Source organism: Chamaea fasciata, unplaced genomic scaffold, assembly GCF_029207755.1.
Source record: "Chamaea fasciata isolate MVZ Bird 193981 ecotype frontalis unplaced genomic scaffold, bChaFas1.0.hap1 SCAF_1, whole genome shotgun sequence".
In the NCBI taxonomy this organism is placed as follows: domain Eukaryota; kingdom Metazoa; phylum Chordata; class Aves; order Passeriformes; family Sylviidae; genus Chamaea; species Chamaea fasciata.
In genome coordinates, this window is record NW_027094086.1 from 135,504,300 (window position 1) to 135,648,478 (window position 144,179).

The window sequence follows — 144,179 nt, forward strand, 5'->3', positions numbered from 1 at the left end:
AATTCAAAGTCCAACAGTAGAAACTGAGGGTCCTCAGCATCTCTTAAGAGACATTCAACAATTTCACAACAGCACTGTAAATGGAGAACAAACCTAATATATATGATTCTTGCTTGAATCCTGTAAAAATAAATGTCATTAGTTATACTGTGCTACTCACATATTTTACATTCATATCCTGTAAGTTAAAAAGAATAATCACCAGTCATAATATATACAGATAAAATTGTCACACCATTTTATGAAGAACTTTGTAAAACAAAATATTTGTTTCTTTTTAGTCATGGCTGGACCTACTCAGTTTTCATACACTAGACTCCAGATAAACTGGATTTAAAATACATACGGCTTTTTATTTTTTCACTGTTTTTGTTGGCTTGTATAACTTTTCCCTCATTCAGATTTCACAAAGTCCTTGCATTGTATGTCTTGGTGAATTTCCTATCTTCAGGTATTGTTGGCAAAAAAAAAAAAAATTGATATTATCCTTGAGCACTGCAGTTAGTTTCCTTTATACAATTTTGGCAACTCACCCATACTAGGACAACTCTCAGTTGTCTTTTTAAATGAGTTATCCAACGTCATGATAGATATAAAAGGGCCCTAATGGGATCTGTGTTCTCAGACACCAGAGTTACAAAGACCACTTCTCTGCAGCTTCCCTGTTTCCAGGCTCTGGCTGCCAGTCCAGCAGCAGTGCTGACACCACAGCGGCTGCATGAGCAGCAGCACGGCCGCCTGGCTCACAGAACAGAGTGGGCCCCTCTGTTTGACACTCATGTCCAGTTGGGGCAACCACAGTACCAGTACAACACAGGCATACTGGACCAAGTCCTGCAGACAGACACCATGATATTTAAGGGACCAGAAACACAACACACAAGAAGAAGCTGAGGCATCTGGATTTGCTCAGTCTGGAGGAGAGATGAATAAGTGGGAATCCAGTTTCCGCTTTCAGCTGCCTAACTGGGTTTACAGGAAAGATGAAACCAGAGTCTTCTCAGAGCTGCACAAGGAAAAGATGACAGTCAGGTTGCAGTAAAGGGAATTCTGAATGGATACAGAAAAAAATTTCCTCTGTCAGAGTACTAAAGGACAGGAACAGGTTGCCCAGAAAGAGCAGGAATCCATCCTTGAAGATACTCAGACTTCAGCAGGACTACCCACTACAACTTGAAAGCTGATTCTGCTTTGAGCAAGGGGCTGCATGTGGTGACCTCCAATAGTCCTTTCCAACTAAATTCTAAGCCTATGTGCATGGTTTGCTATTCCTACCACAGTAATACTTCTCATATCTAGCTTCTATATCTGCATCTATACACTAAATCTGTCATCTAGATCCTCATAATCCTGCATCCTGATTAATTCAAAACTGCTGCTTTCAGGCCATCTGTTATACATATTCCTTCCCACTGCCCCCCTCCATTGAGTATAGACAAGATACAATGGTTATGATATTCCCTGACCACAATTCTGACATTTCTGCATTTTTGTGTCTCATTACAGCGTTGCTTATCTCACCCCACAGCACTGCAGATTTGCTTGCCCATTTGTCAGATTCTGCCACTGGGTTCTGCCTGTGCTGGCAGACCTGCATGGCAAATCGTAGGCTGTGACCAGTTCACTGAACTGGTGCATGAATGCCTTCCGGCCTTCCACATTCTTCTGCTCAGAGCTCAATTATTGGGATTTTGTGAAGAAGTTGCCAGATGATGCATAACTGGAAGGGTCGTGGTGTTTGTCAATATCTTTCTTTAAAATGATGCAATAGAGATTAGAAGATCTGGGAATATGAAGAATATGCTATTGAAAATCAGAAATTAAATTCAATTAAGTAATGACATGGGTCTAGATAACAATATAAATAATCACAGCAGTTTTTCAAAGTATATGAGTTCCCACAGATATGGGACCTATTTGGCAAGTCTAGGTAACCACAATAAAAATACTGCAAAGGCTCTTAATTAATTTAAGTTCATTTTCAGTCCACTACTCTTTAAGGATTTTGATGGTTGTGTTTTTGGAAAAGACTGTAGGATGTTGTGCTCTATATAAATACATAATTCTGCAAAATAAAGTCCATCACGAAGGTCTGATTCACATACTTGTACACAGGTACCTGGTGATCTCTGAGATGTCCTAGTTTCTTGCAAACCCACCATGGCCTCTGTCTGGGCACAACAGAGAAAGAATTAATCATACACTGCACTTGGCAGCTCTCTGAGGATTCCTGAGATCCTCTGGGATGTCTGAAAAGATATGGAGCATCTTCAAATACAGGCAAATAAATTGGAGGCCCTAGTCCCCAGTTTGTATGTAATTTGTAAAATGATAGAATAACAAAGGAAACAATTCTACAAAATTCACTGAAATTATTAAAAGAAAATTGTAAGAACTCCAATGGAAAAAAAATCACCATCAGGTATTCTGTTTCAAATGTCGGGTGTATCAGTACTCGGCACACTGGAACGGAAAGTGCTTTCAGCGCTGGTGAGCCTGGTCCCTGCCATCACTGGCACAACCTGTCATCCTTTCCAGACCCACAAGTTTTGTCCTTGAGCACATATCACCTGCTCTGCTAACTAATAGCCAAACCTGGTAATCAGTTATAACCCCTAGATATATATGATACAAAAATGGGTTATATTTTCCTAGAAAGATCTACATTTTGATTGTTTCTCACACTCTCTCCATTCTTTTGGAGTGTGTTTAGACCATGACTTTAAAGAATTGTCAAGCTGGTTATCAAGCTGCAAGTTATGGAACACTTGTCTCCAACTATCTGGCTATAATATTCTTAGAAAAAGTGGAAGTACTTACTAGACAACAACCCTGTATTTTTCATGTCTTTAGGATAAAAGCTACAAATAATGATATCTCCTTTCGAACTGCCTCTGTCCATTTTAGACAGACAATCAGCTGTCTAAAAACTGATGTTTGTTTTATATTATTTCATATAAAAAGAGAAGAAATAAATTCAGGACAAATCAACACAGAAAAACAAAATCCTCATTTTCAAAGTGGTCTGACTAACAACAGCTTCAGTAAGGGAAGATTAGCAATGCAACTAATAAGTTAGGATTTTATTGAACTCTCTGCCTAGCGGGAAGTTAGAAACATTTGTGACTGGACCTCAAACTACACAGTCAACAGAGCTCAAACACACTGACTGGAACTGAGATGTAGATTTAATTCTCTTCACAAAGGAAGGGAGCACTGCCAACTTCCCATATTTTTGGTCATCTTTTTGCTTGAAACTCTTCACTGGAAAGTTCAAAATAATGTAAAGGAGGAAGGTTTCAGAACTTAGGGTTTCAAAAGATGAATGTAGTGTTCATCAAAACTATAGAAAGCCTTGTCCACTGGACAACTACAAGGTCCTAGACCATAAATAACTGCTTAACTCTGTAAATATAACTATGGGAAAAAAATTTAATAATACTGTCTACATTGGTCAAAATATTTGCATATTAAAATCACTAAAATACCCCCAAATGCACCCACAATCATTATTCAGCACAATATATTAATTACAGATTGAACTTGAAAGCTAAGACCAGTTTCATAAAAGCATTCTGACATGAAGTGTAACCTCTCATTTTACTTATAGTAAAGGATTCTTTTCTGGATTTAGGTGACTTGTTAAAACAGTCTCTATCTGGTTTTGGGATATTATTACCATATTCTCTCCTTCCTTAGCAGAGAAATTAAAATATCTGATGGTGTTCATTTTCTTGCTGTATGTTGCTTCTGGCATAATAAGCACAATGTGGTTACAGCCTTCTGTCTCTTTTATCTAAAAGATGTGAGTGAATGTACAAGATGCTAGTCTGTGGTAATCACATCTATTACATAACTGAATTTAGACTTCAGACCTGCCAAGTATTTCACAGTGCTTGCAGGGCTCCCGAGTTGGCTCCTGCCTGGCCTTCTCTTGCAGCTGGGGATCCAACACACGCATGTTCTCAGCACTTACACAGACCCTTTGATTTGGTACATGAGATCATGGAGCAGGAATGAAGCTCTCTCAAGCCCATGCCATCTTAATGAAACCTTCTGCTCACAGAGGTCTTGCTAGGGGACGTGCTCTCTGGGTGCAACTTATTTCCCAGCTGTGTATTGGCCCATCACTCAGTGTTCCTGCTGTCCCCTGGCCTCACAGAGCATTCTCACAGGTACTGAAATAAATAGGACTGAAAGCACCGATATCTGATACCATGCAATGCACAGAACTTGCAGTTTATTATGAAGCAGACAGTGCAATAAATCCCCCTGTATTATATTTAGTAATGGTATCATTTGTGTCATTCAGGAAAGTGATCTGGATAGTTTTGTAAAACCCCATGGCTTTGAATAAATCACTTCCAGAGTGAAGTATTTGACTGATGAGACACTAACTGTCCTACAGCGAGAAAATTATTCAGGCTGGGAAGATGACAGGTTCAGAGCCTGAAAAACAATAAACCATAGAGAGGCTGGAAAGAACAACATGTACAAAAGACCAAAGGGCAATTGTCACTATCCCTGAGTAATGACCATAACAACAGGTGCTAAAACATACAATACAACTACATAGTACTAGCCAATTTCTAAACTGGCAGAAAGCTCAATAGTCAAGTGAAACCCTTTTATAAGCAAGAGAGTCTCATTAGCACAATGAAAGGGACAAATAAAAATGACTAGGTTTTGTTTGCAATACCCATTACGGTTGCCTGCAATGAGAAAGAGCTTCCTGTTTTCTACTTACATTTGATCTCCCAATGCCATAGCTAATATAATGGTTGCCAAGTGGAAAATAAGTAGAATCTGTTATTAAAACTGTCTATGACCTTGAAATAGTTACATTTTCCCCCCATCTTTCTTTCCAATGAGACCTCTGTCTAACCAAATACAATATATAACTATTCCAATTTTCCTTCGAAGATGTTTATCCTTTCTTATCTAGCCTCCCTGTCATATCTTATTATAATTTACAGAAATCTGAAATACACTGTTCTGATAAACCTGTCAGAATAATGACAGAAACACATACAGTTAATCATTGTGATAGGGTTTCCATATTATTCTGAGAAAGATAGAACTGAGTATTATGAATAATGCTAAATGAAATTTATATGAATATATAAATCTTTACGAGTGATTTCAATTTTTTAATAAACTTGAAATTTTATCAGATACTAATTGCTAATAAGCACGATTCATTATGACCTGCTACGCACAGATTTACTATTTGTGACAGTGAAGTAAGACAACAGGCATGGGCACGAAGTATTCCTGAAAATTTTATAAAAGTTGGAGCTATCTACCAGTCTGCCTAATATAAAATATTTGTTTTAAAGGATGTCAACATGTCTGTATTGGTCTTCAGTGACTATGTTATTCTCAGCCTTTTTTTTAATATAGCATGCAACCAGGCTGAGGTAGCTAGAGATAAGGATTGGCATCAAGCTGTCATTTGGGGAAATATTGCATCTGGATTCTTCAGGTCCAGTCACGGAGACCTGAAGGGAGATTTATCTTCTCCCGTAAATCGCTAATGACTTCAACATTGAATTCACGAGTTCTGAGAACAGAAAATATAAACCCCAGAGAATGACTTTGTTTGAAAGGCACATTAGCTGTAATCCTAAGCATTTGGCCCTGCCCCCTGCACAAATATAGGAAAATCCAACAGAACAAGCAAAACCATTCTTTGATTTATTTCTCTGACTGTTCATGCTCCAGCTTTGTCATCAAGCAATCCATTTCAGCCTCCTCTCTGCACCTTACCTCTCTTCTCATTTCACTGTTTTTAACTGCAGCTCTTCTTGCTGCGACTGCCTCCTAAGTCACACACAAATAGATTTAGTCATGAACACTTAATGGCAAAGGCCTTTGAAAATGATAGAACTAATTTTTTTTTTTGTCTAGTTGATAGCTTGCAGCACCAAACAAAACAGAATCATTAAATGGCTCAATGGACTAAGATCAAAGGGAGACACCTGTAAGCAAAATCCTCTATTATCCTTTCACTGTCAAAAGTAATTGTTGCTAATTGAACAAGTTTGTTTAATTGTAATATAGCTCAAGAGACCATATCCTGAGCTGCTGGAAATAGGTCTGGTTCTGCTGAAGTCAGCTCTGATAATCTATAGCAACTGAGGAGCTGTCACAAAGAAACAGTTAACCCATTGCTTAACCGCATGGGCTGCATAACCAGATATTGCAAACAAAAATGTTTCAAAAGTTGGGCTGAACAAGACCACATTAATCTTTGCCTGATTTGGTGGGAGAAGCTAATGAATACTCACTTTGGTATAAGTAGAAAATGTCCAACAGAATTTTATGAAGGCCAAATTTAAAATATGGCAGCAAGTCTGCAAGCAGACACCAGCCATCATTTTGTAAACACTTTGAAAATCTGATTTCCCTTTGCAAGCAAGCAAGCAAGCAAGCAAGCAAACTTTTCCCCTACCTGTTCAGTTTAAAACACTACCACAATCAACCAGCAAGCAATGAAAAACAGTGCTAGCGTACAGATTAAAAAGTTTAGAAAACAAATAGTCATAAATCTAGCACACCTTCAAATCAGTCATCTTTATAAAGAGAGCTAAAAAAAGGAAAAAGGAAATGCTTCTGAGTACCCTGGTTTGAGTGTGCGCAGCTTCACGTGTCTTGTGTCAGGAACTAAAACCCATGAACTCTCTGGTTTGCATCCTTCCCCTTCTCACTCCTGCTTTATTCTGCAAGACAGTTTCTGAATGTGAATGGTAAAAGGAGCAAGATCCTGGGGTGTGGAACCCTAAAAATCCCCTCAGGGAAACTTCCAGGCTTTGCCCTGGGAAGATTTACCATAGATTTCCCTGCCTAGGCTGAGAGAGAAGACTTCCTTCATGGCGCCTTGTAAAACTACTGCCAATCTATCTTGAATTGCTTCCCTCATTGGTCACTGAACCCTGCTCTCCCCAGTTGTGCATCCCTCATACCCCTCTATAGTGTGCCTGGCCCTTTGTACCGTCCCTGTGCCCTCAGATCATTGGCTATTGACCCCATACTTAACTCCTGAGCAGCACATGGTCTGTGTCTTCTGCCCATGATCCCTTTCTCATGCTGAAATATACCTTGCTGGAAAATATAATACAGGAGGCCCTTCCTGTCTTTCCCCCACTGAGGGGTGTGTGTGTGCGTGGACTTGAAATGGCTGTTCCTATGGCCTGTTCTGAGTGGCTTCTGAAGGAGACACCTCAAGAAGGTAGCAGCATTTCTCCATCCTGCATGATCCTACACTGGGGTACCACAAAGACAGACCTTGTTCCATCTGGGTACAGTCATTTGTGTGTCTCACTAATTATAAGGAGGGCAACAAAACACAATTATATACCTAAGAGCCTTTTTCAATACCACTACTCTCTGCATTGGAAACCGTATCCTCACGTCTGAACTTCCCCAACTCTTTGAAAAGTTTCTGCTCTGCTCTGCTCTATTCTATATAAATGACCCGTGTAAGGCAACTAACTTTGAATTATTGCTGTTCTGGACAACAGTGATTTTGAAAAATCACACAGCATTTAGTCCTGATTTAAGCATAGCAAAAGGTGCATTAGTACGTATCTACTCAGAAATTAGGAATGGGCAAGTACAAACCCTGCAATTCTTCTTGAGTCAAAGGGAGCACAAGATCCAATGACACCTAACTGAACACAGGAAAAGCAGAAGACAAAGGAGAGCTGTGTTGCAGGAAATGTTAGTTAGCATCTTATTCAGTACCCTAAATAAATGCAGCTCTGAAACAATTCTGTGCAGAAATCCTACCAAAACTCTTGAATGCACCCTGACAAACACCAAAAATGACTAGACTGATGACCAAATTCTTAACATCCAGAAATATGAAGTATTTTGGTAGGTTGACAATATGCCAAGGTGATTTTCAACACAAATAATGTGAAACCAAGAACTGGACAGTAATCAATATGGGAAATATGTGAAATTCAAAATAATTCCAAGTAAAAACAAGAGTCTCATTTATTTCCATGCAATTCAAGACCACTGACTAAAGCACGGCTTATCTTGCTTTTTGTGCTTCTCTTCCACTTTGTCTAGCATTTTTAGGAGCAAAAATATAAGAAGGGCTTGGCTGATTATATCTATATCTATATCATCTCTATCTATATCTATATCTATATCTATATCTATATCTATATCTATATCTATATCTATATCTATATCTATATCTATAATTGAAAATATGAATGACACTATTCTAACAGGAAGGTCTGGCACTCAGAGAGAGCAATGCTGGCTCCTTCCAAGGAGGAAACTTCAAGGTTTGTTAAGCAGCTGGCCAGCAAGATGCTGGATTCTCATATCTGGTGTGAGTCTGGTAAAAGCACTCCAAAACAAGCATTTGTAGGGTGTGGGAACAAATAGGTGCACTGAATCTTACAAAAATTCCCCAAAGTGACTAAGAAAGCAGCTTGATTTATTTAGATATCCCCAAACACATGTATATATTACATGTATTTTGCAATAGTAACAGGCTATTGACATACTCTCACAACTTAACCTCAGAAAGGACAACAGAGAAACCTATCCTAGGTAAAAGTAAAGAATGTAAAAAACAATAATTAAAAGTAATATATAGACAGACAACTTCAAATATTTCAAATAATATTGGGTTCATTTCTGAAGCCATTTTCTAGACATAAAGGGAGTTTCCAGTTAAACAAAGCAACACAACGGGACTTTCATTCAAACTAATATCTTTCCCAGGAAAACTTATTTTTATGACTCATGTGCATAACCTCAAGCTTTAAATGTTTGTTTCTTTTCTGTTTTCTGAATTAAAAGAAGCAAACCCTGTACAGGGGATTTTTCCCCCTCAGCTGCTGCGATATTGTGCCTTAAGATTTTAAAAGTTGCACAGTAAGAAAAGGTAAAATGCAACAGTAATTGTGTACTCTGTAATGTTTTTTGAGTTGTGAAAGTTATGTAAATTACGGAGTAGACTAATGAAGAGGAACTGAAGAAAATAGATGAAATTGCTCAATTTCCCCTACGAATCTGAAAGAAACATAGGGAGAAAAAGAAAGGGACTAAACCCTCAAATTCTGAGAACTCTGTATCTATAAATAAAAAAGACTTTGATAAAAAATAGTTTTGATTTTGAATGCTGCAGTATTGAATCAACTTTAAAATATTCGTTAAACTATCTTCTATATTTTGTGACTCTAGCCTTCAAATGCAAGATACGAAAAGAGTTGTCACTCCTTGCTGAAACACAGCCTTTGGCAAGGCTTCAGAGGATCGGTGCTGTTACAAGGATGGAAACAATGTAGCACAATTTGTCCTGAGGACACTGCAGAATATTTCATCTTTGAAGAATGAAGCTGTACATTGAAATTTGGGCAAGAAAAGTCATGGTTTTTTAAAACACAGTCTGTGTATTTTTTCATTGACACAGGAGATTGTGGTCTCTGAGAACACCCAGTATCAAACAATCTGTCCAGCATGACACTTAACAGTATCCCTGAGAACTGATTCAGTTTAGCCTTTAAAAGGATCTATGTCTTGGGAAAACAAGGTTTAAAACACTTTTGCTAAGAGATGTGAAAATATTTAGGCAGAACTATCTGATCTGTATTAGATATAAGATCAAAAATTTCTTCAGTTTCTTCCCTTCCTTCAGTCATTCCTTTCAGTCATCCTTCAACATCTCTGATAATATCTTTAGTTTTCAAATCCCACTTTAGATGAAAACCATAACTGTATATGTTCATTTGTTCATTTATTTTAGCTGACAGTGGTCACTCCTAATCTACTTTTTTTAAAAACAAAAAATGTGATGGTCATGGTGACATAAAACACAACCTCCTTTTCTTGGGATACATATGTCCTAAGAAACAAGTGTGCCTTGATTTCCCAGGTACTGCTCAAGCATCCCCTTCCTGATTTTGTAATGTTTATGTGCTGCAACAACAGTTTTTGAGGACCTTAGTGAATTTTGTCTCCAAACACTGTGTATGATGAGAACTTCAGAAGTCCTCAGTTTCTTAGGCAGACATTCACCAATAGAAATACTAAAGTATTTGCTAATTTCTGTTAAATAACTAAATTGATTTCATTATATGCAGTTTGTTCAGGATTACACAGAAAGTTCTGTGGTCTAAGGTCCTGGTTTAAAGCTTTCACTGCTGAACCACCTGTCTCCTTCTGAGAGTCTCAAGCTATTAAGTACAAGCCTACACATGCACTGATGGGACACATCATGACCAGCACTAGGTACAAGCCGCATAACTTGCATAACATGGCTGCAAGTCATCAGTTCCTAAATGATAGTGCAACGCTATTTGCTAAAAGTGATAACTCATGAATTTAATTTTATTGTTTTATAGAAAAGAATACAACCACACTGGGGAAACATTTTTCAATACTCCCGTACCATACACTCGTTCAGGCAGGGTGCTTATGAAAAATGAAGACTTACAAATCTCACTTGCAAATCAGAAGACTGAAAGGCTTCTGTTTTGATTTTTTTCCCCCTAGAGAAAGAGGTCCATTTACATTGATATTGAGTAATTTAATGTGTGAAGTAATACAGAAAACTGAAATGCCAAGATGATGTGTTGTAAATTCATCGCTCCTTAACCCAGCTGCTTCTTGTCAGAAAAGGAAAGTTCCTTTTAAGTGTCTTTTGAGACTGATATAAAACAAGTTATATGTCAAGACTGTTTGTGCTGTAAGTCATCAGGTATTTCTTAAACCATAAATTATGATTTTTTTTTTTTTTAAAAAGGAGAATTATTTCATACAAGCAATCCAGCAAATAGTAATTCTACTTCTGATGTTTCAGGAAATGAGAAATGACTCCCCCAGTGGCACTTCCAGTAAAAACAGAATGATAATCTCAAACACTTCAGCATGCAAATTTCCAACACTTAAATTCAACAAGTACTTTGATTTAGCAGTAGTTTATTAATTTAAATACCTTTTGAAATAAAATATTTAAAATGTTGTTCGCCAATATTCTTTCAAATATTTTTCTAATTCATACTTGATTCTTTTTTCAGAAGCTTTAAATTAATTAATTGGCCCTGCTGTCCCTTCATAGGACAGCACACAAATTCTATGGTGGCTTTATCAAAAGTTTAGTCACAAAATTTCATTAAAATGTGTAGTTAATGAAGTTCTTGTAGTTGTAAGTCCTTTTTCACTTTATTAGGTATTGAGTCTCTAGGAAGTTATTTTATTTCATAATCTCCTATCTTTAATACAATATGTATTATTTTGGTTTGTATATTTTAGAGTTAGAATAAATTATATTTCAATAAAATATTGAGTTCAAGAAGTGTTTGGACAATGCTATTAGGCCCATGCTGTTATTCTTGGGGCTGTCTTGTGCAGGGCCAAGAGTTGGACTCAAGGATCCTTGTGAATCCCTTCCAACTCAAAATATTCTGTTATTCTGTGTATTCTATCATTTCTGACTATTTGTTGTGAGTTTTCATGACATTTTGTAGCTGTTCTCCTCATTTGTTCTCCCCCCTTTTTTCCTTATTAGTAAGTTGAAACTTAATGACACATTCAGGATTTTCACAAAATTAAATTCAAAAATATTTTTCTTGATATATTTGTATAATTTTGCCAAAACACAGGTAAAAATGCAGCAATTATATGTCTGTCACACCATGTTTGGTTGCCACTTCTCATTGCAAACACAGATGAAAGTAAAAACAACAAGTCTTCATTCTGTCTCTGCAGGATCCACTTTCTCCGGATCATCTGCTGTCGTCCATCTTCCTTTCTGTTTCACAAAATGGATTCACACTCTCCACAAAATTTGTGAAAAGTCCTGGCTACGAGTCTGAGGCTACCTGTGCCTTCCCTACCTGTGGAAGGCACTTTAGTCTTCAAGGACAACTGAGTCCATTGTTCTGTGTGAGTGTATTGAAATACAGAGTGAACTTGCACCTGATTACCATGTCCCTTCTTTCACATGGACTCTGCAACATTGTATATTTTTTATGTGATCATTCATATGAAATAAGGAAAATATCTAACCAGCTAGCAGCTGTCCAGAATTATGTTTGAAATAGCAATAGGAACTACCATTACTGATGACAAGCAGAAGACAAGCTTTCCCAGTAATGGATATTGTTGTGTTTGGATAAGGAGATCCCAAGAAGCAACTAAGTACCAGTGGACTTCTTGATCACTTTATCTCCACACCCACAGCAGGATGCAGGACAGAATTAGGAAAAGAGAAGTGAGAAAGCAACAAATTGCTCAAGATAAAGGCTGCTTAATAAACGAAGATAAAGTTTTAAAAAACCCCAATGATCCACACAGACTTAGCACCTCCCACCAGCAGTGCCTAGCCAGCCCCCAAGCAACAGCCACCTTGGGGAAGACCAGCCTCCAGCTTTATCGCTGAGCCTAATGTGATCGGGCATAAAATCACCCTTTGGTCAGTCGGGGTCAGCTCTCCCAGCTGTATCCCCTTCCCAAACTCCTGCCCACCCCCAGCCTGCCCCCTGGGCAGGGCAGCATGAGAAACAGAGGTAGCCTTGACATTGTGCAGGCACTGCTTAGCAAGAGTGTTACTAACACAGTTTTGGTTACAAACCTACAACATGGCAACATACAAGCTGCTATGAAGAAAAGTATCTGCAGCCCAGCCGCGCCCAGCACAGAGTTAAACCCAAACTTTTGCCATTACTATTTACATTCATCTCTTACATTTATAGCACCTACCCATCACTGTGGTGTCTGACTGTTTAGAGAAAAGTCCACGAAGAAGTTAAGGAAGCTGGTGACTTGTCTCTATCAAAAGTTTTTTCTTCTTTTCCTGCCAGAGTGAGACTCTACTAACCATCGTAAACCTGAGACATTGCTCAGACTTTATGGAAAGTCAGTCAGTCACAACGTTTGTGAAAACAAAGCGTGATTTCTTCTGTCTCCAAAGGTACCAGTCAGTATAAATCGTTCCTGACTTGTCATTGCAGTTGCTTTCCAAGGAAGATGACTATAAATCTCCACAAATTTTCTATGGGAGTCATGATGTTAAAAGTGGAAGGAGATGCCCTCACACATGTCTTGCCTATGGCTGAAAATTACCCACTGTTATGATGGTAAACATTTGTCACAGTGTAAGGCCAGGACATGTTTCTGCCATGATCTCAACAGAATGATATGGCTTATAAAAATAGAATTGAATTTATACTTGCAATGTAACATCGTAAGAAATCTGGGGAGAAAGCAATGATATTTGAGATTAAAAGGAATCACAGGAGAGAGACGATAGCAGCTTTACCTATTACTACCTGACTTGGAGGCCCCAAAACTATTTTATTTGCCTGTCTTCTGTTACTCCTACAGCTACTGATAGCAATTATGCTGCATTTCAAGTAGCAAATGTTATTTGATTTCAGAATTCAGCTTAAGATTCCTTCCAAAACAGCCCTGGCTGGCAAAAGAGGACCCTGGAATGAATTATTCGCCTGAGACTAGCACAGTTCTCCACAGGGCACAGCTTCCTCCATCACCAGCCTAGAGCTGAGAAGGGAGCAGGTCTCCCCTCGGGCCCCTGATGTGCCTCTGTGCTGATGTTCTGCCCGCGGCGCTCTGACAGAGCTTTGCCTGCACCGTGCTCTGCCTCGTGGAGAGGTTTTACCCGTCTCTCCCGAAAATTGTCGGCTTCCACTTTTTTTGGTTTTTCCCTACGAATGATCTGAAAATAGCGAAACGAGATGGAGAAAATTCACAAACGGAAGGTGTGAACATAGCAACTTGCAAATTTCCGACAGACTGCACAGGTCTGTTAATTTTCAGAAACTGTGTCTTTGGGTGAGTAAATAGCCTTTTCCTTTAGTCTGCAGAAATAACTGATTCCTTTTTCCATCATTACCCATCAGCATGAACCACTTGAAGTTTCCCTCAAAGCAGCGTCACCAGCACTTCGGAGTCGGGATAAACTGCGAAGAAATGGATTATACGCATGTGTCACGGCGAAACGCATCCCCGAAGACTTCTGGGAATCCACATGAAACACTCGAAGCCGTTGCCCAGGGACGACTGGGAGAGGGGAGGGAAGGAGGCGCGGGGGCGGCGGGCCCGGCCTCCCTCAGGCGCGGCCGCCGCCGTCTCCCGGCAACGGCGGCGCGGGCGGCGCTGCGCGATCGCCCCCGGGCGGCGCGGGGGGCGCGGGCGCTGCGCTCCGCCGGCCGCGGGGCGAGGGCGGGGAGCGGCGGCGGCGCTGAGGGCGGCTGGGCCCCGGGCGGTCACAAAGCACCGGGGACAGGCCCCGGGTCGCGGCGGTGCCGGGGCGGCGTCGGCGGTATCGGGCGGGCGGTGCGTTAGCGGCCGGAGCCCCCGCGCCGTGGCCCGGCTCCCGGTGGGACTGGCTCCTCGGCGCGTGTCAGTGAACTGGGGGCCACGTGTCTGTTGACCTTCAAAGTAAGTTAAAGTTTTAAAAGATTCCCCCCCCCCCCCCCCCATCCTTCCACGTACCAGACTAGAACGTACACAAAGGATGGAACAGGACTATTTAGGAGGGCATATAGTGACAGGACGAGGGGGAATGCGTTTGAATTGAGAGTAGGTTTAGGTGAGATTTTGGAAAAAAAATCCTTTACTGTGACTGTGAGGGTGGTGAGGCACTGAAACTGGTTGCCCAGGGAAGTTGTGGATACCCCCTCCTTGGAGGTGTTCAAGGCCAGTTTGGATGGGGCTCTGAGAAACCTGGTCTAGCTGAAAGTGTGCCCTGCCCACGGAACTAGATGATCATCAAGATCACCTTCCAACCCTCATTCTAAGATTCTATAATTTTGAAAGGCACACACTGAAGTTTCTTCCAACCACAACCAAAAAGCCCACTAAAAACATACTGCCTGCATGATAAGGGCATCTACCCTTTTAAGAAAAGCAGTGACAGTTGCAAGATTTTTATTAAAGCTGTGATGTTTAATAACAGCTGAAGTGTATCAGGATGAACATAAATAAAATTTAAACCATTTAAACCCAGACAGAGGATATCCCCTGTGAAGGGTTCCTCACACTGTTTCATACTAGAAACTGAGTGTTTAAGAATTGGTGTCAGCAATGGATGGACACATTCAGCAGATACTCTACCAGCATTTTTAGGTATGAACTGGGAAGCAAGAAACTGCAGTAAGGAAAGACCTGCCGTAAGGAAACTTAGATGGTAGAGGAAAAAGAATTCTATATAAAAATCTAGATAGATAATATGGAAAAAGAAAAAAAACAGTTTACTTCATGTGAGATGTGGAATTTTTGTGTGACAGTAACACAAAAGGTATGAAATCTAAAATTCTGTAGATTGGAGATGAGAATAAAAAAAAAACCAATTGGATTCAGAAGTTTTCTCTGAAGGAACAGTAACAGGTGATTAGGCTATTAGGGGGAAAACCTCATCTCATTTATTAACATTTCAAAGGTTTTGGAATTTTTGTAGACAGGAATTTCAAGGCAAAATATGGATCAGCTGGTAGAGGAGCATCATCTGTAGTACAGAACTCTTTTAAAATCTTTTTGGTTATCTGAAATTATCATCTATATGAGATAGTCTGATACTTACACAAGATAAAGACATCTGCTTTCTATTGCTCGTTGACAGTGAGCAAGATCACTTTCACATTTATTGATGGAAGCAACACTTCCTTTTTTAACTTCCTTTTATTTTTGTGATTTTTATCGTGTTGTCATTTTCTGATCATCTTATATTCCTCCAACACAATGAATGCCAACATGGGGTTGTATGTCCACTGCTGTCCTTACATTTGCAAATCTGCTACCTGCATATTGGTCTTAAACTGCAACAAATGTCTTTTTTTCTTTTTCTTTTTTTACTGTTAACATAATAGAGCCTGGTAAATGAGCAGTTAAAATTAAACAATGGGGCTACCCTTGCAGACATAACCATCAAAATCATGAACGTGATAGTAACACATCTGAGGCATTTCCCGTGTTGACAAAGAAGTATGAGTACAATTTTGTACGAGATAGGAGAGGCTTCATCTGGGATGTTCAGTAGAGGTCATCAATGTTTTCAAAAGGACTTAAAAAACGCTTATGAGGATGATCTTTCTAAAGCAAAAATTCAGAAGAGGAAACAGCCAATACATTTCTTTGAAGAGAAAATTATTAATAGAAGCAGTTTCCATATGCCTATATTCTTACCAGGTAGTGAAAAAGTAAGGGCTAAACTTAGAGTTTATCTCATTTCCTGGGGTTCTACTTAAGTTGTGGTGTTCTTTACTCACGATTCACGTGTGTGTGTGTGTGTTTTGTGGTTGCTGTCTTTTTTTTGAAATAAAGTCCCCTTTACAGCCTGCAAAAACTCTTTTGTTGCCTTTGCTATGTCATGTGACAGCCATTTTTCAGAACCTATTTTTACTGTTTAAAATAACTTCATTTTCTGAAGAATACTTCATACTCTTCAGTTATACTTCAGTTAGCCAGATGGTCACACATGGCCATGTCTTTTCTTGCTCTTTTGCTTGTACATGCATAAACTATATATTTGCAGTGGTAAACTTTTTCACCAAGAAAGGAAAGAACATAGGATTTCAGTATCTGCAGTGTGAGAAATCCTGTGATTAAGGTTGCAGTTTTGCATCCTTACAATAGACAGAGATTATTGTATATGTAATATATATATGTGAAAAATATATTAATATAGATAATATTATAATATATATATATATATATATAAAAATGAATTGAAATAGAGATGAGGATAAGCATTCTTTTTGTGTTCCATTTAGGATTTTCATTTGTTAAAAGCCAGACTAATCTATAAAATTTTACTATAAGATATAATGTTTTAAAATTTTTATTAAAACATTGTTCAATGAATAATATGCCGCTGAGACATGATTTTTCTTTCTAAAGTAATCTGAGCACTTCAGTCAACAGCATGTGTCTTCAGAAAGTTTGCAAGGCCCATTTTTGAGTATCTTTTTATGTTGATAAGTCTTTAAACACTCTGATTGAATTTAGATACATATTTCTGTAGTTATTTAAATTAAAAGAGGCCCTGCAGAAATATCTTGACTAATTAGAGGGTTGGGCAATTACCAGACATGAAATTTAACAAGGTCAAGTGGCAGGGACAGGACAACCCTGGATGTATGCACAGGAAAGGGACCTGGTGGTCCTGGTTGAAAATGAGCAAGTTGAACATGAGCCATCAGTGTCCTGGCAGCCAGGAGGGCCAACCCTGTCCTGGGGGCATCAGGCACAGCCGGGCAAGGGAGGGGATTGTCCTGCTCTGCTCTGAGCTGGGGTGGCCTCACCTCAAGTGCTGGGGGCAGTTCTGGGTGCTACAATATAAAAAAGACATTTAACAGTTGGAGTGTCCAAAGGAGGGCCTTGAGGATGGGGAAAGGGCTGGAGAAGAAGCCGTGTGAGAAATAGCTGAGGTCACTCCTCTCGTTCTGCCTGGAGGAGACCAAGAGGAACCCCCTTGGCCCTCACTGGGAGAAGCGGAGGGTCAGGCACTCACCTCTGTTCTGTGGTGACTACTGACAGGACCTGAGGGAATGGCCTCAAAGTGTGTCAAGGGAGACTGAGACTGGATATTTGGAAAAGTTTCTTCACCCAGTGGATGGTTGAGCACTGACTGGAACAGCTCCCAAGAGAAGTGGTCACAGCACCAAGGCCAACAGAGTTCAAGAAGCATTTGGACAATACTCTCAGGCACAGGGTGCGACTTTTGGGGATGGTGCTGTGCAGGACTAGGAATCGGACTCAGTGATCCTGATGGGTCCTTTCCAACTCAGCAGATTCTATGAGTCTATGTGGGAAATAAAGAATCATTTTTTGGGGAAAGAAGAATTCTTTAGGCTAACAAAGAGAAAACTGTTTTTCAGTGGGGATATGTTTGTTGCCTTCAGATAGAGGAAGGGCATGGTCAGAGGGCTAGAGCACCTGTCCTATGCAGACAGGCTGAGAGAGTTGTTGGTTTTCAGCCTGGACAAGAGAAGGCTGTGGGGAGACATTGGAGCACCTTCCAGGACCTAAAACAGGCCCAAAGAGAGCTGGAAAGGAACATTTTACAAGGGCGTGTAGGGATAGGGCATGGGGGAATGGCTTTAAACTGTAAGGAAGGTGAGTTTAGGTTAGATAGTCACTCAGAGGGTGGTGAGACATTGGAACAAGTTTCCCGGAGAAGTTGTGGATCCGTCACTGGAAGTGTTCAAGGGCTGGTTGGATGGGGGTTTTGAGCAACCTCGTCTAGTGCACCGTATCCTTGCCCATGGCAGCAGGGTTGGAATGAGATAATTGTTAAAGGCCTTTCTAACCAAACCATTCTAGGATTCTAAATGTGTTCTGATTCTTATATGTGGAGATATATGTGGAGTTTATATAATATACTATATGGTATGTATAGAATATAGTAAATATATATTGTATAGTGTAAATATTTGCTATAAAGAATGTTTTCATACATGCCAGCAAAGAAAGTAATAGAAATAATTGAAAAACTTTTCTTTTTTAAACAACTTTATTGAGAGAGGTGGGAAAAAATATCTAAGGTCTTAAAGATAAAGTGTGATTGGTGGGATTAACATGATGCAGTGGCTGTGATGGGGAGAGAGACAAGTCCACTCGTCCCTTTCCCCCCATTTCCCTGTGAAACTGACAGGAGGAAGGATTCATTTTAATTCATGCAGATTTTCACAGCTGGCTAAAATCTTAGGAGTGTCTTTAATTTTTTACTAGTACTTCTTCCTAAGTCAGACCATCTTTGCTTTCTGAATGGGAAGTGTCCTGCTATTATAGCTCAGATAATGGTTCTGTAACTACTGTCTCTCATTTGGTTTAGATTAAGTCAAATTTTCTTTAGTCTGTTTCTCATGGGATGAGGGATTTCACTATGCATCTCAGACATTTAGAATCACACACGAAAGTCTCCTTGATTCAGCTTGTCACAGCTTGGATTCTCCCAGGACAGATATTAGGTCTGATGTTGTTTAATATGTTCATTATAATTTGGAAATTAGCAATAATGTAGAGAAAAATATTCTGGTGAGATTAAAATAATTTTGTTACAACTAAAGAAGACTTGTAGAACCTTCTGAGAGCTCTTCTGCAGCTGGGTGAACTGGTAACACCATGAAAATAAAATTCATTGTAGATGAAAGCAGTACAGTTTATACTATCAGGAATACTTGGGACAATATACTCTTCAGTAGTAAGTCTAAATTAATTGTGGTTGACTGAGAAAATGAACTCTTTACCATATGTAGATAACTTAGTGAAAATCTTCGCTGAGGAAACTGGGTAAAAAGAAATACCCTGAAAGTTACAATGTCACTTGAATAAGTCAGTAGTGTTCTAGAATTGATTACGGTATTCCTTGTTAGGTACGTCATATCTGAGAAAAGTTTAGCAGTCACAGAGGGACCCTGAGACAGGAAACATACATGTCTGGAAAAGCTATATGGAAAAAAATAATTAAGGCAGCTTAGAAAGAGGTAAATCAGGATGTACAGTGACTTATAAAGGAAGGTAAAAAAGATCAAGCCAAGGCATCTGTTAACTAAAGCTGTAATATAAGAATGAAGGGTTGTGTTGAATTGAATAACACATTTAAACTATTTAAATAAATAAATGAAATCTAAGGAGTAGTTCCTTATACAGTGCACTTGACAATTGTACCTGTGCTGTAGTGTGTCTGACTAAGAATGAAGAGTAAAAGGATTAGGCATTTATTTGGACAGTAAAAATAGCTACTATTGTTAGGAAGAACATAAAAACTTCAGGATACCTAAACCTTGATACTTTAGGGAAATAGAAACCCTCTAACAGATGGAAGAAATCTGACTTTTGGGATCAGTTTCATGCATTTATCAGAAACATTTGTCTGTTGTCATTCTGGAGGCTGGGTACTGATCAGCCATGTGGAGGGAAGACTTATTCACAGAATCACAGAGTGGGTCAGGTTGGAAGGGGCCACAGTGGTCATCTGGTCCAACCTGCCTGCTCAAGCAGGGCCACCCCAGAGCACACGGCACAGGACTGTGTCCAGATGGTTGTTGAATCTCTCCGTTGAGGGAGATTCCACAACCCTCTCTGGACAATCTGTCCCAGTACTTGATCACCTGCAGAGTAAAGAAGCTTTTCTTCATATTCAGGTGGAACTTCCTCTTCAGTTTTTTCACAAATATACATGTGCACACCCATAAAACAGTGGGCAAATTCAAAGGCCTTGACTTAATTGGTCTCTTATATAATGTATTATTTTCATGTGGCACATATATCTATATCTGCAGGAACTGAAAATTAAATTGGACCTGCTATTGCTTTTTAACTCTCTTATTATATGAAACCAAGTGTTTTAATAGTGTGGTAATGCTTGCACTGTCATGACAACGCAGGGAAAGGGAAGTCTGTTGATCCATATTTAAGAAGTTGGGCAGAAAAAAAGATGAAAGAAGAATTCAGGAGAAAGAATGGAGTTTCAAGACTATGCGACATTATTCTCTTAATTAAGATGAAGTTATTTGAGAAAGATGAGGATATTTAAGCTGGCATACAGAGGACATACTGGTTTATGGACTCAAGAAAGGAATGGAATTGTCTGCTGATGATCTGATTATTTTTTGATTGCGTTGGAAGGCAGCAGTACTAGAATGTCCATACAAAAATCACTTTAAATAATCAGTGATAGTGACTGATTTATAGGCAATTTTTACTGTTATCCCAAGAAAAAATAGTTTATGTGAGACAAAAATAAACTTAAATTCACTTAAACTTACTCAGTTAACTTGATGTTCTGTAATTCTCACCTGTAAGGCAAAAAGAATTTCACTTTTGCATCATTTTCAGTAAAATTGTGGCTAGGTTGTAGTAACATGATTTCAGACTGTCTTAAAGCATTAGACTGTTAATTTGAAAAGTGGATCATGTAATAAATAACTGGTTAGAAGATATTTCTAAATCCTTCTCTTTGCGCTGCTTTTCCACAGGGGTAATTGCTCTCAGAAGAGACCTTTGATTCCTTGACTAAGAGGTGAGTTCCACAGCTGGCTGTGCCTTTGGCTTATTCCTGTTCTTTGTCTCAGCTCTCACAGTATGTGCAGGGTGCCAGGTTATTGCATCTTTTATTTAAGGTTTTAGAAAAGAGAAGATGCAAATGGAACTGGTAGTGTTTTCTAAATGCATTGTCTGATTTAAACCCAGGAAATATTATATTCTTTAAGTGTATGTAGCAGGACTCTAATAGGTTAAAGGAAGCATTTACAAGACTTCAGTATTTCAAACAGAAAAACAATCAGAAAATAGTCCTCATATTTCAAGGTATGATTTAGAGATTCTTTCTTTGTTAAAGCTGGCTTGCTAGCCATCATCTTGTGTTTAAAAAAAAAAAGGTGTAGTGACTAGAAATAAATGGGTATCTCAGATTTGCAATCTAAGAAACTATTTGCACTGAGAAAAGCAACTATTCACATTAAAGCATGACAGTAAAAATAAATAAGTACAGGGATCGGGGCCATCATTATCTTATGATCTAGTACTTGGAATCTGCTCCTCTGAGCAGGCATTTGCAGCAACTCTTTCAAAAATGAAATAAATTTTCTGTGTTTTATTTGACACAGCAGAGATGCCAGTTCCTGATAAAATAGTTCAGAAGTTAGAGGTTGCCACTTTGAACCAAAAATTCGCATTTGTGACATTCCACAAAGTCATTTTCCACTCACAGGCAGAATGTTCTGGCCATAGAGATATTACTGGAGATGTGCCTGTTCCTGCAGCCGCTGCAGAAAGGGCACGGTGGCTGTGTTTTTTCATATGCCTGGTTCTGCCAGTGCTCAGTCTGCCATGATAGTGCCTGCCCGACCTAGCCTGGCATGTGGGTTCATGTGGAGAAATGGGGTAATAAACTTAGCTCACAAACTTAGATATCAATGTAAATACATGAGCTAACAACTCCAGACTCTGGTCTTGGTCCAAGGAAAAAGTAGTTATATTTTCGGTGCTATTCCATTTTAGATACCTCCTTTAGGATGAATCTGCCTTAAGTGCTATTGAATATGTTGACTAGATCTCCATCAATTATCCAGCGGAGTGATTAACTTTAGTGCTGATACTTAGTTTAGTTTAATGGACACTACTCATAGATTCCAGATATGGTTTTTACTTAGGATGCTCACGCTGGAGTGGTTTTGGTCCTGTGGGAAAGCTGGAGGTCCTAATGAAGTTCAGAGTGAAACAGGAAAGTGCCTACTGAGCTAAGGCACTAAGAATAGTCAGAACTGAAGGGGAGCTTTGGGGGTTGTGGTTTTAGAATGAGGATTCAGTTAGACATAATGACTGCCCTGCTGCTTGACAGACAAAACCTGATTGCACCACTGCACTAAAACTGGGTTGGAGGAAAGTAAAGCAGGTTAGTTTGTCTACCACTGAGGCAATAAATTGCAGGTGAAGGACAGGAAGTAACATAGAATGATAACTTCATGGATTGCTTGGCTATGTATTGGCTACATCTGTTAGGTCAAAGTACTTTATTACCTCTAGCTCTACATGATTTAAAACAATCAACCCTTTAATCTCAAAAAACATATGTAGAAGAGGCATGCTCCCATGATTCTAGAAATATGCAGGGCATGAAGTAGAGGATATTACTCAAATGAGAATATTATTTTGTCTTTAACATTTAGAAACATAGAATTGTTTAGTTTGGAAAAGACCTTTAAGATCAACAAGCCCAACCGTTTACCTAACATTGCCCAGCCCACTGCTAAGCCATGTCCCTAAGCACCAAATGTCTTAAATACCTCCAGGACTGGTGGCTCAAGCACTTCCCTGGGCAGCCTGTTCCAATGCTTGACAACCCTTTTGGTGAAGAAATATTTCCTAATATCCAATTGGCACAACTTGAGGCCATTTCCTCTTGCTCTATTGCTTGTTATGTGGTAAAAGAAACCAGCCCCCACCTCGGTACACACTCCTTTTAGGCAGTTGCAGAGAGCACTGAGGTCCCCCAGAGTGTCCTCCAGGCAGTGTTAACCCATCCAAGCCTTGAGCAGCCAGTTTGTCCAGGAATTAATTAATTAAATTACATGGAATTACCAGTGAATAATTTTCATTTTTAAAATAAGTTTTTTCAGGTGACGTTAAGCCAACATTTGATAGATATAAAAATATAAGCCCTACTAGAACTGTTTTCCAAATTCTAAATATTTAGATTGGTAAACTGAGAATCAGAAATAGGCATACTGTAAACCTACTGAGAAAAAGACAGCATGCAGTTATCTTGGAGAGAAAGGGATTTGAATAAAGAAGCTTTTTTATGGGTCAGTAGCCTTTTAATACCTGTACACATTGATTGTCTGTGATAATTACAGTTCAATGCAGAAGACACATTTTTAATTATCAGTAAGCCAAAGGATTCCATGTCCATCATTCCCTCAAGTCAGAAAATGACCACTGAATATAGAGAGCTTTATGAAAACAAAGCTTACGCCAATATTTGATAGCAGAATGTATTGAAATCTAGATTAGTAACTGCAGCAAAGAAATAGACTGAGGGGCATAACCCATGGTAAAATAATTGACCTGTTCTCTCTGCTTGTTGCTACAGATCACACTGCTTTTTTAATGAAATTTTTTAAGGAATCAAATATTTCTGAACACTTAGAAATATGTAAAAGTTTCTTAAAAATATGCTCAGAAGGTGGATGTGTTTATACAGAGTGAAGAAATATTTGCCATTAAAAGCCTTAGTTATTCTTGGTCTTGAAATAGATATAATTTGAATATGAGAACATTAATTATATAACATTATAAATAATTTTACATTAATTAACTTTTAAAATTAGTTGGTTTAAACTTAATTAAACTCACTCAGAATTAAAATTGCCTTTTATGACTGCAGCTTAATTTACATCTGAAATGAATTGAGCTGAACTGAATAATTCTGAATAAGCGTCCATATCTCCGTACCAGGATTTAGCACAATTTAAATAACCCAGATCTCCTGAATGTCCATTTAAATCTGATTCTTGCTTGTGTGCATGATTCTTTCTACAGAGACTGCATAAATCAGAAGGTAGCATGTCCATCGCACTTTCGGAACACACAGTAATTTGTCCTTATGCTTTTTCTTGTATAAATTAGTCTCTGGCCAAAGCTGCGTTTTCTGAAACACTGAATGTGTGTGTGTGTGGTTCTTATGTGTGTGTGTGTGTACAGATGCACAAGGTTAAAGCGGGTTGGAGCTGAAAAATCATTGGCTGTGTGGATCTTCCTCTTAAAACTGTAATTAGTGACCTGCTTATGAAGTTTTAAATTTCAGATCTGTTTTTAGGATGTGCTTATCAACTGCTGTCATTAGTGCTGTGTTAAAATTTATTTGTAGAGATTGGTAGAGGAGCAGTACCAGGAAAATTCAAGAAGAGTTCCAAATTTTTGTTGAACACAACAAACAATAGCCCTGACTTTTGTTACCAGTCTGGCTACAGCTCATGTTGCACTAAAAAATAATCTTTTATACCAGAGGTTGGCTCTCAGCAGACTGGCTGAGGGTGAATGTGTGGTCTCCCTTTGAGAATTCACTGAGGAATTAACAAGGGGTACTAACGGTGCACATTTCACTTTTACACAGTGTTAAAACAAACTTAAGTTTGGCATAATGGGTTATGTTCTATGTATAGCTAGGGCTAGTGGCTCATGTTGCCCTTTACTTTTGCCTGCACCTTAACTGGAAGGGTCTGCTGAAATTTTGCAAACCACATGAATTTAGGTCCACATGAGGGATTATATCCATATGCTTCAGAAGCTGCTATTAGATGCAACTGAGAAGGTCTTCTTGGTTATGTGCACGTGTGCTAATACAGAAAGAAAAAGAAATAAGGCAAGCTGGACTTTGTGTAAATAAATGTAAATTTTTTAAATCAACAAAATTTATACTGTGCAGAACTGTTTCTTAATACCTCCAGACCTGATTTTTGTCTCCTGTGAAATATGAACAAAGATTTCAAATTGTAAATGAAACATGTTTTCAAGGTAGAATTTATTTGTACATTCTGCAGTTGTATGGAATGTTTGCCAACACAGAATGTATAGACAAACATGAGGAAATACCCTTAGAGGACTTTCAAGTTCATATATGATTTATAGATGCAGATAAAACTAATTAACAGAAAGGGACATTCTATGTATTTGTACCACATTGCAACCTGAGCCTGTGAAATCTCAGACCTTTTTAGCTCTGTATGTTGTTGACAGATGTATTTTACTAAACATGTACAAATGTTAGAAAGAGGGACTACTTTCTGTATAGAAATTACCATGTCAAAGAAATTTTCAGACTGATTAGCTGGATCAGATGAATAAGAAAGTCTGTCTTATAACCTTCCCTAAATCACTGGTAAACTGGTTCCTAAAACACAGAAGGGAGTTTGTTTGCCTGCTTTTATTTTTGTTTGTTTGTTTGTTTTTAGAATGGGTAAAAAAGTAAAGAAGGAACAGTCTCCACCCAAGGATGTGGTAAGTTTATAAACTGTTATGTGCTATAAAATAAACATTGCACAATTACAGCCCCAACTCTACCATCCTTACATAGTTCCTTATTCTCCTAGTTTACCCACATTATTCTAAAAATGGCTTTTAAAGATGATTCTGTTTCTGCTTTTCTTGGAGAGCGTACAAACCAGAGTGACTGGGCATGTGTAGCTCTTTGTAGAGATTGTTGTCTTTGGCAGGCATTGCAAGCAGTTATGTATGAAACAATCCAGGCTTCTTTTTATTTGAAGAACAGTGTTAGCTCTCTCTTCGTAAAAATCAAAGGAGAAAGGAGAAGAGCAACCTGAAATCTGCCTGTCTTTTCAACTGTGAAGACATTCTCTTTCTTTAAGGATGAAAGAGTTAAAAGCTTAGGTGGATCTGCAGTTTTTTACTGAATACAAAATTTGACAAATATTTTGAATAATACTACATTCTCTGTCTCTTTTGCAAATATATACAGTCTTAAGAGGCAGTTTAGGTTTTTCTGTTGTAATTGGAAGTACGGTGAAAAATACGAGAGCTGAAGCCAAATATAGAATAATGGTGATAGTAAGACTTTTATTTTCAAAAGGTGGAGGTTAAGAGTCTGACACTAGAATGCTTTTCAAGAGTTTCTATAAATTCACAAGGTATGAAGAGGCCCCCAAAAAGATAATTGTTCAAAATATAACTATTTTTTAAAGTTTGTTTTCTTCAGAAAGAAGTAGAGGAAATACAAAAACATTGAAAAGAGTACAGTATAAATTCAGTGTCAAATAACAACCAAATTATGAAAATAGGGACCTCAATGAGTCCCACAGAGGGAGTCCCACTCCCTTGATGAGTCCCACTAAATACAAAGTTCAGTACACTTTTAAAAAAATCAATGGATTTTTGTGTAAAGAGTTGTAGTACTGCAAGAGCTTTTTCAAAGGTCACAGAAAATGTAGTCAGCAAAATCTACATTGTGATTTCAATATTAAATAAGTATAAATAGTTTTGACTAAGACAGGAATATCCAGTAGCCATGATGTCATTGAGACATAGCAGTTGACATCAGGTTTACCCAACTCTGTGGAAAAGTGAATATTACAAACTTAATTCATAACCTTCAATCAATAATAAATCCTTATGGAACGAAATTACATAAAATCTCAACATAACTTCTATCTGTATAAAATAACCTAGGAAACCAGGAGTCGCAAGGAAGGTGTATGTAGATAAGTCTAATTAAAACAGGCCTGAAGAATTAAAATAAGTATCTTTGCAGCCTGAGAGAATGTTTGAAAGGCTGACAAGACATTTAAGTCATACTGATGAGCTGAAGTAATAAAAGTTGACTTCTTCAGTAAACGGCTAGAAAATCGGTAGGTGCAGCACCACAATTATATATGCAAAAGATACAATTAGATTTTCTAGAGAAAACAGTGGTACAGCGTACAAGGTACTACGATAACCTGTGAATACGCAGAAGAAGTCAGTAAAACTATCAAAACAAACGAACTGGAAAGAGTGAATTCCAGATGGAATCCACAGCTTTTGGCTTATTTTTTACCCTTATCGTACTTCAGGCTAGCATATCTATTCTGACAGTCATAGCAGAAGAAATGCTGCAAATCAAGACAGTATTAAACATGAAAATAGATCTTTATAACTATGAATGAAGAAAATCTTACCATAATGAGAATTTTGTAAATAATGATTGTGTAAAATCTAATCTGAAAACTTTAAATTTCACCTGGGTATTTCAGATGGCAGGAAGTGAGATGCAGACAAAATAAAAGATGTATTCGCTATTATCTTGTGATTGATAATCTGTTTATGAAAATGTCAAGTCCATGAAAAGAAGCCTTGAGATGATGTACATGGGCTTATAAAAGAGGGCCTTTGTGCACGTGGAATGCTCTGAGAATACATGGTACTGCAGGTGACCACTAATTTTTTATAGATTTCTATGAACAGGTGGGAAACACATCTCTTAGCCTAGCCACTGCTTATGTTTCAGAAAGTATTCCTGAGGACTCTGTTTTTGCTGTCTTTCATATTTAGTCTTTTACTATTCTCTGTTGTGAGAATTGGTCTCCAAGAGGAAAAACATTGCTTTGAGCCTCTATCTCTATATGAATGACTTAAGACAGTAATTCAGGCAGATAAAATATGCTAGCTTTGACATAGATTGATAGGAACTTTTCACATGATATCTACGCTAAGTTTGACCTAGACAATATTATTTGATCATCAGCTAGGTCATGGGTATTAAAAGGGGAGCCTAAGATTATCCCTAGTGAAAATACTGAGGTGTTGTCACTTAAAGAAAGCCTCAGATACCTGAGTATTTTTGAAAATGGCTTCATTCACAAGACTGATGCTAAAAAGAAGTGTAATGTATGAATTGGCACTGTCAGCTCCTGAAATTGTCTCCACCTTGTTTTGATAAATGCCTAAATATTAATTTGACTTGACTTTAGTGAGGCTTTCAATACTGCCTCTTGTAATATCCTCACAGGTAAACTGGTGAAGTGCAGACAAGATAAACAGACAGTGTAAATGAACTGACAGGCTCAGAGGGTTGTGATCAGCAGCCTGAGATCCTGTTAGAGGTCAGGCACTCGTGTTGTGTGTGCTCCAGGGGTTGATCCTGGAGCAGATACTGTTCAACCTCTTCCTTAGTGAACTGAATGATGGGACAGAGTGCACCCCCAGCAAGTTTGCAGAAGATAATGAAATTAGGAGGAGTGGCTGACAGACCAGATGGTTGTGCAGCCATTCAGGGGAACCTCAACAATTTCCTAGAGAAATAGGAAATTAGGAATTTAATTAAGTTCAATAAAGGGAAATGGTGAAGTCCTGAACCTGGGGGAGGAATATCCGGTGCAGACTGGGAGATGACCAGCTGGAAAGCATCTTTACAGGAAAGAACCTGGTAATTCTAGTGGACATGCACCAGCAATGTGAACTTGGGACAAAGAAAGCTGACAAAATACTGGGCATTAGGCAGAGTGTTGCCAACACTTGAGAGAAGGAACTCTTGTCTTCCACTCAGTGTTGGTGAGTGAAACCACACCTGGAGTGATGTGTCCTGTTCTGGGTTCTCTGGTACAAGAGAGACAAAGCCTTACTGGAACAAAGTCTTCGAGCATTTGTCATAGGAGGAGGGACTGACAGCTGGGAATGCTCAGTCTTGAAAGAAGGGTTGGAGCGGTGTTGTCAGTGTAAAAATGCTGATGGGAACAAGTAAAGAAATCAGGCCAGGCTCTTCTCAGTGGTGCCCCATGAAAAGATGAGAGGCAGTAGGCACAAATGGAAATGCAGGAGGTTTCCATTTAAGCATAAGAAAAAAAATTCCTCTTTTACCATGGCAATGATGGAGCATGGCATAGTTTGTCCAGGGAGCTTGTGGAGTCTCCATCCTTGAGGGTACCTAAAATCAGACTGTGCACTAGCCCTGAGTTCTAGCTCACCCGGCTCTGAACAGACCAGTTGGACCAGACTGTCTTCAGAGGTGCCTTCTAACATGAACCTTTTGTGATTCAGTGGAATATCGTGGGTTTTATTGTTAGTACAGGACATCAGGCACTCACAGAACTGAAATAATTAGCGTGTCCAGGTACCTACTGAATCTAGGTAAAGGAAAAGGGATTAAGAATAGCAAAGATATCTGTAGTGCTTCTGAAGATTCTATGAGAAGTAAAAGGTTAAAACTGATCTTAAATCAAATTTAAGGGGTTAGGAAAAAAAAAAAAGCAAAAAACAACCAGCATGATTAAGCAATAGGAATAATAGCAGATAAATTCTTCCTCCAAAAAGTGGGATTTTCTTCCAAATGGGGAAACAAAAAAATGCTTCCACTCCCAAATGAGAAGTAAAAGCACTATGCCAACCTGCATCAAAATATTTTGGGAGACAACTAGGAAAGATAAAAAAACTAGCAGTAAAACTTTTTCAAACTGACTAGATGCAAGAAGGTTCTTAGGGGAGACACTGTTAGGTGATTGCAGTCATGAAAGAAAAGCAAAATTACTTATGCTTGCATTAAAAGCAGTGTGGTAATCACTAAAATACATGTGATAAGGTTGCCCAAGTAGGAATAAATAGTGTTCGACCAGATCTTGTGCTAAATGAAAAATACCTAACATCTTAAAATGTGGTACTAGAAGGATGGATGGTAGAAAGCTTCATTTTCGAAAGGAAATACATCAATAATTACATGGAGTTTATCTTCTGTGCTAATTGGTAAAAATAGTACTTTCAAAAAAACAAAACCAAACCCATGGATAAATGTGATAGTAATGGTATAGAATCAATAGTGCTTGTGCAGAGGAGAGTTTGAGCTATGAAGTCTACTTGAGTTCTTTGGAGGAGTCAGTGAGCAAGTAGATAATGGTGTTCTGATTGATACAGTTACTTAGCTTTTCCCAAAGTTTTCAGACCAGTCTTTTTACTCACAAAAACATGGACAGGTAAAAAGAAATTCCTCTCCTAGCAATAATGTCTGGTTATAAAATAGGAAGCAAAGGTGTGAGAAATCAAGTTATTGTTCCGATTTCATGATAGAGAGAAGTTGTCCGTCATGGGGTTTTTATTCTGCAGCTGTGTCATCCAAATGGCATCCAGTTCCTAAGTAGGAGAAAGTGAATAAGTGCAAAATTTCAAATTCCAGAAATAGAAGACAAAACATTGTGTTACTAGCAAATGCCTCATACATGCACATGAATGCCATTAACAGTTCTGCTGTTTCCATCTCAAAAAGGTACAGCTGAACAACAGAAAGACAGAATGAATGAAGAGTGAACTAAGAAAGAAAGCAAGAATAGACAGGATGGCCTCTGTTTTAGGAAAGATCAAAGGGAGTTGGTTTCTTCATTCCCAGAAGGAATCACTGTGAAGAGCAATATCATAGAAACTTACAAAGTTATGAATATATAGGGAAGGCAAATGAGTGTAATTTATTTCACTTTTTCTTATAGTGAATGAACTATGGAGGATAAATAAAATTATCAGGTGGTATGTTTAAAACAAAGAAGAGGCACAGTTATTTTATGACTCTTTAACTCTTGTGTCTCAGAATATTAAGGGTGTTAAAATACAGATGGCTTCAAATTGGTAGCCAGTTTTTCTTGGACTTTTTGAATACAGAGGTAAAATCACTAAGCTCTCCAGTTCTCTAGGTTGCTGAGCTGGTATCTGAGAGGGATCATAATTAAAATTTAATATGATGCATGCCCACACCTGTTACCTGGACCTTGTCAGAGACAGGACACTGGGCTAGGTGGGTCTTTGGTCTGACTGGAAACATATTTTATATTGCATTCAATTTCAACTAAATTAAGTTGATGAAGACAAAAAAAAAAAAAAAAAAAGCAAACCCAAAAAACAAAGTACCAAAACACCCACTCCCCCCCCCCCAAAACCCTAACAGAAACAAAAAACCCCCAACAACAACAAAACCACAACAAAAAACCAAAACAACAATAAAAAACCCAACAACAACAAAAATCCAAGAAAACAAACCCCAAAAAACCCCAAACCAAAACCAAACCCCAAATACTCTTCAGTTTCTAATGGCTTTGAGGTCAAATACACACAAAAGTCAAGGTGAAAGACATGTTATAACTTTTTTCTTCATTTAACTTGCTATTTTCTTAATACAAACTGCTTATAAATTAGTTAAATTTCCATGTTTAATTCAAGTTGTTTGTATCTTCAAGCATGTTATTCTAGCACATAATCTCCTGTATGTGCCATTACAGGAAGAGTCTGCGATGATGTATGAAGATTCAGATGCAAGCCTTGGATTTAAAAAAAAAAAAAAAAAAAGGTGGAACACTACCTATGCTGAAATTATGATAAGGAGAAGTAATAAACCAGTGCTATGATCATTTTCATGAGCAACATTACCTCCCAACAAATCACAGAATCACAGAATGGGTCAGGTTGGAAGGCACCACAGTGGTCATCTGATCCAACCTCCCTGCTCAAGTAGGGTTATCCTAGAGCACGTTGCACAGGATTGCATCCAGATGGTTCTTGGGTATTTACAGTGAGGGATACTCCACAGTCTGTTCCAGTGCACAATTACCACACAGTAAAGAAATTCTTCCTCAGTCACGCGCTTGGTCAGGCCTCTGATTCTTAAAGATACATTGATTTAAGTGACTATTTTTACTGTGTTTTAAGCACAAAAGTCCTTTTAATAGGAAAGTGCCTACTGAATATTTCATCGAGTAGTAGCAAATCTAATGTCTAATCAAATGGGTAGAGATGAGACCAATTTCAATCTGCTCATGTACCAACCTGTCATTAAATCCTAGAAATTTTCATTGAGTTGGGGTTTATACAATTACTTGTTAATGTGAGAAATGCTGAAAATAGAGCAATGCAATTGTGTCTTTGGTATTAGATCAATGTATAAATACTGAGATTTAAAACTCTTAATTCATCTTAAATTTTTTACTGAACTTCATCTGAGATCAGTATTGGTGTTTTTTTTTCTCTGGAGAATTACCAGCCTTTTCTAAAATGTGGAGTTTTATCCCATCAGGAAGTATTTGACCAAACTCAGGAGCTATGTCTGTGTTTAAATAATACCACATACCTGAGGATCATGTTCTGTCCATGCAAAGACCCAAATGTGCAGAAGTAGAGAAATATGAAGAAGCTAAAGGCACTTGCAGTCACCTCTAAATTCTCCCACACATAGAATGAGCTGTGATAAGCTGAATTGTTTTGCCTCGTTACAATCCAAAAAGAAAATTCCCGTAAATAATTCCATCATTTTAGGCCCATCCTTAAGATGTAACTCACACCTCTATGCCATTATTTTAATTCCCATAACAGAGTCATTATTAGGCAAAATGACTTATGGTACAGTAAGGTGATTATATTTGTTTAAGAAAGGGGCTTTGTTCCATGACTTGGCCCATGCCTCCAGCTTGTCACAGCAAGCATGAAATTGGACAGTTTCTTCAGATTTTAGACCTAATTGAAGCTACGTAGACCAGTTAAGCACATTAGGCAGGCCACCTCTTAATGGAGTTTATATGTTGACCTTGCTGCCTACTAAATTGTGTGATCTGTCTCATGGAAGGTCACTTAAATTTAAAAACTGATCAAAAGCATGAATTTAAAAGTCTTGGTACTAGTATCATATTTTGCCTTATATTTGAGCAAGTCAGGAAAGGGAGAAGAAAAAACCTTTCTCAACGTTCATTTTTCTTCTAGCATGCTCAGAGTGTTTTTTAAGATTTGCCCCCCATAATTTCCTTCCTTGACAACTGATTTGTATTTTCATACCTTGATTGTTTGACAACGTGTGCCTCTGATGTAGCTATTAGAAGCTTTTGTTAATGAAGTCAAACAAATAATTGACGTTTGTAAATATATGTGTATATATATTGTAATAATATTTTTAATTAATTTACATTGCTATCTTATAATCTGCTATATTTTAAAGATAAATATGTTGTTTTTGAGAAACTGCATGACTCCAGTATCTAGTAGTTTCTGTATGTAACACAGATACAGTATAGGCCTGAAGTGTGAGGATAGAAGACAGTTTTTCCATACTAACCAATTAGTTTAAATCCAAGGAAGCTTGAAACTTTTTAATAAGGAGTAGAATTTTCAGAATTCCTTTTGTCTTCTTAAAAAACAAAAGGCTTTTTTAGAAGATTCCCTTGCTCAAGTGATGTTAGTCCTAAGGAGTCTATTAAGAGGGTGAAAATTGTCTGATTTGTTGGAAGATTTTTTTTCTGCATGAAAGAGCTCAGATATGGAAATGAAACCTTGGTATCATTTCTAGCTGGGTGAGCAGGAATTATATCTTGGAAATACTTCATCTAGTACAGGATCATGGTGAGCTGCTGAACTGAATTGACCAAGGCACAGAAAGCATTCTTTTATTTTTTAAGCAGCCGCAAAGTGATATTGCCACAGAGTAACCAAATCCTCTTCCTTGTACACCCCCTGAGTTCATGGACTCTGTGTGCAGCTGCTCAAAACAAATTTCTCATGTCTGGTTCTGAAGACTCAGAATACTCTTATATTATAACAACTACACAGTTTGTTACCTTCAAAACTTTCTAGATTTGCAGGGAAGCATGAAGGTTTCCCCAACATCTTCATACCTGATGAAATCGTGGTTATTTGGAAGTCAATTATTCTTTCTAATTTTTCAACAATGTCTGTAATTGTTATTAAAAAGTCAGACTTTTCCAAGGAAAGAGCAATTCATTAATATTTCTAATTAAGTGTAGGTATCAAACAAGATTTTGTTTTATTTTTAATGAAATCTGAGAGTCTACTGCAGCACACAAGAAGACTCAGTATAAATCAAACTTTTCTTTCCCTTTTTTTTTTTTTTTTGTTTTGTTTTAGTTTGATCCTTTACTGATTGAAAGCAAAACACCAGCAACAGTTGTGCTAATGCTTAGTTCTCCTGAAAATGAAGTTTTGGCCAAAGCATGTGATGCTCTATATAAATTTGCATCAAAAGGTTAGTCTTTTTGCAATGAGCTTTGTTTTGCACTGCTTAGACTTTGATAGTAGTTCACAATTCTTTAGTTTCCTAGCACTGAAATCTTACTTTCTCCTCAAAGGTGTCTATTGAAGTTTGGGGGGGGGGGTTGGAACCTGTACTTGCAGTAATAAAGAAGTCTTGTCATTTGCATGAAGGAAACCTTTATCATTTTGTTGGAGAATTTTATATTCACTGTTTAATAGAGTTTGTTTTAAATATGACATAGATACAGTTTTTTATGAGCAACAGATCTGCAGTTGGGAAAGAATTTTTTATTTTTTTTTCATGTTACAGTTTGAAACTTCTGTAGCAGTGTAGAAATGTTAAGCTTCAATTTTCAACGAAAAGAACTTCTTAGCTTTTTTCTGTTATTTTTACACAAAGCTGTTGTGTCGGTATTTCTGTGCAGGTGATTCATTGGAGACTACTCAGCCTCCTTTATCAAGCTTATTTCTGTATGAGTTGGGAATCTAACAAGTCTCCAAGAGTCCAAATCTTCCAAAAGTCCCTGTATAATCTATAGCTAAACATCATGTTCAAGGTACTCAGGAGAAAAACAACTGTATAACAAAGGCTCAAATTTATGTAGCACATGATTTCCTAAGTTGTCTCCTACTTATTCCATGTTATTCGATGTTAGTCAATCAAATTGGTATACACTGGTAATATTCTTGTTCTGATTAATCTGGTTTAATTTTAATTTCCATTTAATTTATGTTTTCTTTAAAAATTATGCATTTGTATGCTGATTATTATACTGATGTAAATTACCAATGCTGCTGAAGTTGTGAGACAAGATGAAGTCTTTGACGGCTGTCTAGGGGTCACTGGGTTCTGAAAAATGTTTAGGTTCTGCTCAATATGGCAAGCTTGGCTGAGGGCATGAGATCAAATTCTGAATATGTGAAGAGAGAACATGGACTGTTTGGAGACAGCTATGAACCGTAAACTCTTGCTGGCTCCTTCCCTCCTGTCCACAGTAAAATATATGACACTGCAGGAAAATAGATGTTTATGTCTTTTATGTTTATACTAAAAGAATACTCCTTTAAATTATTAATGTAGATATCCCTGTAATCTTCCAGAAGACTAGACTGTAACTTTGCACAAGAGAAGGGTTGTGTAGCACAAGAGAAGGAGTTGTTTTCAGTTAGTTAATTGCAGTTAATCCATTTCTTTAGAGGGTTGCTAGTGAATTAAGTCCCATCCCTCAATAAAAAATACTTCCTCCATTTTAATCATGTCTTGGCCTGAGAATGAGCATAGATTTTCAGTTTCCTCTCACATTGCTCACTTGTAGCAGGAAGGGAAGACATGGTTCATTAGAAAATGAATTATAAAGCTGTTGTGGGAACTGAGAATTGGAGTAGGATTGGGATTTTGTTTCTTGGGGTTTGTGTGTGTTTTGCGTGAGTGGGAGCAGCAGGCTGTAGTCACACTAAACTCTGTTCTTTGCATGTCCAGCACCTATTCAGCTACAAAGCTCTTCATTATCATGTGGTAGAAATCTCAGGTAGGAATTAATGATCCAAATCCTGGTAGTCGCTTTCCTTGAGGAATAGTAAAGATCCACAGAATTAGTGAACTCTTACTTTGAGGAAAATGAAACTAGGAGGCAAGAAAAGAGGAAAATAAAATGCATTCACCTAATATTGTTCACCTGTACTTTGCTAAGTAGAATGCTTTCCTCTGTACTTCCACTGCAGTCTCTAACAAATGAGTGGAGTGTCCAATAGAGAAGTATCCTTTGCTTTAAAACTGTGAATTAATCTGAGACACTATTAATTCTTGAAACTATTTGACACATATTTATTTGGGGTGTTATTAGATGATCTCCAAAGGACCTGTCAGGCCTCTGTTCTTTGATTCTACTGTCCAATAAAAGATTGGTACTGGTTTTACCTTGATTAAATGTGAGGTTGCTGGCCTTTTTCTTGGGCTTTTAACCCGGTTCCTTTTCAGGTGATGAAAACAAAGTGACACTTCTTGGTCTTGGAGCATTGGAGCATCTGTATAAACTCCTCTCACATGAAGATCCACTTGTACGCAGAAATGCCGTCATGGTATTGGGCATCATGGCTTCTAATCGTAAGAGTCTCAAGGTTTTACTATTTTTCAGTGTGTGGTCCTCAAAACAAGAGGTTGATCGTGTCAAAAAATCCTATATTAATGGCCCAGAATAAAGAGTAAGGGATGTAAGGTTGAGTTTCAGTGGCTGTTATTTTTATAGTGCTTTATGGACCTATATCTGATTAATGTAATTAAACAGGTCTTAATTTGGTGAATGTTTTACCCAGTTGTCTTCCCTGAGGATATCCCAACCACACTCTAAGTCTTTTCATCAACTGCGACCTGCTTGTCATGCTGCATTGGACCTTACCCTTTTAGGTTACTTTTAATTCAGCATTAGCATATCTTCAGTGGTGCTGCACAAACATGGATTTGAATGAACAAATATCTCCCATTTATATTCACATCTTAATTGTTTTTTTATTTAAAATTAAATTAAACTCATACCATTTTTTCTTACATTTCAACATGTTGAATATGTTGATAATAACAACACCGCCCTGTAGGATCACATGAAGTCTGTCCCAAAGAATATTACTTAATTTTTCTATCCAAGGGTTGAGGTTTTGCTAGTTTGCCATTGCCAACATGAAAAGTGCAATCTGAAAGTCTTTACTGTGATTTTAGTAAGACCTGTGTAATTCATGTTTTCCATTTGCTGTGTGGGCTGGCATTAGCATAAAATTGCAAAATGATGGCTTGAAAATGAAGTAACAGAAGGATTGCTTTTAATTTGTTAATTTTAACCACAAATAATTTTACCTATTGGGGTATGACTTCTTTGGCAACTAAAATCATGCAAAATTTAATCAGAACCTGCTAGATGCAAGTATTTTGAAGAAAGTTTCAATGAAATATTGAAATATAGAAATATAGAGGAACTTTATATGTATCAAATGTCAAATAATGTCATCTGCTACTTGAAAGTCTCTTTTTGGTTTTTGTTTTGTTTTGTTTGTTTGTTTGTTTTTAGTTTTTTTTTTTTCTGAGCCCATTATGATCTTGGTCTAACTTCAGTTGTGTCTTTCCCAGTCATATCTTTTTGTCACTCAGGGAGTAAGCATAAGTACATTTAGTACATTTTGCTTGGAGCAGTTTCTATTTCTTTGCTCAGCCAACATTGCCTAACAAAAGACTTCATATCTGTATTTACTTCATTGTAAATGATGTCATTTACTTCTTTGTAGATGATGTCAAGAAGTTACTGAGGGAACTGGATGTCACAAATTTACTTATATCACAGCTAGCACCAGAAGGTACTTTACAGTATTCATTCCTTGTGCAAAAGTACAGTCAGAAATAATTTATGATTGCCATTTTATCAGACAATTTAATAAAATCTACCCTGTAACTTGTGATTTTTCCTAGTGCATGTAAAGTAGGTAAATGCTTTTATAGGAGCAGCTCTGTAGCTCACTGAGTAATGTTTTATGTTGTACAGATGGAAAAAGATGTTTATAGACACGTCGGGTATGGTTAACAGCTATTATTTATTGACTTCAAATAATGCTTTAAACTACTGGATTAGTGAAAAATATTCTGTGCTGTATAAAACTTGATTAAAATGTTACCTTTTTTCCTCCACAGAAGATGTAGTTGTCCATGAGTTTGCTACTCTTTGTCTAGCACATATGGCTGTTGAATATACTACTAAAGTAAAAATATTTGAGCAAGGTGGGTTGGAACCACTTATCAGACTGCTAGGTAGCCCTGATCCTGATGTTAAGAAGAATTCACTTGAGTGTATCTACCTTTTGGTACAGGTAAAGTTTGCTCTTGTTTGTTGCCTTAAATTACAGAAGCAGATAAGTATTTGCACCCCCACCCCTGACATTCTGTGTGGGGTTAGTAATTTTAAAATATTTGTTTCCTTTACTCTGCAGTGTTCATCAATGTTTCTGAAACAATGAGTCCTTGCACCCGAGTCCCTGAATGTTAAATTAGTTGTGAATATAGCTGTTTTTAAATTCTGTTGAACTTAATGCAGTTGTCTGTGCAGTACTGCAGTAAAAGTACGATTAGTATGAGGTTCAGATTTTTAAAACCAAATAATAATTTGCCTTCTTAGTTGAAAAATGTTAATCTTAGTAAGGAGAGTTGTAATCTGTCTATCCAAAAGGTTAGAATTATCCTGTAAATTAAAGAACTACCAATTGTGTTGTTTCTTGTTTTGACCAGCAAGTCCATAGCACAATTTTGAACATCTTTTTAATGATAGGTGAATGTTGTCAACAGCTCCTTTCCATACTGGGAGGAATAGATTTGTTATTGGCTACTTTCACTAATGTCATCCATATGCCGCTTAGCAAAAGAATGGTGCATTTGTGTGGCAGTTCTCTCCCACGGCTTAAGCGAATCAATTCAGTAATGAATTTAGTTTATAACTCTATCTCTTTTGGGGCATCAGAGCATGTCTATTCAGAATCACATTTTACTCTTTCTCCTTTTTTACTATCTCGCTGTCTTTGTTGCAGGGTATATCTGGATAACTGCACCTGGTGCTTGCTTATATTGATAAGGATAATTGCATGCTGCACATGTGCAATAAGCTATTTAAAAGCAAATTGTAATTTATTTATTTATTTTCTTTTTTAATATAATCTACTACTGTCTTTTTTATTAAGCTGCACATTCACTGTTTAAAGTTGAAATTTTAAATTGTCATTTTATAATTACAAAAACAAAAGAAGGTATAACCAGGCAACCACAGCAGAGTGCAAAAAACTGTTTTCCTCCCACTGAGATAAATAAAAATGGTGAAACTAAATTTAAAAAAACTTTCTCAAAGAAACATTTATATTGAGGCAAACATGGTAAAATCAAGAATGAATAGGCTTCTTTATACAGGACTAGATTTTGTAGTGTGTACTTCAGTTGTGCAAAAAACCCCTAGAATTTAAGGTTTGTGGGGCTTGATTATATGCAGTTTGATTCTTAGCTTAAAAGAAAGAAATCTACAGAACTGGAAGCTCTGGAGTATTGACTCATTTTTTAATGTCTGAAATCAGATTTTTGGTGTTCCTTCTGTTAAGTGAGAAGTTGATGCATTGTTACATTCTCTGTCACTAACATTCTTTGTTGGAATATTTTACTGCAGGATTTTCAAAACCGTGCTGCAGTTCGTGAACTGAATGTAATTCCACCCTTGCTGGGACTACTGGAATCTGAATATCCGAGCATTCAGTTGTTAGCCCTTCAAACCTTAGAAGTAATTAGCAAAGACAGAGAAACCAGGATATTACTGGGAGAAAATAAGGGATTAGATTGCCTTCTGAATATACTGGAAAACAATGTATGCTTTACTTGCCTTCAAAGTTTTTTTGTTCGTGGTGCTGATGTTTATATGACTAATGAGAAATATTACTTATTTCATGTGAGATCGATATGAGAACAGTGAGTTACTTGGAAAGAACTGTGATGGAAATAGGATAAGCTAGAATATCTGGTTTACTAAGAAAAGAAGCAAAGACATTTCCCAGAGTGTTTATTATTCAGTTTTTGAATTGAGTTTACTTTATATAATGGCTTTAGACACAATTTCCTATCGTTCTTTATATTATTATGAGACTCAGTTTAGTGCTTCTTGAGTTCAGGTGTCACAATGGGAAATATAATGCATAGAGATATTAGTGAAGTTTTTTAAGATTTAAGATCACAGGCCCATTCTGAGTACCTGTCTAGCCCACTTTGATGTAAATGAAAAGCTTCTGTGGCTTTTACTATTTTTAATAAATTGTGTTGAATCCTAAGTCTCATCAAATAAATTATATGAAAATATGTATGAATGTACTGCCCAAAAGAAAGTTACAACAATTACCCTACAAACTTAAAAGCCTAAGATATTTTAGTCCTGATTTCAAGGTTGTTTGGTTTTTTTGGCTTTTTTTATTTTTTATTAGGAACTCAGTGATCTACATATTGAAAGTCTTGCTGTGTTGGGAAATTGCCTCGAAGATGTGCATACTCTGCAACAGATTCAGCTGACAGGAGGCCTTAAAAAACTACTTTCATTTTTAGAAGTCTCTACTGTTCCTGATATTCAGAAGAATGCAGCAAAGGCAATTACCAAGGCAGCTTATGACTGTATGTGACTTCTATAATCCATGGACATGAAATTGTTTATGAAACAAATTTTTATCCAGAAGGAGGCCATCTTCTCTGGTTGAGGGTAGTACTTGTGTTGAGGAAAGCATTGGCCAGAGTTAATTACAGTGATGAGTCTTGCCAATCAGAGCAGCAATTGGATGCTAGGGGATTATATATATTTCTGTAGATATATTTGAAAATGTTACAGTTTTGCCTCAATTTCTTTTTAATTTGTTTTTATTATTTTATTTTAATATATTCTTATAAAATGCTGTCCTCAAAGGAAAATGGAGCTCTGAAAACATGATCCTTGTCTTTTGTTTAGTGATGCCAGCTGACTGCCATCTTAAGCCACCTTTGCTGGCACTGTTTCTGTCTCTATCTGTTAAGACTTCATTGCAAGCTGACTTCCTTTTGCATTCAACTGCTCGTCTAAATGTCAGGCAATTTCAAATACAAATTCCTTTAACAGAGGCATGAAAGGAAACCTTTCAAATGGCTTGCAGATTAATATTCCCAGGGGAGTTAAATAGTTTCATTGTAATCTTTTTATAATTATTCATCCTATAGTTCTTTTTTATATACTTTTCTTTAATTCACCAAGGAATTCTGAATTAGGCAGAACATGCTCATCATTTATGACCACAAGGATGCTCTTTTAATCAAACTACATTTGAAATTCCTTCTATACATGGGCTACTGAGTTGCAACATGTGCCAAGTAGTGTTGTGTAACAAAATGCAATGTAACTAATAGCATATTTCTGACTATTGATTTTACTTCTGTCAAGGGATTTTTATGACAGTAGAATTTAAATGTTTCATTCATAATTCTGGAACCTTGTGGTTGAATCGTGGCTTTATGTGTATTTTAAAAAGTACGTCATTTAATTTAATACATGGATAAAATAATCTCTCCTTTCTGCCATATTTCAGACTTCCTTTCATCTCTCCCTGTGTTATCTCTCCGACTCTTTTCTCACCTTGCTTAGTTTGATATCCTGAATATTTGTAATTATTTGGATTGAAAATGATACACAGAAAGAGTGTCCGAGTGTTCTGTGGGTTTTTCTGTGCTTTTGTCATTATCTGTTGGAAGCTTGGCAAGTCACTGAAAATTGTTTTCATTAATGTTCAGGTATCTAAGATAGGAAGGAACCTTCTTATGTCAGTATTTTCTTTGTGTATTTTCCTGTGTTGCTATTTTATTATGCTACTTAGGACTGTCAGTATCATTTTTATAGTCCTGTGACAGGCTTGTAAGTTGTATGCTAAGCAGATTTATATTTGCTTCTACTGCTTTCTGCTGCATCTTACTCCTTTATCATATTTATTTTCAAATAAGCATAGCCTTCTTGTCCTCTTTCACACTTTTTTTTTCAGTTTTTGTGGCCTAATATTTTAGCAGCTGTTAGTAGAAGCATGTCTGAGCACATTTTTAAAGCACAGTTGCAAGAACCACACATAATATATTACAGTACTGCCTATGATCTTATATCATGGGATGTTACCGTCAGTGAAGATGCATCTTCTTGTCATGCTTCTTTACAAATGGAGTCAATGAGGTTTCATTATAAAGGTTTGCTCTCTTCTTCAGCCTATGACAGCTAGTATGGATGCAGCAAGCTGGGAAAATACATCAAAAGAAGATCTAAAATATTTGCTTTCAAGCTGTAGAATTTTGGTGACACCCAGCTAGACAAAAGGAAACTTGTTGTCCTGTTGCAGTGGAAAACACAGTCCAGTAAACTTGCTGCTCAGTGTAAAAGCACTGAATTTTTCAGCTGCATAGAGATACTGGAATAAAGTCAGCCTTGCAATGTAAAGAAAAGGCCATTATAAGAAATAGCCCAAGTGCAAAAATAAAACAGAAATATTTTAATTTTTTGTTGGTTTGATTGGATTTTGGTTGTAAGCATACTAAACAGCCTATCCAAAATGCAACACTAATGTATGCCATACTACTACTTGCCTTGATGTGAATCCTGTATAATACAACACGGCTCTTAGTTCTGTAGTGACTTTTTAATTAAATTTGCAGTAGCTATACCCACATTCTTCAGGTTTGATAATCATGGTTGCAATTTACCAACATTTCCTGAATCCTTGGGAAAAAGAATACTGCTTATCATTAGGATGAAAAACCTACTTCTGCTATGACAGAACATGTATCTAGCTGGTGTTTTAATCCTGGCAGCTGAGTATACTGCAGTATCTGGTTTTGAAATTATTATTGTTGACAGATGGAATTTGGTTTTGGATTGGGTTTTTTTTCCTGATAGATGTGATCATAGCAAGCAGTTTTGTTTTATGTCCCTTTCAACCCTTTGGAAAGGGACTCCTGTAACTTGATGTTGTTTTTACAAGATATATTTATCCCTTAAGAGTTATTCTCAGTATCAGAATAAATTACATGGTATAAACATGATATTCAACTTTAAACAGCATCTCTAGGATGCTGCTCTGTTTAAGTACATTAAAATGGATCATATTTCTATACATAATCATTATGCCTTTGTCCCTGAATTTTCTTTTTTGTTCTGTAACATAATTTTGAATTTAATATATTAATTTATTGATGGTTTTGTTTCGTATGCTCAGAATTACAGTGGTGAATTATACTGTGATTCCTGCCTTGCCCACCAAATAATGCAGTCATTTCAGAATGCTAAATATAATCTAATGCTATAAATTATTGAATGTCCGTGAGTGGATTATCTGTAGTGTTGATTAAGGAGAGCCTGATTTTCCCTTGACAATGCCAGACACACCAGCAACAACAAAATGCTGTGGAGTGTTTATGGACAAGGTGATGATCACACTTGCTCTGCCAGATTTCTGGTTTGAAGCTCTCCACGTTCTGTGTATGTCAATGCATCTCATGCTCAAAGGGGAGCACACAAAACATGCTCTGTAGCCTGATTAACAAATGCATTTCATAATACAGATCTTTGTTTATCTGCGTTATCCCAACTCAAGATCAGTGTTTTTAATGTTAACTTTTTTCATCTGAAATTGGTATAAATAATTCCATAAGGTGATGACGGTGAACCTGAATAGTAATCAGTGGATCTTAGATCATGATTTTTGGGTAAGAAGGGGAAATAGGAAAATATATTGAAAAGTAAAGGGTGTCTCACCACGGGGTCAGTGCATGAAAATCTGGACAGAACTGGTTGATACTCCAAACTCTTTTAGTAGTGTGCTTGATTTTCCTTCATGTTAAATCAATGTATTCAAATTAGGGGTCAAGAAATTAATCACTGTAAAAATGGTGTTGGCACTGACATACAAAGTACTTCAGGATAACTGATGCTTTTCAGTTGTGCATTCTTTCTAGTCTGTAGTAAAGGACACAGAAGAAACAACTCATGCACACAGAGAGATCAGCAGAAAATGTTCATCTCTTAAATAGAATTGGCACCTAGATATTGAAATATTAATAATTTTCATTGATCTAACTACCTAAATATACTTGCATACTTTTTACCATAAGTTTAAATTCAAGATCTGTTTTTCCACATTATTATAAAATAATTTTTCTGTTTAAAGTATTTTGAATTACTATTTTCACAAATTCAAGTTCTTTATTCATATTATCATTTCATATAGACATAAATTATCATTAAAATAAATGCTTACCCATCATCATAGCTGCTTTTAAAAACAAGAATATTTTTTAAGAAAATCTGTAAACAAATATGTAACTTGCTGTACAATAAACAAATTACTGAGGCATGAAGAACCTCTAGAGATTGTTAGTAGGGATTATGACTACCTCGGCAAGCAACAGGCCAGCGACATACTTGATAACTTGTCAAAATAGTCTCTCATCCCAACTGAGGCATTCTCTTGAGAGCTAGCTGACATGCGTCAAGGCTGTGGCCAAAGTTCTCCTGACACTTAAAATCCTCTGTTTTATTTGTTGCATCTTTGTTGCATCTTTGTTTTGTGATTTCATTTGTGTATCTGACGATTCTAAAAACTGAAGAGGGGAAATTGACTACACCTGTCTCATCTCTGTGTTTTGAGTAATTTCTGCTCTAATTACATTTTCAATCAAACTTGTTTTTCATTGACTTTGTGGACTTGTATTTGTTTACTTTTATTCACTACAGATTCAGATTTATCTAAAAGAATACTTACGATTTTTTTTTCCTTTTATTTTTTTACTTATTTGGAGGACGACAATCCAAACGAGGGAATGATCCCTCAGAACAGTAGGAAGGACTGGTAAAATTTCTAAATATTTTGAAGTCCTACTGACTTCTCAGTTCCTGAAATTCTTTAATACATTCCAAAATTCTACTATGTAGATGTAACTTCCAGCATTTAATTAGTCTGGTTTAAATTATGCATATGGTTAAATATTTATTGACTCATCATTGCAGAGCTTCTGTTCTCTCTAGTGCCTTTCTGCAGGAGAAAGTTTCTTTCAGGGATCTTTCTAAGAAACACCTGCATTTCTAATCTCACCAGTTTTGGGCTGAGGGAGTTTATCAGTTTATTGGTATCTTCATGCAGTTGTCTGTGGATATTTTAGTGCTGTCTGTTGCTACTTTTGCAGCGGAAGGAGCCTCTTTGTCCTTCTGCAGCTGCTGCTGGTCAGTGTGGTGTAGGGTCAGCGTTGAACACTGTGCTAGACAACAAAATTCAAATTCTATGCAAAGTGGGAGTTAATGAAGAACTACAAGCTGTGCAGAAATTGTCATTTTCTTTGTAATGCTCCTTGCCTTTTTTTGGGCTATTTTAATACATTGAGTGGTATTTCACCAAGTTCAATTGTACTTTTACTGGTATGTGCTTGAATTTTATGCATTTAGGCTTTGTTAGCATAAACTGAAGTTCAGCACAATCCTGAGTAAGTATGATCTGTTGGATTGGAAAAGCTATTTCCATCAAGCCTGTATGCATCCTGTGGTTTTAAAGTCTTGCAGAGAACAAACTTTGCATTCTGTTGAGGTATTTATGTTTATACTGTGTTTAATAGTCATTAGTTGGTCTTGGTTCAGAGTTCAATGACGCCTAATCCAGGAGTTGGATTTGAATGATCTTTGAGGCTCCCTTCCAAGTCAGGATGTTCTGTGATGGGATTTGGCTCAGGTCCTTGTCCACGTTTCTTAGTGGCTGGTGTCTCTGTTACCAAAATATTTCCAACAACGAAATGAAATCAAATTCATGTCCTTTCACTGATTTGGAAAACATGCAGATTAATGCCATTGTTATTTCTCATTTGAAGCTGAAATACGAAAAATCTTTCATTGGGAGGAGGTTGAGAAATTTCTCCTAAGCCTTTTGGATACTAACAGTGATGAAGTTAAAGTTGCTGCTGCCCAAGCCATTTCTGTCATGTCTGAAAATCTAGACAGTAAATGTGTCCTTGGACTCCAGGGTAAGTAAGGTGGGAAAGGATGAAATGTGAATTTGTGGGTTTTTCTGTTTATAAGAAGAATACCACAATTTGGAGACTGCCATGGTTTATTTAAATGTTCATACATACAATTATTTCTTTCAAAGGGATTCCCCAGCTAGTACAGTTGCTAAGCAGTGACAATGAAGAGGTAAAAGAAGCTGTAGTGACAGCATTAACTAATTTGACAACAGCCAGTCCTAGAAATGCAAGGTGAGTCTGCAATAATTAAATTATTATTTAAAACACTAATCTGAAGTGATATTATTTTGATTTTTAAAGAATGCTTCATCTTGTCCCTATCCTACAAGGCAGGTCTATTTGAATTTGATTATTAGGTGCTTTTTGGTGCTTGAATCACCTGCAAGAGCCAGTGTTACAAGAGTTGTGCTGTCTCTGCTAACATTAACTTCATCAAGGAAAGGTATGAAGCAGATGTAATGAAAGCAGAGATATAAATCATGTTTTGAGGAGAACATATGAGCAAAATATGCCTTATAATCTAAAGCATTTGATGTGGAGTTCTTTTTTAAGTCAAAAATCATTGATATATTTTAAAACTTAATGGTTCATACAACCTTTTTGACTGATCTAAATCCATTCTTTGAGGGAGATAGATCTCCTGATTGGCATTGTTTTGCTCTTCCTTTTCTAAAAAATTATTTCCCAAGTAATAGAGAATGCTTATAGTACACTCTCTGAAAGAAAAGAAGTGTACCTTCAGAATCCAAGATTACTAACAAAGGTGACAATGGTTAGCTCACTATATGTTCCAAAACAATTGTATCAACTAAATTCTACTGTCAGCTGCAGCATTCTTCTATGCTTCCATTAGAAGTCCTGTTCAGGGAAAAGTAATGGAGTAGTGTGATGTATATGAGCAGTCAGATGTAACTTACAAACCAGAAAAAAAAAATCCTTAAAAGTTTTCTGGAATATACTTTAAAAAGTTGTAATTGAGTCACAGGAATTCTTTGAAGTGAAAAAGTAAAATAACTCACAAAATAAATTGTTTCAATTTATTGATTCAGCTCTAATAGTCACTAGTATTCACTTTATGTTACCAGATAGAGCAATAATTTTGCATGAGACAATAATATTCTGTTCTCAGATTCACATAGTACATTTTTTTTTGTCTGATATTCTGCTCTCCTCATGTGCTGGACTCTTCAGTTGGTGTCAGTGGGAGTCACGCACACATAAAACGAGCGCTGTGCTGGAGTCCAGAGGTCAAACTTTCAGCTCCACTACAGCTGGTTTTCGTAGTGCAGCCCTTTGAGGTTTCACATTGTGAAAAGGGGATCTCTGGAGAGTTTTGAGTTGGTATAGCAGCTAATGCCAACTCATTCCATTTCTTTTTGCTAAGGAGATAGTCAGGACATTGTCTAGCTCAACTGCTGGAACAATTCTCTGAGACCTCAGGCAGGGAAATAGCTGTCTCTGTTCCTCTGCATTATAATGAAGTCCGTATTTGTTTCTTGCTGGGCAGAGTCAGGAAATTGTAAAGGTGGCTTACAAATACTTCTCTCTCCTTGCAATCCAGCTTCAAGTACAATATGGAAGCACCAGATAATCTAATCAGAGGTCTTCTGTGAAAATCAGGAAGCAATAATTTACATTAAATATGTATATTGGATGAATTCCATGTGACTATATAATTACTTCAAAGCTTCATTTCTAAATCAAAACCATTAATAAGTCATAGAAGGGTCTGAGTGTGACTAGGATCTATAAATGAATATATAGTGTTGAACCCTTAGCTGATACAAATTGGTATAGTTCCAGCTCACTGACTGACTATCAGACCCATATTTATTTTACATTCACATAATAGGGAAAAAAAATAGTTTGGAGAAAATTAATTCCAGATTGAGTTACCATAATCGTATTTCGTACTAGAATGTTTCATTTGTATGTCCTGTAGACATTGAAAATAAGTGTATAAATAATGAAGATGCTGATGCACTTTTATAATAATGTAACTTTGCTGTGTGATTATGTTGACAGTATTCTGATCTTGAATGAAACTGATGAGACTAGTGCCCTTTTATCAGTTATGTATTAGATTCTTGTTATAAACCCTCCAAGAATATAAAATCAGAAATGTAGTAGCGGCAGGTGGACCTTATCTCAACTTATGCGGCAAGAGCAAAATGGGTCGAGTGATGGGGAAGACTGTTTGCTATAAGTGCTTTCACTTTTTGCTGGCCAGCTGAATATTCAACCTTGCTGTACTCATATGCATTGTTCTGCTGTATTTAATTTAATGAGCATTTTTCTATGTTATATTGATTGAAGAATGTGTACCTTTCCCTTTTATTTGGTACAGTATATATTTGAGGATATAAAATGTTGCTATTTTGCTGGATATTCCTTGTTCTTGTTAGGAATATCAAGAAGTGCTGCCGGCTTTTCATACAATATGGAAAAAAAATACAATTTCAAGGAATTGTTTAATTAAAACTCCTGCCACAGGTAGCTCATAAAGACAAAGTCTTCCATTGATAAATAGCACAAGAACAGCATAGGCAATGGGCAATACTACCCCCCACTAATGTATATTAACCTTGACCTTTAGGTGCTTCCCCACAGCAATGAAAGGCTAGTTCTATATCCCTACCCAATCAATCCTTTGTTTCTCAACTGAGACAGCTAATAAAGGTGTCAGATATGGTGGAGGTTTGGTAATTAGGACACCTGTTCACGATGAACGGGACAGAGACCAGCTTGTCATTTGACACAAGTCCTCAAGCAGCCATGATTTGACAAAAATAAATAAATGAATTAATTACTCTGCTTCCCATAGTATTTTAACCAAAAATCTAGAGCAGAAGAGGACATGAGTACCATATAAGTGATTTGAGTTTTCAGATTTATTGAAGAATGTGGATTTTCAATAGGATCTCTACTAGAACACATAGCAATTAATATAAATAACTCCTAAAATATTTCAGCATTTAAGTTTTTGCTGCAGAGCTAATGTGTCCCACTTCAATAGCACATAGGAAAAAATACAATGGCCAAATGCCTCATTAGTTTACAGGCTGACACCCTCAGAATATGCTTTTATAAGAATTTTACCATAAGGACAGAGTTTTAATGCTGATCAACATTGATGATAAATCCTTGTAAACTTGTTAATAATTAGACTCAGTAAAAATAAAATTGCAAAGTACATTGCAGTTTAAAATTCCATGTGCTTATTCTAACATGTTATGTTGCTATGTGTGTATAGCTCCGAGGTCATCCTTGATATATATGTCAGAATTTGTTTCTGTGGTCTGCTTTTGGAAAAAAGAGAATTACGTTCAGCTGGGTATTTGCATCCATCTTTTCTGTAACCTTTTTTTTTTTTTTTAATCCAGAGCAAGAACTTGCTTTATTGCAAAGTGCATGCAGTTATTTGGACAGCAAAATGCCATTTATAGAATCTCTGAAGCTCTTTGGTTTTGCTGTGTCCAGGCGTCGGGCAGTGTGGGCGCAGTCACTTCAGTAATGGATGTGATGCACAAATGGAACAATTGCACATGAACAAAGAAACAGCAGCGTCATCTGTTGGGCAGGAAAATAAGTGATTCTGTGCCACACGTCTAATCCTGGAACAAATGGCTTACCTCAGCCTCTGCCTATTTTTTCCTTGTTTAAAGTATAATAAATTATTTTTGCTTTTCATGTATTTAGGATAAGATAATCATGTTCAATATAACTATGATATTAGAAGTAGCACACAGAAATAAGCTCTCACATATACCAGTTAATCAGACATTAATTTGACCAGCTCTTTTCTTCAGTATTCTTGTAGCACAAATGCCATTTCTAATAGCTGCCTTCATAAATCTGGCAATGTCTGAATTCTGGGCACCTAATGGATTTGCCACTAAAGGAAAACATATGCTCGGGAATTTAGAACTTTGTACTGGACATGAAAACTAATTAATAGCCTCAATAATATTTGTCCTAAATTGTTTATTTCAAGCGCAAAATTTATAGCATTCAGTTATAATTTGGTGGAATTCCTCTGGGGGAAGAAGGAAATGGATGTTTTTTCTTCATCTGTACCAAGGGCTGCAGGAAGTTGTGGTACGTGACAGACTTATGACAGAATATTTTTCCTGGGGTTTATAATAAGTGTCATGTGACAATATTCTGTTTTATATCTGGATTCAAGATAGTAAAGTTATTGTCCCAAAATTTTCGAAGTCAGCAAGCTTTATGATATTTAATTTTCTAATTCTTAAATCCTTCACAGGAATCAGAGAACCTGTGAATTTGAATTCGCAAAGGTTGTGTCCATATAGGCAGTTTCAGGCATTAGTGCAGGATCTGAATGTATGCTTTCCCAAATGTATCAAGATTGTCAAGATTTGAGAGTAGTTTGGGATAGGAGGAGAGGCTGGGGACCCTTTGGTTATGGACAGTGCCTAGTGAGGAGAAAGTGAGTTGTTCCCTTGACTTTAGTGGGTGTTATATCTGTTATTCCAAACTGAAATTCATATACTGATCTAATGACTCAAAATACATCCTCATTCTCTTTCACCTGTGAGTGTCTCACCTTTTTCAACTGAGATTTTCAGTGCACAACAGATTTTTTTTATTGTTTATAAGAGGAGTGTGGATGTCAAGGAATAATTTTGAAAAACATCCAGTTTTTCTTACATTCGAAATATTGTTATTATTAGGAAGTAGTGATTACTACCATTAGGTAGTAATCTTGTCTATTAGAAAATGGAAAACTTAGTAATAGCTTTTCTCTTTTAAGACTGTAGATGGAACCTAATTCACATAAATATTAAGGTGTCAATATTATGTAAGATAATACATTTGCATGAATATACATGGTAATTTTTGAGAACAGGAACAGAAATTTCTAGAATAAGAGCTATATTTAATAACATAAAAAGGTGATGATCCAATGTAGCTTGTCTTTTTTGTGATTTAATAGTTCTTTATGACATAAGTTTGTTTTTCTGAAGGAGGAAATCAACAATAGAATGCTAGCTGTATTGTGTAGATGTAATATGTTTTAATACTGACCCCTAGTGACAGAGTTATATTTTTGAGGTAATGTGCTGCAAGGTAAAGGGATATTTTTGAGTTTTGAGGGTCATACTGTTACTTTTTTACATTAGCATCCACGTCTACACTCTGTTAGTTATCAGTTATCTTAGGCCACAAACAGGTTTGTCTCTTTTCTTTCTCTTGCTGTATGACCGTATTATGGGAATGATTAAAAACAAAAAAAGACAACAAAGTCATTACCCACTACCTAAGAGCTCATAAGATTTTCCTTGCAAGATACATCTTGACTTCCATTGAAAACTGCAAAATGTTTTATGACAAATTTCTGCCTTGGCAGAAAAGCTAAGTCCTGTGTCTGGGAATGTCACTCAGAAATGGGTTCCCACTAAGACTTTAACATCACATCAGATGACTGATACACAACCCATGGACATGGGGCTGTGCCCTGCTTGCAGTCAGAAATCTTTCATACAGCCAGCTGTACTATTTTACTCTTAGATTGGGAACGTGTGGCTGCATGGGAGAGTCCTGTAAGCTAAGACACTGTAAATGTTTTCTTCCCAGTACAGTTCTTAAAAAAAAATAATAAAAAAAAAAAATTAAAAAAAATTATACATTCTCCTGGGGTTTTTTTGGTTGATGCTTTGTTTTTTACCTTTGGGGTTATATTCAAGACAAAGAGTAGTATAGAGCATTTATCTCTGTGTAACACAGTCTCGTGTCACCATATCCTAAAGTGCATGGAAACCTAAGTAGGTCCAAAATAGTTTCAGACAGAATACTTCTGATCTGGAATGATGATAGAGTACCTAGAAATTTTACTCCTTGTAGATACAGCAGAATCTTTTGGCCTATTTGTACACTCCTACTTTCAAAGCCTTGAGATATGATCACTGTTTACCTTAGCTGTGGATGGCTAAGATAATTTCACTCAGAGCATGTTTGTTGTCACCTGTAACTTGCCATGATAGATTTCTGTGGGATCAGGTGAAAACTTATCTTCCTGGGTGGAGACTCCTAAGCCTGGGAGAGAAAACTTTCTTTTGTGTAGAGGCACAAGTACCATGATTACTCTTGAGTGTGTATCTTTGCAATGTCATTTAGTCATATGCACTGAGATAAATTATGTTTTTTATGAATTAAAAGTGGCAAGGGTTATTTTACATATGAGTAAATATTTCAAACAAATGTATTGGTGCTTTTGCACGCACATTTTCTTTGCAGTAGATTTCGAAACTAAATTATTTAAGTATAGTGTGAGTTATTTGAGTATAATGTGAAGTTGTTTATTTGAAGTGTTGTAAGGAAATTTCAGGGTTATGACTGATCATGCAAACTTAATTCTGCCCTGCTGTGAATTTAACCTGTGCACTGACTATGGCATGTTGTCCATTTGGACTGTCATCTGCTAAAAATAAGCTTTCACAAGTAACCTTAACATTTTGACATACAACCTTAGTAATTTTATTGTAACATAGTAGTTTATGTATATTTTCTTAGAGATGTAATTTAAAGGGAGAAAGCTAAAAGCATAAATTTCAGCACTCTAAATCATTGTAAGAGCTTGAGCTTGTAGCAAGGCAAATTGTCCAGAAAAGAGTTACCCAGAAGTGAGAGCTCAAGTTCACAATCCAAAGTACTGTGTGTAGAGACTGACTTTGCTCAGCTCTTTTATCCTTCCTCAGCTGGTGCTTCCAAGGATGAAGAAGAACCCTGCTTTCAGAGGAATTGTGAGGACCCTGATTTGGCTTTTTCTTTCCATCCACCTCCATGAAGGCTGCTCTGACAGCACATGCATGTTCCCTCTTACTTTGCTTTTGTAACAGTGTGGATTCCAGACTCTGAATATTTGTGCCTAGTTACAGATTTTTGCATACACTACTTCTTGGGTCAGAAAAAAGAGAGAGGAGGATTATGTTGTTTTAATGAGCTTATCCTGGCTGAAGGTACATGGGATGTTTCAGGACCAAAAAAGGGTGTCTATTGTTGAATTTCAAGCCTTCCACATAATAGTGGAAGTATCAGAAATTCCTTACAAAGGTTGCAAATAGTATTATAACTGAAAGTCCCAGGCACCATGAACAGATAGCTCATTACCAATGCTCCTGTAATAATTTAAATTAGGTATACTACAGTTTTAGAACTGAGATCTGTGTAACTTTGTCAGATGAGTTCAATGATAGACATTAGATCTCTGTGAATTGCTAAATGAGAGCCAGGTATTCCAGTCTCTGCTGACCCAGACAGTTTAAGGTTTTATTACGTCCAGACTCTGAGGTTTATTGCGTTTTGGATTTCTGCCGTTTTAACAAGGTACTCGTCATTAGAAAATAGGAATACAGGGTTCAGTTCCTGAAATGAAAAGTTAATATGGTTTGTTGATATCATCAATATTTGTATTGAAGCACAAAGGGCCCCCAGATTGTAGATGAGAGTCTCTTCTGCTAGATTCCCTTACTCAAAATAAACATACTGACATTAATTTCCCTTGTATAGTGAAGAAAGCGGAAGTAATATTAGTCTTTAAATAAAATACGAGTGACTATTTACAACAGTCAATTGCTTTTGAAAATAATTAAATCACAAAGTGAGATTTTTGTGATTTTGTGTAAGTGCAGAAGACATTTATTGAATGTGATTATTCTGATGGCATAACAAGGCTAATGAAGAATACTAATACATTTAAGGAATAAAAAGGAAGCTATTTCTTGAGGCTTTTTCAAACTTCTGGTTTTGATATTCTTTTTCAGACAGAAATTGCATAAGAGAGCAGGATCAAAAATGCCTTGTGTGAAAAAGAAGTCATGCGATTTAACACAGAGTTGATTTTAAAAAATGTGTGTAATTAGATGCATAATTCTTATGCATAATTTACATGCAATTATGTATGAAAATGAGCTATGCACAGGCATAAATGGCTAGCTAAGCACCTCACACACAATCACAGTAATTTTGCACAGAAATTAAACATGCAGTTGCAAACACATTTGAAGAAAATGAAGTCCAGTGAGGAGGAAAAATTTGAATTTTTTCTGAGCAGAAATTGTGTTAAATCCTCGGTCGGGGGGGGGGGGCAGTAAACAGCTTAGAAGTGAATAAAAATATAATTGAATATAATCCATTTTATGTTCAGTCATGGTAGAAGAAACAAAACCAAACATACTTTACCATTTTTATGAAGTGTCAGTCTCACTAGTGTAAATTTAGTACAATCCTGAGTAAACAGTGGTGTCAAGCTGTACCACTGCTCTTCTCCTCTATCTCCCCTCCCCCGGAGGTTGTTTAGGTTGAGGGTTTGAGGAGCAATCTCAGTGTTTTCTGGCAGCTCTTTGAACACTCTTAGTTGCTTTCTCCCTTAGGCTAGACTTTCTCTTCAGGAAGAAAAGCTAGCTGGACCATTCCTGATGCTCTAAGTAAATAATCCATTCTTTTTCTTGCCATGGCTAGAAGGTTTGGTCACACAGCAGAGCTTTTATGCCCCTGTGATGCCAACAAAAAGGTGGTTCTTGCCGCAGAGTGCTTATAGTACTAAAAATAAAATGAAGTATAAAAACCCCACAGGATTTTCATCAAATTTTTACTGCTGATTGTTTTCACAACACACTCCCAATATCTGAGCTTTCCTATTGCACGCTAGACAACTAAAGCAACAAAATACTCACTTCATACACATCCCCAAAATGTCTGTTAAAAAAAAAAAAGTTTGTATTGTGAAGTTTTTGGTAATGATTTTATTGTGAACTTTTAATTTCTTTTTGCAGAAAAAGCAGTAAAGAAAATGTTTGTTTTTCCTCAATCTCTCAGCTTTTATTCTTTGAGTCTTGAATTGTCTTTTAGAGAATTTTCAAGAAAATGTCTTAACATTACAATGTATATTTTAAATGAGTAAATTAAATATTTATTATATGACCTTTTAATTTTTGTCTTCCCAATGACAGCTGAAAAAAATTTAGCTATTCTTGAATACAGTAATTTGAATCCAATTATAATCAGAATTTTACTGTTTCACTAAAGAGCATGCTTAGGGTCCTTAGGGTATCTGAACTGTGTATACCTTGATTAAAGTAAATGCCTAACCCTGTTAGGTTAGGCATTCCAAGGATCATAATATGTGCTTAAAATTCTTAACATTTCAATTATTTTAAGTTTAATTTAAGCTCTGCAATTGCCACACCTATCTTGTCTTCTTTTTTCTTCCTGTTTGTAGTTCAGGTTGGCAGCTTCCACTTTTGAGGAAAAAACAGTGATGTGCAAATACAACATCCTTTTTTTTTTTTTCCCTCTCTTGTTGTTGTCATCTTCTTTCCTTTTCCCTAACCTTTTTTTCTCCTTGTTTAGGAAAGTATGTATTTTGAATATATACAAAACATGGAGGAAAAGACTTATGAATTTATTTAATTTACTCTTTTTCCACATCAAAAATTGTATATTTCTTTTCAGCTAAACCAAGGCTCACTCCTTCCTTAAGGATATAGTTCTGTAGGAGAAGCACTGATAAATTGCACAGTCTCAGTAGGGTGTGTCTGAAGGAGTGTTCTGGAGGCAGGGAGAGTCTGGTGCTGATCCGCATTAAGCAAAAACAGAGCTGGTTAAACCATTCTCTGACTTTCGTTGCCTCATAATAAGAAAATTACACAGTGCATGTCTCTGCCCCAGATAAAAGGGAACAAGGACCTCCATACTTAGTGTTGTGGAATTTCAGTTCCTTATACGTTACCAGATTCATTCTCTCAGCTCACTTCTGAGTCAGGTTCTGTGGCCCAGGGTGACAGTGCTATTTCTGTGTTCTCTGGAGGCCTGTGGAGTAGGAATGAGCTGAACTATGGGTTCCCCATTCCTCCTTCTTCTGTGTGCGTCTCTGTTACCAGGACACAGCACTGGCCTCAGATGTTCACATCCTCTTAAAAACTTACTCTCAAAGGTATTGGATACCTTCAACTCTTGTTACCAGCCATTGTCACTTGGCATTGTCACAGTTGTGCTACTTGATTAAACTATATGCATGAAACGGGTTCCAAACGAGTCTGCGCAGAAGTAGAATGCAGGATAGAAATAAATACATATGATCTTCTAAATCAGTGGTTCTCAACCTTTTTGAAGTTGAGTGGCACTTGAGAAAATTGGCTGTGCTCTGCACCTTGCTGAGGTCAGCTGTGAGCACATGAGGAGCCGTCACCTTGCTCTTTTGTTAAGTGCTTGTGAACTTGCTGGTTTTATGGAAATGATAGTAAATCTGCTTATGATGTGATTGGCTACGTCATTCAGTGCTGTGTATTGTTCTGTTGCCTGTCTGTTAGGGACCATATATTTACTAGGAGCTCCTGTGGGAGAATATACATATTCTTGGGTGTAGTATAGGAATAGTAAGTTCTCTACTTACTGCAGAAATATTGGATATACTACACCAGAGAGATGCAGTGGTGCATTTTATGAGTAGTGAATCTGTCCCATAAATCCTGGATTTTCCGTGTATCCATTGTAAAGGAGAAACTGCTTGATTTTGGTTTTGTTTTTTTTCCTTCCTGGCTAAAGTGTGTGTGTATGCACTGCATAATGAAGCAAATCAGATGACTCATGGACATGCCTTGCTGTGTGCAGCTCTGTGTGTATGATGAGTCTCACCCAAGCTGTGCCAGCAGGTACCTTGTGGTGTTGTACATGTGCTGTTCACGTGATGTTTTCCAGCAAGCCTGTGATACATGTGGTGTACAGCTCATTCTTACATGTGCAATCAGCATGTCCAGAATTTCTTCACATGCAGCAGCAGCCTGGATAGTACTGAAGCTGAAAATTTGGATAAAATTTTCATGGGCAAGATAAGACAGTATTAACCAAAGAAGTATAGTGACCTTACCTAATTAAAAAACCCAAAACAACCGCAGGAATAAAAGCCACCCAACAAATAAAACATTTTCAGCTCTTCTTCATCTGGTCCAGTAGTAAAGAGGGAGGAGGACACACGAAGGGAAATCCAACTACTTGAGGGAATACAGAGGGGTGCAGTGTGGGACTTCTGAAAACATGGGATTTACTTTCTGAATAGAGACCAAAGTGCTTTGCATTAAAGCTACTGCTGCTCCAGGAGGGTTAATTAGGCAGCACCAAACTGACCCTGTATCCTAATGCTGCACCTTCAGTCCCAGAATTGCTGCTTTTCCCCTGGTTTTCCAAACAAGTAACTGTTGTCTGCCTGCCAGATACTGTTAGATCCACACTCCAGCACTGCTTGAGAGTTGCCACTGCCTTGCACCTGAGGCCGAGATGAGAGTAACAAACTCCATTAGGCTCTGCTCATTCATTCCAGGTATGCTCAGGAGCATCTGTATCCCCCTCTCTGACCATGGGGAGATACTTGCACTAAGATGAGTTCACTGTAAGACCTACATCATGTTGCCTATGCATTGGGATTATTTTAATGATTGTTTTCTTATTAGTGGCACAGGTTGGCATGTATTCTACTTTCTTTCCTGTTTGCATAAGAGTGTGACTGTCAGCATTCCTCATGTTTTTTTTTGTTTGTTATCGATGCTAACAGTCCTTGGTAGTATAGCAATCTCTTTTATATATAATACTTCTAAGCTTGGTTTATTTTGTGACTGTGAAAGTTATCAAATATTAGTCAAATTTTGGTAAGGTACTGTTACAGTAAAAGATTTTCACATACAGATCTCTTTTATTACTGTGTTCACAGAAATTTAGCAAAACTTATAAAAAGTGTAAACAGTTTTTGAAGAGTTTTTTTATGGTTTTGATGTAAACAACATGTATTAATAGGGGATATAAAAAGCAGCTGCAAAGAAAATTCAACTTGCCATCTGTGCATTCCCACTGCTAACAATATTGCCAACTTTTGTTTAAAAAACAGATGAGCTTTAAGTAAAATTATATATCCTCTAGTAGTGCAGCTCCTTACACCTTCTGCTGTCTTGTGCTAAGTTTCTATTTCATTAATAATGCTCCTTCAGCTGTTTTTTTTTCCTCGACTGTTCTTTAACCTAAATCTATGAGATTCTCCTTAGAAAAAAATCCCAACCATCTTCCCTAATGTTATTTGAAATAACATTAACATATATTGAAATAACAATAAAATAATAGATTATTTTACACGTCTGTCTTAGGACTTGGCCACATGACCATTTGTTCCAGCTTTGCTGAGGGGCAGCACCCTTCAGCCATGGATGCAATATCATCTGGAAACAGAGGAAATATGTAAACTGGATCTTCTGTTCATAGACTAGTTGATCTGGATACTCTGTTCACTGTAATCCTCATTAGTAGAGCTAGAATGTTTATGGGGAGAGGTGATAAGAGGCTGCAGAAGCATTTGCCTGGAACTAAAGATACAGAAGTTGTGCACCTTTGAAAAGTTGCAGGGTTCAGTATTGAATATTGACTTATTCAATACCTCAGAGAGAATTCATGTCCTTGTAAGTTAAAGAATCCAGAAGTTTGTGACTTGGTTTGTCTGCTGAGGTTGTGCCTCTTAAATTTCTTACAGTGAGTCACATAGAAATCATGCACACACAGATTTATATGTACAGATGCCTACATATGTATGTAAACCTTGAATGGTAATACTAGTTTAGTTGGTAAAAACAGCATACTAAGAAGAAAAAATTATCCTAAGATAACAAATATATTTTCCCCTTTCTCATTTTGCTGGTGTTGTTGCTGAGGCTGAAGGAATTGAGCCAATAATGAACACCTTGAATGCCCAGAGAGATGGTGCCATTTCCAATGCCATTGCAGTGCTAACAAATCTGTCCCTGCAAGAGCCATCCCGTGTCAGAATCCAGAGCCACGGGATCATGAGTGCCCTTGTGGGGCCACTGCGCTCCACCAACAGCCAAGTGCAGAGCAAAGCAGCGTTTGCTGTGGCTGCCTTCGGTTGTGATGCTGATGCACGCACTGAGGTAAAACTACTCTTGGAGGGTGTGTTTATTGATAATGCTTCTAGGTCTGAGGTGAGGGTTATATTAACCAGGAATCTGTTGTGTCTGACCTAGAAGTACTGAGCTTTCTAGGTAGTTACTTATTTTTGTGATACTTGTTCTGCTGAATTTAGCTCAGTTTTTGGAAAGGGTTTTCTTTAACTTGAATTTTCACAACTGTGTTTGCTTGCACCAAATTAATGCTTTGCAGCTTTCCAGTGACTTCAATGAGCTTTAACAGGGTCATATCTTGATCTGTATGTTTAGGAGCATTAAACATCAAGGTTTCTTTCAGCTGCAACTGTTGGCTGAATTTTTGAAGATGAGAAGTTCAGTCCTCTTTACTCTCCCTCAGTGTTCTGTTGCCCATTTTCAAGGCCTTAACGGCAATGTCTGACCTTGATTAATGAGATACTGGATGTGCATGGAGTAAATGTATTTCAGACAAAACTCCAAATATAATTAATCCTTTGATCAGTGACATCCAGCAAGTTGAACTCTTTGCTGTTTATGAATTGGTCATAGTATTTTCTTCTCATAAATAAGAATGATGCTATGTGCATTCATAAATCATAAGCTGGGGTTTTCTCATGGGTCAAGGCTATTAATTAGGACATGAATAAGGGGCATAGATAATTAATCTACCTCTTTCAGTGTCCTTAAAATGTCTTTCTCTTCAAAAATCCAAATGAGCAATATTTCCTCCAGCGTGTATAGGAAAGATACTGTAGCCACAAGAGAATAGGATGTTAATAAGATTGTCATACATACAATACAAATTCAAATGTATTGTGATGTAAATTAGTTGCTAGGAGGCACCAGAACACAGAAAAAGCTGTGTAACTCTCTGTGGCAGTCTTGGGTTGCATAGTCTCTTTGGGTTCCACATCGCAGCCTAATAACTGAAAAGCAGGGCAGAGCCAGAAGGGATGTCTGCCTTGTACCACTCTAAAGCTCCAGCCTATGCAGAGTTCACAGAAACACAGAATCTCCATAAATGATGTTTTTTTTCAGCCCAGTGTGGCTTTTCTACAAAGTTTGAATGTTTTGAGAGGTGATTTTCACAAGCTGTTTTTGCTGGGATAAGCGGCAATGTTTTCACTTTTTTTTAATAGTTAAGAAATGTAGGTGGGCTGGGACCACTCGTTGAATTGCTGCATTCTAAGAATGAAGAAGTCAGAAGAAATGCCTGTTGGGCTGTTATGGTCTGTGGAAGTGATGAACTAACTGCTATTGAACTATGCAGGCTAGGGTGAGTAGAAATAATACCAAAAATCAAAAGAAAAATTTTGATGAGGGAACTCAATTTAAGTCAATCTTTACATATTTATAGCAGAAAAACAAAGTTTTCTGATAAGCTGAAACCACTTTTGCACCACAGATGTTACAGATGAAATGGTATTGATTTTAAGGAAGAGAATCTTCTGACAAAATATAAGCCTGTAGAGAGAACTGTCTATAATTATAAAACATTTATTGTTTCTGTGACTGAATTAGGCTTTATATTGAAGATAACTTATATCAGTCAATATCGGGAACTACAGTGCCCCATACATTTGAAACTGAAATAAAGGTTTCAGACTAAGTTAAAATGCAGTAAATTGTACTTACTACACACAGGCTAGATTTGATTTACAAGCTCTGGTTAACTGCAGGTGTGCTGAAGTGTCATGGAAAAGTGGTTCTGTTTTATTTTTTCTTAGGAACTCCCAGTTCCATATATTAATGTCTGAATTACAAAAGCTGGTTTAGGTTATAAGAATTATGACGCGGAACTCCTCAGACAGGGCGACTCTTTTTGTTACTGTTAAATTAAAATATATGTAATTGCCCTGCTCCCTCTGCTGGGCACTTCTCTGGTGACTGCACAGATACTTTAAATCCATCTCTGAGGGAATTTCTGAGACTCTCAGAAATTCAAATCCAGAGGGGACCTCAAAGGTGATATTATCCATCTATCCTAATGTAAGACTGAATAAGGTACACTTACATATTTTGGCTTGGGTAAATACTGATCCTGAGGGAGTTTCACAACTTTCTGACATAACCTGTTCCAGTGCTGGAATATCCTTACATGTAGAAGGGGGTTCTCAGTTTTAAATATCTCTTGAAACAAATCATGTTGTCCTTTCTGTGAGATTGAATAACCACTTTTTAGAGCAATTTGAGTTTAACTCACTGAATTTTCTTATTTTTCATGTCCCTCTCTGTTTCTTTTTCATGACAAAGTAAAAATGTTAGACAAGCTTTGCTTGTATCATTTCATCACACCTTTCTAAATTTCTCTAGTTTGTTATGCCATTTTGAAGTACCATCTCCCAGCCTGGATGAGGTACTTCAGGTGAGGTCATATCACCATCAAAAAAACCTCAGTAATTATTTTCTCCATCTTGCATATGGCACTGTTCTTATTTAATCCCTTTTTGTGACAGTACCAAAGCAGGACTCTAAGTCATGTGTCCTTTGAGTTTGACAGCATATTATTGATAATAATTCATTAAGCATAGTTTTTCAACTAGTCAGGCACTACTTCATGTTATTTTCATGTAGATCATATTTCCCTGACTTGCTCATGAGTATCCAAGTAGGAATAAGTGAAAAGGCTTATAAAAGTCAAAATGTATCTCAAATTCAGCTCATATCTCACATCTTCTTCTTCTGCCTCTATGTTAAGTCAATTACCCTATTGCAGCAAGGATTAGATTGTCTTTTCCTGATTGATTCTTGACAAATACATAATGTCTTTTTCTCGTCTCTTGTTGCTTGCCAACTGATGGTTTAATAATTTGATATAGTGTTCTTTTGGACACTGAAATTTGGCTGAATGATCTCTATTATAATTTCCTTGTTCATAGTTTTTTTCAAAACTAGATAGTATCTTTACCCTTCACCACTCTCCAGCCATCTAGCCTAGAATTTTCCAGTACAATTATAAATATTCCCATGTTGCTTTTGCAAATTCATAGAGTGTATGAGGTAAGTGTCCTCAGGGACTGCTAACCTTGTCTCCTCAAACTTATCCTAGACATTTTAAGACTACTGTTTCTACCTCCTTGTTAATATTACTGCCAGGCATCTGCTTGAAACCTTTCTATAAAAACTGAAGCAAAAAAGGCATCAGACAGTTCAGTCTTTTCTGTGCCATCTGTTATGAGTTTTCTTCCCACATTGAGTAAGAGACCTACATTTTCCTCTCTGACTTGTAGCATATGAAACATTTCTTTTTGTTTCAGTCCCTGAATAGTTGTGACTCACTTTGCTTGTGCATCTTTCAGGTTTGTCCCTTACTTTTTCTATTTGGTTGGAAGTATCAGTGTTTCCATTTCTGTTTGATTCCTGGCTTTTGTTTGTTTGTTTGTTTGTTTGTTTGATTTTTTGTTTTTGGTTTTGGGTTTTTGTTTTTTTGGGTTTTTTTGTTTTGTTTGGGGTTTTTTTGTTTGTTTGTTTTTTTTCATCTCTTCGTGGAATTTTTGGTGTGTCTGTTTTATTTGTCTGGTTTTGGCTTATCTTTCTTCCATATGAGGGCAATGTGCCATTGTGCCTGTAATGTCATTTGATTTAGACCCTGCTGTACACATTAGCTTTTCTTTATTCATTTTTGCCTTTAAAATTGTTCCCTTTGTTACTTGCTGATTATCTGCAATATGCTGTAGACATACAGCCCGAACTGCTCTTCCACTATCTTCTCCCACTGCTCTCTTCTGTAAGAAAAGGATGTCATTTGCCTTGCCTGAAAAACTTGTTCTCTGGAATTCATCTGAATTCATCCCTTCAGAAGTCTACATTATAGATGTCCACAGCTCAGGCTGCCTGTGTAGTTGACAGAAAGATATAGATATAGATATAGATATATAGATATAGATATATAGATATAGATATATATAGTGTATATATAAAATTGATTCCTTGGGACGTGAAGAATATCTGTACATGTGCATAATCACACACATGGATAGAAATTTGAATATGTACTCTTACACACACATATGAAGATATCATCCTTTTTTCCTGGGTTGTTTTTTTTTTCATTCCTGAACAGTCTTAGAACTGCAGTATGCAATGTTCTCCTGATTCAGGGTTTTTTTATTTTCTTAGTTTTCCTAAGTCTTTCAGGTCAAAAGTTGTCAGTTTGTGTGTTTCAGCAAAGGAAGAAGCTTAGGAAATTAATTCCTATCCTCCCATGTCCCCACTTTACTATTTGTTTCTATCTCCATGGTGCAAAAATCCTACCATTCTGATACAACTCCTTGTGTTTCCATGCTTGTTCATGTTTAGCAAGTGTCTGCCAGCTGTGCTCCCCCAAACACAGTAACAGTCCTAGACCAGAAGGATTCACACATTGCGTAACTGGATCTGCAAATTGCCTCACAGATGAAAAGAGAGAGAGAGAGGGAGGGAAAGAGGCTGACTAGACTGTATGATATGGTCAGCTCTGATCATTATTCCTTTTACATCTTTTTTTCTCCCAGGTTCTCTATGGTGCATAACATCCTTCTAGATAAAAGTGGCATTTCTGTAGGTAGCATTTAACTACCTAAAGGAATTGTTTTGCTTTTGAGCACTGCACGGTGTTTTCCTTCCCTAGAGAAGGAATTCTGTGCAGCACAGCCACTCCTTGCTGGCCCAGAGGGCACAGGAACAGCACTTGGAAGTGAATCTATCTTGGCCTCGATAATGCTGAAAACTAACTCTGAGCTGTATAATGACATTTAATTAGTATTTAATGATGAATTAGCCTTTGTATTTTATTTATCAGTGCTTTAGATATCCTAGAAGAAATTAATCTGTCAAGAAAGCGGAAAAATAAGTTTAGTGAAGTTGCTCTGGAAAAGCTACTTGATAACAATCTTCCCCAAAAGTACAGCCGGATGGGATATTTATCATCAAGTAATATCATTACCAATGGATTCTATGATTGTGGTCAGGTAAGCTATTCTAAACAAATTCCTCTATTTAGAAAGAGTAAAATTTTCCCCTTAATTTAGAAAAAGTACTGTAGCAACAGCCAAAATCCAGCTATAGAAAATACTTTGTTTTCTTGTCCTGAAATTTCACAGCTGTTATACAGATATCTTTTGATTATCTTAATGGTGAAATCATCTTCATGTTACTCTCTAGTTGTGATCTTCCCTATCCTATCTGAGCTGTTCAGACCTTTCCAGATCCTTTCTCAAACCTTAGTTCTTCTGGTCTCTTTCCCTGCACTATACTTAATGCTAACTTGACATTGTATGACCTATGGACGTTTTGTTTGTTTGTTTTTTACATAAGGAAGCAAAGAGTTACTATTTTCACCTCGGTCATGACCCTTTCTCTCACAAAAGAAGTGTTTGTATATAAAGACTGACTCCAGCATCACTTATTAGTGCTGTGCTCAATTTAAAACAGACTAGGACTTTTCAAAATACTCAGAAGAATTAGAAATACCAATCTTATTGACAATTGGTGAAATACCTGCTCCTAAAACACCTAATTGCTTTTGAAAATTCTATCCTGTGTTGTAAAGCTTTCAGAGGAAGGAACATTTCCTTATTCTGGAACTGTCTGGAATGCTTCAAACCAATAACTACAAGCTAAAATATTTATAAACAATCTTTTCTAAGAAAAATTTATGAAGAAAATGCAAACTAGGAAGAAAATAATTTCAGATATTTTGAATGGCTTTATGGGTTCTTACACAGTCTTTTGTTTAAGATTAGGAATTTGAAATTACTTTTTAGGTATCTTTTCAATTTTTTTTCTCTGTATCTTTAGCTGAACAGAACACCTTATATTTTATGCTAATTTTCTTGTAGATAAAACATGGAGGGAAATTTTTGTCTTTGGAAGAACTAAGCAAGCAAGAGCTTACTGACCGTCGGGCAATAATCTTCATTAATGCGAAACCCCAAGAAAAGTGAGTCATGTTAGCTCTACTAGCATTTTTTGTTATAGCTCATCTTTTTAATGTTTTTCACTGTTTCCAGTACAAACTTCATTCTATCTATCTATCTATCTATCTATCTATCTATCTATCTATCTATCTATCTACCTCTACACACACACCCCCCTATCAATAGAGACATATATTTTATTCCCAGCACAGTGCTTTTATGTCCTAGGAGGCAAAACATTTGTATTTTATAAAATAAGAATTTGGAACATAGCTTATTCAATTGAGTTGCTTTATTTATCTTAGCTTTGAAGACTCATTCATTTAACACTCTTTGATTCCTGATGATGGGACACTCAGTGTTTTATTAGTTATAACAAAGCTTGTCATCTGCTGTAATAATTATGTCATCTGAGCTGAATGTCAACATTTGACAATGGAACCTATGATTTTGATGGTCCTCTTGTACAGACAAATGCATGGAATTTTAAGCACATCCTTCCAAGGGGTGGGACAAAGCCAAGCATTAAGCTCTCAGGCTTGATAAAGAACCTGTGTCCATTTCTTCTCTGTTTAACTTGAAGCCAGCCTAACAAATCTTCTTAGATTGAATGCAGGAAGTTGGTATTGGGCTTGTTTAACTGGGAACCATTTCCTGTAAACAGTCTCACAGATCAAAGATCGCTCTACCAATATTTTGCAAGTCCAAAAATTTCTTCTCTGTCAACACATCACATATTTGGGTTACAGAATCATTATCTTCCCTTTTAAGCTTGTATATGACACCATAAAGATGTCTGGGAATATCTGTGATAAATTAGACTTCCATGCTCTTTGTTGTTCCCTAGAGCTGTCTTTAACTCTCAGGTCTTCATTCTTTGACTTTGATACAGGTTCTTACTTTTGCACGTTGGCAGCAGCCTTACTCCCCAGTTACTTTTGTGCATCATTGGTCATTCACCAGTCTCAGAAGGAAAAAAGAGCTCCAGCACAGGAGCTGGTGGGGCTCATTGGCAGTGCTTTAAACCAGCCTGGAACAGGGAAAGGGACAAAGTCAGGCTGGCCAGTGATGAGTGATGGGATGGTGTGTCAAAACTTGAGGAAAGGAGCACTAATGGGATCATCCCTCAATCTGCCTCAGGAGGTGTTGGCTACAATGTACCACACCTGAAATGTCTCTACATTAATGCACCATTAAGCATGAGGGACAAACAAGGGGAATCCAGGCTTTGGCCCAGTCCCAGAGATTTGACATCGCTGGCATAAGTGAAAACTGGTGGGATGGATCCTGTGCCAGGAGTGCCCTGTTGGATGGGTACAGGCTCTTCCGGAGGGACAGGCAGGGCAGGAGAGGTGGAGGGGTGGCACTGTATGGAATAGAAGGGGTAGAATGCATGGAGCTCACAGCTGGCAATGGCACAGTTGAGAGCCTCTGGATGAGAATCAAGGGACAAACAAATAATGCAGATGCCATCATGGGAGTCCACTATAGACCTCCTGGCCAGGACAATGATGAATGCTTTATGGAGCATGCTTGGAAAGATGCCCTCCTTGATCTAGTCCTTGTCAACAGGGTGGGTCTTGTGAGCAAATGGAGAGTGGAAGCTGTCTTAGCCACAGTGACCACAAAGCAATCAAGTTTAAAATCTCTGGTAACAGAAGGAGGAGTGCAAAAACCTCAGCTCTGGACCTGAGGAGAGCAGACGTCAGACTGCTCAGGGAATTAGTGAGTAAGGTCCCCATAGAAAACGTTTTTGCAGGTGCTGTGGTCCATCAGTGCTGGTCACTTTTTAAACATCACCTCCTGAGGGCACAAGAGCAGGCAATTCCCAAATGTCAGAAGTCAAGCAGGTGAGGCAGAAGGCCATCTTGGCAGAACAGGAATCTTCTCTTGGAAATAAGGCAAAAAAGGAAGGTGTGTGCCCAGTGGAAGCAAGGTCAGGTGACATAGGAAAAACACAGAGCTGCTGTTGGCCACTGTAGGGAGAAAATCTGTGTGGCCAAAGTTCAGCTGGAGTTGAAGCCAGCCAGAACTGTGAGGGACAATAAAGAGTTTTTTCAAATATATTAGTGGCAACAGGCAGTGTAAAAACAGCGTTGTCCCATTACAGGCTGAAGACGATCTCCTCACAGGGACAGAGACAAGGCAGAGGTGTGTAACACATGCTTTGCCTCTGTCTTCAACATGGATGATGGACCAAGGGTGCCCTGAGCTGGAGGACCATGACTGTAGGAATGATCAGGTCCCAGACAACCCTGAAATTGTGCCAAATCTGCTGCTCCAGTTGGATCCCTACAAATCTATGGGGCCTGGTGGGATTAATTCAGGAATCCTCAAAGAGCTGGATGATGTTATTGCACAACCTCTCTCGATGATTTTTGAGCAATCTTGGGAATATGGAGAAGTCCCAGCTGACTGGAAGCTGGTGAATGTCCTGATTTTCAAGCAGTGTGTGAAGAAGGATCCCAGAAACTACAGGCCTGTTAATTTCATTTCACCAGTGCCTGGTAAAGTTACGGAGAAGATTGTTCTGGGAAGTATTGAAAAACATCTGAAGACAATGCAGTCACTGGTCACAGCCAGCATGGCCTAGTGACAGGAAAGTCCTGCTTATCAAACCTGATTTCCTTTTGTAACAAAGTAACCCATGGGGTTGATCAAGGGGACCCAGTTGATGTAATGAGATTTTTGGATTTCAGTAAAGCTTTCAATGCTGTCTCTCACAGTGTCCTTCTGCACAAGATGTCCAGCTCACAGCTGGATAAACACATCATGTGATGGGTGAGCAACTGGCTCACGGGTTGGGCACAAAGGGTTACAGTGACTGGGGTGACCTCAGACTGGTGACTTGTCACCTGTGGGGTTCAACAGGGCTCCATCCTTAACCCTGTGCTCTTCAACATCTTCATAAATGGCTTGGACCCAGGACTGGAAGGGACACTAAGCAAGTTCACAGATGATAAAAACTGGCAGGAGGTGTTCACTCTCTCGAAGGCAGAAAGGCCCTGCAGAGACACCTCAACAAGTCAGAGGGCTGGGCAATCACCAAGCACGTGAAGTTCAACAAGGGGAAGTGCTGGATTCTGCACCTGGGATGGGCCAGACCTGGATGTACAGACAGGCTGGGGAATGAGATGCTGGAAAGCAGTGCCATTGAAAGGGACTTGGGGATCCTGGTCCAAGGCAGGTTGAACATGAGCCAGCAGTGCCCTGGCAGCCAGGAGGGCCAACCCTGTCCTGGGGGGCATCAGGCACAGCATGGCCAGCTGGGCAAGGAAGGGGATTGTCCTGCTCTGCTCTGCACTGGGGCAGCCTCAGCTCGAGTGCTGGGGGCAGTTCTGGGTGCCATAATGTAAGAAAAATATTAAACTATTAGAGAGTGTCCAAAGGAGGGTCATGAGGATGGGGAAGGGCCTTGAGGGGAATCTGTGTGAGGAGTGACTGAGGTCACTTGGTCTGTTCAGCCTGGAGGAGAGGAGACTGAGAGGAAACCTCAAGGCAATCTACAGCTTCCTCATGAGGGGAATAAGAGGGTCAGGCACTGATCTCTTCTCTCTGGTGAACAGAGATATGACTCTTGGGGATAGTTCTGTGCAGAGCCAGAAACTGGATATGATGATCTTGATGAGTCCCTTCCAACTCAGCATATTCTGTCATTCTATGATTCCATACTTTATTTTCAATCACTGAATTAGTGTCTGGTATATTAGTAGTTACATTATTTCTTTCACTTATATACCACTTATGAATATATTTATTGTCCTTTAAAATCCAAACTCCATTTTCATAGCTTCAAATGCAAATTTTTACTCTGCAAATAACATACAAAAATATCTTATTCTATTTCAGTGTTGTAGTAGAGAAGGTACAAGATGTATCACCACCTGTTTCAAGAAAAGGCAGCAGAGAAAAAGCAAGGTATGGTTCTCAGATTGACTAGTCAATGTTCTGTTATTGCTCTAACACTAGAAATAGAAATCTGACTGAAAATAGTGACAGACGGTTTCTGAATGGAGTACAGATATCCAAACACAACATTAAATATATTTTTGGAGTCTTTCTTTCACCTCCTATTTGCAGTAATATTGCTTTGTCTATCTTAGTGAATATTTGTCCTCTCTTCCCATGCTGTATTTGAACAGCTCACACTTATTTGCTCTTTTTTTCCTTCATTATCCCTTGGAAGCAGTGAAATACTGTTATTTTACAACTTGACAACCAAGACACAGGGAAATTACAGTAGAAATTCTTTCTCAGTTTAGAATCTAAACCCATAAAATGTTCCTACACTGCCTACATGCCTCCTTATTTCTAGATTAAATCTCTTCCATGCAGTTGACAGATACGAAAAGCTGAGAAAGGTGTGCACAGAGCTGTCCTTATTTTTAGTCAACTAGCCCAAAAATGTTTCACTCTTGCAGCACTTGTCCTGATCCAGATGATATACTGGGTATAGTGCTGCAGTCTCTCTTCATACCAAGTAGATCAGAACCTCTACTCTTGTAGTGGAAAATTAATTTCCTTCTTTCACAAAAAGAGGATTTGAGTCTGTCCCTCACACCTGCAGATAGCTGACCACAAGATATATGGGGTTAGCAGTCTCTGTGGTTTACTGTAGCTGATCACTATCAATGAGGTGTAATGTACAGGGCTTTTTACTTGAGCTGTTCAGGTATTTAACTCTGCTTACTCTCACCAAGACCAGGCTTCTGCTCCTTGTCTAACATAAAATACTTAACCTGTAGCTTGTTCCTGTGGAAGGAAACTGAACCATGGCCTCTCAACTGTCCTTCCTGTAAAACAGCAGCACGATCATGACCACAGTGGTGCATTTTGGAGAAGGCAGGTGTACATGCGTGATTCCAGGGGAATCCAAAAGCAGTCCAGATAGAGCCTCCTTGCCATCAATGGAATGATCTCTAGTCCTTGACAGGAGTGTGATACAACCTACAACTGTCCTTGGCTTTTCTGTTAGGTAACTTAGTGAGCTGACCATTTATCATGCTGGTTTCTGTGGGTCCCAGTCCTGACTTCCTAATTTTCCTTTCTTTATGGTAAAGGGAACCTTGACAATGGCTAAGGGCTGTGAGTTCTGGTCAGTTATAGACATTACGAAATGCTCAGTGCTGCAGGATTGGAAAAAAAGGAGGAATGATGTGTCTGTTGTAGGAGCTGATGTACTGTGTTTCCAATTTTTATTTTGGAGCTCATTCATGAACTGTGATACCCTACTGTCTGTACAGGTGTTTTACTGAGAGAGAGAATGGCTGTTTTCTGACACTGCTTGTATATTTCTGTGTATGTTTGTATCTGCACTTGAGAAATGAAATGTGCAATAAGAAAATCAAGACAAAACTGAAACATGCTTTTGATCTCAATGGTTCAGGGGTATCTCCAATAGAGGAAAAACAGAAGTTACCTGGACAATGGTGTTCACTCAGCAAAAGCAGCACGAGAGAAAGACTTAAAGTATTATACTTTGAGTTATATTTGAATATGTTTGAATTATATCAACTTGTTTAGAACAGACGTGCAAATTATTGACAGATAATAGCTACTGACTATGAATGTTTGAGGTTTTGACTTAAATCAGGACCCAAATTGTCAGACTAGTCTATCCAAAATTTAATGACTTACAAGACATTCCCATTTGACTAGTTATTTGGACTGCAAGCACTTCTGAAATTCAGTTTAAATCATTTTATAGTAGATACCTGAAATGGGTTGTATGAATTGCATTGTGCAAGGTTCTCATTTCAGGATGCACCAGAGTAGATACAGCAGCTTGAGTGCCTTAGGAGGCCTGTCCCAGCCTCTGCTCCCTTGCAGGTCCTCCTGGTGCCACATGTGCCCTGCTCATGACTCACTGTGCCTATCCAGTTTAGTCAAAGACAGCAGAGGCAAGGGGAGGTACTGAGCCCCAGTCATGTTTTCTCTGCTCCAGTGGGGAGTTCCTTCACCTTGGAAGATGCTCCGGAGTCACAGGCCATTTTGTATAGACTCAAGAGCTGGGAGACCTGTTCTGACAAGATAATATATTTGTTTATTACAGTCTATGATGAGGATATACTTGGATAGTTGCTTTTTAATGTAATTTACATCAATCACAACAGTGTAAATGACTGCTCTGTTTGCAACCATAACTCTTTTGAAAAGCAAAAAATTTTCTTTAGGAAAAAACAAATACCTGCCTCAATTTCGCATAGTAAACCTTGCAGGGGTACAAGGACTCCTTTCTTCAAGTATGAAATAATTGCTTTTGAATGTCATGATCAAGTTGTATGATTTATAACCCCATTGTCATTCATTTTGAATCCATAATTCATACATCATTATTATTATTAATTTGTGAGATATATGGGAGTTACTTGAAGGTCAGTAGCTGACTCCAAGTCTCAAACATGCTTAGACTTTTTCCTACATATTTTTTCCTTTGATCATATGTTTCTGTTCATCATTATTTTGCAAAGTACTACTGAACACTGTTTAAAGCCATTGTTTTGAAAAAGTGATACTACTTATATAAACCATAGTTGAAAGCCAAGAGGAAGGGCAGTTGTAATTGTCTGCTGGAAATGTTTGAATTAGATGTGAGGAAGTGCCTAGTTGATCGTTTGACATATATTTTCATTGACAGCAACATTTTTTAATCAGGCAGTTTCATATATGATATACACACTGACCAGGCTAAAAGATTGTATTTAATGTAGACTAACAAATGTGTATTTATTCCACCCTATCTTTCAGCACTGCATTTAAGGAAATACTTCCTAATGTTCATTTGTTCTTTTCCAAAAGAGACCGAGGGCATTTAAGCTATGCAAAATGGGAAAGAAAATAGGTGTCATGACTGCTTTTTGATGGTATAATATTGTATTGGCTGCCTTCTTCCTCTGGCTGATGCTCTGGTGACCTGTTGGACTCTAGTATTAAAGTTGCAAAGAATCGGAAACAGCTTGGGGACTATCAAAGTGCCTTGAGCTCTCCTTTGCAATATTCCTCTGCTTTCACAGCAAGTAGTCTCATGACTAGGAAGACAGCTCTGAGAAATGAGAGTGATTTTTTTTCTGATGTCACAATTCCCACTGGCAAGAAAATGGGGATTAAAAAAAAGAGGGCAGGAAAAAAGGCAGAAGTCTCCTGTAGTGGTTACCAGATATTTTCTAGCACTGCACTGTAAGACAGCAGCTCCACAGTTCCTTATGAGATAAGGATTAGACAGATATAATGAACTGAAGAGTTGAGGAGTAGGGTAGAGACAAATGTGTAAGACAACCTTAAATCAGCTATTCCACCAAGGAACAGAACACAGTGTTACCTGAGAGAAATAAGCAGCAGCAAAAAACCCAAACAAACCACTGTTCAAACCCATTTCTCTGAGGTGTTTTGTTCCTGAAAATGGAGGAGGAGGGGTTCCTGAAAGGAGGGGAATAGATGTGATTGCAGAGTCATTTGAATAAATAGGAATTAGAAACAAAATCTCCTATAGCACTGTAATTTAATGGTGCACTTCTCATAGAGAAAAAAAAGTACTGGGGGGATAGAAGGGAAGAAGGGGGAAACAGGCAAATGGTGAAGAAATAAGAAATATAGCACTTGTAAATGTTTTTCTTTTGAAAACCACCTAAACTGTACACCAAAGAGATAATGGGAATAATTCAGGAATTTTTAAACACGGTATTTTTAACCATAATGGATAAATGGATAACTAGATAGCTATTTAATCTAGCATTATATGGTTCTCTGGCTATAGTTAGATAGAGTCAAATTAGATAAAGGAAACTGTTTGTCTGCTTTTTTCCAGGTGTAAGTATAATTAATAACCAGAAGAGTTTATTTAAGAGGGTGGTGAATTTTCTATTATTTTAAGATTAAATCTTAATTGGTTATCCTTCTAAAATAATGTGCTTTGTGACACCTATGAAAAGGGCTTTTTGTGAATATGGTAAATCTCAATAGGCTAAAGAAAAGTTTGCAAAGTATTCTGAAGACAAATTGCTTGAATTCAACTACTGATAATGGTGTATGCCCTTTTGCTTTGTTCAATGCCTTCCATCTTAAGAGTGCTTTCATAGTATAAATTTTAAGAATAATTTGAAGAGCATGCAATAATGATAGTGTGTCCTGGACCCATGTACTCTAGGGATCCTTTATTTCTTTTTTTCTTTTTCCTTCCAAGATCACCAGAAGTATTATAGATTTTAAAAAATAAGCCAGAAGTGTTAAACAAGGGAAAGAGGTTTTATTGTATTTCACAGTAAAAAATTTCAGGATTTATGCTGAAAAAAGACATAATGCTTACAAAGCACTAGTTTCATGTGTTCCCACAAATGAAAGATCCTAAACTGTCTGATTGTATAGACTTTAATAATACCTCTGGTAAGATACTAATGTTATAGTTGCTGCGTAACTTGTGAAATGCACTGTATTTAATTTAAGCAGAATAGTCATTCCATTTAAACTTCTGCTGGGTCTTTAGGATGCCTGTTTAGGATCATAGTCATTTTTCAGATCCTAAGCATTAGTAAAATATGAAGCATGTGCAATGAAAAAGAGTCAGCAAAAACACAGACTTGCTGTGAAATCTTTCTCTGACAAGCCATGCTGTAGTACCTGAACTTGCAAGTACAGAGGCTGTCTTCTGGAATGTCCTGTCAAGGTTTCAGCTGTGCTTTTGATACCTTTCTTTTCCTTTACTTGAAGGATTTACCAGATTTTTATCAAGTAAAAACTCAGTAGAGTTCATGATTTTTAGTTCATATCCACACAGAACTAAACCATAACTAAAAATGTGCCCTACAGGTATATAGTACGTAAGTGTCTCCTTCGGTATATAATCCATACTTAGGGAAGGCATATCAGAGCCATTAACTAAAAAAAAATGAGAATTGACAGCAATATTAACATGGACCTAGTGGCATTTGTTCCTAACCACCTCCTGGGGGCATGTTCCACAAGTGTTCTCTACAGCTTTGTAGATTTTGGATATTTTTTTCAAGACAAAAGAAATCTCCTACCTTCCACCTAGTCAATTTGTCTAAATGTCTTGTTGGAGAACTAATGTATTTGACTTTGAACTTTAGAAATTACAGTATTCTATATAAGTGTATATTTTTTTTCTATGTAAGAAAAGGGAAGGGGAAAAAAGAGGAGGAAAAGCCAAAAGAAGTTATTCAAGTTATACCTACAATCCAGGAAGAAATAAATCTAGAAAATTCCCATTGGGTACCACCACCTGACTTCATTTTAATGGATTACATTAATGATGTTTCCAAAACAATTCTACCACTAACTACTAGCCGGGAACAGGTTGTGGCTCTTGCACAGTGAGTACCAAATCGTATTTCCATAAGCTGAATTGGTAAAATTACTGTTTTCTTATCCAAGGTCAATTTTTTCAAAATAGTTATTTTCCCATGCTTAAGTGGAATTGAAATCAGCTTTGACCCAGAATGCTGACATATTTAGATTTTGAGTTTCTTGTTTCTAACTTTGTTGCAATTAATTTAATATTTTTTAAAATAAAGTATCACTTGCAACAAACGAGTGTCAATTTCTCATTTAAAAATTATTCTTATAGACAATTTCAGGTTCTTTTTCATATTTATACATCTGTACTGATTCTTTCCAGTGACCACATCAGCTGCATATAGCATTAAACATAATCAAGGAGCCCCAGAGACCCAGGTTTTGCAAAGCCTAAAAGGATCATTAGAACAGAAATCTAATAGTCAAGATGTTTGCAAGTTACATGTATCATGTCTGTTGTTTCTTGTACCATCTTTCCTGCCTACTTGGTTTTGGAACCCCTTGGGACAGCAAGTCTATTTTATTTTGTTTTCTATAGAGCCAAAAGCATAAGACAAGTTTTCTAACATAGCTTTTAAGTGCTCTTGTAATTAATATCCTGATGATTTAATAGTGCCATAATATTGCAATAGTGCAAGTACAGACTCTTGGTATCAGTGTGTGATTCATTAGTTACACTGACTACTCAGCCTGAGCACCAATCACTGTCACCTCCAAGCAGCGTGCCTGTTTTAATCTTCTCCAAAGTTAAACCTTTATATCTTAGCAGTTTCCAGGCTGCCTCCTGAATCTGGAGAGTTTAGCGTCAGATCCCACTTACTCTCACAAAATTTGTTACTTTTACTAACTCTTATTTTTAATGAAGTCTTCTAATGTGATATGAGGAATGAATTTTTCATTGATTGCAGAATTTGACAGGACAGATATTCATCCTTAACTATCCAGCTGTGTATAAATCATGCTGCCTTCCTCAAGGTGGAATCCATAAAATTCTCTTTTAAATCTGCTCTTCTAACACACCAGTGAAATACTTGCAGACACACAACCCAGTGAAACAATCATGGGAAATTTAGGTAGAATGTTTTCTATGGGGATTTGTCTGTGTTCCATTTCAGGCAGCTGCCTGAATAGCATGTGTTGAATAGGGAGTGGGGGAGAAGGCAGCTGCAGCGTCCCTCAGCAGCCTGGCACCCTGGCTAGAGTTCCTCTTGTGCTCAATGGGGTGGGGGTCAGGCTAGAGGAGGGGACATCATGGATGTCTCCTTTGGAACAAGCACAGCACTCCTTTGTGTGGTGGTGAGCACGTTGTCTGGGGCAGCCTTGCTCTTTTTAATGAGGGCTGGCCATGGGCACACACAGCACAAAGGACTTGCCTTGAGCCCCACACTTTCTCAGCTTCACTCAGTAATTCCCAGCTTCAGGATACCCTATCTGACATGCTTGATGATAGCTCCCTGTGCCCATGCTATTGCAACCAAGGCTTCCTGCTATTGCAACCATGGCTTCCTCAACTCTAAACTTTGAAAAGTCGGCCTCGGAGGTTGCCTTGCTTGTGCTGGGCAGAGGAACACACTCACTGCTTCTGCAGAGGAGGGGATGCAGATTTCAGTTCCCTGTCTGAAGCAATGCCTTGTGATTTTCATGTCAGCTCTGCAACATGTCCAAAGTGAGAGACCTCAATTACCCTTGTGCCCGTGGGTGAGACACTGAGGGGAACAAAAGTCTTTACATAAAGCAGCCCTGCATAGGAGAGATGGGCAGATGTGTATATGGGCAGACTTACAAACCAGGGCTTGATCCTATGTGTGCAGTCTCCCCAAAAAAATGCTCTTGGCAGAGCTTGCACTGATGGTGAGTTCTGATCTGTTTCTGTTTCTGAACCATTTGTTTTAATGGATAAATACTGCTCACCCCCAAAATACTGGCTTCAGTATAAGAAAGCACATGTAGAAGGTAAGTACCTTCAATGAATACATTGTTGGGATCATTACCTATGGCTTTATTTTTGTCATACATATCCTCATGCCTTTATTACTATTTCAAACAAATGATAGGTCTGGGGACTGTAATATGTAACTCACCTAATCTGTTACTTGTAAACATGAACATCAGCTTTGGTAATTACTTCCTCAGTGATTACACTGTTATTGATGACTTTTTCGGGGGACTTTGTGCCTGTACTACACCTCTCCAGAATCTCTGCTTTTGCACCTTGGTTTAGGTCTGTGACAAATACGAATGACCTGAGTTATGGTTATCTGTATTTGTCAGTAAGCATATTTAAAATACGAATTACTGAATTTACAAATTTAATTAGCAAACATAGAAAAAGTATGACAGTCTTAAAGATCATTCACTTCTTGCTTGTATACATTTCATTGTGCTACATTTTTGCCATAAATACAAGAGGAGTTATAGATATAATTGATCCTGGTGTGCATTTGGAACAGGTTTGTTGCAGACAAGATGGGTGGCACTGTTGAAAGAGAGCAACTACATAACTTCTGCTGGGAACTTGACATGAGTGCAATAGAATTTGAACTGAAAAGCAACATTGTGCCTATCGGGAAAATCAAAAGAGGGACGTTCTATCACAGAGCTTTACTTTTCAAGGTACATTATCATTTATTTTGCAACACAGCATATTGTTGTTAAATGGATAGTCTAAACTAAAGTATATTTGCATCAGTATAATACAGTATTTATATCCCTGTAAAATCTTTTGTATACAGTTTCATAATTTTTCAGCAGCAAAGTTGATTTCCCAGTGAATGAAAGCCAGCATCACTTCTTTCTGTAAACATTTTTGTTGTCATTAAATTGCCTTAACTGATATCAGCAGAATACTTGATAAATGGCAAAAAGCCAAAGCATTTGATTTGGAGTCAAAACATTTTACATTTTCTGTAAACTGCAAAATATTGAATTATGCAGCTTCCTTCTTTTTCCATGCTGCAAATGTAAACTTGTTGGGACAATTTTTATTTGGTATCTATCCAGTATTCTGTGATAGCATGTAACAGCTTCTGTGTTCCAGTTTCTTAGAAGAAACTGCGAAGTTGTATTTCTTCTTTCTTCATATGAAGATGTACTGGTGGAGCCTGGTTCTCTGTCCCATCCTTTTTCCTTGGCTGGATTTGACCCTTTCTTGAATGGAAAGAAACAGAGAAACAAGGGTCTAGCACATTAAGCACAAAGGACCTAGGGAAGAGTACACGGGAGAAGGAGTACGACCCTAAATTTATAGGATCCATAGGGAAATAAAGTTTCCAACTTATTTTATGACATTGTGAGGGCATGACTTAATTATGTTCGACTGTCCTAAGGAACTTTTGTAGGGACAGGTTGTGTCTCTTAAAGCCACAGCACTCTAAGCAATAGATATCTGTGTCCATTTGTAACAAGTTAAAAATCTTACAAGATTTCATTCCTTCACAGCAGATGTGTGTTAGAAAAGCAGTTTGGAAGCTGGAACCCATTATAGGTCTGTCTGTGGTAGTGCAGCCCAGAGGAAAGGCAGGTGTTTCATCTAGCAGACACTTGTCTCACATTTCATTGCTTCCCACGTTTCCAGGGCTGAAAAGCAAGGAGTGTGCTTCAGAGTGAAGCAACAGTCCTAAACTTAGACTGATAAAAATGTTGCATTTTTTACATTTAATATTTCATACCAGCTGTATGTGTGCAGTGTGCCTACACCTCATTGCTTGAATAGACTTCAAAATGTTACTCAGAAGTTAGTCTTCCAAGCCGAAAAAAAGCATTGCTGGGTACTGTGGGTGTTGCTCTTCATTTGAGATCTGAAGGACTGGCTGATAAACAAATGTATCAGTGTTTGAAAAGAGTTAAAATTAATGTTTTTCATGTTGTGCATAAGATATGTGAGAAATAATGTTTAAAAGCCTACACTTCCTACACAAAACCAACAAAAAAGGTTTGAAGTTTGGAACACTTGAGAAATTTATAAAGTCTGTTTTAAGAAAGCTCTAGGCCTTTCAGTTGTTTGTTTTGTTTTTAAGCATCACGAGTCCTCGCTGTATGTCACATAAGCTACATGAATGAACTGCAATTAACTACTTTTTCTTTCTTTTTTAGGTGCTAGCAGACAGAATTGGCATTGGCTGTACTTTAGTTCGTGGCAAGTATAACAGAGCTTGGAATGAAGTTAAATTGGTTGAATACTCTCCCAAAGGGCTTCTGCTTCCTCCTCAAGAGTATGTTGTAGAGCTAATGTTTGAACCAGGCTGTTTGCTAAAACAAGGAACTGCAAAGGCTGATCAATACAAATGCATTTAATCATCTTGATGAATTTCACCAAAATAAGTATTTTAAATTTGTTTGCAGTGCTGTATTTATGAAACATAAATAAGGGGGTTCATATCCTACTATCAAAAGGAAGCATATCTGGTATGTTGTCTTAAAGGTTTAATTAGATGTGATTTTGTATCTAGCTTCAGTGCTTAAAAAATTTGTTAATTTTTTTGTACTATTTTAAGACTAAATTGCAAAACTACAGATTAAAATTTGGTAAACAATAATATTTGGTGTGTGCTAATTAAAATACATTAAAATACTTATTAAATAACTTAAATTCCAATACAGCATATTCGTTTTTTTCCCCCTATTTTTCCTTCAAATCCCATGCACATTTATAGGAATTTCATGTCCATAAAGCAAGAAAATGTGACATCTGCTGAAATAACAAGACACCTAAAAACAACTAAATAATTGTGTGAAATAACCCAAGAACTGAGAACTAGAACCACAATAACAGTATACTTGCAGTCTCTGTAGAAAATAATCCCATTTATATTTCTTAGAACTTGGCAGAGTTAGTATTTACAGATAATAGAATACTCTGGATGAAAGCAAATGCTGTTTGTCCTGGCACAGGAAAGACAGATGATTGATAAGTTAATGCTTGTGATCTGTTTAAGTTCTTTATTTTTGACTTGAAGATAAAATGGACTCTGAGAAGGCAGTGGTTTTAGACAGGGAGTTTGTATTTCTTGCAGCCTTGGGTAACGTGGTGTTGCTGAAGAGTGGCGGTGCTTTTACGAGAGGTAAAACACTGGCTAGAACACTCTGGTAAACACTTCCTGGTGAAACTGTCAGGAATGTACTGGAGTATTTCAGAGAGCACCACTATCAACTGAGTTTACTGTGGAAAACTGTGAGAATGTACTGTACAGCAGTTAGGCCAGTGCAGGCAACGTTGTACAGAACTGAATTTCAGAAGACCAGAACACCTACAACAAGGCATTTACTTCCTGCCTACCAAAAATGTGATTCAAAAATTTGGGGTCTGTGTTCTTTTAGCTTTTTAATGTTTGTATAAGCACAGGCACTTGCCTTGACTGCTTTGGGTTGAGGAGGAGGTTTATATCTGTTGTATTCATTACTGCTCATGAGCATGATCCCACCACTCCCTCTCCTTCCTCCTTTGACATGCAGCATGATTTCCTGGTAGCCCTTAGGGGAATATTTTATCTTTACGTTGTAAATTCACTTATATGGCCTCATGTTCATTTTTTTTTTAACCTTATGTTCAGCAGTCCTCTAGACATTAGAATGAAAAAGAAATCTGGAAACAAAATGCAGGATGTGCTGGCAGAACTGAGAGGAGGGTGAGGATGTGTTTCTTATAATTTCTATGTAGCAGGTAGGAGACTGTTGGAAAGTCATATGCTCTCACTGACAGTTATGATTGGGTATAGAAACCCAGAGCTTTGAAAGTCCAGTAAATTGACATAAAATAAGAATTAATTTCCTGCTAGCTATCATTTTGTATAGTTTTCTTACATTGGAATTTCATTATTTTGTATTGGAACCATAACGTCAAACTACGACTTACTGTGTTTGAGGAAGTCTTGGGAAAAAAGCAATTTCTGTTGTTTCTAATAAAAATTGATATGAAAAAAAATAGACAAAATGCAGTTTTTCAAAATAAAAATTGGGAAATCTCTAGACATATGAGCTCACTTTACATAAAATAGTTATCTAAACAAATAAAACCAAATACTATAACCTGCATTGTATAATGCAGAATTCGATGATCCAGAAATGTAGGATCCAAAAATGTTTTATGCCTTTCACAGCTTTGAACTTTGTACTGTCTGAGTTCTGTCACTTCAAAATTGTAATGCACTTGGATGTCAGTATTAAAGTCTAGGTAGAATATAAACATTTCAATCTAAAATTGTTACTTTGAAAACTGCACTTCATTTGTCAAGTAAGAGATACCACACTTTTTTATCTGATGTTAATCAGGGACCTGTAGTTGTGTCTATGGCCTGGTGAAGAATTCCCCCACTCTTGATAAAAGCAGCTCAGCTCACACTCATTCCAGAATTGAATCAGAAAACAAAATGTTTAAACATATCTACAGGACTCAGCTGGGTGAATATTCCCCGGACATGCCCAGCACACACCATTTGGCTTGGGCTGTGCCTGAGAGAATTGATTGCCTACCTTCATTTAAGGAGCAGATGGGGATGGGCTCATATTTCCCTTTACATAATAGTTCACTGGGCAGATCAGTCACACAGAAGGAGTCAGGCTTGATGCCTTCCTAAGGACGAACAAAATGGTCTGCAGCCACCTCATTGCAGGATCTATTCTGGCCACTAAGCACTCTGCATCCCTTTTTGAAGATCTGCTGTCATGTAGAAAAGAATGCAGAATTAATAGACTACAGAAACAGAAAAGTTGAGCAACCTCTTCAATTTAATATTTGGGAGTAGCAATTAGGCTCTTCCTTTGGGAAAAAATAGTCTGGGTCTCCAGTACCCACTTTCAGAATGTTCTTATATTTTACTGCCTAGACATGTAAATTTCTACCATAAAATGTAGAAACTGTACTCTACCTAGAACAAGATCCTCATAATTAGGTGCTTTCCTGCAAGGTGAAAACTGTCTTCAGCAAAGATAAGAACTGAGACAAGGTTCATTCCTCCACAGCTGTAACCACCAGGCAGTGACACAAAAATGGGCCTCGTGGCCAGCAGCTGTGCAGAATGAAAATCAAATGAGATGTGCTCAGCTTCTTGAAAGAGAGGGCATGTAGATGGTTATCCCAGGACAGTGATGGGGACTGAAGATCCTGATTTGAACCACGCACCCCCAAGTCATCCTCACTGTGGTATCTGTGCTTCTGAGAGAAGCTGAAAACTCTTTCCTCCTGCTCATGGGAACTGCTCAACTTAGTATTGACTGTGCAGAAATGATGAAGTGCCCTGGTCAGCTTCCTGCATGGTCTCTTCCAAGGCATCTGCAAGTGGCACACCACACATGCACACACATGCAACATCCTGCTGCTCTTGCTACTCGTTAAAAAGAATTTTGGTTTTGATTTGATATTGAAAAGCACAATGATAACATACAGCATATCTGCATATCAAGAAATACAAATCTGGACTGTGTTGATTAAAGGTCAGGTATGATTCCTACCTGTCTGATGAATGTGAGTTGGTAAAGCAGCAGACCAAGCTGATGGTGGTATCAATGGGATTGGAAGTTCCAGTAGAGGTTTTAGCATGAGAGAATCTAATGCTTTGGCCGTGCAAACCTCTGCTGTTGCTTGTTCTGTGTGTCTGGGACCATTGTGGCTGAGGGAGTAATTCCAGGCTCTGCAGACGGGTTTTTGGCTGAGACCTGTTTCTGAGGGGTGCTTCTGGTAAACAGCTCACTGCAGAAGTGGACTCTTCTTCTCCCAGCAGGTGCCAAAGCAGTACAGATTGCAGGCAGCGGCAGTACCAGCTCTTCCATGCTTCTCTTCTATTGCACTTGATCCCTGAGCAGTAGAAACACTGAGGTTAACTTACACTGGTTTTATCTTTATGCTAGCAGGGAACAACTGCAGTGTAATTTATAGATTTGGGACATTTCAAATAGTTTCTGATTACCCACTGCTAAACTAAAGCTTTGTCGGGACATCACTCCTTTATACCATACATTCCTGTGCATGTAGAAATTGAAATGAACTCTTCCTCCCGCAATTCTCTGTTGCTGATTAACTCTGGATCCTGAGAAGAATCCAGAGCTCTCAGAAAAAAAATATGTATTTATTTTCAGATCCAAGAGGAACTTTTTTCTGTTACTTTTGTCACTAAACTTGTCTTCAGGGAAAAATGAGTCTTTTATTGGTAAACATGGGTTTTGAATAGTGGTTTTGAATAGTGACATATTATTTCAACTCCAGCTTCTTTGCATGGATCTGCACCTCTTCTGCCACATGATTCATTTGTCTGTAAATCTAGCTCATTATTGATGAGTGTCAGAATGGAAACTACAGAGGCAGTAGTCATTTACTGGCCAGCATGTCAACTTAGTGAAGATAGAAAAGTGCACTGAAACATTTATCGTATTCATAACCCCCTTACTGGTTTATACAAGGGTCTTCCTCCCAACAACTCTTTGGCACTACCTATTTTCCTTCAGAAGACTGAAAAAAAAAAAAGAAAAAAAAAAGAAAAAATATCCCCATGTAAATAAAAGCCCAAACACATTGCAACAAAGTAGAAGAAGAAAGCATAAGAATGGACAGGCTCAAGCCAGGAGTCCGGGAGTCTATCCAAGGAAGTAACCCATCTCCCACAACGGTCAGTATAGAAAAGGAAAAGAGCATGGCTCAGACACACTTCTGCATTTCCAGAGTATTCTGCTAGGTTCAGCACTTCACAGCTGAGGGGATTTCTGTGTATCTAGGGATTTAATAACACATTTACACAGAGATAAAAACACATAGCACAGAAATGCCTGTACAACCACCCACTGGTACATCCAATGCACAAACCCTCTAACTCTACAGCTGTGCCACTGTACCTCCTCTCCTCCCAGGCACCTGTACCTCTTCCCAAATGGCACAGAAGGAAAAAAACCAAAGGATTCTGCTCTAGCACTGGCTGTGGCCTTTGCAATACAACTGTGTATATGGGACATGATATTTCAGTTCACCAGAACTGCTACTACAGCAGATCTTTGCAGATAAATTAACAGCTCTTTAGCCTTCTTAATGAGCTTATTATTTTTCTATTATACAAACACTGTCTCTGACACTGAAAGATACCAGAAATAGTGGAATAACTTTATCTGGCTTTCCTTGTCCACTGTCACCCAGGCAGAATTTAGAATTCACATACAGGTAGAGTATGCACAGGAATGAGCAGAACACAGTGGGGGAGAGACATACATATATATACACACACATGGATGTCCTTGACCTATAAAAATGTTATTTGTAGGACATGGAAGAAACTGGAGTATTGAAGAATATAAGGAGCTAGTAAAAGCTTTTCTTTCATGAAGAGTGAGCTTATTTGCATGTGTCTTGGTTTAGGAAGACAGGTATTTGTTAGGTAAAATTACAATTAGAGGCTCTTTGGCAAAGATTTGGGAAATAGGAATAGTAGTTTTTTACTAGTATGTAATACAAAGCAAACAAACATAAAAAAAACTTTTTTTTTTATTAAACAATTACAGCATTAATGATAAACGACAACAGTATTTAGAACTTTGAGGGCTTTGTTTTACAAAACTTAGAGCAGTTTGGTTTCGGTGTTTTTGCAGGATTTTCAGAGCACTAAGCTGGAACAGTGGAAAAGTCTCGGGCTGGTAGCTGGGATGGCAGGGTGTCCCGGCAGGCAGGGGCAGGATGTCCCGGCAGCGCAGGGAGTGCAGGGTCACGCTGCAGCAAGAGGAGCAGCGCTGAAGCAGCTCGACGGCGAGGCAGAAAAAACGGCGGCTGAGATCTTCGAGGAGCGGCTGACACGCGTCTTTCGAACTTGGAAGCAGAAAAAGCACGCAGCTGCTTCAAGCTGTGTCTTTTATTTGCGTTATCTTTTTTTTTACTTTTTGTCTATTTCTTTGTTTTAGCCAAGCACTTTTAAGTATCTAACACTCGGTCTCCTTGGCAACTCGTGGGGAAAAAAATTCCCCAGAGAAAGAAGGAACAAACTCAACTCCTAACATTATCCACCTCGAATTTTTTTCTCATACAAACATATTACATTGAGTTTTAACTATTAAAAATACATATATATATATGCAAATATGGATGCAGCTACATTGTCATGGATAGTTCACTCTAAAACAAGGTTTTTTTGAGGTATGCATCGGGTCTTTCTATCTTTTTGCATTACTCACTAGGTGCAACTTGGTCTCTGAGCGAAGACAACTCCACGGATGGGATTGTCTTTGCTGGAGGTAGGATTAATCTAAACAGTTTTTTTTAGCATACCTCTTATGTGTACTACTGGAACCTTATCTCTGTCTGTCTTTTGCAAGGGCTCAGATTGGGCAGGACTTGCTCGGTTGGTGGAACTTCGAGTGTTCACTAACCAGGTGGCCTTTGCTAAATTAGTATTTCAATTTTTAAAGGTTTCCTTACTTAGTGCTTTCAAGGTAGTTTTAAGCAGGCCATTGCACCGTTCAACTTTCCTGGCCGCTGGTGCATGATAAGGAATATGGTACATTCACTCAATGCCATGTTCTCTAGCCCAGGTGCTTATAAGATTATTTTTGAAATGAGTCTCATTGTCTGACTCGATTCTCTCAGGGGTGCCATGTCTTCACAGGACTTGTTTTTCCAGGCCCAGGATGGTGTTCCGGGCAGTAGCATGAGGCACAGGGTAGGTCTCCAACCATCTAGTGGTGGCTTCCACTATGGTTAGCACATAACGCTTGCCCTGGCGGGTTTGGGGAAGGGTGATGTAGTCAATCTGCCAGGCTTCTCCATATTTATATTTGGACCACCGCCCACCATACCATAAGGGCTTCACCCGCTTGGCTTGCTTGATTGCAGCACATGTCTCACAGTCATGGATAACTTGAGAAATACTGTTTATGGTTAAATTCACCCTTCGGTCTCGGGCCCACTTATAGGTGGCATCTCTGCCCTGATGACTCGAGGCATCATGGGCCCATCGGGCTAGGAACAACTCTCTCTTGTGTTGCCAATCTAAATTTATCTTTGACACTTCTATCTTGGCAGCTTGATTTACCTGCTTGTTGTTTTGGTGTTCTTCATTAGCCCGACTCTTGGGAACATGGGCATCTACATGGCGGACTTTCACAGGCAGCTTCTTTACACGAGTGGCAACGTCTTTTCATTCATCAGCAGCCCAGATTGGTTTTCCTCTACGCTGCCAGTTGGCCTTTTTCCACCTTTTCAGCCAGCCCCACAGAGCATTGGCTACTATTCACGAATCAGTGTAGAGGTAGAGCTTTGGCTACTTCTCTCTTTCAGCAATGTTAAGGGCTAATTGAACAGCTTTGAGTTCAGCAAGCTGACTTGATCTCCCTTCTCTTTCAGTGGCTTCTGCAACCTGTCGTGTGGGGCTCCATACGGCTGCTTTCTACTTACGGTTCATTCTCACGATGCGACAGGAACCGTCAGTGAAGAGAGCGTAGTGTGTTTCTTCTGCTGGCAGTTGGTTGTATGGAGGAGCTTCTTCAGCCCGTGTCACTGGTTTCTGCTCCTCTTCGTCCGTGAAACCGAAGTTTTCTCTTTCCGGCCAGTTTGTAATTATTTCCAAAATCCCAGGGCGATTTGGGTTTCCAATACGGGCACGCTGTGTGATGAGGGCAGTCTATTTGCTCCATGTGGCATCGGTGGCATGGTGCGTGGAGGGAGCCTTTCCTTTAAACATCCACCCCAGCACTGGTAGTCGGGGTGCCAAGAGGAGTTGTGCTTCTGTGCCAATTACTTCTGAGGCGGCTTGAACTCCTTCATAGGCGGCCAAGATCTCCTTCTCTGTGGGAGTGTAGTTGGCTTCAGATCTTCTGTAACTTCGACTCCAGAATCCCAGTGGTCGGCCTCGGGTCTCCCTTGGCACCTTCTGCCAAAGGCTCTAGGACAAACCGTTGTTCCCGGCTGCAGAATAAAGCACATTTTTCACATTTGGTCCCGTCCTGACTGGGCCAAGGGCTACTGCATGAGCAATCTCCTGCTTGATCTGGGCAAAGGCTTGTTGCTGTTCAGGGCCCCAGTGGAAATTGTTTTTCTTGCGGGTAACCAGGTAGAGAGGGCTCACGATCTGACTGTACTCAGGAATGTGCATCCTCCAAAAACCTATGGCTCCTAGGAAAGCTTGTGTTTCTTTTTTGCTGGTCGGTGGAGACATTGCTGTGATCTTATCAATGACTTCAGTGGGGATCTGCCGCCGTCCATCTTGCCACTTTACTCCCAGGAACTGGATCTCTCTGGCAGGTCTCTTGACTTTGCTCTTCTTGATGGCAAACTCGGCTTTCAGCAAAATCTGGATGATCCTCTCTCCTTTCTCGAACACTTCAGCTGCAGTCTTTCCCTACACAATGATGTCATCGATGTACTGTAGATGTTCTGGAGCCTCACCCTTCTCCAGTGCAGCCTGGATCAGCCTATGGCAGATGGTGGGGCTGTGTTTCCACCCCTGGGGCAGCCGGTTCTAGGTGTACTGCACGCCCCTCCAGGTGAAAGCAAACTGAGGCCTGCATTCTGCAGCCAGAGGAATGGAGAAAAATGCATTGGCAATGTCAATAGTGGCATACCACCTCGCTGCCTTGGACTCCAGCTCGTACTGAAGTTCCAGCATGTCCGGCACAGCAGCGCTCAGCGGTGGAGTCACTTCATTCAATGCACGATAGTCTACAGTCAGTCTCCATTCTCCATCAGACTTGCGCACAGGCCAGATGGGGCTGTTGAAGGGTGAGTGGGTTTTGCTGACCACCCCTTGGCTCTCCAGCTCACGGATCATCTTGTGGATGGGGATCACGGCGTCCCGATTTGTTCGATACTGCCGACGGTGCACTGTCGAGGTGGCAACAGGTACTTGTTGTTCTTCTACCTTCAGGAGTCCCACTGCAGATGGGTTCTCTGATAGTCCCGGCAAGGTGTTCAACTGCTTAATGTTCTCTGTCTCCACAGCAGCTATTCCAAAAGCCCATCTGAGTCCTTTGGGGTCTTTATAATATCCATTCTTGAGGAAGTCTATGCCCAGAATACATGGAGCCTCTGGGCCGGTCACAATTGGAAGTTTCTGCCACTCCTTCCCGGTCAGGCTCACCTCGGCTTCAACCAGAGTCAGTTCCTGTGATCCCCCCGTCACCCCGGCAATGGAAATCGGTTCTGCCCCCACATGTCCTGATGGCATTAGAGTACACTGCGACCCAGTATCTACTAAAGCTTCATATTTTTGTGGTTCTGATGTGCCAGGCCATCGAATCCACACAGTCTAAAAAACCCGATTTTCCTGTGCCTCTTCCTGGCTAGAGGCAGGGCTCCTCTAGCACTGGTTATTATTCCCATCTTGGACGTACATGGTAGAGGTTCCTTCGAGGGAATCTGACACAGCATTCCCACCTCCGTAATACCTGGCAGCTTGCTCATGGGAGGCTGAGGCTATCTTCATTCTAGTGGAACTCCCTCTGTTAGCGTTTCTCTCCTTGAGCTCACGTACCCGTGCTGCCAGGACAGAAGTAGGTTTCTCATGCCACGCTCCCATGTCCTCCCCATGGTCCCGCAGATAAAACCACAGGTCAGCTCGAGGGGTGTACCCTCTCTCTCTCGCTGGGGAATGTTGGGCTCTGATTCTGGGGCCTGTGACTCGCACCGGTGCTACATGGGAACTGTTCCTTCTCATCTCCTCTCTCATTTCCCTCATCTCCTCTTTGAGTTCCTTCACCACCGCAGAGACATGAGCCTGCATTGGGCCACTGATCATACTTTCATAATTTCTGAGCTTGTTGGCAACAGAACCTACTGTCTCTCGGTTATCCTCGGCATTAATTGTTGCGATGAATGTGGCGTATTGGGATGGTCCATGAGTTGCCAGATTCCACAACATGTGCCCTGTGCATTTAACCTTGTCGGGGTCATTATCATGCTGTCCGGTCCTCCCAAAAAGTACTTCCAATACTGCCACTTCTCTCAACTGTTGGATTCCTTCCTCAAGGGTCTTCCATCGCATTCTATTGTTGTGCTCTTGCATTCTGTCTCTGTGGACAAATCTCTCTCTCACACTCATTAGAAGTCGTTCCCAAAGGGGAAGGGGCCCTTGCTCTCTTACAAATACCTGATTTATACTTGAGTCCTGGGTCAAGGGTCTCAAATTCCTTGCTTCAGCACTATCTAGTTGCACACTTGTACCCATAAGGTCCCAGACTCGAAGTAGCCAGGCTGTATAAGCCTCACGTCCTCGTCGTGCAATATCTTTTTGCAGATTACGTAGACTTTCATATGTCAGGGACTCAGTGATGATCTCAACTTGTGGCTCTTCTGTGGACTGTGAGGACCCTTCTTTCTTACCCTTAATATCAGGATTTGACGATTTCACTTTACACTTCCTTGTTTCCACAGGGGCGACTGCTGCTGGCTGTGGCTGCCCTTGTGGTTCAGCTGGAACCTGGACAGTTGTAACATCTGTGGGTTCCACTGCTGCACCATCAGTCTCTGCCTTCTCGGGGCAGGGGGAGGGTTTTTCATGAGCTGGGGAAATGTACTCTTTCAGCATTTGGCCTATCTCTTTTACCAGAACCTCAACCCAATCCGGGTGGGTCCTTTCTGAGGCAGGCTGTGGGGCAGAGTCAGGCTCTGGGGTATCATCCCTATTCTGTGGGCTAGGTATCAGGGTGGTTATCCAGGTCAATCTTCCCTTATCTCTGAATGCTAAACAGAATACGCATATTAGCAGCACCAGCCATTGTATGATATCATTAGCATTCAGAGAGGATTTAAACTCTTCAAAAACTGGTGGGGCAGACCCAAAGAGATGGGTAAAGGGTTGGGAAAAAGAAACTTCCCCCGGTGTCATTTCCTCACAGTAGGTACCATTGTTAAAGTAACTCCAAAAACACACAGTTAGTGTACGATAGCCCTGAATCCATGTGCCTGCCTTCCAGAGGAAATTAAAAATCCATGAGTTCTTCACCTTATTAAGCCATAAAATAAACTGGATGACAGTCACAGTAGCCTTAGTTATAGGGCCCATGTTTAGATAAGGGCCTGCAAATGGAAGGAATACAGCCACAACCACATGCCACCCAAACCAGGCTAAGTTAGACCACATGATGCAGCCTAATGAGGTTTTTATATCCAACGCACACAAAAGAAAGTACTAGGTTAGTTAAGAACTGCTATTTCTCTTCCCTTTTCTTTTCTCAGTGCCCTCAAGCCCCACGTTGGGCGCCAAAATCTGTCTTGGTTTAGGAAGACAGGTATCTGCTAGGTAAAATTACAATCAGAGGCTCTTTGGCAAAGATTTGGGAAATAGGAATAGCAGTTCTTTACTAGTATGTAATACAAAGCAAACAAACACAAAAAAAACTCCCCCCCCCACCAAACAACTACAGCATTAATGACAAACGACAACAGTACCCAGAACTTTGAGGGCTTTGTTTCACAAAACCCAGAGCAGTTTGGTTTCGGTGTCCCTGCAGGATCCTCAGAGCACCAAGCTGGAACAGTGGAAAAGTCCCGGGCTGGTAGCTGGGATGGCAGGGTGTCCCGGCAGGCAGGGGCAGGATGTCCCGGCAGCGCAGGGAGTGCAGGGTCACGCTGCAGCAAGAGGAGCAGCGCTGAAGCAGCTCGACGGCGAGGCAGAAAAAACGGCGGCTGAGATCCTCGAGGAGCGGCCGACACGCGTCTCCCGAACCCGGAAGCAGAAAAAGCACGCAGCTGCCTCAAGCTGTGTCTTTTATCTGCGTTATCTCCCCCTTCCACCTTTTGTCCATCTCTTTGTTTCAGCCAAGCACTCTCAAGTATCCAACACCCGGTCCCCTTGGCAACTCGTGGGGAAAAAAATTCCCCAGAGAAAGAAGGAACAAACCCAACCCCCAACAGCATGGTAATGAACCAGCTAGTTCTTCCAGCTCATTGATGTTTCACTAATATGCTAAAATACCATCTATGGAAACCTTGTACAAAGCACAATTGAAGCCAGTTCTTACCTGAAGTTGGATGGATATTGGGGGAAATACAGCAAGATGAGAAGAGTGTTCATATCAAAGTAAGCAGCAGATCCTGTTGCTCATGCAGCCCTTTGCCCGGGCTACACCCACCTACTCAAATGCTGTCCACAACCAGCTCTTCTCATGCTGGTCCTACTTTGCAAGTAAGCACAGCAGACCCTGTCTTCCTGCAGAACAAATGCTTGGGGTCTGCAGGATCTCTTTGCTTATTTTCGAATTAGAGACAAGAAAATCCCTTCAACAAGAGCTGTTCACTGCTGGTTTTCACTCCCTTATCGATGCTGCATAAAAGTAACAAAATTCTCCCTAGGCTCCATGGTGCATGACATCGCTCCTTTTTGTGGTGCCAGTGTTGTACAGGTTTGCTGTAAAACATGGTGCCAAGTCCCTGTGAAGCAGAAACTGCTCCAAAGTCACTTCATTCTTTTGTTTCAAGAAAGGTTGAGCTAACCACCCAACCAGAGACTCAGTACCTGCTGGTCCCACAGCTTGCAGTCTCGCTGTTCCTCATTTCTTTCTTGCTTTCTCTTGCTGTTTCCAGGAGGCATCGCTAGGTGTTCTTACTGTGTCTGATGCTCATCTCTTGTGTTTTCTCATCTACATCCTGTTGTGGTTTAACATCAGCCATCAGCCCCACACAGCGTCTCATGCACTCCTTCTGTAAATGGAGGGAGAGAATCAGAAAATTCAGTTTAATAGGTAAAACAAAAGCGGCACATGCAAGCAAAGCAACACCAGGAATTCATTCACCACTTCCCATGGCCAGGCAAGTATTCAGCCATCCCCAGGAGAACAGGGCTCTATTGTGTGTTAACACTGACTCACTCGGTAAGACAAACAGAATCACAGAACCACAGAACCAACTGGATTGGCAAAGACCTCTGAGATCACTGAGTCCAACCTTTGACCAGACACCACCAAGTCAGTTAGACAACGGCTCTAAGTACCATGTCCAGTCTTTTCTAAACACATGGACTGGACCTCCACAAACACCATAAAGGACATCACTCAGAATGTCCTCCCCCTTCCTCCTTCTCCCCCCAGTTTTATATATGGAGCATGATGCTAGATGCTACAGAATATCCCTTTGGTCACTTGGGATCAGCATCCTGGCTCTGTCCCCTCAAAGGTTCTTGTGCAACCCCAGTCCACCCACAGGTGGAATAAGGAGCAGAAAAGGCCTTAGTGCTGTGAAAGAACTGCTAAGCAGTAACAAACACATCCTGGTGTTATCAACAATGTTTCCAGCACAAAACCAAAACACAGCCCCATACCATCTACTGTGAAGTAAATTAGCTCTATCCCATACAAAATCAGCACACCTTTTTCTACAGATCAGCAGTGCTTCCTAGTTATAAGAAGGATTTGAACAAAAACCCCCACACCATAGCATGTTTTTAATTCCTTTTTAGTATGAGCTTCTCTGAACAAGGTGCTTTTAGTGACCCAGTCTGAAAGAAGATTCCTTAAAGGCCAGGTGTCAAAAAGATATTAAAGAGTCAAAAGGCTTTTCAAAATGTCAGGTCATTAGTTTTAATTGGCATTAGGGAACATATTATGAAAGACTGGAGGCCTGCTCAGTGTCCCAAGATATAACAGATGTTGGTAATGATATCTAATTTCCAAAGTTGGAGAATTCTCTGACAAATGGGCACTCTTAAGACACAGTTTATCTGTGGTAGATCATACAGAAGAATCACATGCTGTGAGTGCCAGTTTCTTTTCATTACACTATTTTTTCTGCAGACTGCTAATGTAAGTGGGCTTAATGCTAGATTCACCTGCTATTAATGAGAGCTGCATTACCAAAGAGAGAACTAGGTGACTAAATGCTGGCTCCTAGGTATAAATATGTGCAAAAAAGTCAGGGACTGTAAGCCCAAATATTGGGCTATTCAGGTACCAAATTTCTTCAGGAACTCCCAATGACAAGACAGTATCAGGAACTGATGGAGACTTGGACTTTGCAGCACTGAGTCAAATTTAATGTTGGGTCTAAGTAGCTCGCTGCGGTTTCCACAAGCCAAGAGCTGTGTGCCATGTGGTACAGGTTTAAAACACAAATAACGTGAAATGCAGGGTGAGCTCAGGATGCAGTGTTCCATGTGCCAAGGATCACACTGGTCCAATGCTCAGGGCACCTTCTTCAGAGCAAAACCTCTGGTCAGAAATCTGGAGTTATTTACACAGGCATTAGTCTGTAGCATTTGTTACCATGGGATAGAGGAGGGATGGGAGTCACAGAATCCTAGAATGATTTGAGTTGGGAAGGCTCCAAAGATCATCTCATTCCAATCCTCACAGTGGGAAGGGACACCTTCCATTAGACCAAGTTGTCCCATGTCCGATCCAGCCTGAGCTTGAACACTTCCAGGCATGGACATCCACAGCTTCTCAGGGGAATCTGTTCCAGTGCCTCATCCAGGGGCTGCCACTGATTCAGTTCATTGTTGTCACTTGCTGTGTGTTTGCTGACCACAGAAATTCAGTTGTAAAGAGTAGCACAGGTTTCAGTCAGGTCCATGCTCAGTTTTGATACTGAAACACTGCTGAACATTAGGTATGGTGGGAAGGTGTCTTTGCTTGGCACTCAGAAATTAAAGCAATTCACTAACAAATGGGCTAACAGAACCTGGCCTACCAGTATTTTTTCTTGCTAGATGAATAGCAGTACAGTGTAGAAATAGGAGGTCCATGTGAAACCTAGAGCCTGCTCTGATCCTTTCTACCCTCTTCTACATAGCAGATATGGACAAAAAGCATTTACCACAGCAGCACTGACTCAGTACACTCTGCCTATTAAAAAGCTCCTCATCTAAGGTTCCCACATAAGTAGGTTGTCCCTACAGATCTGGCCAGATGTGATATCATGTGAAGCTGGAGAAGTTTTTGCTCAGCTCAGAGTTGCTCACATAGGTCCTGGAAAATAAATCCCAACTCCTGTTCCAGTGAGAGCAGGGTGTGCTGGGCCAGACTGCCACCCAGCACTTCATTTTCATGAAATGGAAAACTAGTTCATGCCTTGAGAACAGAATGCTAGTTTTTCCAACAAAAATAAATCTTTGGGGGCTCACCTAAGAGAGAAAGAAAGAAGATTCATAACTTCACTTACATGAATCCCAAATTTAAAAATACATCTAAGATTAATGAGTGGGAATAAAACTTGGTCTAGTGAGGCCCATTCCTCAGTAATTCCCATTTGCTGGGAGAAAGGCAAACTCTGTTATCAATGAAGTCACTCTATGGAAGAGAGCCATTTTCCCAATCAGAGTGTGAAGCATGCCCTACTCTTAAATCATTTATATTTTACTTTTTTATGATGCAATCATGAATTAGCTTTTCCTGTATTTGTAATGAGAGAATAGAACAGATGGTCAGGGCTTAGTTCAGGGTGATAAATCCATTAAGATAACCTACAGAAAGTTGCTGCCACGGCAGTTGCTGCCAAATAAATGTTCATTCAATTTTCTGTTCAGGCTTTGGGTACTGTGTGGAAGAACCATCTCAGTTCTTCACTACCTTGGGATAAAAGGGATAAGAAGTCACACACAAATTTTGGAATATCTATACGGCTCAGGGAGCTTGGATGGTGTGATATGGGGGATGCACAGGGCAATGCAGGGAAATAGCCTGGATTTGTTTTTTCCCAATAGCTGCCCCTGAGGATACACATACTCCATGCCAGACTGCATATCTACTTTTAGGTGAACCAATGGCTCAGTTGCAGAGTTGAGTTTTCTATCAAGGAGTGATTGGAAACTATCCATTTAACTTTGAATTCATGCTTCCACTTGTTAGGCAAGAAATTTCTCGAAGCATTTAGAATCCTAGAATAATTTATACTGGACAGGACCTATGGAGGGCATTTGGTCAAATCCAACTCAAAACATTTATCATAGTGGACCAAACCCGTGGATCTCTTCCAATTAGAACGATTCTATTCTACTCTGTCCTGCTCTGTTCAAATTCCACCCTTAGACTCCAAGAGAAGGTCCCCACTTAAGCTAGTCCACAAATACGACCTATTACTTTCCAAAAACAAAGGTTAGAATAATCAGGTATCCTATAACTTATGATTAGCAAAAAGAGATATTAAAACATAAAGCAAAAAACCAAAGAAGTTGTGTGTTCATTAGTGTTCATTATTTCTGATGATCTCTTTGACCTGAATCACATCCGGCTGCTCCATAAATGAATCTAAGCAGACTCCACAGATTAGCTTCAGGGAGGTTCAGTTCTGCATTCAGTCTCTGTGTGTCTCTGGAAACCAGGAGAACCCTTTTCCAAGGTACTTTGACATTTCTGCTTCTAATAAATTTTGCCAAAATCCCTTTCCATCACTGGAATTCAGCACCAGAGCACTACCACATATCATTAGATAATGTTTCCATGTGGAAACAGTATCTCCATATACCAAGAATTCATAGTTTCATGACACCTGAGTGGCTAGAGGCTGGCTGTGGAGCTGTATCAAGTCTATTAAGGGGAGAGAAGACTGCTGAGGAAGGATGTGGAAGTCTGCAGTATCTCCTACAAAAGCATTGAGGGTTTCCTTGGAGGAAACAGAGCCCTCCACAGATACAACCCACCACTGAAGGGCTTATGCCAGAGCCCTGTTCTTCACTCCTCGGGCACCTGGACACACAGCACTCCTACATATGACAGGTCCGAGACAAACTGTTGCATGGTGAGCTCCCACATGTTTCAGTGGAGCTATAGGAGGAGACATACATTAGGTCTGACAAAGTGAGCAGTGGAAAACTGATTGCATGCAAATGCATACAAAACAAAACCAGCACAATTTCAGCGTTTTCTTCTGTATGTGGTAATGTCAAGGGGCTTTATTAACAAAAGCTGCATGAGCACAGGTTTGAATTTGAACAGAGTTTTTTTCACTTCTGCACCTCGTTGCTTCCTGGCTGACTGCTCAGTATCTGCCAGCGTAGGCAGTACGTGATGCTCTGCTTCTCCCCACAGCCATCAGTCAAGACAGAGCCTGAGCTGGGAAATGGCTGGAGCCAGAATAAATATTAGTAGGATAGTCTGGGCTGTGACTGCTTCCCTCTTCCCTCCTGCTCTCGCCTACACGTGTGATGCTGCTGCCGCCTCGGCACAGAGCCACACAACAGGAGGAGCTGAGGAGCTTCTCTCCATCTACACGTGTCTAAGGGGACTCTGTGCTTTGGATGGGTGACCCTTCCCTGGATGCAGCTTGTGTACATGCTGGAGACAGGTGATGTTTTTAACAATAAATCTGCTGAATTACAACTCAGGGAGAATTTACTTGGAAATTTGCATAATGTAGCTAGGGGAGATTTTTAAATGTTTCCCCTTGTGCATAAGGGAGAAAAAAATAGGAGGAAAATTAAGTAACAGCTTAATTGGCTTTCAGAACAGTCTGTGGTGAGGAAGGCAGGCCGGATGTCTGCCTAGCTACACGGCTCGGTGTGTGCTGTAACCATGGGAGGCCACATTACAGGCATGACAGGACAATGATTTGGTTTTTCAGCACTGAAGATCTGAAAAATGAATTACCTCCAGCTGGGGGGTTGTTTTCCACTTGAGGAAGACCTGTCATGCTGGTTTGGATGACTGCAGGTCAGGCTTCTGTTGGAGGGAAAATGGAGAATTTTCTCTTGCTCTGCCACGTACCACCTCAAATGTGGAACACAGCTGTTGGGATGAATGGGATCTGCCTCTTCCAACACCCCCCTTATTTTAATCAAGGAGTGGCTTATAGTGAACTGGGTAACTGAGAGGATGATGAGGCTTGGGCTGGTGAGCCTGATGCCTTGTGCTCCTTCTGCTCCCACTGCCCCCCAGGCACCCACTTCCCTCCTCCAGAACCTGAAGAAAATGGTACAGCAGCAGACTTGTGTTGGTTCAGTTCCCACTGCCTCAAAACTGCTGCATTTGGGAATGGTACCAGTAACAGAGACCTGCAGGAAAGATACTGGCAGTTCATTTTTATTTCATTTTGTCTTTAAAAAAAGCACCAGTTAAATCGATGTCAATTACATGAAAACATGCAAGTTTCAGGACTTACCACTTTCTCTCACCCTCCATTTCTCAGATAATTCAGGGATAACTCTATTGATTACCTGTCCTCCTCAGGAACAAACACCATCTGAGCAAGATTAAGACCAGGAATGTGAGGGAAATGCCTCTTTTCTACAGTTGATCTGGAGACAGAGGCCAGGAGTAACACCATCACCTGGTACCACTTTCTAGCCTAAACCACTTGCCAGAACTGGGGAAGTGTCAGATTGTGTCACTCCTCACCAAAGGCTTCCTAACACGCTACAACTCCCTCCTAAACCATGGCTGAATAACTGATATAAGATCCCATAGGGGAAAGCCAGAAAGTTTTGGGAAAGATCACAGGAGCATCACTTCCAAAATGGCTGAACATGGAAAAGCGTTGTCCCTCTGCCTACAGCATGGATGCTGCCCTCTGCCAGCACCAAAGTGGGGTGGCAAAGCCCTCTCCTCCCTGCCAGCAGCACTGCTCTCCTGATACCCTGAATCACTGTCCTGAGAACTCACAGGCATCACACTCCAGGATTGTTATCCAGGTACTCTGACTTCACTCCACCATTTCTTATTACACAGGACAAAGCCATGTATCAGCTGTGTGCCCTGCTCCCCCCTGCCACTGCAGACAGCGAATGCACCACGTAGGAGCCTTGCTGACACCCATCCTGTGGTGCAATGCTCTGTGCATCCGAGCAGAGGCAGTGATTACAGCCGTGGTACTGATCAGATGTTGGGTTGGATGTCCTCAGCTGCCGTGGAACTCACTGTCTGAGGCATAAGGACAGTTCAATACAGACCTGTATATACAGGGCTGATCACAGAAGGCTATTTTTAGCTATGATTTTAGAATTAGGCTAGAAGAATTAGACTAAAAGAAAGTGAATTTGTATTAAGCATCATTATTAGCTTTGTTATCCAATGTAATCAAAACACTTCCTTCCACATCCTTCTGAAATGATGAACTAATTCCAAATCAGAAACGTAACTATTGGAAGAAAAGCAGACAGTAGCATTAAGGCTTAACCTGGAAAACTAACTCGTGTTTAGGTCTACCTTTTAAGGTCGGGCTGCCAAACTGACACTGGTGTCCTATTACAGGTATATTTATAGGCCAAGCCAAGGCAGCTGTGACTGCACATCACCCCACGAAAACAGGAAACCTTCAGATGGCACAGCCCCTTCGCCATTCCTCCATCGGCAGCGCTGAGAGCAACGCCTGTAATACGCATCCAGGACAGCAAGAGCGCTTTTGCATGCAAGTACCAGACCAGTTCTCCTTAAAAACAACCTAGAATAGCTGCAAGCAAATGTCTCAACAGGATTATGTTATGTTTCCGGCTGCAGCGAGTGTTCATTTTTAACCTGGTCTCTTTGCCTCTCGGTAAGATCGAAACCTTTACCTGCAAATGCTGCATCGGCATTTAAGCGGGTGCTTTACTCATGGCTTTTATGAGGTCTGATTCTGTAGGTGGAAGGCAGGGATTACACACGGCCGGCGCCTTCCCCGGTCCCGCCCCGTCGCTATGGCGGCCGGAGGGCTCGGGAGGATGCTCGGGAGCCGCCGCCTGCTGCTCCTGCTCCGCTGCGCCCGCGCCGCGCACACGGGCACAGGTACCCCCCGGGGGCATGGGGGGGAAAGGGTATCCCCGTGCTCGCCGTCTTCTGGCCACTTAGGAAGGGCTGTGTTCGCGTGCTGCAGGTTTTTGTCTTGAACTGGCAGGCTAAACTCTAAGGGGTTTTTTGTTAAACTGTCATTTGCAAATTCATTTCCCCCTGCCCTCCCCCCTCAGTCTCAGCTCTACCTTGCAAGAGATGAATGCAGGCAAGTCATTCCTCAGGAGCTGGTTTTTTTCAAGGATCCCGTGCTGATGGGAGATAGTCTGGGAGGTAGTTCCCCACCTCAGACTTTTTGATTAGGAAGGTATTAAACTATTTTACTTGCTGTTTTTCAGCCAGTCTATTGATTCTTTGCCAATCCCGTACCACCATAGATGTTCTTGGTGTGTACAGGCTCTCAGGATATGTTGCTGGAGGTTTGCACCACGGGTGACTTCTGCTCTGCTGTTGTGTGTCCCTCACTTAACTATGGCCCCATTTCTCTTGGGCTGTAGGTGTTGCTTTCTTAGTCCTCCTTAGCACCACTTTTCACTGAGGCCTGTGGAAGTTGCCACTGTTCCACAGCCCACAGATGAACATTACTTCTGGTTTCCGAGGGTTTCCAAGAGGTTTGCCAAACCTTTTAGTGATACCCAGGGATGAAGAAGCAGCACTGGCAGACCAGCACTTATCCTGAGCCAGGGGAGAGGCCTGTGCTGGGAGAGTGGGTGGTACCTTGGGTCATAGGTGCCCATTTCCTTTACAAGCCTTCCCAAGTGCTTTGCTGGGGCTGCTCTCTGGATGTAGCACACAAATGGAAAGCAGATGCGAAGTCCTGCACTTGCCCCTGCTCATGTCCCTGAACTGCCCTCTGTGCTTGGTCTGTACCCATAGAAACTTTGGGAGGACTAAGATGACGATGAAAAGCATCAATGGAATCTAAGCTATCTTACTAAATTATCTTTCTATATCTAATTGAAGACACAGGCCCCCTCACTAAACAAGCTGAAGCAGCTGCTGCTACAGACTGGAAAAAAAAATTGACTCCGGAGCAATTCTATGTTACACGAGAAAAAGGAACTGAGCCGGTGAGCAAAAGTGCTAATGCTGTCCAAGGGTGAGCCATCTCCTCTTCCTGCTGGGCACAGATAAACCTGCCTTGGGGAGCTGTCACCGCTCAGTTTCTTCACAGGATTTCCCCTGCCTTCCTGTGAATGAAAGTTAGACTCAACATACGGAACAGGGTGGATTTTGTTCTGACCCAGACTGTTTTGCAGATGAAAAAACATTCTGCATTCTTTTCATATTTTATTGGCTTTTTTTTTTTTTCTGGGATGCTTTGCTGCCAGATCCACTGTTTGTGTGGTGGGAGTAGAGGCCCCTCCAGAAGACAAGGAGGTCATATTTTTATCCTTTTTATGACCATACGTACATTAGCCATGGAAATCTTGAAAATAGTGCTCCCTTCAGGAGATGGGTTCTCCCTCAGGTGCCAGATCACCCACCCACATGTCCCCATGTCTCCTCCTTCTGTGAAGGTAGCATTGTGGGTGGAGTGCTGGTTGTCTCTGGCCCAGAGACAACATTTTACATGTGGCGCATGTACCATGTGAACTGTGCCCAAATCCATATCTGTAAAAAAAGGATCCCAGTATCAGACCATGTAGGAAGTAGGGAAGTCCCTTTGTAAAGCCGGTTTTAAGTTGTGGCACTCCATAGCAGAGCCCTGGCCTTTGGGATCCTGCACATTTCACCAGTTTCTTGGAGGTCACGACTCCATCCTTGGTACCTGGATGATTTATACATCTTACTGGCCTCAAAGTTTGTGGGGGTAGGGGGTAGTCTTCACTACTAATCCAAAGGCATCCTCCCCTTCATTTCTCCAGGCTGCTAATGTTTGTTCTTCAAAGCCCCCCTGCAAAGCCTTCTTTTTATGGTTTTTCTCCTGTTTTGAATCTGATTCCTACATGCTTCTTCCAGATGGTGAGCTTTTAAAGACCTGCATTATTAACTTCTCTTTTTTCCTTCCTATTTTAAAAGCCATTCAGTGGGATCTATCTGAATAACACAGAAGCAGGAATATACTGCTGTGTGTGCTGCAATGCCCCCCTCTTCAGGTAACATCCTCTGGATTTCACAGCATCTTTAATATGTACTAATTGTGGCCAGAAGGGCAATGTTTTTCATTAATGGCATGGAAAATGTGGGTCAGAAGAAGAATCCCTTGGTGCCCAGGTGCTGTGTGTAAGACTTCCAGGATGCATGGGGTGATACAGATACATGGTATGCCTTTTCCTTGAGCTGATGAGGATTGCCAGTGGCCAGCACACAGCTGTCATGCTGTGGTCTGCCTCTTTCTCCTGACACACTTCTTTTTTGGTGGTAATAATTCTCTGTTTAAGAGGCCCTTAAGCCACTGCTGCATATACATGTATTTATGCATGAGTATCACTGTATGTTTGCTCTGTTCTTGTGCTCCTCCGTACTCATCTTCTGCCACTCGTGCTGCTGGGCTGGAGAGACCTTGGTCTGCCTTTGTCTACTGTTGTGGTGTTCTTATTGCTGGGTCCCTCACGCTGCAGCTGAGACCTTCTCTTCACCCCCACCCCCTTCTTGTTCCCTAAATTAAATTCCACTATTCTGGCCTTTTTGGTTACATCTACTTTTTAAAGCCTAGCTGCAAATGATTGCACAGTTAACCTCTGTGCTCTTTACAATACCATATATTTTGCAACTTCATTAACATCTAAGTAAAAGGAAATAGAGTGCCTTGGAGTAGGATGTGCAGAGGGTGTTCTGTTCCCTGTAACTGAACCAGGGAAGACAGTTTCTCATATTTTTGGTCTAGAAAAAGCTCTTATTTATTCCCAATTGAGAATTGAATGAGATGTGGTTGATTAAAAGGATGAAATAGAGATCAGAACTTCAAATGGGACACTAAGGATCAAGAGATCTGGATAGTAAGAAAGGAGAGGAAAATGTAATGGATGTACTGAAAATAAACCTAAACTAATCAATTAAATGATAACTGTGTACAATTAATTTTCCTTTGGCCAAATGCAGGAAACTATTGTTCTGCAAACATGCATTTGCTTAAATGTATAATTTTTCTCTAGAGGTTTGCTAATGAACACTTCTAAATAAATTAATTTCTGATGTTAGCTCAGCACTACAAAATATTCTGGAGAGAAGATAAATATAAAACCTAAAAACACCCCTGGAAAATTCAGATAAATTAGAGAAACTGTAAATCACTAAGCTGTGAAAGAGTTCCTTCCTTTCCTTCACATTTTCCTTCAATTTCAGCATCTTTTGTATTAGGCAATTGATATTGACAGGCCAATGTGAAGGGAGACAAACACTGGAGGGAATTGCTTCTGTTGATAAACTAGTAACAAAACAGCAATATAACTGAACAGTCAGGCTGCCCTTTGCACTATCCAGCTTCCAGAGAATATAAGCACTTTTTTTGCAGCGCAAGGTAATGCTAAGCCTCACAGACAAAAAAGGCCAAACTTTCAAGAAAAAAAAAAAAAGCCTTGTAAGTAAATTGAAAACTACAAAATGTGAAAAAATCATCTGAAAATATATTTTCCATGGAGATATTATGCTGTGGAGAACACAGGCAATGAGGGGGAGAAATGGTATTGGATAAGAGATCCATTCATCATATTTATTTCCTAGTTCATTAAAAGTGGGGTTTTTTTATTTTTATTTTTTTCCCCAAATGCATTCGCTCATTAGCTACAGGTAAACATGAAGTATTTCTTCCTTTCTTTGAAACGTGTGTATACATTTATACCAGAATTTATTACCTTCTACTACCAAATACACATTTGAAAGAGTTGAAAATACATGGAACAAACCCCTAACCTTTATAGACAGCAAAATGTGGTGCTTTCATGAAATCTCAAACCTTCATCAAACCATAAACCTACAGCTGAGATTCATACAGCAAAAAGCACTTTTTAGAATTATCTGGATTCCATCCAGGATGACTGAAATAGGGATCAAAGTAAATGACATGTGCTGGAGGAATGGTGTGTCGAGGTCTAATCTAATGCATATGTTTAGGGAAAGTCCATTTATCCATAAATTAAGTGGTGAAATACTTCAAAGGACAAATATGATCTTGAACAACAATATTTTTGGATACTAAAATGTTTCTATTAGGGAATCTAAGTGACATTACTGTTAATAAAACCACACAGAGACCATTTCTGTTGAGAGCTAGTTTAACAGAAATGCTTGTTAGTGCTCAAAAGCTTGTTCCTTTAGCAGTGGAAAACATCTACAATAAACTTAAGTATTGTGAGCAGCATGTAAGGGACAGAGTCAGTCAGGGTCAGATGCAAAACCCACACAGTGTTAAAGACCTTCCTAAAGACTCTGTGGGTTTTCAAAGAGGATCTTTGTATCTGCGTGTGAATAAACATAAGGATTCCTGTGTCAAAAAATCAAGTTTTGATAAAAAAGAAACAGAACAGATGGATGTCAGGGAAGCTCAGAAGTCATGTATGGATATGTGTCCCCCAGGTCATTCTTGGGGACTCTGTGGCTGGTAGGGAGTGTGTTCCTGCGGTTTTGTGGCAGGGAAAGCAGGGAGCCTCCTTTGTCTGGAAAGAAACAGGCCTGGAGCCCTAAGGACCTTGATGTACAAACACAGAGTCTGCAAACTGCATTTGCTTTGGAGCAGGCTGCTCCTGTGCTGTGTCCTATTTCTCACCAGTTTTATGGAAAGGTGGGGAAGGAGAGCATTTCTCATGGCTATTTCTGCATTGATGTTAATGACTAAGCAACAGCCCCCACAAAAACTACCCTCTGGTGGTTCTGTGCTAGCAAATCCTCTTTTATTTCCACAGCTGCATGACTCACTGACAGCCCTGGACAGCATAAAAATGCTGAGTCATGCACTGTTCTTTGGGTTGGATTTTTTAAGCTTTTTGTCCACTTTGTTTGCCTTATCTTTCTAAAGTACACTACAAACAAGATTTTCAGGTTTTTCTTCACTCTGTGAATAACCCACCAAAATATACATGATATATATATATATTACATAGTTTGTTTTAAATTCTGTCCTAACTAACATTTCAATCCCCTTGATCAAGAGCTGCTAGTGGTGCTGATGTCTCCATTCACCACTAGATGCCAGTAAGAGCATTGGGTTTGTGAAACCGGGAAAAAACTCTGAGATTTAAATAGTGAGGAAATGGTTGTGGTGAGTCTCCAGACCACTTATTTCAGAAGTATGTGAACCTATCTTCATTTCTTGTTCTAACTCATGCTAGGTCTCTCTTTGATAAGAGAAGGTTCATATTGCTGTCAAAGCTTGCACAATTTTCAACAGGAGGGATTATCTCATTTCTGTACCAAACCCCTAAAATACCTTTTGGTCATATTTGTCAATATGCTCTAGGTGTTAATATGCAGCTAAACAGTGTTGGTCACCCTGGATGTTAACAGGAGGCACCCGCAAGTTGACTGTCTGCTGTGCTGTTGCTAACAGCTGCAATTATCTCTTTGGAAAAGTAGATCTTTGTGCTGTGAGGATTTGTCATTTGTTCGCTGATGGTTTGAGCAAGGTTCTGTTTGATTTTCCAAACCAGCTTGGGGGCTGACTGCAAGACAAAGCCTCTATCATCATCAGGCACGAGTCTGGTCTGGTGGGCCAGCCTGGCCTTTGTTCTTCATTTCTTACTGTAAACTCTCTTCTCTGAGATTGCTGAATTGGGCCAGGCTTCAAACTGCAACTCTATAGGTGTAATTCAGCTAAACACTATAGCATAATGTTAGTATAGCACAGGTGTCAGAAAAAAACCTTCTCTATGCTTTATAAAATACCAACCTGTCATTGAAATAGAAACAGTGAGGCAAAATCTCCTGTTGTGAGCTGATTGAGAATTCCCTTTGGAAGAGAGTTTCCAGCACAGTTTGATGCCAATGAGAAAACTTCTACTGTGCCAAATATTATTAATATTGGTACAAGCGAGGAACGAGGAGAAAAGCCAATGTTCTTAATAGAAGCAGACTCTTGTGTAATATTTCTGTTATTAATTAACAAGAAGATCTGGTTTCCACTATAGCTCAGAGAAGAAGTACAATTCTGTGACTGGATGGCCATCTTTTTCTGAGGCTTATGGTGCTTGTGGCAGAGATGAAAGTAATACCAATATCATCAGACGACCAGATAACTCACTGGGGTCAACTAGAACTGAAGTCATCTGCAAACAGGTATGTTTATTTTGGAGATGATACACAAAACCACAAAACTTAGGAGATAAGTTTGCTTTGTGCCCATGAATTAATATACCTAAATACAGCAGCAAGAATTACAATATCACTGGAGCCATTCTTTCTCAGTCTGGGGTGAAGGAAAGTATGTGACTGGGGAAAGCAATTGTGTATGTATAGCCAAAGGCTGGAGTTTAGACAGAAAATTTACACAGTGTGTGCTGCAAGGTGTGACAAGAGATGGTAGAAGAGACTCTGAGATGGGGTCCATGCATTTGTCCCATCACAGGGAAAGTTCTTCCTCATTCAGTCTTGCTAAATATTTGCCGTAGATATTCTTAAAATGTGCAGAGATTGAGACACCAGCCACTGAAGCCATTTGCAGCCATTACTATTTGGCCTGCAGGGTGGTGGCTGTGCCCTGCATCTCCACAGCTGTTTTCTGTGGATTCTCTTGTTTCACAGAAGCCACTCACTTATTTTTTTCTAGCTATTTTGACTCCCTCAGTCATCTCTTTTCTAGACTGGAAAGGTCCAGTTCCTTCAACAGTTCCTTTTTATGCAGTGCTTTTTAGTGTGCTCATCATCCTGTTGCTGTGTTTTGCGTTCTTCCCAGTTGACCATTTTCCTTCTTGTAGTTCAGTGCAAGGTTGGACATAGCACTGCAGCTGGGGTTAGAGGCTGTTCAGGTGTGCTAGAAATGATGTTCCTGTCCTTACACCTTTACCTTTCCACAGACCATATTACACAGACACATATTTATTTTGGGTCCTGCTGTCCCAAATGCAGGTTCTTTTTCTAAAGAATTGCCACCCTTAACCACTTTTTCCCAACCCTGAATCTGTTTCTTACTTTTGTTAAGGTATAAACATATGCAATTGAATTTAATTAATTGCATCTTGGATTTGGTTGTTTTTTGTGTCTGTGTGTGTCTGTTTTTGTAAACTGTTAAGATTGTTAATGCTGTCCTCCAGTGTACTTGCAGCAGGCTTAGGTACATCTGCAAATGTAACAAGAATTTGCTACAGTCCATTATCTTGGAAGTGTTCACATTTGCAGCCATATGCAGCAAGAACCTTCAAGAGCCCCAGCTGAAGACCTTCCAGTTTTGTAATGTCACCTGTAACTATCTCATGTCTAATTTTTTCACCTCCGTAAATTGAGAGGAGAATCCTGAGTTGATCTGTGAGAATGATCTACAGTGAGTTATTAATTAACTTGGAATTTTCATTATATATTGAGATGTCTAGATCCTCTCATTTATTTCCTATACTTTCTGGCATTAATACCTTTCGATTTTCTCTTCTGGGATCTGCTTGTTTGGGGGCAGATTCTTGCCCACTGACAAGATGTGATTCCTTGTCACTCCTCAGGGTTCTCCCACTCACACATGGAAGTCACTCAACAGTGATTTAATCATGTAAGTTTCTTAATTCAGGATAGCACAGTAGGTACCAGCGTAATCTTGGTCCGTAATTCCAGTGGTAATAATGCAATGACAATGGTTCCTGGTCACCAGCAGTGTTCCCCAGGGCTCAGTGCTGGCACCAGTTCTGTTAAGTATCTTTATCCATGATCCTCATGAGGGGATCCAGGGCCCCTCAGTCAGTTTGCAGACACACTGAGTTGGGTGGGAGTGTTGATGTGCTGGAGGGCAGGAAGGCTCTGCAGGGGGATCTGGACAGGCTGCACTGATGGGGAGAGGCCAGAGCTCGGAGGTTCACCAAGGCCAAGTGCCTGTGCCTGGCTCTGCCCTTGGGTCACAACAACCCCTGCAGTGCTACAGGCTGGGGCAGAGTGGCTGGAAAGACGCAAGTTGGAAAAGGACTTGGCAGTGCTGGTCAACAGCAGCTGAACATGAGCCAGCTGTGCCCAGGTGGCCAAGAGGCCAATGACATCCTGGCCTGGATCAGAACAGTGTGACCAGTAGGACCAGGGCAGTGACCATCCCCCTGTACTGGGCACTGGTGAGGTCACACCTCAAGTTCTGTGTTCAGTTCTGGACCCCTCAATTCCAAAAGGACATTGAGGTGCTGGAGAGAGTCCAGAGAAGGGCAGTGGAGCTGGGGAAGGGTCTGGAGCACAAGCCTGATGAGGAGCAGCTGAGGGAGCTGGGGATGTTTAGCCTGGAGGAGGCTCAGGGGTGTTTTTATTGCTCTCTGTAACTGCCTGAAAGGAGGGTGCAGCCAGGTGGGGGTTGGCCTCTTCTCCCAGGCAGCTGGAGACAGGATGAGAGGACATGGCCTCAGGCTGTACCAGGGAGGTTCAGACTAAACATCAGTGGAAATTTCTTCATGAAAGGGTTGTTAAGCATTGGAATGGACTGCCAGGGTGGTGGTGAAGTCACCATCCCTGGAGGTGTTCAAGAAACAACTGGACATGGCAATTAGTGCCATACTGGTGATCAGTCAAAGATGGGCTCTGTGAACAAGAGATCTTTTCCAACCTAAAATATTCTGTCATTCTGTGGCAATACAATAATAAACCGGTAATAATTTCTGTTGCAGTGTGACGCCCATCTAGGCCACGTGTTTGATGATGGACCCACACCTTCCGGGCAGAGGTTCTGTATCAACAGTGTTTCATTAAACTTCAAACCAGGCTCTGGTCAGTGAGAAGTGGCTCTCTCTGGCTTGCAGAACATTCTTTTTCTGCTTGTACAGTATGCTTGTGAAAAACTCTCATTCTTTTAATATATTACTCAAATTTTAGTATCTGTGCTGTTGTAGCTTTGTTTTCTGGCTCTTATCATTGATAAAATACATATTTTTGTTGTAACTCTTTGGCAGTCTGTCTTTTCATGGTTACCGTGGCGTGTTGATCTGCTTATTGTATTTTTTAGTTTAAAAAAAATCTGTGCAATAGTTCACATTCACAACTATCGTCATTAACTGTACTGAAGCTGCTGAAATGAGGTGCTCTCCTGAACCTGACTGCCTATTCTGAGCAGTTGTGGCACTCATGAACACAGATGTACATGGCTGATCATGGCAAAGCTTATACTTCTGTAAAATCATCATATCCTTCTTAAGGGAAGCAAAAATAACATGAACCTTCAAATAAGGTCTGAGGCGGTTTTTTCCCCCTGATGTGAGAGACCTTTAGCTGAGCCAAGTGACTTTTCTGTGAACCCATAAAAGCAAAGTCCTGAAAGAGGACCTAATTAAAACTATTTCAGGCAATGAAACCAATGGAGACATGGAGTCTTTCTTCTTTTAAATCAATTATTTTGATTCTGTGTCCAATAGCAGAGCTGAAATAGGATTTGCTCCAGAAACTTCTCTCACAGCAATTATATGATGATAACGTAATGATATCTGTAATATTTTCAGACTTCTGTTATCACTTTTGCATTTCAGAATCCAAAAATAAACATGAATATGGAATTTACTGTATTTGGGGGAAATAAATCAGCATCAAAAACCAGGCTCAGTACAGTGTTGCTTTTGATGCCTTGTCTGTTCTTCCTTGTACAAGTTTGTAAATACTTCAGCATTCTCCCAAGCATCGTCATTACGGTTTGCCCTAACAGCAAAATAAACCCTATGTCTGTTAAACTGAGCTTTCCTTCAAAAATTTTTCCAGAGAAAATTATGTCTGACTCAGAACATCAGCTTCACTAAACTGGTTGGGTTTAAATGCTTCCCTGCTGAGAGTTACTAGGCAACATCTCATTTGGCTTTACCTATGACGGCCTGTTTCCACTCTCCCCACTTTGGTTTCCTCAGTGATAAAAAGGGTGTGTTCATTTACTAGTGTAGTCTTAAAGCTGTTTAATGTTGTCAGAAAATGGACCTCTACTGCACTGAATTTACTTCTGCTCCTTCTGTCTTGGAGCTCTGTGGTTTTTCAATCTCCTCTGCATTCTACAGGGGAACTTTACAATTCCCTGACACCACAACTCCACAAATCCAAAAACATCATAGAAATAATGATCACTACAGCCAACCTAACCAGAATGGCACAAAGCCCACCAGAGGCGTGAAGCAGCATAAGCGAAGCCAACACTTGGTGCTACTGATTTTATGTAGTGTCACAGCTGGTGACAGTCCCATTGCCATCAGAGGTGTCTGTTAACAGCACTAACACGCTGCTTGCTGTGCCTGTGCTGCATCATGCTCTGCCTCTCAGGTTGCCTTTGCATCACCCACTGTTTTTCTGTCTGCTCTGACCAGGCTGTGCATGCCCAGCCTGCTCAGGTCTCTGCTCTCAAGAGTCTTCGCAGGTTGTACAGAAATCACTGTCTTTGCACTAACTGAATTCATGTGCCGCCTTATCCTGATATACTTTCATTCACTGTTTGTCTTAAAATCTATTGCACAGCTACTGAAAAGGTTATTTGACCTTTAAAGGCATTCTTTAGTCAGGCAGCCTTTTTTCCTCACGTTTCCTAACAGGAGTGGGTTCTCTGAGAAAGGGGGAAGGTGTTCCCATGAGTACTCCAGTGTTTAGCTGAATGCTGGTGGGTGAAGCCAGGACCTGCCTTGGAAGAGTGACTTTTGCCTGGGATACCAATGGAAATGCTCCTTACTTCTGCAAGTGGCCTAAAGTAGAACAGAACTGACAAAATACCTGTTTTTTTCCTGTCCCCAGAGATTACGGGTCTCACTGACACCTTTTATGGAGGAAAGTGCCATAAAAACAAAAGAGACCTTGAAGCTGACAGAATAAATCTCCACACGGACCTGTGTGCAAACCACACTCTTAGTATCTTGGATGGATGGACATGGCTGGTGAGATCAGCTCTTAGTAAACTGGCAAGTTAGTACCGACTACTGACAGAGGGAGCTTGCCAGAGCAGAGAGCACATTTATTTCACACCTACAAAGATCATTGCATGCAACTGGATGTTTGGGGTAAGCAGCAGCTGGTGCTTCCTCACTCACAGAGCAGGATGACCTGAGGAAAGAGACCTGGAAGGCCCCAGTTCAGCTTGTGCAGTGTTACTGAGACATAATCCCATTAACAGATCCATAGCCCCAAGAGCAGCACCTGACCTGCACTACAGTGGTCTGCCACCAAGCAAACACAGCAAAGGGGGGAACCAGACACTGAGATAAGCAGCCTTGTTCTGCTTCACATGAAACAGGGGAAAAGGGGAAAATTTGACCACATGTGTAAAATCAGAGTAATGGCACATCACCTTTCAGTGCGATGTGAACGGTTGGACATTTGAGATCTCTGACCAGAAGCTCTTTGGGGCAGTGCACTTCATTATCTTCTGTGTCTGTGGTACCCACCACACCAGGGCAGATCCCAGTTTAAGGTCCAATGTGTTATAAGATCATGAAAAATAAAGACTAATAATAATGGAAGGCATTATCAAGGAGTATCATAGGTTACAAGAATTTCTTCATGTATCTGCAATTACTTTTTCCACCATAGTGAATAAAGAGCAGTTGCTTTTCTGAGTGGAATATACTCTGCCAGGCAACTGCAGATTTATGTTCCATTTTTCATATCTGAGGAGTTTTTGCCATGGTTATTTCATCAAATAGTTTCAATGGTGATGCTTATTAACCCATTGTGTTTTCAAACAGCCTTTTTATAAATCCTAGTTGAGGTTTCTGCATAATTCTTAAGAGATTTTTTACATCTTAAACAAACTATTAATTACTTTCTTAGTCTTTACAGCATCTCTACAAGGCAAGTAACTATTCCCTCTTTTGCTGAGGGAAGACTTGATGAGGAAGATTTAATTGACTTGCTCAAGACTTCAAATTAAATTTGCAGCCAAGCCAGAATTAAACTCTGCATGGCTCATGACAGCATCCATATCTTCCTACTTTTTCAAAACTTGTCTTGGTAGATTTTTTAGCAGGGAAAGGATGTAAATTGCCAAAAAAAAAAAAAAGGAAGAGGTAAACTTAGCATATGTTTTCCAGCTGTGGTATTAAAACCAAATCTAAGGCAACACAGGCAACTTGGCTCATAAAGAGCAAAACTTGACCTCTTTCTCAGAGCAAATGTAATAAATAAATAAATAAATGTGGTTAGAAATTATAAGAAAAAAAAAAGAGAAAATAGGAAAGAAGGAGCAGGTTACTCTTATATTACTAGAAACTTCACTCAGAAGAAAATCAGAATGGGCAGAAATGGACAGAAATCAATGCCCACTATTTTAGCTGCGTATCCACAGAATTGTAGTGATGCTCTTTTCTGTTGCACCATGCTGCAAATCATTTGGATTCCTTTTTATGCTTGTGGACAGCCTAGTCTGATTTTGGTCAGTACAGGAAAAGAAGGGAGACTACTGTCAGTGCACATACAGGATTTTTGCCACCTCTAAACACCTCCAGCAGGAAGTGGCTCAGGAGATAGCCTGCATGAGAAGGAACTTGAAACGTCGCAGCTTGAGTTTTTCTTTTTTTTTCTGAGTATTTAGCTAGTACTCCTAAGCAAGTTAGTGTTTTCTGGACTTAAACCTTGGCCCGACTGTGTAGAAGAAATAAGTCCTGTCACATGACTCCACTGCCTCCTCTTTCATTCACTTTATGATGTTTTGCACTGGGCAGTGAAGTGTTCTAAACCATACTCCTGTGCCTGCTCCATATGCCTCCTGCCATACCCGAGTGATGAGCTGATGGTAACACTGCGCTCACAGCATGTCATGTACTGCTCAGCGCCCGTCACCCTCATGGATTTCACAGCTCTTCACACACAAACGATGCCTCGCCCCAGCCCTTTGAGGTAGTGGTGAGCCACACGTCACAGAATTGGAAGCTGAGGGACAGCTGTGGGAAGTGACTCGCCCACAGTCCCCCGGGGCAGGGCAGGGAAATCTGATTACAGAAAGGGTTCTCAAAAGCTTTCCAAGAGTGAGCTGCTGCCAAAATTCACAAAGGCAAAGCAGTTTAAAAGCAAAGCGCTTTATTGAAGAAGTGCCCAGATTTTTTCAAGACTAAAAGAATTTGTCTCAAGGCAGGTGTGTCCATGGGGACTGATTTTAGCAGCACTAAGGAATTTGTGCGGAAGAGATTGGCAGCTTGCCATGGGACAGAAGAAAGAGAAGTGCATGCCCATTATTGCGCTCCCTTTTACTGTCTTCTCTTTTGTTGTGGTGGTTTTTGTTTGTTTGTTTGTTGGGGGTTTTTTTTTGGTTGTTGTTTTGGTTTTGGTTTTTTTTTTTTTTTTTTTTTTTTTTTTTTTTTTTTTTTTTTTTTTTTCTGTTGCTCTGTGGTATCCTTACTCGCTCCTCCTCCCTGGGCTCTCTTGACTGCACTCACCCTTACCTTGTACCTGAACCCTCCATGCGAACACTCAGTTCGCTCTTCTCGGTGCCCGAGAGATGAGCAAGCACACGGTCCTGGAGCCACGTCCGAGCCAGCAGCTCCCTGCCTGTGCCGGGGCTTGGATCCCCTGCACCCTCCGGGGCTTGGATCCCCTGCACCCTCCGGAGCTTGGATCCCCTGCAGCCTCTGGCGTTTGGATCCCCTGCACCCTCCGGGGCTTGGATCCCCTGCAGCCTCCGGCGTTTGGATCCCCTGCACCCTCCGGGGCTTGGATCCCCGGCAGGCTCCGGGGGGTTGCATCCTGTGCCAGTGCAAACGTTGTGTGTGCTCATTCTGCTCGCTCGCCTTGCACACACAGTTTGACAACATCTACAAAGCGACTTCCAGAAAAGCTCACCAGGGACAGAGGAGTTGCCACAGAAATCGGAAAAAGATGTTTAAAAAGTCATGAGGAATTCTTGCATAGCCTGCTTTATTCAGGAAACAAAGGCTGTGCTGCCCTGTTGTACTACTAACGCATGAGATGTAGAAATGTGGACCACAGCCAGGTCATCTTTGCTCAGGTGTCATTTATGGAGGATCAAAAGATGGATCCAGACGCCTTGTAATAGCAGGAAAAGGAACAGGAAAGAACAGCAACTGTTGCCCAACTTCTAAGGAAGAGGCAAAGGCAACACAGAGGAAGGTGCTGGAGTCAGGGACAGCAAGAATTCCTGCTTTCCTTTTCAGAGGAGTCAGCACTGAAGGATGATGACACAGCTGGTGAATGTCAGCTGAAGAACTGTCTGTGAGCTCTAGGAAATCAGAGAGCTGAGGTCAATCCTCCCTGGTGTGAAAGTCTCTTGGGGATAGTTCTGACAGAGACATGGGATGCCTATGCATTTCCTGGGATTACTGAAGGAGAGAGCTTTGTGAAGGGCTAGGATATGAGCAGTGCTAGAAGCAGGTGTTCATGCTTGGGAAGTTCAGGAGATTGACTTCACTGTTAATCAGAATACCAGGTGCAAAATGAACCCGCATACGCTCACTGCCCCAGGAATGACCCTATCCCAATCCAGAAAATGTTCCCTCCCTATTTCAGGCTTTACATCTTACCTTTTAGTCCTGGGCCTCTCCTGAATGCACTTGGGTATTCATGCTTGGATCCATTATGAACAAAGATCATTAAACCTTGTCATGTACAATATGTCTAGCTGGAGTTTCCTTAGGCCCCCAGAGAAGGAGAAAAGGGGCCTCCAGGACACTTCTCCTTGGCAATAGCTCAAATAGCCTCTGCCTCTGGGCTTAGTCTGTAAGAAGGGCATTTTCCAAAACTGGATCACATGTAACTTTCTATGACCTTGTAGCCTTCACTTAAGTTTTATGAATGAATCTCTATTAAAAGCAGGGGGTAAATGTTTTTCCTTTGTCCCTCTTACAGTTTACAAATTTGTCTTCTCCTATAGCCAGCTGTTAAAAGATTGGTTCTGCCCCTGCTTTCACCTTTCCTGTTTTATCAGCTGAGACGTCAAACTGAGGGCCTGACCACTTGGTGTTAAAGATCCATGGCTTTTTTTGTAAGGCAGTGGCAGTGGCCTGGCCAACTCTCTAAATGCTGCCTTGTCTTACAGTTTGAGTTAGCCTCTCATACCCTAAATCACGAGGCATCATTGCCTTGAGCAATGAACAGCTTCTCTCTCCTAATTCAAGGGTGACAGCAGTTAAGCAATAGGTGAAAGAAAATGCGTATTTCTGGTGTATGAGCACTGCTGAGAGGCTTGATTCTTTTAGCTCTTGAAAACTGTTTGACATGCACAGATGGAAAGGGCTGTAGAAGTACTTATGATGGCCTATTATTTTGATCCTGTTGCTATTTTTATTTCTATTACCCCGTGCCAGTTTATCTTTTCTGCAAAATTTCACCCTCTCGCTCTACACCTGCCTCAAGAATAGCCAGAAAATGCCAATTGATAAATGTTTCCTAAATGGAGGAAGCAGATGAACTTCTCTAAAGAGGCAATAAAGTTCCTCTGCTGCACCCACACCACAGTATTTAACAAAGTCCCTTAAGCACCTCTCCACAGATAGCTACAGCTGATCAGAGGTGTACAGCTGTGCTTGTGAGGACTTCCCAGCCTGTGGCTACCACTGCAAGGACCTACCCCAGTCTGCCATCAGAACCACTCTTCTGGATGGAGAAAAGCAAACTAAGCTATTTTATGGAACCATAGCAGGGTGAGGGGGACAGCCTGTGTGTGCTGTGGGGATGTGACACAGACAGGATGATGAGACTGGGCTACTCTACAGCAGGAAGACCTCACGGGGTGAGGTGTGGTAGAGGGAGCAGGTGGGAATATGAGGTGGGGGTGTAGCATGAAGGGAGTGACATTATGCCTGAAAAAGGTATCAGGGTAGAGTTTTGGGATCCTGCTTTATGGAGGTATGGCATATGGTTGGGTGGATATGGAGAGAGATGGACAATGACTACTGAGAGCCACCTCAAATAAATCTAATATTCCAAAGTGTTTTGACAATTTTCCCTCGAAACACTTTGCGACTCCAATGACTGCTCTGCAGTGACCTCTAGGGTACGTTTGCTTCCAAACCTGCTGCAGCATTCAATCACCTCGAAAAAACAGCTTCCCCCAAACATATTGTATGGGCCTACTTTGTCTTCTAAGGGTGGCTTGTGCCATCGCCAGGCTCAAAGTCCTTCTTCACATAATGCCCTACACAGGGCATGTAGAGAAGAGAGGCTTGTTATCTCCAGTTTGCTGGTGCATCAAAAGAACTTGCAGATGGTCTGCATGAATCTGATCCAATACTCTTTGAAGTCAATGAAACCCCTTCCCTCGACCCCTCATTCAATCCTCTCTCAGCTCCTTATGCAAATCATAGTCTATTTTGTGTGTGTCTCCAACAAAACCAACGTGTTCCTCCCAAGCACATCCCTTTGTGGAACCTGATAGCAAACCTTTCAAAATTCTTGGTGTTCTCTTTTCCTGATGAAGCGTGACTTGAAAGTAGATTGGTGCTATCCAAAGCTGGGGCAAATAAGTAAGCCCCAACCCTACAAATCTGTTTAAGTACTAATTACTGACAGCTATTATCACTGGCTGCAGCAGAGCTGCTCACCTGGGTAACAGCCAGGAGGAATAGGCCTCAGAGAGGAACCTGATGTAAATCAGACACAATGCCAATGAATGCAGGCCACTTGATGCAGAAGGTTGTCAGGAAGCCAAACTAGAAAGTGGTGTCCAAGCCTAAAATGAAGTTGTCTGCATTTGCTACAAACAAACAAATTGATGGATGGAAGGACAGAGTGCATAAGTCCTAGAAAACTCAGGAGGAAAGTGTTGAAATATTAGGCCAAAATTCACAGTGGAGGCTAAAACCAAAAACTGGGCAGCCCTAATTTTGATGTTTGGGATACAATCCTAATGCTTTGTGCCTTACAAGATAGTCCTCATGTATTCATGTGCCAACTGCCCCCCCCCCCCCCTTAACAATTAAAAATCCGGGATACGGATTAAAGCGATAGCAGGTGGCAATCTAATTACTATCAATCTTACATCTGAATCTCTCATTTGTCATATAAGCCTAGCAACAGCTGGCTTTCAACCCTAGTTATCCTCGTGGCTGTTACAACAGGTTCAAAGAAGGTACAGAGGCATGGTCCCTCATCTGCATGTGGCCAAGGAGCCAGGGGAGCAGGGGGTGTCCAGGTGCCGTGACGAGACGGAGGGAGCACCAGTTAAGCTCTTTTCTCGTCACTGGAGTCATTCGTCCCCAGCGGGACTCGGCACCATGTGCCTGGTACCGGCCCCAGCCTCCTCCCCGCATCGGTGCGGGCTGAACGGCACCGCCGAGCCCGGGCTGCGGCCGCAGACCTGCAGCTCACGGGGCAGCCGCCCAGCAAATGAAAGGCCGTTCTTAGTGAGAGCTAGGGAGAAAGCCAAATTCTGGTTTCCAAGGCTGTTTCGGTCGTATCACGGCGTACCCGGCGGCGGAGCCATCCCGGCGCCGCTCCCGGCGGGCTCCGAGCGGCGTCACGAGGTGGCGGCAGAGCCCCGAGGCTTCCGCTCCTGGCCGGCTTTTCCTCTGGGGAATCCAGAGAGCTGGCCTGGAAAAAGGTGGAACAACTATTGTCTTGTGAGTTCTGGGGATGTCTGTGTTCACGCTTAACGGGAGTTTGGTCGATTTCTGCAGTCAGGTACATCGTAGTTTCCCTCTGAACCGGTCACACTTCCACCCCGGAGTGCAATCCAGGCACCAACTTATTTATAGTCTTGAGAGCTCTGTGCGGCATTTGCCTCTGGAATTAAAAAGTGGAGGCTGGCTGTGCCATCAGTATCTTTTCTGCTGCCATTTGGTGAGAGACAGTAACATTTGAAATGAAGAGGGGCAAATCTTGGGTAGGGAAGGAGAAGAAGGAGCAAAAGATGGTGATTCCAGGCACAGGGCAGGGGAGAAAGTGAGGTGGCATGGACAGGGGTTTCAGCAGGTAACTGGAATGAGTGAAGGAAGAGATCGGGGTCAGAGAATCAGAGAATGGTTTGGGTTTGAAGGGACCTAAAGGATCCAACCCTCCTGTCATGGACAGGAACACCTTTCACTACACCAGGTTGCTCTGGGCCCCATTCAGCCTTGCACACATCAAGAGATGGGGCATCCACAACTCCTCTGGGCAGCCTGTTCCAGTGCCTTACTACCCTTACAGTAAATTATTTCTTCATAAAGTGTAATCTAAACCTACTCTCAACTTAAAGCCATTCTCTCTTGTCCTAGAACTACCTACCATTGTAAATAGTCTCTCTCCATCTCTCTTGTAGGCTCCCTTTAGGTACTGGAAGGTGACAATTAAGTCAGCCTTCTCTTTTCCAGCCTGAAGAATCCACATTTTCTTAGCCTTTCCTCATAGGAGAGGTGCTCCACCCCTCTAATCAACTTCATGGCCTCCTCTGGACTGGCTCCAACTGTCCTACCTGTGCTAGGGACCCCAGAGCTGGATGCAGCACTGCAGGTGGGGTGTCACAAGAGTGGGATAGAGGGGCAGAATCCGCTCCCTCGACCAACTTCTCTCACTGCTTTTGATGCAACCCAGGACACATTTGGCTTTCTGGGCTGTGAGTGCATGTGGCTGGATCATGCCCAGCCTCCCACCCAGCAGAACCCCCAAGCCCTTCTGGGCAGGCCTGCTCTTGATCTGTTCATCCCCAGCCTGTGTTGACACCGTGGATGACAGCATCTCTGAGGACTCCTTAGAGTGTGTAACCTGGACGTGTCTTGAGGCTCAAGCTATTGTTACATATGGGCATATGGGCATATGTTCACCAGGTAAACTCCATTTGCATCTGTTAACAGTAAAGAGCTGGCAATATTATAACCAAAAGTACGCCTTAAAAAGTGTTATTGTCTCTGGGCTGCTATTCCTAAACAATTGCAGTCCCCAGGGATACAAAATAAAGGGAGGCAGCATCTCTGCCCGCTAAAGAGAGGACAATCTGGTGTGTGAAACACCAGGCAGAAGCCCTGGGAATGCAGCTGAGCCGTGAAGACCTATGGAGGATTTGCAAAGAATGCTGGCATGGCAGAAAGAGGGCACTGAATTCACACGCATTGCCCTAAGCCTTTGTGTGCCAGTGCACAGGGCCAGCTCTCGCTGCCCGGTCCCACAGCCATAATTAAGGGATTCCCACTCGCCATGAACAGGTGCAGCCCCACCCAAACAACGAGGCTGTAGACAAAGGATTACAAATAAGGCCTAAATCCCTCTACTGTACATAGCAGTGGTGAGGAGGACAGGTGGCCTAGGGTAATTCAGGTTCAGTCCCCATGCGGTGGTGGGAAATTACAGCAGCTCATTTGGATCTGATAACTCCTTGCTGGCTCTGTTGATTGAGAAGCCGATGGAGGCATAGATTAAATCAAACGGCCTGTAAGATACAGGCAGTGGAACTTTTCCTACAGGTTTCTGACAGCTTGCAAATAAAGGCACAGATGATGGAAAAGCTGCTTTCTCAAGCTATCTCTTGCTCACACATATTCTATGTCATTTATTCATTCATTCATGAAGCTATAATTGAACATAAAGACTTTATACATCAGATGAGCCTGACTGTATGCATGCAGGGCATTTGCAGTGCTCACACACCTTTGGGATTTGCTATGTCCAGAAGAGGTCTTGAGAGTTTTGTTAACAAAAACATTTTAAAAAAATGTCATCTGATGTGATATTTACTGTTTTCCAAATTTATTGCATATTGTTGTGTTAGGCATGTCTTGCCACCGGTGTCCTGTCTGTAGATTTGGAGGGAGGTGTTACCCCAGCTCATGCAAATTCCCAGTTTCACAGTCTGTACTGCTTAATCCATCTGCCTTGGGTGCATGCGGCTCTGTTGCCAAAGATCAGAGTGCCCTGCAAGCTCTCATCTGAGAATGAGTGAAAAGGCTGCATTTAGTAGGTAGGGCTGAGTTATAAAACCCTGGATTCCTCTGAATCCACAAAAACACTCAAGGTAAAGTTTTAACAGGGCAGGTTCTCTTTGTAGTTGTTAGAGACCTATAAGCATGTTAAGATGGTCTAGAAGTAATTTGGAGTAAGTAGCTTCTTTCATGGCATATCTTCAGTAGTGCTGAAAAATCAGCCAGACTAATTATGGGCCAGACTGAGTGCAAGGTGCTTGAGTACTTCAAAACTCATTTCAGGCTTTTGAATCATGTAAATGGCAGAATGCCTTGAGAAACATGTAGCTGCCTAAATATTAGTCCTTTAACTTAGAGGTAAATTGTTTCAGTTCCTTCTGTTGTCAGGAAACCAAGAGTGGCATCTTCACGGGTCACCAGATTCCACCTTAAAACAGTTCCCTCCTGAGGGTAGTTTGTTGTACCCATCTTTTTCTCTTGACCACTTATAAACACCTTATACTTAGGAGGGCAGTTACTTTAACATAGATGCAGATGCCCTATCCTGTTCTAAATGTTCTCAGGGATCCCATATGGATAACCTGCATTCAAGTTCCAGCTGAGCCCCCAGAAAGGTGCAGGTCTCCTGTTGATCCTGTGTCACATCTGCAAGCCCCAAGTTTTGGATACTGTAGTACTTAACATAGTACTAGACTATATTTTCATTGCTCTGTGTGAGAGACTGAATTTCTCTCCTAATTAGTGTCCAGCTCTTGACTGGATGAAGTTAATGAGGACTCACGCCCTAAGTGACTTGCTCGAGGACATTGATGCCAGAGGCATGTGTTTACCAGCCTAAAAAAGAGCAAAGAGAGTTCTGGGAAGTATAAATCCATCAGCGTAACCATGATAATGAGAGTCAATTATTAATCAATTTGTAAGCACATAAGTGATAAGAAGGCAGCGAAACATATTGGCATGAATTAATCAACAACATATCACTTCAAATTAATTCAGTGTCCTTAGGACTAACTAGCCAAGTGTGTCAAGACATAGATGTAATACATGTCAACTTTGTTAGTGTCCAAGCCCTTTATTCTTCTTTTAAACAAAACTATTTAATGAGATCTAAATAAAATAGGGATTGGAATGAGCATATAGTGTTTGAATCATACAAAAGTGCTCATCCACAATTCACTGACAAAGCTGGATGTGCCAAGTACAGTCCTGCAGGTGTCTGTTGCAGCTCCAATATTCTCAACAATAAATAGGCTATGGGGAAAGGGGAAGCTTAATTCAACGCCTGAGAGCACCGGCTGGGAGAGGTTGATTTGGAGAACAGGACTGGGACACACATTGATCATCACAGATTGGAAAGCTTGCCTGAAATCAATAAACTGCACTGTAATAAGACAAGCACAAAATGCAATCTTGGAAGAAAATACAGATCAAACGCATGATTTGTGAAATGAAGAATAACTGATAAGGCAGCAGTAGTGCAGGAATGGATCAGCTGGTTGTTGTGAACTGTACACTAGGCAGATTGGGAGATGCAGAAAAACAAATGTCATTTGAGGGTACACTAACAGCAGTGTTTTGGGTAAAACACTGAGGTAATTATTCTGCTCTACTTGGCACTGGTGAGGCTTAGCCTAAGTACACTGTCCTGTTTTGGACACTACATTTGAAGAAATGCTACAGGAAAATTAGCAGCAAACACGATAAAAATGTTAATATGCTTAAAAAGTGTGCTCTTGAAGTGATATGGATTTGCTTAATCTCAGGAAAAGGTCATTCAGAGGAGACAAGAAAACAATCCTTGTTGTGAGGAAGTTTTTTGTAGAGTGGAATGAACAGTGTTCTCCCATGCCTCCTGGAAGGTGAGCACTGGAGAAGAGCTACCAGGCTAAGTAGAACAGTATTTTCAATGTGTGGACAACTTCCAAAGGAAATGCAGCATCTCCTTGTGTAGATGTTTTTCATGTCCCTGACTTAGTTAATAATTTGCCACAAAGATAAAAGGCTCAGGGCTAAAGGGATGCAGAGATGTGGTTTTGCAATGCCTAAATTGTAGGTGCTGGGCACGCAGCCCCAAGGCTCCTGGTATAGTGAGAGGCAGGTGATCAACAAAGAATGTAGGAGAGACCCAGTGGGCTCAGTAGGGAGCAAAAAAATGTCTAAATCTGGGCTAAACAAAACCATAACTGCATTTAGAAGTGGGAGTTGAGGGATCTGCAGCAGAAAATTCCTGGAACTGAACAACCATGGCAGGTCAGCCATTCCTGTCAAAAGTTGTAAAAAAAAAAAAAAAAAGAAAAAAAAAAAGAAAAAAAAGATAGTCTTAACATCGTGTTACAGCCAAGACTGCTCAACAAAACATCAGCAATGTAGAGTATTTCCTTGTGAGAGGCACTTGTGAGGCTAGGTGGTAGCTGATGGGAGAGTCTTGAGGAACGTGGACTCTTAAAGTGCTTTGAAGCCTTTGGTTTTTCCTGCATCTCTAAGCCTTATCTCTTTCCAAGACAGGAATCATGAATTTAAAACACAGGTCTACTAAATAGTACCTAATATTTTTTATAAAATTATTTTAACTTTAAAAGCCATTACACAAGTTCATGGAAGGGAGAGAGGGAAATGAATCAAGAACTCTTGGACACATGGATCTATGCCATGGTCCAGGATAGTAATCTCTTTGCTCTTATGGACAAAACATAACATTTTTCAGGAAGAACTGTAGAACAAAAGACGGATTGAAAATAATATTTGTCAGTCATGGAGCAGGAAAGGCATCCCAGTGTGGAAGGGGTTGAAAAAATCATTAGAATCAGTCTAGGACTATGATTATTAAAGTGGTAAAGAAGGAAAGAAATACAGTGTTAAGAAGTCCCACTTTTGGGACCTGTGTTAAGAACATGTGCCAGCCTGTGTCTTGATAGTTTTTTCCAGGAAGAGGAGGAAAAAGACCTTGAGTCACTAGTTAATGACCAAATGGTCATGAGCCACTGGAGAAACATGGCCATGAATAAGGTAAATACCACCCTTGCAGTAGAAAGTGAGGGATTTTGGCATCAAGGCAAATTCTGACATCATTCTCCAAGGATCCGTGAGAGCTCTCCTGGAAGCTGTGTGCCATTGTGGTTCTGGTTATCCCAGAAGATTAACTTACATGAAGAAAAGAGCAGGGAAAAGTGAAGAAAGGGGGAGTCCAATCCTGAGCTTGCTTTGCTTGGTACCTGGTAAAGTGAGAGCTGGGAAGGAATGTATGTATATAGACCTAAGGGAAAATTCCATGGAGATTGAGATCTTTCATGGGAACCAACACCCAAACCAGACCAGATGGGCATAAACCAGGGAGGAAGAATTCAAGGGTGGAGGATAGAAAATAAATGGAGCCTCTAACCAACACAAAGGTTCAATGACTGGAAAGCTTCGTTTCTATTTAATCTAGAGCTGGTTTTATTTATGGAAGAGATGATGTAACACAGGTGCTTAACAGAATTAAGAAGTGCCCTGTTACCCACTGGGATAGGACTCTCAGTTGTTGGAGATTGTCAGGAATAAAAAACTGAAGCCAAATCTCAGCGCCTCCTGCCAGCCGGTATTTGGGAGCCTCACTGCCCTTGTTAGCCATAAAGCAAGTCACTAGCATTCCATCAGCTGTGCCCTGCTCTGCTGTGTTCCAGCGAACCCATTTGCACTTGTGAGGACAGTCTCGTGTAGTGATTCAAATGAGCGATCCTGCGTCAGAGCAGAGTTGTCAGGGCCCGGCCTCAAGGAACCATTTCCCCTTCTCTTGCGTGGTTTTGTGGTTTATCTTTCGTGAAGATAAGAGACTCCTTATCAAACGTGCTTTTTACACACTGCTTTCCTCCAGCGATCCTATTTATACATGCCCCACGGGGGAACGGGAGGGACACCACACAGCCTGTAGGGCAGGATGCAGACAGTGGGCACCGGGGAGGGCTCTACGGGGAGCTCCGGGCAGCCCGGGGAACCAGCCCCTGCTCCCAGCCTCCCCACGCCTTCTGGGACTGCCACGGCCCCTTAGAAGAGTCCGTTCCCTGCGGGGACCAGTTGGGTCTGTTGGGGTCTCATTGCGCTGCGCTGTACTGAATGAGTCCCCGCGCCGGCAAACCCGGCACCCGTCCGACATCTCCCACCCTGCAGCGTGGCTGCCTTTTCCTCCGGCTTCCCCGTGCCCCGGGCAGGGCGGCCCCGGCTGGCCCCGCAGGCCGGGCACGGCCGCCCCGCTCGCACCTGAACAGCTCCCGCAGGAAGAGCCGGGCAGCAGCCGCGGCCCTACCGCCTCCATAGCCGGCGGAGCCTCGAGCCCGGCCATCTCCGTTGATGTAAATGATATTAACTTTAAGCCCTTCTATTGATGGGTCAATTTAGAAGCTGATGAAACGGTAAATTGTTGGTGGAAACGTAGGCAGCTTTGTGCTTTGCCAAGCAGGTGACGGCGGTTTTAGTTAAGGATTGGTAAATTTACAAGAGCGCAGTGAACGTGCCCTTCCCGGCCTATTGTGAAATTCAGGGGCGAACAAAGGAGAACGTGAATATTCACACAGCCGCCTTTCAGCGTGTGACATTGCTTCGCAATTTTAAAGCGCTGCGCTTTTTTGTTGTTGTTGTTTTGTCTAGGAAAAAAAACTACCAACACTCCTCCCCCCCGAATCAGAAAGTACCTGTTTGCGTATTAAAGAACATGGAAATCATCCGTGAGCAACCATATAATTTGATTTGCTAAGCAATCTGCGAGGCGATTGCACATCATTTATAATGTTCATTGAGCATTTTGCTTAATTGTGTCTCTTTTTGTAAAGGAAGCACAGCCCCCTCCCGGCTGCGGTCGGCACAAGTGGCCAGATTCCCATGGACCCGCAGACAACCGCCGGTCTCGCTCGGGGTTTTTCACAAGAGGAGCCGTCCCCCTACGCACGTCTGGGGGGCGAGAAAAGGGCTCAGGTACGAGCTCGCTGTCTGAAACGCCTCTGCTCATAGCCCGCGGCTTCGGCAGGTGCTGCCCGTCCAGGCTGGCGGGTGCCCGACTCACTTCTCGCCGGGGCGGTGCGTCCCGCGGGCAGCGAGCCCCGGGATCCACAGGTGCGGGACGGGCCCCGCGGCAGCGATGCCAGGAGGGGCTGATTCCCTTTGCCACCCCAGGCCCGGGAGAGGAGTTCGGAGAGACCTGAAACCGGCACCAGAAGGAAGGGAAGACCTTTCACGCACGACCTCGCCGCTCTCCGCCCCATCCCGTTCCCCCGCACGTGCTTTGCCGGAGTCGGTCGCGCTTCCGCACGTCGCGGAAGCTGCGCGCAGGCCGGCAGCGCGGCCGAAAGGCCGTCGGGCCCCTGGGGGCACGGAGGTACCGGCCGGGGGAACGGCGTTTAGCGGGTCGGGCGAGCCCCTCGCAGCCGGCAGTCCCCCCGCCTTTCAGGCAGCTGCCCGGAGCGGCAGGAGAAGCGGAGCAGGGCTCGGTGCGAGCGCGGCTGGGGCTGGCAGCCCCTCCGCTCTCCTGCGCAGGGAAGCCGGCAGCCCGTCCGCCGCCCGCCCGCACCTTTTGCCTGCCGCGGCCGCCCAGCCGCACCATATAATTTGATTTTCCCCCGTGCCCGCAGATCGATTGCAGCTCATTTGATACATTCAGCGGTTCCTCGGGACGGGGAGGGGGAGAAGGGCGGGCCGAGGGAGCCGGCGGCACAAGTGTTGGGATTCCCATGGGCTGTGCCTGCTCTCCAGCTTGCCGCACTGGCACCCCGGCCCGAGCGGCCGAAGGAGGGGGGTTTGCAGGCACGGTGACCTCCGCGATCTCGGTTTGAAAGAGCCTGAAAGGCGGCCCGCTATGGTGCATTACGAGCCCAGCGCCCAGGTACCGGCCCGGAGGGGAGGGCGCGCAGCCGGGCCGACCCCGGCTGCAGGTGCCGCCTCCTCCGCCGGGCGGGCGAGGGCCCGGGACCGCCCCGCCGCCTTTGTGGGGCCGCCGTCCCGCCGCGCCGCGCTCGCCCCTGTAGCGGCTCCGAGGGGGGAGAGCTTTTCCCCGCCGTATTTATGGGCCTCACGTGGTGGAGGGGGAAGGGGTGGGCTCGCCGCGGCCTGCTCTGCTCCCTCCGCACCCCCCGGGCCAGTCCCTGCTCCGGGAAAGCCGCCCGGGTCCCGGGCACCTGCCTCCGCGGATGCTTTGGCTACAAAGACCGGGGATGCTGTGGGCTGGCGAGGTTCTGCTGGCCCGCAGGAAGCAAACGAGTTCCCGCAGGCGTCTCTGCAAAGTGGTTTTGGGTCTCCAGTACCTGGCAGTTCAGACCTGCCTGGTGCCTGGCGTGCGGGACTCCTCGCTTCATCTTCAGACTAGGAATGTTGTGTGAAAGTTTATTACCATGAAAAACACAATGTCCCAAGGTTGCACTGAACAAAGTTTGATTTCAAGATTTCAATTATGCTTCCAGTAGTAAAAAATTCCTAGAAGTTGCTCAATAAAGTGCCACTTTGTATCGTGATTTGCAGTAGGGCTTTTTTTTTTATTTATTTTTTTTTTTTATTTTTTTTTCTTTTTCCTCCCAAAACTTTTCCTGGTAAATATCATTTGCACGGATACTGGGCAAACTCTGGTCCCATCTTTTAAAATACTCCTGCTTCCTTTCTCCATCAAACATGCAGCACGCCAAGGAATCTCAACAGGTGAGCTGCTGAGTTTTATAATTTTGAGGAAAAAATTATCATACTCAGAATTTGCTCCACTGAGGATTTATGGACTCCAGACTTGTTGTTAAATCAAACACTGACAGTGCGGGTATGAAGATTTGAGAAGAATATTGGGTAGAGGCTGCACGGATGAGGTGGAACTCTCCTGACTTGTCTTCCCATTCCTGTGGTATGACCACCTTGAAGGGTATTGGATCAACAATAGAAGTCAGGAAAATTATGCAGTTAATATAGGAATAAGACTCTGGACTAAAAGGCAGTGTGCGGGGTGCGGATCTCGCCTCTCCCTTACCTGTGTCTCCCCTTCACCTCGAGAGGGGCGCTGCCCCTTTAACGCCACCAGTTATCCATTTTCTGTGTCCCAACTGTGGAGTGAAACTGGCAGAAGATAGAAGCTGGAGCACCTGTGGGCTGGGGCGCCTCGGAGGCAGCGGGGCCCAGGCAGCTTCTTCCCGCCGTGAGTCCCTCACGCAGCGCCCGCGGGGGCTCCGGGGGCGCGGAAAGGCACCAAGGACGACCGCTGCCGCTTTTCACCTTGCGGCTTATCCCCCCGCGGAGGGGCTGAGGAGACCCGCCCGGTGCCGTGTTCCTGCGTGGGTGCCCAAAGGGAGACGCTGGCCGCTGAGACGGCCGGGACATGGATCTGCGGAGGTGTTCGTAGGGATCGGGGCAGACACTTGGGAGGGGCAAAGCCCGCCAGGACCCGAACCCTCAGGCGCAGCCCGACGTGCTCAGCCCGGCAGGCGCTGGGACAGTCAGTGAGAGAGCCGGGACTGGCGTCCTGTCGCGCTAAGTGGAGAGCATAGCCGGAGGCCGTGCGCTTTGCAACCCCTTCGCGGCGAGGGACTGCCCCCGCTTCCCTTCCCAGTTCCGGCCCCAGAGACCTCGAGGGGAAACCTATCTACCAATGGGAAGTGGTTGGTGGCGGCGGGCGAGGCGCGCTTCTTGCCCTAGAGAGGAAGAGCCTCTGTGGACTCTCAGTGGTGCTGGGGGGCCCCCGTCCACGGAGGGGATATTCACCGTCTTCTCGAGCAGGGTCGGGCCACATCTCTTGAAGAGGGCTCGATTTACTGGGCCAGGACGTGCACAGGCAGAGTCAGAGCCGAGCGCGCTCCGTGTCCCTTCAATGTAAGGTTCGCGCCCTCTCCTTATTCCCCCAGCGAGGGGCTTTGCGTCGTCCCGCGGAGTGGCGGGAGTGGGTGCTGGTGGGCCACACTCCTCGGGCGGTCCTGCATGGCCCCATGTCCTGTCCTGTCTCTGGACCATTGCCGAGTCCTGGTTCCCGTGAAGCTGGCTGCCTGATAGACTTGTCGTGTGTCATTGCCTCTGAGGGAAAGGCGATGCCCCTTTTGGCGTGTCGTTCGTTGTCCCCCCCTTCCCCCTCCCCCTTAACACTTGTTACTGCCTTCGGTGAATAGAAATAACGAAGCGTCGAGTGAAAATGTTCATACATTTTCATTGCTGGAGAATGGTGCAGGGAGGTGTCCTTCCTTCTCCAAGCAAAACGGGGCCAGGTGAGATATCCGCGCTGGACAAATGTTGAAAGAAGGCGGTCTGTGACACAGCGGTGGTGGTCCAAGTGCAGTGCCGCGGCCCAGGTTCCGCTTGTACTTGCTCCTGGTCTTCGCAATTTTTCTTTTGTAATATCTTAGGCAACCCGAGAGGAACCTTCCTGCACCTCAGGTGGTTCCTTCGGGGACGGTACTCATTTCCCAAAGGCAAATGTACGAAATTGGAATCGTTCATCTGCGTCCATCACTGCCGCAGGGGCGAGGGCTGAGTTCGGCACAGCGAGGGAATCGCTTCTGCCGGGTGTCGCATTGAGAGCTGAGGAACCCGGGAGCGATGTTTCATTGCTTGAGCTCGCCAGCGCGCAGGTAGAGCGCTAGCCGTGCCTGTCCTGGGGTTCTCTCTGCATCGCTTTCCTCCCTGTGGCACTGCCCCAAATTTTCCAATGATTTGCTAGGTCTGACCGGTTTCACGACAAGCTCCCAGCACCCAGCAGTTCGGAAACAGTAGGTTCTGAATATATCCCTCCGCTTTCCTTTGCAACGCGCTCCCTTCACCGTCGGTCCCGACGGAGCTGCCTGTCAGGGACAGACAGACCGCACAGACTGACTTCCCAGACTACCTGCCCGAGTTCTGTGGCCCGGTGGTGTCGCGCCACCTCCACAGTGTAACATTTGCATCCTAATGCTGCAGGGCTCACCCAGGCTGCGCTGTACTATCGTGTGCCAGAGCCGAACAGGCACCGACAGCCCTGGGAAAGGGGGAAACACTGGCATGGTAAATAAACTGGGCTCCCCAGCCTCTGTGGACATTTGTTGTTCTTGGATCAACAGGAGAGATCCCCTTCTCCTCTTTCTTATCCCTTAAGACCTTCAGTTAAGGCTGTCGGGAAGATGCTTCACCACTGCGTTAACGAGAAACCTTTACCCTGGCGCCTTGTCACGGTCTCGAGGACAGGGACACACCGTGGTCAAAATGCTGCGCTGCGAGAAGGCTGGTGGCAAAGGTTTTGGGGGAGAGAGCCTGTTTGGGGGTGTTACTCCCCTTCAGGATCTGGCGGCACTTAGCCTGTCTGACCTGGGGGAAACGCTGCAAGGTGGGCTATGATTGATTGTATGTGGGTCTGCGTGTCTCGAGCGGGAGCAGTGGTGTCAGCAGCCACTTGACATAGTTTGCTCATCGGCTTTCAAGTGCTTGGCTCCAGCCGGGACGTGGCAGGAAGAAGGACTTGCCACCCCATGGGTGATGACCCCTTGGGCATGCAAGAGAGGAAACAGAGCCAGCTCTGTGGCCAGCAAATTCTCCCGAAATCACCTCAGTGTTGCTAGGGGTTTGCTTTCTTCATTTTCCATGTGTTTTGCAGTAGGTGTGACACGGATTTGAGAGGGATGCTTCTGGCTGTGTTGCTCCACCCGCAGCCATCGTTCCCCAGCCGCACTCAAGTCCACATTTTCTTTGAAAAAGGAGATTCTTCTGCGTTGTGCGGGGACAAGGTGGGGAAGGACCAGGTTCCCGTTCAGGTTTGTCCCAGCGGGACAAGAGGAACTGCGAGCTGAGCCCCTGTTCCTCGGGTCTGCACATGCCTGGAGCCCGGACTGCTGGACGTGACACGAAACAGGGGCTCGGGGTCTGCACCCCGACGGAACAGCAGATGTGGGACCGCCTGTGGATGCGTTGGCGGTTCCTGGGGGCCGTGGGGCTGCAGGGGTGGCCCTGGGCTCTCCCAGACTACCCGACCTCTCCACCCGCCACCGCAGCCTCCAGGGCTCGGCACAGGTCCCTGCCTTCCCACCAGCGCCTCACACCAAGCTGCCCTGGGATCGCCAAGCATTTAACCCACCCAGCGGTGAGGAGGGTAAATAAAGGAGGGACAGGGATGCTTGGGAGTGTTAGGGGTAGCCCCGGGGCGGGGAAAGGAAAACGTCTCTGTTCATACGATGCCGAAGCTGTGTTTGCTCTCCCAGGTGGACCCGGCTCAACGAGACAGGGCTGCTCGGGAAGAGTGATCCCAGGGCGAGCGATGCCTCTGCCAAGCTACGGCTAGGAACGCCGAGGGGACTCCCGGCCGCCGTGCTCAGTGCCACTCGGAGCGGTGCCCACGGTGCCCACCAGGCGCCGGTGGGCAGCGAGCTGGGCCAGAGCCCACGGAGTGCCAGCAGCAGCTCTGAGCGGTATGAACACGAACACAGCCCAGCGGACCAAGGGAAGGGATTATTGCCCGCACTCGACGCTCGTGAGACTGCATCTAAGACTTGCGGGCGGTTTTGGGGCAGCCGGTGCAAGAAAACAGCCGTGAGGGGCGAAGGGCTGACGAGGCAGAGGAAGCTGGAGCAGCTGCCTGGGGCGGGAAGGCTCCCGTGGAGCGGAGCTGGCTCAGGCTGGGGCAGAGGCAGTGTCGGAGGCACCCCGCAGCGCTGCGGGGATGGGCATCCAGGAGCCTGGCTCCTGACAGAGATGCGTGGCGAGAGATTGAGGGATGGCGGCCGTGAATGGAAACAGGAGCCCGGACGCACTCATCTCAGTCTCATCCAAGGTCCCCGCGGGTGGACGTGCACGGGGAACCGCGTTGCTGTTGCATCGCCCCTCTAACGGGACACTCCCTTAGATCCCCCATCCGGGACGGTGGGAGCAGTCCCACGGCCACGCGTGGGCGCGTTCCTGACTTCGCGCAGAGGTCTCCGCCTTCTCTTCTCGCTTTTTCCGCGTGGTCCGTCTGCAGGCGGGACTTTCCAAGAAGTGGTTCATGCAAAGCTCTTTGTTCCCTCCCGTGACTCACGCGTTTCCCTGCCGTTATCACGGCGATGTCAGCGGCTTTGAAGTCGAGTCATTTATTACCTTCCTGGAGCTGGCCCTGTCTTGCTCTGCTGATAGACCCGGGTACGTTTCCACGCGGAGTTTGATCTCTGCCCGCGCTGGTGGCACGCTGGAAAGTCACTTTCGATAAACCTCGACAGATTCTGCCGGACAAACTATTGCAGCGCTAATGACAGAGATAATCCTCTCCTAATCTGGCGGGTAATCCATTTCACTCCAGTGAGAATTTTTAAGGCTTTAATCAGTGAGAGTCTGTTAGGGAATTATTAACAGAGCCTCCGCAGAGCGAGCTCGTCCGGAGAGGGGCAATGGGGTGGGAAAAGGGAGAACGCAACGGGGACCGATGAGGTCAAAATCGATGCACAGCCGGGCGCAAGAGCTGACGTGATGTATTTTGATGTTGGATAGAATTGCCTTCAGTTCGAATCCCACGAAGAAACCCGCGCTATCGATTCCCCCTATGCCCGCTCTGACAGCAGCTCTGCTGGCGACGAGGACCGGCGGTCCCGGGGGAGCGGGAAAAACGCCGGGGGTAAGACGCTCAGGGGTGACGCTTCCCGGTGCCGAGAGCGAGGCTGCGTCCGTGCCAAGAGGCGCGTTTCGGTAGCGGCTGGCTGGGAGAGGCGCCGGGGCGGTGCGGGGCCCCGGCCCGACGTGCGGGCCCGGCCGTGCCGGGCGGGGGCTCCGTCGGGTCCCGCCCCCCGGGCGCGCGCGGTGTCCCCCGGCGGGCGGCCCGCCCCCCCCGGCGCGCCCTGATTGGCTGGCGGCGGCGGCCGGCGGCACGCGCCCGGGGATGTCGTTATAAGACCCCTCGCGTGCCGGCCCGCGGCGCCAGCGGCTCCGGCCCCTCCCCGGAGAGCGGCGGCGCGGCCCGGCCTCCCGCCACACCGCGGCGGGCAGGGCAGGGCGGGGCGGGGGCGCCGGCCCCGCCACCGCCGGGGCGGCTCGGCCAGCGGGCCCGCGACAGCCGCTGCGGACGCGTCCCGGCGGGGGCTGCCCCCCTGCTCCGTCCCGTCCGCGCCGGGAGCGGGAGCAGCATGGAGACTGTGCTGCTGGAGCACTTCCCCGGGGGCCTGGACTCCTTCTCCTCGCCCCCCTACTTCGACGAGGAGGACTTTTTCTCCGAGCCGCCCCCGCGGGACGTGCTGGCCGCAGAAGGGCTGCTGGAGCCAGACGTGGACTTCCTCAGCCGGCAGCTGCAGGAATACTACCGCGACGGCGGTGACCCCGAGGGCGGCTACCGCTGCCCGGCGCCGGCCGCCGCCTTCCCGCCGTCTCCCGCCTCGCCCGGCTTCGCCTACGAATGCTGCGGGGCGGCGGGCGCGGCGCTGCTGTCCCCCGGGGGGCGGCTCCAGGCGCTGGGCTCGGCCAAGAGGCGGCGGCGGGTGCGCTCCGAGGCGGAGCTGCAGCAGCTCCGTCAGGCCGCCAACGTGCGGGAGCGGCGGCGGATGCAGTCCATCAACGACGCCTTCGAGGGGCTGCGCTCGCACATCCCCACTCTGCCCTACGAAAAGCGCCTCTCCAAGGTGGACACGCTGCGCCTGGCCATCGGCTACATCAACTTCCTCAGCGAACTGGTGCAGTCCGACCTGCCGCTGCGCAGCGCCAGCAGCGAGAGCCCCAGCCAGCCCAAGAAAATCATCATCTGCCACCGCGGCACAAGTAAGTAGCGGGTCGGCACGGCCCGGTACGTCCCGGTGCGGCCCGGCGCTGCGCTCCGCAGGAATGCCGGCCCCAGCAATAACCCCCTGCCTTCCTTTTCCCTCCTGCCCTCCAGGATCTCCTTCCCCGAGCGACCCCGACTACGGACTCCCCCCTCTGGCCGGTCACTCGCTGTCGTGGACTGATGAAAAGCAGCTCAAGGAACAAAACATCATCCGGACAGCCAAAGTGTGGACCCCCGAGGACCCGCGGAAGGTGAACAACAAACCCTCAGTCAACGACATAGAGAACGAGCCCCCCTTTGACTACGTGGCGTGAGGCGCCGCGCGGGTGGTCCCCGTCCCCGCCCGCTCTGTACATGCTGTATGTAGAGACCTATATTCTAAATGTAATTTAAGATTCAGAGTCTAAGGGCAATCAACTTTATTTATCTATTTATTACGGAGTAGTGATAATGAGGTAGAATCGTCTGTTTTGAATATATAATTTATATAATTTATCTTGATTTTTTTAAAGATATGCAATAGGTTTATTTCATCAGCACTTTTTTTTTTTTTTTTTTTTTTTTTTTTTTTTTTTTTTAATGGGGGAAATATGCCAGAACCTGTGAAAATAATTTATTGCCGCGCGTGGACTCTCCTTGTGTTTGTTAATAATAAACCCGAATTGTACCTTGCGGAGCAGTGTATTTGTGGGAAGCGGCTTTTGAGAGCCCCGCCATATCTCAAGGAAGCCTTGCAATGAACGCCCGGACCGATCTCCAGGAGGGGTGAGCCCCGAGACCCAGTGGCACCCTCGGCCCAGATGCTGGCCCCACTCTGCCCCATCGCAGGCTCGGGCTGCTCTTATAGCGCCGGGGGGACGGGGACGGGCGGGGACACACTTTCGCCTTCTCTCCACCCCTTTTGACGTCCTCTCCTGAAGTGCTTCCAACTGATGTCTTTGTCTATCTCTAGAAGGTCCCCTCCTTTCAGTGTCTCTGCACTGCTTGTGGCTTCCAGCTGGAAGATCCGAGCCCCCAAACACAAACTTTGGCTGTGTGTCGCCCGCCTTATACCCCCTAGCCCGCTGCCATGGGAATGGGCGCGTTGTCCGGAGCCGCACAGAGCTCTTCCTGAAAGCTGCCGGGGAGGGAAGGACGAGCGTGGGGACCGGGCAGGCTTGCGGCTCTGCCGGCTGCCCCTAGCCTTCCGCGGTTCTCTCAGCGGCCGCGCCTGGGAAACAGCTCCCGCGCTCCTCGCCCTAGGGCTGCCTCTGGGGGCGGGGGGGAGGGTAGGGGGATGGCAAAGCCATCGTGCAACTGGTGGTAGAATCTCTCTGGTAGCCCCAGCTCAGCGTGCCCGGCTGCGGAAAGGACGGCTGGGCTGCACCTGCCCGGGGGCGAGGGGTGGGGGCGGCAGGGGCCGGTCGGGCCAGGGTCTGCAAGTGCTCCCGGTGGGAGCGGGGGGGCGGCCCGGGGCTGGGGCGGGGGGCTCGGCCCGACGCCGCAGGTGCTGATTTTCCCGTGGCACCCGCGGCTCAGCCCCGACGGCTCAGCCCCCGGCAGAATCCCAGATGCCCAGCCCGGCCCGCGGCCGGAGCAGAGCTGTCCCCGCGCGGTGCCCAGGCGGATGGGAACGGCCCGGGTGAGCCAAGGTATAATTATCACTCATCATATACTGTACATCTCTCCCTCTCCTTTTTTTTTTTTTTTTTTTTCCTTTTTTTTTTTTTTTCCCAAAACTGCCGCGAAGTGGGAGCAATATGTTGCATGCATGCTAATTGCATTAACCTAGTTAAACACATTTAGTTCCCTAGCGCGGATGGCATGGATCTATTCCAATAGCAATTAGAGGAGCTACTTTCACACGCAAACACGCCGAGGCTGGGCCGGGGCGGGGGCTGAGTGGGGGTGTCATTGCTTATTTATTTGCTCACTTTTCGTGCGATTCCGGGCTGCGGCGGGGCTGACCGGCCGCAAGCCTCGCCCCGTCCGGCGGCAGGCGGGAGGCAGGCGGCACCGGTGTCATTGAACTTAAACGGGGCTCTTTGAGAGAAAAAGAGCCGACCTATAATTCGATCTTGTCCTGTATTAGGACCTCATTAAACACAGAAAGTCGCTTTTTCACAAATGCTTCCATCAGGCATGTAATCTCATTACACTCATTAGAAAGTCAAATGTTAGTCGGACTTCAGTTTAATTATAAGTTATGGAAGTGCTGTACCGTTTCCTTCTGTGTATAGCCTCGTTCGTCTCAATTGGCTTTGGTGATGCGATCCTCCACAATTAAAACACTACAATCATTGTTATGTGGCACCTTTTCTTTGGCGTGCCACTTTTTTGTGATTCAATGCTTCAACACATCCTTTAGTATGGTGCAGATGAAGCGGAAGAGCCGGCCTTCGCATGTAAAGCACCAGGGTCTCTATCTTGTCACTCTCCCGTCTTGACTTGGCAAGTCCCTTTAAACGCAATCTTCAAAGAGACTGACAGCTCCTTTTGACTGACTCATCATCCATTCACCCCAGCGCCGCGTTCCTGCGACAAAATCCGCCGCACAGGGCAGGAGGGAACCGCCAGTGCAGGTCCCCCGGCCCACAGGGATCCAGCGGCTCCCGCAACGCCGGCTCGCAGCTTTTGCGGCAGCTTTGGGGGATTTGCTGGTGGGGGAGCACGGCTCGGCGCGGTGCGGACCAACGTGGGGAAGGCGTGACTGACGGCCACGCAAGCCCGGTTTCCAGCCACCTGCCCTCTCCTCTCCGCGGCCGTGAGCTGCACCCTCTAGCGCTGTCCCCCGAGGCCCCGTGGGCAGTGGCTCCCCACCTCCTTTCCCCACTCCCAGAGACCCCGCTGCACTCCTAAACCCCCGCGCCGGCTCCCGTGGGGCCAACCCTCCGCGCCCGCACTGCCCCGACGGCGTCCCGGGGGGGCGGGGGGAGGCCCGCCCGGACTGTCCCGCCTCCCTCCGCCGCTGCCCGCAGCCCCGCATCCCCGCGGGAGCTGGAAAGCAGGGTAGAAGAGAACAAAAGCGGGGGAAATCCCCAGCCCCGCTTGGGGTAGGAGGGAGTGACAGAGGCACTTGCAGGCAGTTTGCTTCCCGCAGCCTCACAGGAGGGAGGTGCGGATTGTCGGCGTGCGGGCTGATGCTGTGCTTCCGGAACCTGCATCCCTCGGGATGCCTCAGGTGTAAAGACGACTTAATTACCGAAACCGACAATCCTCCAATAAAGAAAAAAACGAAACCAAAAACAAAACCAAAAAACCCCCAAAACAACCCCCCTGAACCCCCACAACTAAAAAAAACCAACCCGGAAAACCAAATCAACAAACAAACCCCAAAAAACAAGCCCCCCCACCCAAAGGAAGGGAGGCAGCAGACCGCTCGCCTGCACAGCCAGCTAAAGGATGGGAAGGCGTGCGTGACTTCTCGGCAGAGCTGTGCGCAGGCAGGGGCTGCCGTGGGCACTGTGAACCCGTCCCGCCGCGGTTCCCAGGGCCTCTCATCTGCCGGCAGTCGGGTGAGCGCCCTGCGAGGCGCGGGGCGTGAAGCCTCCCGAGCCCGGGATCTCATCCCTCTTTCATTCACGCATCTCTCGCTGGCACCGAGTACCAGCTGCGAGGTCGAACAAACACCAGTTGAGTGTCCCCTGGTAAACCTCCCGCTTTCCAAAGCATCCCGCAGCCGGTGGGAATGGTCCTAAATAACTCCACAACAAACCGCGCTGCCGAGACCTGGAAGCGTGGGCGGGAGGCGATTCCCACGACGGGGCCGGGGTCTGGCCAACAGGTGCTCGGGTTTGGCGGAGGGCGCCGGGGGAGCCCGGGGAGGCAGAGCCTCCGCTGCCAGAAAGCAGCCTGCTCCGGCGCCTCCGGCTTTACATGGCGTGGAAGCCGCAAACAATCGCAATGATATCTTTATTGCTAGGTTCATGTCCTGGGCTATAACATATCAATCCCTGTCGTGGTTCTCTCGGATGCACCTGGTATTTCAAACTTGTTCTTTTTGTGCTTCTGGGTCCTGGACTGCAGCTGCCTAAAGCGAGCAAAGAGAGAGGCCCTTACAATGTGTCCAAGACGTGTTGGCATGGTTTGCTTGTCTTTAATGTACCATTAACTATTGTCTTTACACAATATGGGAACTGTAAAGCATGACATGTGTTATAATAAAACACATTTTCAACGATACACTTGGACTCGGCGCTGGGATGCAAGCAAACAAACAGGCCCAAATCTTGTTTTGTCTCCCTCGCTAAGCCTACTGGCAATTAAACTTAAGACCACTGCTTTCCCCTGATCAGCCAATTAAATTTTATGTCTCCTAATTTTTCACATAGAAAAAAAGTCTCGGTGCCGGCCCCTAAAGACATTGATTTTCTTGCTATCACCTGGCGCTCAGACCTTAGTTCCATTTATCAAGAAGGGAAACGTCAGGCGTTGCATAAAGTGACTCTGTTACCATAAGGCTCTCACCATCCTGCCCTATTGTTTTCCCTTGTTAATAACTCATTACCAGGATTTAACAAATCAACCATTACATATGTTTTGTGTCTCCATATTTTGATCCGTACGATTAAGCAGATGTTACGATTGAAAATTGAAAAGTCCAAGGCTACTCTCGTCTGAAAGAAAGAGGGCAGCCTCAAACAACGAGCTAACAATGAGATTCAGAAGATCTTCAGAAAAACATTTACGACCAATAAACAGACTCCAACCTGCTCCATTTCAACCATTGTGCGCCTTAGGGGAATAATTAAGTTGAATAGGAAGAGGTCCGCGGGGTTTTCAATGCCAAGCCCACAGGTGCGGGGTGGCACGATGAATGATCCGCCTGATTTTTGCCAGGCTCAAGGGCCCTTCTCCTGGCCGGGCGAGCAGATACGAAATATTGTCATTTCTTTTAATTCACAGCGTTACTCTCAGGGCGAACAAAGGGGCGGGGAATGAATGGCTCCGGCTGCAGGCGAGGCGCGCCCGGCCGCCGCTGGCCTCTCCGGAGACCGCCCGGCGGGGACGAGCGCGCCGCCGCCGCCGCGCCCGGGTCCCGTCCCGGCGGGCTCGGGGGGGTGTCCGTGCCCCCCGCGCCGCCGCGCGCCCCCCGCGCCGCTCCCCTCGCGCGCCCGCCCCGGCCCCGCGCCGCCCCCGCGCCCCGCGCCGCCGCGCGCCTCGCCGCGGGCCGGACCCCGCGCGGGCGCACGTGCGCCCCGCCGCTCCCCGCGCCGCCGCCGCGGCCGGGAGGGGGCGGGCGGGGCGGCCCCGGGCCGGGGGCGGCTCCCAGCCGCGGCCCCCGGTGCGGAGCCGCCGCCGTCGGGGCTCCGGCGAGCGGCAGCGGGCGGCGGCAGCGGGGCTCTCCCGCCCGCCGGCCCGCGTTGCGCATGGAGGTCTCCAAGAGGGGGCCCGTCTGCCGGGCGCCCCCGCGGGCGAGGGCGGCGCCGCCCCTGTGCGGTGGCCGCGCCGGGGGCGGCCCCGGGGGGGGCCCCGCGAGGAGCCGCCGCGTCGCGCCTCGGGGCCACGTCTGGCGGCGGCCACGCCGGAAGGAGCGGGGCTCCCCCCGGGCGGCCCCTGGGGCGGCGGCGCCGGCGCCGGAGGCAGCGCTCCACTCTGCGTCTGCGGGCGCAGTACCCGACCGGGCGGCCGGGAGCCGGTGCCCGGGGGACCCACGGGAGCGCCCGCCCCCTGCCCGCCCCCGTCCCCGCGTCCCCCAGCCTTGGCCTGCCGCCCCGGATCGGCGCTGACCCCCGCTTTCCCCGTGCACCTGCTCTGCGCAACCTGAAACGCCGAGCGGCTTGGAGAAGGCAGGGGAGGCCCGGTCCCGCCGCTTCAGCTCCGCTGTGGCGCCCCGCAGGACAGCACCGGGGTGCCAAGAGGCTCTTCCCGGCCCTGCCCGGCCCCGCCCGGACGGACCGCGGCCGCCCCGGTTCCCCTGATCCTCGCCACCCCGGGATTTCCAGTTGGAACGGCGCGGACCGAACCTCCGGCCCCGCCGGGCGGAGGCTGTCCCCTCCCTGAGGACTGGCAACGCGGCGGGGTCTCAGGGGCGGGAGCATCCACCGCCAGCGCCCCGAGCCCCGACGGGGCAGCGAGCCCCCTGCCGTCTCGGGGCGCGGTGAGAGAAGCGGGCGGAGGGCACTCCTCGGTGGAGGAACTCCGCACCCCCCGGGCGGATCAAGGCGGCTTCCCGTTCTGGGAAATCCCTCCGCCGAGCGCTCCGACGGCTGCACAGGCTGCCGAGTTCACCGGGGGCCGGGACCGATTCGGGGCGGCCGATCACGGCCCCAGCCTGCCGCGCTCCTGCCCTGGGCAGAAAGGTGTCCCGGGCAAGAGCCACGGCTGGACCCCGGCGGACGGCTCCCCAGCGGATGGCGGGCGGGGACGGCCCCGGCCGAGGTGGGCTCCCCCGACGGCGTCGACCCCCACTCGGGCGATACCGCGGGCAGCTGCCCCTTGCCGCTGAAGCGAGGAGCGGCTCGAGGCGCGTTGGGGCGAGTGGGGAGAGCCCCCGTAGTCAACGCGGCTCGGAGAGCCTCTCTCGTGCCTGACCGCCGCTGGTGGGCTCGGAATGGCAGTTTGGGGAAATAGGGGAAAACACGGTGCCTTAGGGACGTGTCTGGACTGATCGTGCCCGCCGGCGTGGGGAGCACAGGGTCGGGGATGTGCGGAGCACTGTGGCCCCCCTTCAGCAGAGCGCAGCCCACGACACTGACCTTCCCGCGGGGGGGACCGGGACGCGCCTTTCACGGAATTAGCCGCACAGACGTCTTGCTATAACTTTTGTTCCCCGCCACTGCCCGGACACACCGCACCCGCTCCCCAGCCAGCCCGTCCCGTCCCCGACGGCTCTCCCCGTGCCCTGCCCCGACAATGCGTGAAATGCATCACTGTCACCGGGCGCGGGTGACAGATGAGGCGAAGGCGCGGACCCCTCGCCAAGGTCAAGTTGAAGATGCCGGTGGCAGTGCGGTCGCCGCCGGCTGAAGCTGAACAAGGCCCTCGCGGGGGCCCTTTCCGACGTTGTATTTCCACCTCCCCCGCTTCCCCTCAGCCAGCCCTTTCTGCGGGGACCTGTGGGGCCGCGGCGCGGTCCCAGGGACTGGGGTGCTGCTGCTCGGTGATGCGCGAGGGGGGGTGGGTGGTGGTGGCACGGAACGCCGGAGCTCCGGGCCCTGCGGGTCCGGGTCGAGCCCAGCCGGGCTGTGCCGGGCTGGACCGGGGCGCGGAGCTCCGGTTTCGGTCACAAGCGCGGTCACCGCCTGGAAATAAACTGCAAATCGCTTCGGGGTGAGTTTTACCCCGCGTTCAGCGAAAGTTTTCCAAACGGAGTCTGGTTAAACAAACAGTTCGCCCTGCTCCCGGCTCCCTCTCTCCCTCGCCCTGTGATGATTGATATTTTTTATTCAGCCAACTTTTATTTACCTTGCAAAAATGTTCGGGACAAATGTGATAAATTACAGATATGCAAATTTCTTTGAATGGCGTTGTAAGTGTGTCTCGCTGGAGCTGAATAAGTCCTTGCAAGTCGGTCTGCGCGCACTCAGGACCCCAGGGAGCTGATCAAAGCACCCTTTCTCTTTCATCCCCAGTATTCTCCTCCAAACTATTTCGATACAATATGTTTCCATGATGCACTTAATGTGCTAGGGACACAGAACTCATTACAACCTAGCTAGTTCTGCCGACCCCTTTGTTCAGAGGCATAAAGTTAAAAAAAAAGGAGGGGTGGAGGGGGGGGGGGAGCGCTGCTAGTTGCCAGCTTTCTGAAATGTTAAAGCATGCGTCATTTTTCACCAGGTCTCGTCTTGATATCCTCAAAAGACAAACTATGAAACCGGCCTCAGCCCTTTCTGGCATTAATTACGCTGCTGTCCAGCCGATCTGTTTTTCCTATTATATGCATTTCTCAGCAGGGATTTTTTTTTTTTTTTTGCAAGACTAATGCAGCTGCAAGTCGAAGTATGAATACGTTTTATCGGTATAGAAAAAAAAATAAGTGGAAAGGCTGAAAAAGATGTCAAAGTCAATGCTGATGTTTTTCTTGCTTGCCCCACGTTTGAGACAGTGGCTTTGGAAAAGACCTGTGAATCACTCTGTTATGTTAACTGGTTTTGCCTCGAATTATAAGCTTCCTAGAAGGGAAAAATCTCAGCCGGAGGCTGCTGAAAGCAGGTTACTTGTTTATTGAATGCCGGTGCGCCCAACAAATTTTTTTTTCTTTTAAATTTTTTTTCCGCCGGAGGAATGCTCCAAAGTATTTGAGGAAATCACTGAAAATTAGAAGCCCCGAGTTCAGGGCGATCCATTTCAAACCCATGGCGAGGTAGCGGCTGTTTAGGGAAATGACTCCAGCGGGATGACAGTAAGAAATAAACTCTATTTCAGCGGATGGCGCGTTTGTTTACGGGGTTGATTGGTTGACGGAAATGGCTGGCAGCCAGTTCTGGGAAAGATTCCAGACCTGACTCCGATTAACCCTCTCTGGTGAAACTCTGCTGGAAACCAACTCACCAGCAATTGCCATTAATCTACTTACTAATTAAGCCAATTCATTTCTAAAGGAGAAAAATTCCTTTCTTTGGCCAAACTGATGGGAGGAAATTTGAAAGAAGCGCCAAACTGTGTAACTGTAATTCAGCCAAGGACTGCTAAAACAAGGTGTTGATATATAGCTGGAGATTTAAAACAAGTTTCTAGGGCAACAATCCTTTGGAGACGGTGGTATATAGTGCATAGTAGATGAAGCTCGAATAATGGTGGACTGCAGTGTGCAATTGTACGGACATTGGTTGGAACCAGGACTGCTTTTCCCAATTAAGCCGCTCAAGGCTTTTACTCCTAATAATTTATCTGTCCCGTTTTAACGTTTCAGCCTTGGGTGACAGCTACAAAGAGCATCTGTGCCGGACCCAGTGAACATGGTCATACAATCATAGAAAATACTGTACTGGAAGGGACCCACAAAGGTCATAGAAGTCCAACTCCTGCCTCTGAACAGGGCAATCCCCAAAATCACATCATGTGCCTGAGACCAAACGCTTATTGTACCCTGGCAGGCTTGGTGCCGTGACCACTTCCTTCCTTGGCTGCGGAACTTGACGTCCAAATTCTGCGTGGCGTCGGCGAGGACACTCCATCTCCCCTCGTCCCAGGATTCGGATCAGCCCAAGAAGACACAGGGACACACTCTGCCCTGGCAGTACCCTGTGCCCGCCAGGACCTGCCAGGGCTTCTCACGGCAACGTGGCGTCCCTCCAAGGCTCTCAGTGCTACTGAGGTATCACCTTTAAGCGTGCACCGTTTAGCTCGGTCTGGGCGAGGGAAGAGGAGTCCCAGGGTGACCCGGCCGCTGGCCGAGGCCGCGGTGAGCTGGCCCGGAGGTCGGGGTGCTCTTTTCAGAGCAAGCCGCCACCCCCTGCGCTGCTGGCAGCAGAGCACCTGCAAGGTGAGGAGTAGAGGTCATTAGGGAGAGCTTCACCCTTCGACTCGGCATGTGCAGGAGAAGGAGCAGCCCCCGGCTCCCTGCCCTGCTTGTCAGCCCTGCAGCCAACATCCCTGCCCGCCCCCGCCCTCGGGGCCTGGCTCGAGCACAGTCAAGGGCACCCGCCGTCCCGGACAGACCCGGGACCCCTTCACCCTTCGCTTTTTTTCCTCCGAAACAGCCGTGTCCCCCCGCTATTCTCTGCCCCCGCACCTTTCTCTGTCCTGTGCCACTCGCAGAGCGGCCCCGCCACTGCCCCCCGTCTGGTCCCTTCTGCGCCCTCGGTGACCAGCAGCGCTGACATTCCCAAAGCGGTGCTGAGGGTGTGGGGCCTGTGACAGTCACGGAGCGGGGAAGAGAAGATGCCCAGCCCCCGGCCACGGCGCTCATCCAGACCCGCGCCCCCCCAGCGCCCCCAACCACCGGGCTGGGCGCACTAAGGGCGCAACCCCCGGGGGGGTATGTGAGAGACAACACATTGAAGGAAGGATAGTTTCAAATCAGTGCAACCGATCCTTCGTTTTTCGTTGCTGTTATGTTTTGTCTGCTTTGGGTTTGCTTCTTTTCAGGTGCGGGCAATCGCAAGAGGAAGAAATAAGGCGCTCTGCGGAGCCATCTCCGGACAAGGCGGCGGTGGTCAAAGCGCTCGGCGGGAGGTAGGAGGATGCTGAGCCCTGGACATGAACAATCCACCCTTCCAGAAAGCAGCAGCCTCGTGTCATTGCACTAAAATGACAAGATCTCATGAAATACACGGAACCACCAAGCGATGACAGCAGAACTATGGTCGCAAGCTGGAGAGCAATGGGGAAACATTTCCTCCAGCAGCTGATGGCAAAACTTAGCAGGTGCTGTAGGTAGTGTGCTGTGCCTTCGTATCTCAAGCAAACACTCAACTTCTTCATTCAAATCTCTCTCTGAGATCATAAAAAATAGGATGCAATATCCTAAAAAGACTAATGACATTTCACAGGTAATGCAATTTAGAAAGAAACACTTCCATGTTTTCTTTTCCAACAATGTGCATTTTTGTAAACTGCTATAAATTGCAATTCAAAAGCCCTGATCTCGCCATCCCCAATCATTTTTTATACTGATCAAATGAATGCAGATACTCCCATTTGGGAGGGGCGACATGACATTTCACTTGGCAGTTCTAAACAGGTCACAGACCTTTCACAGACCCTAAGGCAGTGGGAGGGAGCTCTTTACGAAACCGTGTAACCAAATCAAACCAATGGTTACCCCTTTTCAATACCATTGGAATGGTTTGCACAATGCTATTCACATAGCAGCAGAGAAACTGAAAGGATGGTCATCCAATGGAAATTTCTTTTCTTTTGTTTAAACTTGTGGAGCTCAAAAAAAAAAAACCCCAAAAAACCCTGGAAAACAATTACTTTTTGTATGACAAAAAGCTAAACATTTCTACGTACAGCCGTACGCGTACACCAGAGCCTTCAGTGTGCCTGGATGTTTATACAGATATAGTCACACATCTGTGTGTGGGGATGTACATTTATTGGAGATGTTGCTTTGTTTGAAGCCATAGGCACAAAGACACAACATGGCTGCCCTGGAGATGACCTATTGCTTTCAAGTTGCTTGAACACATCAGAATTTCTATTGTTGAGGTTGATTAATTGAAACTGATAAGTTACCATGAATAAAGATTGTTTTTCTGTTTAATGTGGTGGGCCTGATTTGGTAAATGCTTCATTCATGTAGCCTTGCAGTGCAGCATATGGGCAAGATTCATTCAGTATCGCAAACATATACAATTTATTATGCCTGTATGGTCACAACCAAAAGGCCTTTCTATTTTAATGACAAAGTTTGAATGAAAAATTCCATTTAAAGAGTCACTAACATTAAGTGCGGCTTTGTAATTTATTCCTGTTGCTGGCTGCCGGGGAATTGAGCGCTTGGAAAAGCGAAGGCGCAGCGGGCAGGGCCAGCTCCGGGGCCAAGCGGCCGCTCCTGGCAGGGCTTGCCTCCCCACGCGTGTGGAGGACGTTCCTCGTGTCACACGCTGCTGATAAAGTCACTCACCACCGTCGTGTCACGGCACCAGCAGCACTGCTGCCGCTTCCCCGTGCTGCGCTGGACAGGGTGGATGAGGGACGTACCACGGCCTCCAGAGCCTCCTCTCCCGGCAAAATGCCCATGGACCCATGAACGCCTCTGCCCGGAGCAGGAGGGGCCCGTGTCCACCCAGGCCTGCCCACGGCCCCGGAGGAGCCGCACACTGAGGCCACGGTGCCCTCCCTGCGCCTCACCTGGGCTCGGGTGCCCCAAACCACGGCAGGGCACAGCACAGCCAGAGGCTCAGCAGGTCCTCTCTGCATCCCCACGGAGCGCAGCCCAGCCCCGGGGGCTGCAGGATGCCCGTGGATGCTGAGTGTGTCCTGCCAGGTATCCTCCCCGGCCATGGGTGCCACCGTGGGGGCAGTGACACGGAAAGGGCATGGGAGAAACAAAAGGCTCCGACTCCAGTAGATGGGCTCGTCCAGGCATTGAGTTGATACTCAAGAATGAAGTTAAGCCCCACTGTAGCCAAGAGTATCTTTGCTTTGCTTCAACACTTTACACCCTAACCTTTCTCCTTCCCCATCTCTTGCTGGTTAACCACTGGCCTAAGAGTTTTCAACACAGACTATTTTCAACCTTGACCTCACTTCTGCTTAAAAAGCCCATGTCGTTTTCTGCATGATCCATTCCCAAGTGAAACAGGTCAAAACAGCAACCAAGCCTCACCCAACAAGGGAAAAAAGATCAAACTTGAAATGAAGATGTGACGAAGACATGTCAGGAACTACTTTGTGGTGCAAATCACTACATTTTAGTCCACGTAGGGGGTTTGGTCCTGTTCCTGTCTGTTTGAGGGGATTTGTAAAGCAACATTTCACAAAATCAGCATGTTTGTCAGACAAAGTAGAGGTTCTGCAATATCACAAATAAGCAATTAATTATGGGGGTGAAATTTATGAAAAATCCCTTGAAAGAGCCCTTTCAAGCATTTTTTTAAAAATATGACCTCTTAACCTCTTCCTTCTGGATTGACAGAGTAATTTGAAACAGAAACAATGTAATCTATCAAAATAAGTTGTGTTACTTCTGTAAATCAGATATTTATGTTTGAGCTTTCTCCTACTGACAAGCTGTAAAGGTCCACTGTTATTCCAAGGCTTTATATCTGAGACTCTTGTCTTTTCTGCTCATTAAGAGTCCGTCTATAGATTACAAAGTCAATAGATGCAAACACCAGACTGTGAGAAAACTCTCCCTGAGTACATAAAAATCAACAGCACTGGATGCTATACAATGGAAAGCATAGATGTTTGTAGGTGTTCGGTTTTATCATCTTTAAACAAGGAAAAGAGTAAATATTGTGGCAAAACTTCACCTTCCAGTGTTGCACACTTCCTTCTGCCTTTCCTAAGGGTGGATCTCTCTGCAGCATCATTTAGAAATGGCAGATGTAAGTTTAAAGGAAAGATAGTTTAGAACTGTTTTTGAGTTTTCTACCCATAACTAGAGTGCTGATTATGAATCCAACTAGCAGGTAGCGGGCCTGGACGGGATGGCTTCACAGCTACTTTTATGGATTATCCTGTATGACGGAATCTAGTGGAGCTCTTTCCCATCACTAAAAGACTGAAGGATCCTGGGCCCTGAACAGGCTCCTTCAGTTCTCGAGACGTGCTTCGAGGGGCAGATTTTCAGAAACTTCAAGGCTATTGAGTCCAAGTTACTCTATGCACTTTATTTTTAAATGCTGAGATGCGTGCATGCTCGATATTCCTTTCTGCTCACACACTAGAATGAGACAAAAGTAAAAAATATCCACAGAAAAAACTCTCAGCTTCAACCCAAACCACATGAAGGGGAAATTATCCATGAGGAAGCTGAAGCACAGGGTCCGACGGATTTTGCCAAGCTCTTAATAATCGAATATTACTGTCAATAACACTCTTTGAAACATCAAAAAGTAGTGTTTGGAGCCACCCTCAAAAGCTGGCAAAAACCCAAAGGGAATTCCAAAGCTTGCTGTGGGTCCCAGCAGTTCTGCAGTGGGCACAGCTCGGGAGGAGCTCGGTGCTGTGGCTGCGGTGTGGCCCGCGGGTGCAGAGCGGCTCCGCAGGGCTGGAAGCGGGGCTGCAGGTGGGTCGCCGCCCACGAGTGTCTTCTTCCCCGTGCTGCCAATCACTCCCACCGTACCTTTACGACAGCTCAGTTTTTGGTGTTGGAAGTTTCAGAGCAAGGTGCAACCAACACTTCCCATTTTGCCCAGCAGCAGGGTAGATCCAGCGTCTTCCCTGACATGGAGTGAACTTTGGGACGGGAGGGAGGTAGGAAACTCTAAGATGGTTCGATGCTTTACAGTTGGGACCTCATTTATTTCTGCTGAATTAACTTTCCCTGCCTCTACTATTGTAATGCACCACCCACTCAGGCGTGTTGAGCTTTTCCACTTCATGTGCAGTAAACCCTTAAAAGAGCCTCCTCCACAGCAGGGCTTTACCCCAGGGTACGTGTGCCCAGCAAGGCTGTGCTTACACCTTATATTTGCAACTACTTTACAAAAGCAGCACAGAATTGAGAAAGTTCTATTTGGAAAAAAAGAGAAGTCTATAGATAAGGTGGTGGCAGGTGTACAAGCTGGAACCCGTCTAAGATAAAGGGGTTTAATATGTTTCCTGAGCATTTATAAAATATTCTGCTTTGCAGGATGTTAACTTAGCATATGATCTTCTCCTTTACATTTAAAAGGTTTAAGGTTATACATATTACATTTTAAATAAAAATATATTTGTATGGAAATAAAGAATCTACATTGAAGCTGATAAAGTCACAATTATCTTTACTATAAATCCTATTGTATTATTAAACTTGTATGTGGAGGTAGACAATTGGGG

At 42.7% G+C, this 144,179-nt stretch overlaps 3 protein-coding genes across 3 annotated transcripts; all 3 read left to right on the forward strand.

The window, feature by feature from the left end:
- Window positions 1-14,397: 14,397 nt before the first annotated feature.
- On the forward strand, window positions 14,398-78,150 carry ARMC3 (armadillo repeat containing 3). The gene is made up of 19 exons (XM_066190388.1): window positions 14,398-14,430; window positions 20,970-21,013; window positions 25,446-25,491; window positions 33,865-33,982; window positions 35,969-36,094; window positions 37,264-37,332; window positions 37,664-37,839; window positions 39,174-39,368; window positions 39,976-40,159; window positions 45,401-45,553; window positions 45,679-45,783; window positions 58,253-58,503; window positions 59,637-59,773; window positions 63,278-63,446; window positions 64,317-64,417; window positions 68,244-68,312; window positions 73,523-73,720; window positions 76,154-76,316; window positions 77,796-78,150. The coding sequence occupies exons 3-19, from the start codon at window positions 25,447-25,449 to the stop codon at window positions 77,994-77,996; spliced, it is 2,460 nt and encodes an 819-aa protein (XP_066046485.1). The 5' UTR covers window positions 14,398-14,430; window positions 20,970-21,013; window position 25,446; the 3' UTR covers window positions 77,997-78,150.
- Window positions 78,151-97,023: 18,873 nt separating this feature from the next.
- Window positions 97,024-106,982, forward strand: MSRB2 (methionine sulfoxide reductase B2). The gene is made up of 6 exons (XM_066190525.1): window positions 97,024-97,062; window positions 97,150-97,292; window positions 98,259-98,365; window positions 99,318-99,394; window positions 103,361-103,508; window positions 106,016-106,982. Exons 2-6 carry the CDS (start codon window positions 97,205-97,207, stop codon window positions 106,121-106,123), a joined length of 528 nt encoding a protein of 175 aa, XP_066046622.1. The 5' UTR covers window positions 97,024-97,062; window positions 97,150-97,204; the 3' UTR covers window positions 106,124-106,982.
- Window positions 106,983-129,111: 22,129 nt separating this feature from the next.
- PTF1A (pancreas associated transcription factor 1a) lies at window positions 129,112-130,487 on the forward strand. The gene is made up of 2 exons (XM_066190705.1): window positions 129,112-129,811; window positions 129,927-130,487. The coding sequence occupies exons 1-2, from the start codon at window positions 129,187-129,189 to the stop codon at window positions 130,127-130,129; spliced, it is 828 nt and encodes a 275-aa protein (XP_066046802.1). The 5' UTR covers window positions 129,112-129,186; the 3' UTR covers window positions 130,130-130,487.
- Window positions 130,488-144,179: the final 13,692 nt, after the last annotated feature.

Excerpts from the sequence above, each read along its gene's own strand:
- ARMC3 (XM_066190388.1), top strand. The coding sequence starts at position 25,447 with ATGGGTAAAAAAGTAAAGAAGGAACAGTCTCCACCCAAGGATGTG. Across the intron at positions 63,447-64,316 it reads GATTCTATGATTGTGGTCAG|ATAAAACATGGAGGGAAATT; the intron begins GTAAGCTATTCT and ends ATTTTCTTGTAG. Across the intron at positions 68,313-73,522 it reads GGCAGCAGAGAAAAAGCAAG|AAAAGGGAAGGGGAAAAAAG; the intron begins GTATGGTTCTCA and ends TTTCTATGTAAG.
- MSRB2 (XM_066190525.1), top strand. The coding sequence starts at position 97,205 with ATGGCGGCCGGAGGGCTCGGGAGGATGCTCGGGAGCCGCCGCCTGCTG. Across the intron at positions 98,366-99,317 it reads GAGAAAAAGGAACTGAGCCG|CCATTCAGTGGGATCTATCT; the intron begins GTGAGCAAAAGT and ends CTATTTTAAAAG. Across the intron at positions 99,395-103,360 it reads TGCAATGCCCCCCTCTTCAG|CTCAGAGAAGAAGTACAATT; the intron begins GTAACATCCTCT and ends TTTCCACTATAG.
- PTF1A (XM_066190705.1), top strand. The coding sequence starts at position 129,187 with ATGGAGACTGTGCTGCTGGAGCACTTCCCCGGGGGCCTGGACTCCTTC. Across the intron at positions 129,812-129,926 it reads CATCTGCCACCGCGGCACAA|GATCTCCTTCCCCGAGCGAC; the intron begins GTAAGTAGCGGG and ends CCTGCCCTCCAG.